The sequence below is a fragment of the Spinacia oleracea genome, chromosome 4 (genome assembly GCF_020520425.1).
Source record: "Spinacia oleracea cultivar Varoflay chromosome 4, BTI_SOV_V1, whole genome shotgun sequence".
Lineage (NCBI taxonomy): Eukaryota > Viridiplantae > Streptophyta > Magnoliopsida > Caryophyllales > Amaranthaceae > Spinacia > Spinacia oleracea.
The window spans coordinates 54,800,568-54,944,746 of record NC_079490.1 but is presented as its reverse complement, the minus strand read 5'-3'; the positions used below and the strand labels follow the sequence as shown (position 1 = coordinate 54,944,746).

The 144,179-nt window shown below is 37.8% G+C and overlaps 5 protein-coding genes and 1 long non-coding RNA gene across 16 annotated transcripts; 4 read left to right on the top strand and 2 right to left on the bottom strand.

Moving 5' to 3' along the window:
- Positions 1-41,485: 41,485 nt before the first annotated feature.
- Positions 41,486-45,513, bottom strand: LOC110798640 (uncharacterized). Of its 10 annotated transcripts, XR_008932683.1 has the most exons (5): positions 45,125-45,475; positions 44,093-44,361; positions 43,730-43,858; positions 42,341-43,643; positions 41,486-41,780 (listed from the first exon to the last, which is right to left on the bottom strand). XR_008932683.1 is itself a non-coding variant. In XM_056843382.1 (4 exons), the coding sequence occupies exons 1-3, from the start codon at positions 45,468-45,470 to the stop codon at positions 42,376-42,378; spliced, it is 465 nt and encodes a 154-aa protein (XP_056699360.1). In that variant the 5' UTR covers positions 45,471-45,477; the 3' UTR covers positions 41,486-41,780; positions 42,341-42,375. The 10 variants fall into 10 exon arrangements, 2 of the variants coding, with proteins under 2 accessions (XP_056699360.1, XP_056699359.1); XR_008932685.1 differs by having other exon boundaries at positions 42,341-42,400; positions 43,550-43,643; positions 43,730-45,480; XM_056843382.1 differs by lacking the exons at positions 43,730-43,858; positions 44,093-44,361 and having other exon boundaries at positions 42,341-42,400; positions 43,550-43,643; positions 45,125-45,477.
- Positions 45,514-49,543: 4,030 nt separating this feature from the next.
- On the top strand, positions 49,544-54,430 carry LOC110798645 (uncharacterized). The gene is made up of 3 exons (XR_002536144.2): positions 49,544-49,877; positions 52,069-52,184; positions 53,888-54,430. It is a non-coding gene; the product is annotated as an uncharacterized lncRNA (long non-coding RNA).
- Positions 54,431-59,595: 5,165 nt separating this feature from the next.
- Positions 59,596-61,242, top strand: LOC130471546 (uncharacterized). The gene has a single exon (XM_056841743.1). It carries the CDS (start codon positions 59,596-59,598, stop codon positions 61,240-61,242), a length of 1,647 nt encoding a protein of 548 aa, XP_056697721.1.
- A 9,238-nt stretch (positions 61,243-70,480) lies between these two features.
- LOC110798639 (flowering locus K homology domain) lies at positions 70,481-81,223 on the top strand. Of its 2 annotated transcripts, none has more exons than XM_022003827.2 (7): positions 70,481-70,699; positions 71,151-71,787; positions 76,063-76,318; positions 77,276-77,424; positions 77,508-77,783; positions 80,342-80,536; positions 80,809-81,223. In XM_022003827.2, exons 2-7 carry the CDS (start codon positions 71,161-71,163, stop codon positions 80,998-81,000), a joined length of 1,695 nt encoding a protein of 564 aa, XP_021859519.1. In that variant the 5' UTR covers positions 70,481-70,699; positions 71,151-71,160; the 3' UTR covers positions 81,001-81,223. The 2 variants fall into 2 exon arrangements, with proteins under 2 accessions (XP_021859519.1, XP_021859520.1); XM_022003828.2 differs by having other exon boundaries at positions 70,501-70,699; positions 71,156-71,787.
- A 2,188-nt stretch (positions 81,224-83,411) lies between these two features.
- On the bottom strand, positions 83,412-87,157 carry LOC110798641 (uncharacterized). Its single transcript, XM_022003829.2, has 2 exons — positions 86,729-87,157; positions 83,412-85,933 (listed from the first exon to the last, which is right to left on the bottom strand). The coding sequence occupies exon 2, from the start codon at positions 85,859-85,861 to the stop codon at positions 83,630-83,632; it is 2,232 nt and encodes a 743-aa protein (XP_021859521.1). The 5' UTR covers positions 85,862-85,933; positions 86,729-87,157; the 3' UTR covers positions 83,412-83,629.
- A 19,023-nt stretch (positions 87,158-106,180) lies between these two features.
- On the top strand, positions 106,181-107,014 carry LOC130471545 (uncharacterized). The gene has a single exon (XM_056841742.1). The coding sequence runs from the start codon at positions 106,181-106,183 to the stop codon at positions 107,012-107,014; it is 834 nt and encodes a 277-aa protein (XP_056697720.1).
- The last annotated feature ends 37,165 nt before the right edge of the window (positions 107,015-144,179 follow it).

The window sequence follows — 144,179 nt, the reverse complement described above, 5'->3', positions numbered from 1 at the left end:
TGCCATTAAATACTTGATCCGTTTACGTACTATTTGTGTGACCCTACGGGTTCAGTCAAGAGTAAGTTGTGGATTAATATCATAATTCCACTTGAACTGAAGCGGCCTCTAGCTAGGCATTCAGCTCACTTGATCTCACTGAATTATTAACTTGTTAATTAATACTGAACCGCACTTATTAGACTTAACATAGAATGCATACTTGGACCAAGGGCATTATTTCCTTCAGTCTCCCACTTGTCCTTAGGGACAAGTGTGCATTTCCTAATTCCTTTGTCGCTCGATGCTTGCTCTTGAACATAAGGTAAGAGTTGTCATCCTTATTATGTCCAGAGGTGTTCCTCGGTTTCAGAGTTCAACTAATCAAATAGACAGATAATCATAGCCTATGATTCATCCGAGCACGGCCATGCATTTCACAGTTTCTAGCTCTCCGAGTGGCCTTGTACAACTTTTAAGCATCTCATCCCGATTTATGGGAGGACAATCCCAATCTTGCGATCTTGAGATTAGACTTCGTTTGATAGGTGATTACCTTAGCGTTGCCTTTATAGCCTCCTTTTACGGTGCGACGGTTGGTCAACGTCAAAGCAACCAGTTCTCAAACAAGTAATCTCAAATCACTCAGGTATTGAGGATTTAGTGTCTAATAATTTTAATGAAATTTACTTATGACAGATTTTCATCTCTTACAGTAAAGTTTCATAGGTCTTGTCCGATACTAGTCTTCCCAAAGTAAGTATCTATGCAAATGATTATGACATTGCCATGTCCACATAGTTAAAGAAACAGAACTACTAGTCATCTTGCATTCTAATCGTCTAACGTTTTCTATGCGTCCAATTTTATAGAAAACTTCGACTAGGGACCATTTTCAACCTTTGACATTCAAGTTCACTTGATAGACATTTCTTAGTCACAGGACTGGTCCTGACAGTCTATCTTGAATATATCGTCAAATTGAAGGGACTCATCATTTAATAAACCACAAATTAAATGGAAAAATGAATTCTCTTCATTTATTGTGAATGATTAACCAATAATTTTTTACAAAGATTTAAACTCCAAAACTTTAAAACATTAAACAGGGATATCAAAGCCATTCTCCAATATGCTTGATTCCCATAGCTGCAGTGTGCGAGTTGTGCTTCGCCTGCGGCAGAGGTTTAGTCAATGGATCTGATATGTTGTCATCAGTTCCAATCTTGTTTATCTCGACTTCTTTTCTTTCAACGAACTCTCGTAGAAGGTGAAATCTACGAAGTACATGCTTGACTCTCTGGTGGTGTCTAGGCTCCTTTGCCTGTGCAATAGCTCCGTTATTATCACAATACAGGGCTATTGGTCCTTTAATGGAGGGGACTACACCAAGTTCACCTATGAACTTCCTTAGCCATATAGCTTCCTTTGCTGCTTCATGTGCAGCAATGTACTCCGCTTCAGTTGTAGAATCCGCAATGGTGCTTTGCTTAGCACTTTTCCAGCTTACTGCACCTCCGTTGAGGCAGAAGACAAACCCGGACTGTGATCTGAAATCATCTTTGTCGGTTTGGAAACTTGCGTCCGTATAGCCTTTAACAATTAATTCATTATCTCCACCATAGACCAGGAAGTCATCTTTGTGCCTTTTCTGGTACTTCAGAATATTCTTGGCAGCAGTCCAATGCGCCTCTCCTGGGTCTGACTGGTATCTGCTCGTAGCACTGAGTGCGTACGCAACATCCGGGCGTGTACATATCATAGCATACATTATTGAACCAATCAATGATGCATATGGAATCCCATTCATTCGTCTACGCTCATCAAGTGTTTTTGGGCACTGAGTCTTGCTTAGAGTTATTCCATGAGACATGGGTAGGTAGCCTCGCTTGGAGTCTGCCATCTTGAACCTATCAAGCACCTTATTGATATAAGTTCTTTGACTAAGTCCAATCATCTTTTTAGATCTATCTCTGTAAATCTTGATGCCCAATATGTACTGTGCTTCTCCTAGATCTTTCATCGAAAAACATTTCCCAAGCCAAATCTTGACAGAGTTCAACATAGGAATGTCATTTCCGATAAGTAATATGTCGTCGACATATAATACTAGGAAAGCAATTTTGCTCCCACTGACCTTCTTGTATACACAAGATTCGTCTGCGTTCTTGATGAAACCAAAGTCACTGACTGCTTCATCAAAACGTATATTCCAGCTCCTGGATGCCTGCTTCAATCCGTAGATTGACTTCTTTAGCTTGCATACCTTTTTAGCATTCTTTGGATCCTCAAAACCTTCAGGCTGTGTCATAAACACAGTTTCTGTTAAAACGCCGTTTAAGAAAGCAGTTTTGACATCCATCTGCCATATTTCGTAATCGTAATATGCAGCGATTGCTAACATTATCCGAATAGACTTTAGCATTGCAACTGGTGAAAAGGTTTCATCGTAATCCACACCGTGGACTTGCCTGTAACCTTTTGCAACCAATCTAGCTTTGAAAACTTCAAGTTTCCCATCCTTGTCCTTTTTCAGTTTGAAAACCCATTTGCTTCCAATGGCTTGGTAGCCATCTGGCAAATCGACCAAATCCCATACTTGGTTTTCAGACATGGAGTCTAATTCAGATTGCATGGCTTCTTGCCATTGCTTGGAGCTAGGGCTCGTCATAGCTTGTTTGTAAGTCGCAGGTTCATCACTTTTAAGTAATAGAACGTCATAGCTCTCGTTCGTCAAAATACCTAAGTACCTTTCCGGTTGAGATCTATATCTTTGCGATCTACGCGGGGTAACATTTCTAGATTGACCATGATTCTCACCAGATTCTTCTAAAGATCTCTGAGTTTCATCCTGAATGTCATCTTGAGCATTCTCTAGAGTTTGTTGTTCGACTCGAATTTCTTCGATGTCTACTTTTCTCCTACTTGTCATTTTGGAAATGTGATATTTCTCCAAAAAGACACCATCTCGAGCAACAAACACCTTGTTCTTAGATGTATTGTAGAAGTAATACCCCTTTGTTTCCTTTGGATAGCCCACAAGGATACATTTGTCAGATTTTGGATGAAGTTTGTCTGAAATTAATCGTTTGACGTATACTTCACATCCCCAAATCTTAAGAAAAGACACATTTGGAGGTTTTCCAAACCATAATTCATATGGAGTCTTTTCGACAGCTTTAGACGGAGCTCTATTTATAGTGAGTGCAGCTGTATTTAGTGCATGTCCCCAAAATTCTAATGGAAGTTTGGCCTGACCCATCATTGACCTGACCATGTCTAGCAAGGTTTTGTTCCTCCGTTCCGATACACCGTTCCATTTCCAGGAGGAGTCAATTCTGATAGAATTCCACATTCTTTCAGATGGTCATCAAATTCATAGCTCAGATATTCACCGCCTCTGTCAGATCGCAGTGCCTTAATCTTCTTGCCTAATTGATTCTCTACTTCACTCTGAAATTCCTTGAATTTGTCAAAGGATTCAGACTTATGCTTCATTAGGTAGACATAACCATATCTACTGAAGTCATCAGTGAAAGTGATAAAGTAGCTGAAACCACCTCTAGCATTTGTACTCATTGGTCCACATACATCTGTATGGATTAAACCCAATAGTTCATTTGCTCTTTCTCCAACTTTAGAGAAAGGTTGCTTTGTCATTTTGCCAAGTAAACATGATTCGCATTTACCATAATCCTCTAAGTCAAATGGTTCTAGAATTCCTTCCCTTTGAAGTCTTTCTAAGCGTTTCAAGTTTATATGGCCTAATCGACAATGCCACAGATAGGTGAGATCTGAATCATCCTTTTTGGCCTTTTTGGTATTTATGTTATATACTTGTTTGTCGTGATCTAATAAATAAAGTCCATTGACTAATCTAGCAGATCCATAAAACATCTCTTTAAAATAAAACGAACAAGTATTGTCTTTTATTAAAAAGGAAAATCCCTTAGCATCTAAGCAAGAAACTGAAATGATGTTTTTAGTAAGACTTGGAACATGGAAACACTCTTCCAGTTCCAAAACTAGCCCGGAGGGCAACGACAAATAATAAGTTCCTACAGCTAATGCAGCAATCCGTGCTCCATTTCCCACTCGTAGGTCGACTTCACCCTTGCTTAACTTTCTACTTCTTCTTAGTCCCTGTGGATTGGAACATAAGTGTGAGCCACAACCTGTATCTAATACCCAAGAAGTTGAATTAGCAAGTATACAGTCTATAACGAAAATACCTGAAGATGGAACGACTGTTCCGTTCTTCTGATCTTCCTTTAGCTTTGGACATTCTCTTTTGTAATGGCCTATTCCATCACAATAAAGACAGCTTGATGTGGACTTGTCCTGCTTTGATTTAGCATTGCCCTTGGACTTTCCACTTTTCTTGAACGGTCTCCTTCTAGCCTTGAGTAAATCTTTGGCTTCACAGTCCAGTATTATCTCAGCCTTTCTGACAAGGTGAACAAATTCTGCAACTGTTTCTTCTCTTGGTTCACTTAGGTATAGTTGCTTGAAGCGACCAAACCCACTGTGTAGTGAATTGAGCAAGATAGAGACTGCCATCCTTTCGCTTATTGGTGTTCCTAGTAGACTTAGGCGATCAAAGTATGAACGCATAAGATCCACATGGAACCTCAGTGGGACGCCTACCCTCTGTTTAGTGCGAAGGAGCTGAACATGTGTTTCTTGGACTTCCATCCTATAACACCTGTTGGGAGAACTAACCTTTAGACCAGACATTGATTCAATCAACTCATGGACGTTCAGGTCCCTGTCCTCCGTGCTTCCACGACAGATATCCCTCAGATTCTTGATGAGCGTAAAAGGTTCATAGGCTACAAACCTTCTAAACCAATCATCAGGGATATTGTTCAGCATGAGACTCATAACCTTTTTGAGATCCGCATCCCAAGCGTAAAATCTCTCAGGGGTCATGTCTCTGGCATAGTAGCTTGGCATGGGATGTGATAGTACATACTCAAGTCCATTGAGTTTGACTACTTCAACTAGCTTATCTTCCCATTCAAGAAAATTTGCCAGGTTCAGCTTGACCATAAGCTCAGAACCCATGATGATGTTTTGATTGTTGTTTGCCATAGTTAAAACTACAATTGAAAAGAATAAACAAATAAATAACCATTCACAGTTTCTCTTAATAAACATAAATTCTAGCATACATGCATAATTAAATGTTTATTAAGCATTTTATTCAAGTTATGTGTTCCGGCAGGTGTGAATAAAATGATTCCAAGATCCTAAAATCATTGAAGAACTAAGCACAGTTTGTCGACTTAATCCTAAAACATCTTAGGTAAGCAAAAGCCTTTTGCTAATAGTCTAGAAACTATTCTTGGTTGATAGGTACGTCTAAGAACTTATTAGGTAAACCTATCGATTTTTCCACGACATAAAAGGACTCCTTACTTATATCGTTGAGTTTCACCAAAACTAACATGTACTCACAATTATTTGTGTACCTTGCCCCTTTAGGACCAATAAGTAACACCTCGCTGAGCGAAAACTATTACTAGATTGATGTAAAGGATATCCAAGCAAGTGTATATTTTGGCATGGCACCTTTTAACTCAATTTTTAAGTTTGGAACTTAAGGCTCTTACTATGTTGGTTAGATTTTAAGTGAACTAAAATCCTTAATCATGCAACATAATCAAGCTTTTGATCTCATGCATTTTAAGACATATTTAAAAGCAATAAATAACTTAAAACATGCATAAGATAAATGTGATCTAGTATGGCCCGACTTTATCTTGAAGCTTTAACTTCAAAGTCCGTCTTGAAAATCTCCGTGGGAGGCACCATTTTCTTCAAATAGAATAAGCTATAATTAAAACTAATTACAACTATTTGATGGTACGCAGACCATATTTGAATTGAAAAACAACTTTGGTACTTTAGACCAATTACATTCAAATTAATGGTACGCAGACCATATTTTATATCCTATTTGGGCCATACTAGTCACTTCATAACCTGCAAAATAGTACATATACAATATATACCATTCACCCATTCATTATCATGAATGGCCCACATAGCTGGTTAGTAAAACACATTATGCATCACATAAACATTTGCAGCAATTAATCAAGGGCACCAATAATCTACAAATTATTCAGTCCTTATTAATTCTAATCAAGTTGTTTTAACCTTAAGGATTTGTAGACCTAATCAAGAGTTTATGACTAAAAAGGGCTCCCACTTAAACCAATAAATTCATATGCTTTATTAATTTTAAACATAAAAATGTATTTCTAGTCTAACCGGAAACATACAAATTTAATTAAAATTTAAAGCTCATATAAATTTATAATTGAATCCAAAAGGTTTAATTTAATTTCAGTCGTATTTAAATTAATTCATGATTTTAATTTTAGTAAAATAATTAGAATAAATAAAATTTATTATAATTACAATATTCAAAATTAAAATCCAAAAAAATAATTTAAATTATTAATTTTAAAATTAATTAAAATTACGTAAACTAAAAATTTCAAATTAAAATTTCAAAACGATCTAATCGCAACGCAACAATCCCACGCAACGCACGCCCATGGGCCACACGCACACAGCCATCGCTGCCAAGTGCGCGCAGCCCATGCGCTGCGTCGCATCGCTGCTGCTCACCATCGCAAGGCATCACGCGAGCTGGTGCTCGCTACGCGCGCCAGCGCTCGACGCAACAAGCATGCTGCCGCAGCCCAACGCTGGGCGCAGCGCTCGTCGCACGTCGCAACAAGTAAGCTGCTTGCCATCGCTGGGCACAGCGCTCGTCGCACGTCGCAACAAGCACGCTGCACGCCATCGCTGGGCGCAGCGCTCGTCGCACGCACAATAGCGCTCGCTGCGCGCGAGCGATCGATGCTGGGCGTAGCACTCGTGGCACGCGAGCTTGCGCTCGCTGCGCGCGAGGCTCCGCACGCTTGCGCGAGGCAGTGCGCGTTGTGGCGCAGCTCGCTTGCTGCCCATACGCGACTGCTCGTGCGTTGCTCTCGCCCTCGCCCATTCGCCCATCGCACACAGCCCACGACACAAGGCAGGGCTGCTGCCTTGTGTTCGTGCACCATGGCCTTGCTCATTGCATTCGTACCGCATGGGCGACGAGCTCCCTTGCTCGTCGTCACATGCCCGCACTATACAACACCCCTTAAGGGTAACACGTAGCGTCCATTGCTTTGTGCGTGCAAGTTATATGAGCGAATCGCATAAAAATTTAAAATTTATATTCAAAATTAATGAAAAATTAATAAATAATATTAATTTCATAAATTTTAGGGCGAAAAATCGAAAATTTATTATTTAATTGATTTCCGATTAAATGGATTCAAGTCTAGGTCATAAAAATTTAAAATTTAACATAAATTTACAATTTTTATGGTGGTTTTTAATCATAGGTATCTAATTAAATTATAACTAATTATGAAAATCAAATTAATTCTAAATTATTCCAATTTTCAACAAATTAATCATAATTACAAATTAAATTGCATAATTAACAAGGCTAGGCATTCAAACTTGTTAAACATATACAGTAGGTCAATCAAAAATTCAAGATTTATCAACAAGAATCGCAAATATTTAATTTAACATCTTGAATTTACGAAATTTTGCATTCGAAAAACTAAAACCTCCGAAAAGTCATAGTTAGGCTTCGAATTTGAGAATTCTGGGTTAGGGTGAAAAAAATTCTTTTTGTCAAAATTTTAGAATGCCTTTTACATGCGGAATTGACACAAAAATCACTCGATTTGGATGAGTAACGAAGAAACTGCCGAAAAACTGCGTACGTATAATTAAATAAACGCAATTTGCAATTAATTAACAATTACGAAAATTAATCACCCCTTTTAATTCTTGCAAATTTGTAATATTTAACCATGTTCATGCAATTTAGATTATGAAAATAATAAGAGGCTCGTGATACCACTGTTAGGTTATGATACATATGACAATATATAAATCATGCGGAAACAACCATTAAGCCAGGAATACATATTATTTACACATAATCATTTAGCATAGTTTAGATGCATACTCTTTGTTGCGTGCCTTCCCTAGCTGCGCCCGAACCGAACAAGAACAAGTTTTTAGGACTCCAAGTGTCGTCCCTCCGTAGATAGTCCACAGCACGTCCGGATCCGCCTTAAGCTTGACCAACTAGGATCGCCCTTAAGGTACTTAGAATTTTCGGCTAGTATAGGCAATTGTATGACTGAATTTTTGCTCTCAAAAATCACTTTGAATACTTGAATACTCTATACAAAATAATGACCCTAGGCCTTTATTTATAGAGGTATGGAAAGGGAATTGTAATCCTATTAGGATACGAATTAATTAAACTAGAATCCTAATAGAATTCTTATTTAATTAATTCATCCTTTTAGGTTTAGGAATTTAATCATTAGTCGAAACCTGATAGCTTTAGGATTCGTATAGCACACCAACACACACGCACGCACAGCAGCCCACGAGGGGCGCCATGCGCGCGCGCAGCCTGCGAGCTCGCAGCCCATTGCTGCGAGGCCCACACGCTGCCGCAGCGTTGGCGCGCGCTGGGCCTGCCTTGAGGTGGGCCTGGCGCAGCCTTGGCTGGTGCGTTGTGGCGCGCTGGCTTGCTGGGCGATGGCCCGGCTTCGTGCTGGGCCTTCGTCTGGCAGGCCTCGTCCGATGCTAATTCGTACGATACGCTTCCGATTAATTTCCCGATTCCGGAATTCATTTCCGATACGAACAATATTTAATATTTCCGATTCCGGAATTAATTTCCGTTTCGAACAAATATTTAATATTTCCGTTTCCGGAATTATTTTCCGATTCCGGCAATATTTCCGATTCTGACAATATTTCCGTTTCCGGCAATATTTCCGATTCCGGCAATATTTCCATTTCCGATAATATTTTCCGATACGTACCATGTTTCCGTTTCCGGCAACATCTACGACTTGGATAATATTTATATTTCCGATACGATCCATATTTCCGTTTCCGGCAATATCATCGTTTCCGGAGCATTCATTTCTTGCCTGTGACGATCTCAGCTCCCACTGAAACCAAGATCCGTCGATTCCGAATATCCATAGATGGAGTATTTAATGCCATTAAATACTTGATCCGTTTACGTACTATTTGTGTGACCCTACGGGTTCAGTCAAGAGTAAGTTGTGGATTAATATCATTAATTCCACTTGAACTGAAGCGGCCTCTAGCTAGGCATTCAGCTCACTTGATCTCACTGAATTATTAACTTGTTAATTAATACTGAACCGCACTTATTAGACTTAACATAGAATGCATACTTGGACCAAGGGCATTATTTCCTTCAGATTGAGATTCGTTATTTTATAGGAGATGCGTTGCCAAGTGGAGATTTATGTTCTCATCATCGAACCTTCCCTTTCGGAATGGGGAAAAAAGTAGTTGTCTACAATGTGCCCAAGTACAAATTTCAATATCGCACTTTCAATATCGCACTTTCAATATCGCACTTTCAATACTGCAATTTCAATATCGCAATTTCAATATCGCAATTTCAATACCGCAATTTCAATATCGCAATTTCAATTCCGCACCTTTACTTGCCTAGTCCATTTCTAGGCAATGTGGACCTACTCCCTAGTCCTTTTCTAGGGGGTCTTGTATTTACTAATTCCGCACTTTATTTAGTATTGTGATGTTTTTTTTGGCAAATATATATTGTATTCATTACCAAAAATGAGAAAACAGGCAAACCAAACAACAAAGCAACATAGCCCCAACCAACTCAGAAGGCAGACAAAGCCTTACTGAACTCTACCAGCAACACAGAATAAAATCTGTCTAACCACAACTGGAACAAGCTCCAGTTTATCACTAAACAACTTGGAATTCCTCTGAATCCAGATTGCATACACAGTTTCAATGAAAGCAACACTACATTTAATATGACATAATCTGGTACTTCTACTTTTCTTAGCAATCCATCTAAGTTCCTCCTGCCAAGAAAGGCAACCCCTAGCTATACTAATTTCCTGCAACACTCCTGTCCAAATTTGCTTGGCATAACTACATTCAAAAGAGAGATGGCACAGTGTTTCATCATGCACCTACACAGCCCACAACTGCTCTGGATAGGTAAATTCCAACTGATAAGCCTATCTTTGGTAGCTAATCTGTTCTGCACAGCAAGCCAGACTATGAAAGTATTGTGATGTTTCTTTTTGTGCTTTATCGCTTTCATCACCAACATGCTAAATACAACAAAATACAAAGGTTACATCACGCTTAACGAAGATATTTTTGGATAAACCGGCCTTAGGTTCCTTAAATCAATCTTTAAAGCAAAGTGACCACCGTACAATTAGAAATTCTATTTTGTTCTAATTTGCAAACCCACATAGTCTAATCTTAGGTTTTATTTTCGAAACAATGTTGTGCCAACGTACTTGAATATTTCTAAAGCTCGCCGAATAAGCATTTTCGTTCCCGAGCCCGGATCTCACCCATCCGTTTCAAGGATTCAAGGCCTTATCCAAAAATAGAGTCATTTTGCGGTCTTCCAAGACGAGACCTAAAATAAGTTTGGTGGCGACTCCTTCGAGGTGCAAAAACAATTCAATGGTTCTCTAAACGAACCGCCGCGTGCCAAACCCCCCATTGTAGGAAACGGGAAAAAGATAAAAAAAAAAACCCCTACACAATGTATGGCCCGGCCCAGTTGGGTTTGAATTTTCCCCTTGAATTTTCTTGTATGAACTGGGCCACTCGCTTGGAACCCAACACTTTGAATGACCTGGCCTCGACCTACTTAGTGAAATAATCTATTGCGACTAGTATGAACTCATGACCCCCGGTGCCTGTTGGAGTGACTTTGCCAATGACGTCGATACCCCAAGCTAAGAATGGCCATGGTGATGATTGAGAATATAGCAAGGAAGGGGGAAGGCTAAAGTCGTATCACCTAATCAAAAATAACCTAAGTCCACTAGCTAGGTAGCAAGGGAAGTCAGGATCGAATCCACAGGGAAACAGGCGTTCTTCCTACTATCAATTAAACTAGACTATTGGGAACAAGAGTTGGTTGGTGGTTTGTATGATAAACTACGAACGATAATTAAACGAGTAAGAATCAATATATTAAGGAATCTAGGGCATAGGTTCACCAACAATTAACAATCTAGGACAATGAACAATCACGACAATCAACAGAGTAATTAATTAGACTAGCATGCTCTCTCAAATCGATACTAGTCATAGCCTTAGAATTAACGGGCTCTCGCTACGTATTAACTCTAATTCCACCTATTGACACAATCCTAAACATCAAATTGCATCTCTCGAATCTTAATTTGATATTGCATAACTACCACAATTAAACCTGCGCAAATCTAGTTGTATAGTAAAATAAACAAATCAATAGGAATCAACTACAATGCCAACAATCATGATTATTCAACATCCCTTCATATTATTCATGGATCCCCAAACCCTAGAAAATAAATTACTCAAGCATAATAACCAATAACAAAGTAATCAACATAATGGAAAACATGATCAAAAGTAATTAATAAAGCAAAATAGAAAGCAATACCTAAATATAGAACAAAGGGATGAACTAAAAATTTGAGCTTTGATTGAAACCAAAAATAAGTGCTTGGAACAAATTTGAGAGAAAACTAGCTTAAGAGCAAATAAACTAAGAGTCTAATACTAGAAAATAAGATGCTCTAAAAATATAAGGGGCTAGTATTTATAGTTTGCCCAAAATACAAGCCAAAAAACGGAAATAAACACGCGCATAAGTGCAGGAGGTTGGCGTCACCCGAACGGGCGAAAGGCTGCCCGATCGGGCATTCTGCTCAACAAACAAGTCGATCAGGCGGTTGCGAAATGCGAAGTCCGCCCGATCGGGCGCGTGTTGAAACTGCACGATCCTCTATCTTCAAAACGCCATATCTCCTTCGTTATTCATCGGAATTAGGCGAGTGACCACTTGTTGGAAAGCTATTGAAGTGTATAATCCAACCAAATTCGAATTACTTCATTTAGAGTTGTATAACTTGAGTTATGCTTAAAATAATGGACTATACTCATTTTTCTATTTCTTTCGTTATTCGCTTTGCTTCAAAACTCTTCCAACTTAATGTTTGTGCTCTCGAAAGTACATATTCTCTTGTATTGATTCAAATGAGTAGGAAATGCACAAAAATATGGTAATTCCTACAATGATGAACCTGAAACTACAAACACACTACAAGGAGCACATTAGTACTAAAAATCGCTCTGAAGAGCTCATTTGAGATCAAAAAGTACTAAGAGACGGGGGTAAAAGCACTATAAAATATGAACATATCATATGAACTGGGCCACTTGCTTGGAACCCAACACTTTGAATGACCTGGCCTCGACCTACTTAGTGAAATAATCTATTGCGACTAGTATGAACTCATGACCCCCGGTGCCTGTTGGAGTGACTTTGCCAATGACGTCGATACCCCAAGCTAAGAATGGCCATGGTGATGATTGAGAATATAGCAAGGAAGGGGGAATGTGCTTCAAGTTCGCACACTTTTGACATATAGGACGTTTCTTAACGAAGAAGTAGCAATCCCGTTCGAGGGTGGTCCAGTAATACCGAGCCCTGATGACTTTGAGGGCCAACATCTTCCCATTCATGTGAGTGAAGGAAATAATGCCCTTGGTCCAAGTATGCATTCAATGATAAGTCTAATAAATGCGATTCAGTATTAATTTATTAAACAAGTTAATAATTCAGTGAGATCAAGTGAGCTGAATGCCTAGCTAGAGGCCGCTTCAGTTCAAGTGGAATTAATAATATTAATCCACAGTTTACTCTTGACTGAACCCGTAGGGTCACACAAATAGTACGTGAACGGATCAAGTATTTAAGTGAATATATTATTCATTAAATACTCTATTTATGAACATTCGGAAATGACGGATCTCGGTTCCAGTGGGAGCTGAAATCGTCAAAAGGCAAAATATAGAAATGCTCCGGATATTATGATATTGCCGGAAACGGAAATACGGATCATGACGGAAATATAAATATTATCCAAGTCGTAGATGTTGCCGGAAACGGAAACATGGTACGTATCGGAAAATATTATCGGAAATAGAAATATTGCCGGAATCGGTGATATTGCCGGAAACGGAAATATTACCGGAATCGGAAATATTGTCGGAATCGGAAATAAATTCTGGAATCGGAAATATTAAGTATTTGTTCGAATCGGAAATAAATTGCGGAATCGGAAATATTAAATATTTGTTCGAAGCGGAAACAAATTCCGGAATCGGAAAACGAATCGGAAGCGCGACGTACGAAACGATCGATGAACGAGCTTGCAAGACGCAAGGCCCAGCACGAAGCCAGGACCATCGCCCAACAATCCCGCGCACGCGCAGAGCAGGCCAAACAAGCAGGCCGAGCAGCAGCAGCGCCCAGTGGGCCGCGTGCTTGCTGCCAGCGCCCTTGGGCAAGCGAGCAAGCAGCAGCGCCCTTGGGCCTGCGTGCTGCGGGCTGTGTAAAGGGGCGGGTTATTTCATTGCTTCTTAGGCAATAATTACTTTTACTTCAACTGTATAGGTTTCTAGTGATGCTTTGTTTAGATTTACTTATCCAAGCAGTTCACAAATATGTGGAAGACTTCTCATCTGTATCTCAGAACGTAGAAATTAATGTTTAATTTCTCACGCAACAACTCATGGTCTTCAATCCATGTTGCCATTTCAAAACACGATGCATATAGCTCGTTCTTGCCAATGGTTAACTCCAAAGGGATCTTGCTTGATCCTTTGCCAGTGTCTATGCGTGTAGCATCAATATTTAGCATATCTTTATTTCCTTGAATCAAGAACTATTCTTATGTACCTTTAAAGTACCATACGTTTTTCTTGAACTCAATCTAGTTGATCTTAACTTAGATCAATAGAGATTGGTATATGTTCGTCATGCCTAAAGTCATACTATACGTTTTTGGCGATCCTCATATTATATTATACATGATAAATTCTTTTGCAGAATAATTCCCAATTGAATTCTATTCATGTAACTTTAGCTATCCAATTTCAGTAGATACTGAATTCAGCTAAATTCTTTGACATATAATATAGGTTAAGAATCTCATCTAGATTCTTTGATGTTTAACTTAGTAATGCTTACACATAGTTCAAACATTCATTACTTAGATTTACTCACACGAGTCGAATATCTCCAATGGAGTCTTTCATGTTTGATTTAGTAAATGCTATTACTTAACCTAAAACAATATTATAAGATCTTTGTAAATAGGTCTTAATACCCAGTATGTACTAAGTTTCACCTTGGTCCATCATTGATGAATAATTTCAAATCTAAGTTATTAGCATTTGAATGTTTATTTTACAATAGAGAGATATGTGTGACACACATAGGAACTATTGAGTTTTACGTACTCCCACTAAACTTCCTATATATCTATAAGAATTATGTACATTTTATGAAACTAAAATACTTATTAGCTTCACTAAAATACATTTCCAATTCCCAATTGCTTGCTGAAATCTGTACTTAGATTTCATAAGCCAACTTTCCTTTTCAAGCATTTATTTGGATTCACAAATCCTATGACATATCATGTACATAGTTTATTCCAATATTTGATTGAAGAATACGTTTTGTCATCCAATTGCCATATGTACCAATATGCAATCATTGCTTGATTTATAGACTTGAGCATTATGATTATGCATGAGGTTTCAACACAATCCATGCCATAAATTTGCTTGTACCTTTAGCAACTAATCTAGCTTTGTGTGTGAACACAGTTCCATGTTTGATGGTTTTTATCCTTAAAACCAATTTGCAACCAATAGATGTAAAACTATTCTTGCAAATCAACAAAATTTCAATTTTGTCATCAGAACATTGAGTATGTTTTTATGGCCTTTAACCAATTTAAACATTTAAGTCTATATATGGCCTCTAACCATTTTCGGGAATCTAGGTTTCGTCATAGCTTTCTTACATGTTCACAAAATCATTAATCTATATGATAATAGTTTGACTGTAAGTTGTAGGTTTCTTCACTATCTAATAGAAGAATTGCATAGCTTCAGTGACCTAAACTCCATGCCTACTAGGGTATAGAACATCAAACAATAGAATATCAATAGCCACTTGTTAGTCTTTTGAATATTCTGTTCTCCTTGAAGCACTTGTAAAGTTTTCTAAGAGATGTCTATTCTTTAAAGCCACTTCTAAAGTCCTTAAAGAATAAGTGTTCGGATTTTCTGAAGAACTTCGAAAAGCCTTCGGAATGTCTGTTTATGTTTATTGTTCGCCTAGAAGACTTTCGAGGTCTTTTTTCTCCCACTTGTCATTTTGGAAACGAATATCCAAAAGGACATTATTTCGCGCAAACAAACATTATGTTCTCAAAAATCTGTGGTAGAAACAATACCCTTGTGTCTCATTTCAATAAATCACAATGAAACATATATCTATACCTGAGCCTTAGTTTGTCGAATGACAAACACTAAGCTCCCACTGAGTTTAGAAACTCTTTAGATATATATTATTGAAAAGATATTCTAAAATTACTTTTCAATAGCTTTGACGAATTTGGTTTAGTTTGGTGGTAGTTGAGCATTTTGTTTATAGAAATTATAGGAAAAATCTTTATGATTCATCATTGATCGAATCAAGTACCAATCGACTTCGATCATTCCAATGTAGATATGCCATATCTTATGGAGCTAGATCGTGAAAACACAGAATCATTGATGATCATTTTTGGTCTTAAAGTAATCATCGTCATGATCTAACCTAGATCTTTATGATTTCTTGCCAAGTGGATTTTATACTTTTCTATGAATCTTTGAACTAGCCAAATAGATTCAAACCTATATCACTTTGAGTAAATAAATCCATATTCACTCAAAATCATGTGAAATAATAAAGTCATAAAATCTTTCTTTAGCTTTGAAATCTATTGTCTAGGTGTTCTAACAATAGTTCATATCTTTTGTTACTTTCAATAAGTAAGACTAACTCATCTTGAATGATCTAGAAATCAATCAACTTTCAAAAGTCCATCAAAATAGAGCTTTTGAATGTTAAATTGTCGATATGGTCTAAGTAACAATGCTAAAGGTTAGTGGAACTCAAATCAAGAGATTGATTTGAACCTAGTAAATTTCTTATTTTTTTTAAAGAGTTTTTTGTTTTGATCAAGCATACATGACTCAACCCGTAAAAGACCATTTCATTCAAATAAACAAACAAACATTGTTTTTGTTTTTCTTGAATGTGAGTCTTTCTATGTTTGAAGCAGAAATTTAGGTATGCTGATTATGGAACAAAATAGCCATTAGTTCCAACCTTGAAAGGTCTTAAAACAAACTAGATGACCCTACAACTAATGTAGCATTGCCATGCTTCATTTCCACTTGTAGGTCATTAGTATAGCCTAACTTCCATTGTTTGAGTTATTACCGAAGTAAGAACCTTAAGCGGTATATGATACCAAGGAAGTTTGATTACTAGGTTACTTTTCTTTAAACATAAACTTATAGGTAGAAACGGAATTGTAAATTCCTTTCACTTGTTCCATGTTTTCCTATTTCTTGTATCCTTTCTTATAGTCTTAAGAATTGATTTCTCTAGTGTTGACTTTTATACTTTGTTAGACATGTCCAATGTCACTCCAACAAGGTTCTTACCATTTAATTTATGTTGAATATTTTGCTTCAACTAGATGATCTTACCAGAAGCTTCTAAATTTCTCTAAGCATCGATCTATTCGAATGTCTAGGGATTAGACTCGTTCGAGAATTAAATGGACAAAGATATTAGGTTGTTAACCATTGGTAAAGCTGAGTGTTAAACTAAATTCTTTATGATCTCAAAACTACATTGTATTTTTAATCTACAAGCACCAATTGGTTTTCCATTCGACTTTGATACTCGAAAACAACCATAAAAGTCTCTAAAAGAAACGTACATGTTAAATTGCTCACTTTCCCTCATTTTCGTGAATCGTTCTTGGATTCACTACCAATCGAAGAAATTTACTGTTACCTTTCTAAAAGGATTTACTGCAATGCAAGATATTTAATTATAAACAATAATTAAAACATACATTGAAACATGCAAAGTCTAAATATTTCATGAGTAATAACTTGAAAATTAAAGCATCATGCAATTTAAACAAGTCATTGGCATTTTATTCGAATTTATTGTTCCGGCAGGTGTGAATAAAATGAATCCAAGATCCTTAAATCATTGAAGAATTTAGAATATTATGTATTCTGACTCAATTTTAAAATATTTTAGGTAACCAAATCCTTTGCTAATAGTCTTGAAACTACTCTTGGTTGATAGGTACGTCTAAGAACTTATTAGGTAAACCTATCTCATTTGCCACGACATAAAAGGACTCCTTACTTATATCGTTGAGTTTCTCCAAAACTAACATGTTACTCACAATTATTTGTGTACCTCACCCCTTTAGGATCAACAATTAACACCTTGCTATGGTGGAAAACTATTACTTAGATTGATGTAAAGCTATCCAAGTAAGTGTTATTTTGGAATGGCACCTTTTAACTCAATTTTTTTTAAAAAGTTTGGAACTTAAGGCTCTTACTATGTGTTAGTTTATGACAAATACAAAACATATATTTCATGCGGAAAAACCATAAAGCCAGGAATCCAAATTAATTGCCACATAGTCAATTAATATAATCTAGGATACATACATTTGACGCGTGCCTTCCCTAGCTTCTCCCAAACCGAACAAGAACAAGTTTAGGACTCCAAAGAACAAGTTTAGGACACCAAGTGTAGTCCCTCCGTAGATAGTCCACAGGACATTCGGATCCGCCTTAGATTCAATTAACTAGAATATAGTCTAAGGTTTTAATGTTATTCGTACTTAATTATTTGGCAAATTATTAAGCTTAGTTTAATCTTAAAACTATATGAATACTTGAGAATATAATGTATAAATTGTGATTATTCATCACCTATTTATAGGGTGGGATTATCGGAACTAGAAATCTACTAGGAATCAATTTATCTAATTCAATTAGAATTAGACATCAATTAAACCTTTGTTTTTAGTGTTTAGTTAAACAACTAACTCTAGTGGATTTAGGAAAATAATCTAACCGGACAAATCCTAAGCAACTAAGGATTCGAAGCTTGCACGAACACAACCACACACACGAATAGCCCACGAGGGGCGCAATCCGCGCGCGCGGCCCAGCAGCGCTGGCGCGGCCCATGCGTGGGTGCGGCCAGCCTGCTGCCTTGCCTTGGCTGGGCCTGGCCTTGCCTTGCGCTTGGCTGGGTATGCCTTGGTGGGGCGGGCTATTTTCTTTGTGCAGGCTTCGCTAGACGCGGACCTAGCTTCGTGCTGGGCCTTGCGTCTAGCCAGCTCGTCCGATATTTATTTCGTACGTCGCGCTTCCGATTCATTTTCCGATTCCGGAATTCATTTCCGATTCGAACAATATTTAATATTTTCGATTCCGGAATTAATTTCCGCTTCGAACAAATATTTAATATTTCCGATTCCGAAATCTATTTCCAATTCCGATAATATTTCCGGTTCCGGCAATATTTCCGTTTCCGGCAATATTTCTATTTCCGATAATATTTTCCGATACGTACCATATTTTCGTTTCCGGAAACATATACGACTTGGATAATATTTATATTTCCGATACAATCCATATTTCCGTTTTCGGCAATATCATCGTTTCCGGAGTATTCATAATTTTCCTTTTGACGATTTCAGCTCCCACTGGAACCGAGATCCGTCGATTCCGAATATCAATAAATGGAGTATTTAATTCATTTAAATACTGGATTCGTTCACGTGCTATTTGTGTGACCCTACGGGTTCGGTCAAGAGTAAGTTATGGATTAATATTATTAATTTCACTTGAACTGAAGCGGCCTTTTAGCTAGGCATACAGTTCACTTAATCTCACTGAATTATTAACTTGCATAATTAATTAATACTGAACCGCATTTATTAGACTTAGCATTGAATGCATACTTGGACCAAGGGCATTATTTCCTTCAGTCTCCCACTTGTCCTTAGGGACAAGTGTGCATTGCCTAATTCCTTTGTCACTTGATGCTTGCTCATGAACATAAGGTAAGAGTTGTCATCCTTATTATGTCCAGAGATATTTCTCGGTTTCAGAGTTCAACTGATCAAATAAACAGATAATCATATCCTATGATTCATCTTAGCATGGCCTTGCATTTTACAGTTTCTAGCTCTCCGAGTGGCCTTGTACAACTTTTGGCATCTCATCCCGATTTATGGGAGGACAATCCCAATCTTGCGATCTTGAGATTAGACTTTGTTTGATAGGTGATTACCCGAGCGTTGTCGTTATAGCCTCTGTTTACGGTGCGACGGTTGACAACGTCAAAGTAACCAGTTCTCAAACAAGTAATGTCAAATCACTCAGGTATTGAGGATTAGTGTCTAATAATTTTTAATGAAATTTACTTATGACAGATTTTCATCTCTTACAGTAAAGTTTCATAGGTCTGTCCGATACTAGTCTTCCCAAAGTAAGTATCTATGCAAATGATTGCGACATTTCCATGTCCACATAGTTCAAGAAACAGAACTACTAGTCATCTTGCATTCTAGTCGTCTAACGTTTTCTATGCTTCCACCTTTATAGAAAACTTCCGACCAGGGACCTTTTTCAACTTTTGACATTCAAGTTCACTTGATAGACATTTCTTAGTCACAGGACTGGTCCCGACAGTCTATCTTGAATATATCGTCAAATTAAAGGGACTCATCATTTAATAAACCACAAATTAAATGGAATATGAAAATACATTTCATATATGATAAATGTTCTTCCCCAATGTTTTAAATCCATGGGCCTCGAACCCATTCTTTAAAACAATTAATGGAATTCAAAACTATGTTTTGACTTCCAGTGCCACAATGTGAGTGTTGTATTTCACTTGTTGCATAGGTTTAGTTATCATGCTTTGCCAATCTTAAAATTTCTTTCATCGAATGTTCTTCGAGATAGGATGATAAGATCTTTTGAGTATGTTTATTTTGTGATCTAGTCTTTCTTGCTACAATAGTGGTTCTACACATTTCGCAATGAAGAACCATCAAGTCAGCATACATGTGATCTACCTAAGTTCAGTGAAGAACTCTTTAACACAAACAACCCTGTTTTATTGCTTCTTAGGCAATAGGTACTTTTACTTCAATTCAACTGTATAGGTTGTTAGTGATGATTTATTTTGGATTTACTTATCCAAGCAGTTCACAGATATGTGGAAGACTTTCCATATGTATTTCAGAACATAGAAATTAATGTTTAATTTCCCACGCAACCACTCATGGTCTTCAGTCTATGTTGCCATTTCAAAACACGATGCTCTATAGCTCGTCCTTGCCAATAGTTAACTCCAAAGGGTTCTTGCTTGATCCTTTGCCAGTGTTTATGCGTGTAGCATCAATATTTAGCATATCTTTATTTCCTTGAATCAAGAACTAATCTTATGCACCTTTTTAAGTACCATAAGTTTTTCTTGATCTCAATCTAGTTGATCTTCACTTAGACCAACAGAGATTGGTATATGTTCGTCATGCCTAAAGCCATACGATACGTTTTTGGCGATCCTCATATTATATCATACATGATAAATTCTTTTGCAGAATAATTCCTAATTGAATTCTATTCATGTAACTTTAGCTCATTCAGTTTCAGTAGATACTGAATCCAGCTAAATTCTTTGACATATAATATAGGTGAAGAATCTCATTAGATTCTTTGATGTTTAACTTAGTAAATGCTTATACATAGTTCAAACATTCATTACTTAGATTTATTCATATGAGTCGAATGTCTCCAATGGAGTCTTTCGTCTTTGATTTAGTAAATGCCATTACTTAATCTAAAACAATATTATAAGATCTTTGTAAATAGATCTTAATACCCAGTATGTACTAAGTTTCACCTTGGTCCATCATTGATGAATAATTTCAAATCTAAGTCAGTAGCATTTGAATGTTATTTCACAATAGAGATATATGTGTGTGATACACATAGGACCAATTAAGTTTTACGTACTCCCACTAAACTTCTTGTATATCTATAAGAATCATGTACATTTTATGAAACTAAAATACTTATTAGTTTCACTAAAATACAATTCTAATTCCCAATTGCTTGCTTTAATCTGTACTTAGATTTCATAAGCTCGCTTTCTTTTTCAAGTATTTATTTGGATCCAAAAATCCTATGACATGCCATGTACATAGTTTCTTACAACATTTGATTGAGGAATACATTTTGTCATCCAATTGCCATATGTACCAATATGCAATCATTGCTTGATTTATAGACTTGAGCATTATGACTATGCATAAGGTTTCAACACAATCCATGCCATGAATTTGCTTGTATCCTTTAGCAACTAATATAGCTTTGTGTGTGAACACAATTCCATGTTTGATGGTTTGTATTCTTAAAACAAACTTGCAACCAATAGGTGTGAAACTATTCTTGTAAATCAACAAAATGTCAATTTTGTCATCAAAACATTGATTCTGTTTTATGGCATTTAACCATCTAAAACATTTGAGTCTATTATATGGCCTCTAACCATTTTAGGGAATCTAGGTTTCGTCATAGCTTCTTACAAGTCACATACTCATTATCATCTTGATAATAGTTTGACTGCAAGTTGTAGGTTTCTTCACTATCTAATAGAAGAATCTCATAGTTTCAGTGACCTAAACTCTATCTTTCTTCACTATCTAATAGAAGAATCTCATATTTTAAGTGACTTGAACTTGTAGGGGGGTTTTGCTTTTCCCTTTTCCTACAAGGGGGGGGGGAGGTCGGCTCGTTTAGAGAACCGTTTGAATTTTTGCACCTCGAAGGAGTCGCCACCAAACTTTATTTAAGGTCTTGTTTGGAAAGACCGCAAATGACTCTATTTTTGGATAAGGCCTTGAATCCTTGAAACGGATGGGTGAGATCCGGGCTCGGGAACGAAAATGCTTATTCGGCAAGCTTTAGAAATATTCAAGTACGTTGGCATAACATTTTTTTGAAAATAAACCCTAGATTAGACTATGTGGGTTTGAATTTAGAGCAAAATAGAATTTCTAATTGTACGGTGGTAACTTTGCTTTAAAGATTAATTTAAGGAACCTAAGGTCGGTTTGTCCAAAAATATCTTTGTTAAGCGTGATGTAACCTTTGTATTTTGTTGTATTTAGCATGTTGGTAATGAAAGCAATAAAGCGAATAAAGCAACATCACAATACTAAATAAAGTGCGGAATTAGTAAATACAAGACCCCCTAGAAAAGGACTAGGGAGTAGGTCCACATTGCCTAGAAATGGACTAGAAAGGTAAAGATGCGGAATTGAAAGTGCGGTATTGAAATTGCGGTATTGAAATTGCGATATTGAAATTGCGGTATTGAAAGTGCGATATTGAAAGTGCGATATTGAAATTGCGGTATTGAAAGGTGCGATATTGAAATTGCAATATTGAAAGGTGCATAATTGAAATTTGTACTTGGGCACATGAGATTTGAACGCCAAGCGGCTCCTTAAAAATAAGTGCGCCCGACACGAATTCAAAGCCAAAAATCTCAACTTGGGAGAGGTTGCTCAACCCAAATATCCTAGATTTTGCATGTTAAACTTGAACTTGAAAGCTTGAATATTGAGGTTTTGAACTTGAAATAATTGAAATTTGAACTTGAAATGATCCTAGTTTAGAGAAATAACTATGAATAACCCTGAACATGGCAAGATCTTTGAAAATTGAAGACTTGAACTTGTATATTGAAAATGGAGTTTGAAATCTCAAAAGACTAAACCTTTAAATGTTAAAAGGTGTCTATCTTTGATTACCCCATGTTTGATGGTGATTCTAGTCCAAGAGATGATTGTAAACAACTTGGACATCCTTGAATCTTTGAAAATTGTATTTTGTATTTTGAAAAGGTTTGTATTTTTGGAAAACATGTGTGATTGTTGCAAGTGGTGTTTTTTAATGGAAAAAACACCAACTTGCTAATCATTTGAAATCAAAATAACATGATTAATTGAAATGGGATTCGGATTTACCTATTTAGGTTTAGGCAAGAGCTCCCAATTGCTTAGATTTTAGGAATTTTTGTATGTGTTTTTGAGGAGTTTTGAGTTGTATTTTGTGGCGTAATGTCAGAATTACGACGTTGTATTGTTGTCCTCCCCCTTTTTTCGATGGAAATGAGGGGTATTTATAGGAGTGAATGGTGCAAAACGCCAGCACACGCCAGCGCAGGGCGCCAGGCCAGCGCAGTGCGCTGCTGACGTGGCTTGAATGCCACCAAAGCAAGGACGCGAGCTCCGTCCTTGTTTCGTCTTGTAGTGTTGTGCCCGTTGTGCGAATTGTACTAGGTTTGGAGTTTTGTGTTTTCTTGGAGGTTAAGGCATCGTTTAGCGTCTAAAAACAAGCCTTTCTCAGGTTTTTGAATTCCGGTTTTACGGGACGGGGACCGGCTTGCTCGGTTTTGTGGGTCGGCGCCCGAATTTGACTTGCCTTATATGATTTTGAGTGGAAAAGGCCTAGTAAAACCAATGGGATGGTCTACTAGTTGAGATTGTACTTGGATTTTGAAATTGGATTTTGGAAGTTGTATTTTGTACCGAGTTCCGGGAGGGAAACGACCTCGGGGATTGGATTTTGGACCTTGGATTTTGGAGGTGTTCTTAGCAATTGGGATTTCCGCCTGGAGTTACTCCAATTACCTAGCAAGGATAATGGTATCGTCATCATCCCAAAGGGGAGACACAAATTAGGTGTCTACAGAAGCCCCCACTTTGACTGAGCATTCGGTTAGGAAAGCGCAACTCAAAGTATTTCGAAAGGGACGGAGAATGATCAAGATGTTCTGTAATCGAGACCATTCTTTGTACGCCGGTACCTTCATAAAACAGGCGTTAGAAAAAAGGACGGAGTCTACCTCGACGGGGTGGTGATGACTCCAGTTTGTACTTGTACTTCTCCACCTTCAGTTCAGGACGGAGCTTGGCATCGAAAATTTTGAATCTTGAATAATCTTGAATTTTTGAATTTGAATACCCGGAGTTAATCCGTTGGGATGTGGTTTGCTGGGGATAAGATCTTTTTACTGGCCCTTAGATTTTTGAAATTTCGACTGACTTTCCTGGAGCTTGGGTCCGTTGGGAGTTGAACGCCTGAGTCGTTGTATTTTTTGGACTTTGTATGCTTGAAATATGCATCTGTTTGTACTTAGAGATACAGGTGTATACCCGTATTTTCGATGGATGGTTCGATGCGACGTTTGATGCTTGGTGCGGAAGACCGTAGCAGCAAAGGACGTGCAATCAGCACGGGAGACCGCGCGAGCTGCAGATTCACGCATGCAACAGGGCAGCGCAGTGCGCTGGGGCGGTGTCTGGCGCGGGGCTGAGCTATAAAAGCTCCCCTTGTCGTGCCATTTTGAGGCACACTCTCTTGAATTCTTTGTTCTTTTCTCTCAAAGGTCGATTAGGCTCTTCCCCTGGTCTTGTTCTTGCCTCGTCCATGTAAGTTTTTCATGTTTTGCTTATGAAATAACTCTAGGATTGCATGTAGTCTTGATTTTTCGTACTCTGAAATGATGCTCGTATGCTTAAGCTTCTTGAATCTTGTAGAAAACTGTTTAATAGCCACTTGAACTTGAACTGTTGGAACTTGTATTTTTGAATTTTTTGAATTGAACAAATTTTTTCTTTAAACTTGTATCTGCTTCGGCATGGATAGCCTAGGCGTTGATGTAGAAATTGTATACCTGCTTCGGCGTGGATAGCCTAGGCGTTGGTGTAGAACTTGAAAACCTGCTTCGGCGTGGGTAGCCTAGGCGTTGGTGTAGGAATTTGTATCTTGAACTAGAGGTCCACTGGGGATTTTTGTTTCGAATCTTTTGACTTCGTATAGGCCAGTATAGGATAGCCCCTAGTTTAGAATTTTGACACTTTGTATGCTACTTGATTTAGTATGCCTCGTCACACTCGGAGGAAGCTCGCTGAATCATCTGTGGTTCGAGCCGCCGAGGAAGAAGCTTCGGATGATGAAGCGGCTGCAATAAATGCGCCAGGTGGGGGTATGGTTCCCCGAGATACGCCCGCTTTCCCTGGTACTGGTTGGATCCCTTCCGATCTGGTGTTTCGGCCGGATTGGCACTTGTCTCAGCGGCCTCGCGCTGGCATGGTGAGTCTTGTACTGTGTTTTGGGTTTGTACTTTGTAATTGTATAGGTCTTGAGCTAACTCGTTCACCTGTAGGCCGATGGAAAGTCGTTCCGTACTTACTGGTCTTTGGTGGAGGTTTAGAGGGCCTTTAAAGCTCTTCGTGCTGATGAGGAGGCTATGGAGATTTGGTTGCAGACGGGCTTGGCCGATTTCTGACATACCATGGGAGGTTCTTCGAAGAGAACGGGGATTAAAAACCGTTTGTGGGCTTTGTTAGAGCGGTGGTGGGATACCACCAACACTTTCCACATGGCATGGGGGGAGATCACTATTACCCCTCTTGAATTTGCTATGATTACAGGTCTTCCTTTTTCTGAGAGGAATGTGACCTTTGATTCTGAGCTGACGTGGCGCTCGGCCGCTGCCAGGGACTTGCTCGGCCCTGTTGTTGACTTGTCGGATGACGATGCTCACGCTTCTGTGAAGGTGATTGTGGAGGCTATCTGCGATGGGGGTGTGTCCGCGGAGGAGAGGGTTAGGCTTTTCCTCCTAGCCTTGGTGAGCAGAGTGATGGCCCCGAGTAGGAACAGTCGGGTGCACATCAAATTCTTGTCCGCTTTGCGGGACTTGGGAGCTGTTTCGAGCTATAACTGGGGTGGCTTGGCATACAGCCACCTTTTGTACGAGATGAAGCGGGCCTCCCGGACTGCACTGGGGAGTGACCCGAGCATGGCTTCTCTGTGGAGCGTGCTGGAGGTATTTGAGACTCCTTGTACTTTGTACTTTGTACTTGTATGCTTGTATTTTGAACTTGACTGATGCTTTGCTTGTTCCTTGAAAGATTTGGATCTATGAGCACTTTCCGACTTTGGCGTCGGAGCGTACTAGAGATGCGGCTTACCCATATGTTGCCTCTTGGATAGGAGCGGTGCGCGTTGGTGCGTCTCTGGCGGCTTCTCGCAGGGCTTGGAGAGTTCTATCCGCTGAAGATGTAATATTTTGGACTATTTTGCTCTCTTGTATTTGTATTTGTACGGTTGCCTGAGTTGTTTGCTTTGCAGGTTATATGATGCCCTTTTGCCAACGCGGTTGTACCTGTCTCGGCTGCTCGTGCCCATTTCCTGTCTGGGCGGCGAGTTTTGCTTCCAGGGGTGTACCGCCATATGTGGTATCTGGGGGAGCGACTGTCCCTTCAACACCATTCGGGGGATAGGCTTGTCCGCAAGGATCCAGCGGAGTCCATGCTGGCTCTGGATGAAGCTCTTTTCCGACTCTATGCGGAGGCTAGGGGCGAGGCTGTTTGCCGCTCTTGGAGGGAGTTTGTACACAGGAAGGGTAGCTATGATGAATTCCTGAGGAGGCTGGCCCCACCAGTACGCTTCGTACTGCCGGTGAGCTTTTGAACCTTGTATCTTGTATTCTTGTATTCTTGTATTGATTGCATGATTGTATGATTGTATGTAGGAGGAGGAGGTTGATCCTGAGGACATTCCTCATGCTGATAGGATCCTCCGCTATGAGAACTCGGACGGAGAAGAGGTGGTGGAGACCATTCCTTGGGCTTCTCCTCCGCACCGGAAATCATATGATGTTGTACCTGAGCATTACGCCCCTGTAAGTACTATTGCATTTTTGAAACTGTTTGTAACTTTGTATGGGGAAATTGATCTTGAACTTTGTATGCAGGCGCCTCGGGCGAGAGTGCGTCGCTGGATGCTCTTGCTTGATTCTTGGAAGAGGCATTGTGCCAAGCTGACTCGGAAGCTTTCTGGCCGGAACAGAGAGGTGCCTTACTTGATCTTGAAACTTGTATTCTGGAAATTCGAACTAGGAAGTTAATTCTTGAAATTGTATTTTGTATAGGAGCGTCGTCGAGACCGTAGAGATTCCGTTGAAAGAGAGCCTCAGGCGGAGACGTCCTTGGGATAGGAGGGACCGAGTTTGGAGATGGGACAGGGGTCCGGTGCTGGTGCTCATCAGAGGCATTCCGATGCTGAGCGGGGAGCTTTCCCTTTTGTACCTGTTGATCCCACCCGACATTCATTTGGAGGTGTTGGCAGTTCACGGCCCTTTGTTTCTTCCCCTGGTTACTACTTTGGAGGAAGTGGTCCTCAGCCTTGGGGTGCAGGTTCATGGGCTTGCTATGCGGAGATGGAGAGGATGCGTTAGACTCAAATGTTTGGGTCGTACCCGTATATGCCGATGCTGCCGCCTTATCAGTATTCCTCTTCTCAGCAGGGAGTTCATCCCTCCACTGGCACACTTTGTATCTCGGAGGAGGATCCTAGTACCCCTGGGACGGAGCTGGATCGGGAGCTGGAGCGCCTTAGGAGGCGTAACAGGGACAAGGCACCCGTGATTGATGTCACTGCTGGTGATGATTCAGACTGACCCTGCATGGTAGCGAGTTCCATCTTGCCTGGGTTGATTTTGTATAAGCTGGATTGTATTGTATTTGTATGGTTTGACACTTGAATTTTGTATGGTTGAATTGGCTTTGAACTTGAATTGGTTTGAAGGTTTTTGAAGATTGGCTTTTGTATGTTTGAATGCTTGGAATTGTATGCGTTGTGTGTACCTTGAAATTTTGTAGCTATATGCATGCATGATAATTTTGAAAAAAATTGCCCATTTTTTCAGGTGTATATACCCTCTATAAGCCCCCACTTTGACTGAGGTTTTTTGGTTAGGAAAAGCGCAAGTCAAAGTATATTCAACTTTTGCTAATGCATATGCAGACTCGACTTAGGACGCCGATCTAGGACTAAAATGCTTGAATTTTGAATAAAATTGACCCGAAATCTGCCCGAAGCGTTGATCCGGACTGCTTGAAATTGCGCGGCTTGCGGCTTTGGTATCTTGAATAATGGAGGTTGTACTCTGCTGTCCGAAACACTAAAGAGTGTGTACTCGGAGTCATAAAAGAGGACGGTGGCCTCGTCCTTTGGTGCAGGCTCCCGGCGCCTGGCGCGGGCTTGGCGCCTGGCGCCTGTGGGCTCGTGCAAGCCGACTCTTGTATAAATAGGGAGGTTATTGGATCATTTCTTGCATCAATCCCTTCCCTGCTGTCATTGCATATTGCTTCCTCACGAAAAGGAAATAGAGTATGGTTGTGTCCTTTGAAAGTGTCTTGAACTCGTGGCTTGGTTCGCTAGGCAAATTGGAGAAAAGGGAGCTTGATGGCATGCATCTTGGGGTGCTCGTCTCTTTCCGGTTTGTAAAATTGGATTTGCACTTCATTCTTGCTGCTCTGGAGGCTTGGGACCCGAATCATCATGTCTTCCGCTTTGGAAATAATGAGGTATGTCCCCTCCCTGAGGAATTTAGTGCCATATTGGGGTAGCCCTTGATGCTGGAGCCATGCATGCCTAGTGTTGAAGAACACTTTTTCTTGAGTTTTGAAAGGTATTTGGGCTTGAAGCCCCCACTTTTGAGTGTTGTTGTATATGGCAGAGGGGTGGATTTGTCTCTCTTTGTCACCTACTTTGCTGGGCTTGATGTTCCCAAAGTTTTTCGCCTGAGAGCTTTGAGTTTTTGTATATTCGCTCGCTTCCTCTTTTCGAAGCAGGGGTTTGGCAATGGTGATGCCTCCCTAATAGAGATTGTAGAGCAGTTTGCTAGTGGCCGGGACCCAATACCGCTCGTGGTGGGCGAAACATTAATGGGCCTTGACATGCTGAAGTCGGACCCCTCTTCACTGCCGTCGGGAAGTCCGGTATTACTCCAAGTAAGGATCTGGAGCCTTCTTGTATGTTGAATTTTGTACTTGTATTTGAATTTTGAATGTTGAATTTTAAAATGTGCTTCTTGTATACTCCCCAAGGTTTGGCTTATGGAGAGGCTCATGTTGGTGACACCACCGGAGAACATGGCGAGCTATAATAGAAAGGGTTTCACTGTGCGACCCATGTTGTATGGCCGGCTTTCATTGGATGAGTGGCGGTGTGCACTCTCTGGGGTTGAATCTTGTATAAGGTGGGTAGTTCCTTGGTGGGGGATTGCTGCTATGAGACATGCCCCTGGTTCCACTGCCTTGAGGGTGCCAAGCCTCACAATGCTGGTCTTCTACTCGCCTGCCCGAGTAATGAGACAGTATGGCTTGAAACAGGAGATCCCAGACTGTACTGAAGAGAACCCGGAACCTGTTCTGCTGAATGCAAATCGACTTGAAATTTGGAGGCGATATTGGGTTGCCAAACCATTCTTGAGTATCCAGTTCCCACCTGAGTCAGTTACTCTGTCTGCGGGGTACATTGTATGGATGAGAGGCCTAAGCCAGAGGGACATTCCTCTCTCTGTACCAGCTAGAGTCCGAGGTTCTAGAGCTAGACGTCCTGCATCAACTGACTATGAGGAGGGTGACGGGAGTGTGGCCCACCCGGTACTCGACCGTTCGGAATCCAAAGGAGGTTCGTCGTCCTCCCGTCTTGGAAGGCTTGCAAGTTCCTTCTCCCGCCGCTTGGGCAAGGGGAAGATTGATGATTGATTGCGGGAGGAGCCGGGGGATAGTACTCAAGGTGCCAAGACTCGAGAGCATAGTCGCCCTACCCTAGATCTTTGTAGGCTAAATGTGTTTGAAATTGTATCGGAAGGAATTGTGTTTGGAATGTGTTTGGAAGATGTGTTTAGAAGGATGTGTTAAGGAAATGAAAAGGCTTTTGAACTTTGCATCACTTGACCCTGACTTTGTATTTGAATTAGCTTTGAAGGCCTTAGGGCTAAATAAGAGTTGTTGTGTTAAATTCCGCTCGAACATGCTTTGCTTCGAATTGGCACATTTGGAATAACAACAATTGAACTTTGAAATTTGATTTGATTTTTAGGATGCCCTTAATTGAGAAATTTTTGAATTTTTTTGTATTAAAGTGGTCGGGCCTCGTGATGAGGTTGCCTACGTGTCCCGTCAGGGAATCAGGCCGGACGTAGTTCTGGCTACCTTACAGGACTTGAATTTGAATTCTTGAATTTGAACATGGAACTTAGACATAGAACTTCTTGAGTTGATCGAGGTTGGTTAGAGATCCGAATTCTGTTCCGTCGATGTCTGTTAGTTCGACTGCTCCCCCGGAGAGGATTTTCTTGACAATGTACGGACCTGCCCAGTTGGTTTTGAATTTTCCCCTTGGGTCCATGGTGCTTTTGCGAAGGGCTTTCAGGACAAGCTCGCCTTCCTTGATGTTTCGGGTTCTGACCCTTTTGTTGAAGTGTCTGGCCACTCGGCGCTGATAGACTTGTACATGGTGAGCGGCTTGAAGCCGTTGCTCATAGAGCATGACTAGTTCGTCATATCTGGCTTGTACCCATGCAGCTTCTGGGATTTTTCTTTCGAGGACTATCCTTAGAGAAGGTATCTCTAGCTCGATAGGTTTTACTGCTTCCATTCCATAGACCAATGAGAACAGAGTTGCACCAGTTGAAGTGCGAATTGAAGTTCTATATCCCCACAATGCGAAGTGCAGCTTCTGGGGCCAGTCCTTGTAATTGGTAGTCATTTTCATGATGATGGTTTTGACATTCTTGTTTGCTGCTTCAACTGCCTCATTGGTTTGCGGGTGATAAGGCGAAGAGCGATGATGTTGAATTTCCCGGAGCATGGGTCCGTTGGGATTGTTGTATTGAATATTGTATTGTTGAAGCTGAAGATGTTTTTAGAACTTGAACCTTTGGAGTTTGTAACTTGAATTTTGTACTTTGGAATTGTAGATGCCTTGCTTGGCACAACCTTGCTCGGTTAGAGATTATAGAACTTGAATTTTGAATCTTGTACTTGTTGAATGGGTCCTCACATTCTCCTTGGAAATGGGTTCCCTGATCACTGATGAACTTGTGAGGAATACTGTATCTGTATATGATGTTTTCTTGTATAAACTGGGACACTTTCTTGTAACCCAATACCTTGAATGATCTGAATAGTTGGACTCTTGAATAAACCCGGCCTCTAGCTGCTCAAAGACCTCTTCTTGAATTTTGAGGCAAACGTCCGGTTTCATGCGACATAGTTTCTGCTTGATGGGTTTTGAACCTGGAATAAGGGGAATTGTATGCTGACCGATGCTTGGATCAACCCCTGGCATATCATGATAGGACCATGCGAAGACGTCTACATACTCTGAAAGTAGCTTGATAAGATCGTCCCGCTCTTCTTGAGAAAGAGTTAAACCAATCTGAACTAGTTTTGAGTCACCGTTGTTAGAAAGGTTGATTTTTTCTGTTTCCTCAATTATGGGTGTCCTGTTTTCATGATTTTCTATAGCTTTTAGAAATTCAAAGTCAGTTTCTTGTAAAGCAAAGTTGTTTGGATTAGGATTGTGTTTTAAATTAGGACTCGAAGAGTAAGCAGAAATTGAAGTGTTATTGAAATCAGCAATCATTACATCGACTGTTTTGACTTGAAGCTCGGCCTTTAGACGCTCTTGATTGATGCAAGACTCTAGTTCTAGCTCATTGCTAGACTCAGATCCAGACTCATCCTCTGACTCGGACTCGCTCATCATAGATCTTTCGCCCACAGTAATCTTGAACATTTTGCTATTATTGAGGTTGGCTACGGCGGCCATGAGCTGAGTGATTTGATCGACAGTGGCCATTTGAATTGATTCTTGAAAGGGACTCGGAGCTTGATTTGTAGGAGATGAATTGGCTGCTCGTTCGATGCCGGCTATGAGGGAAGCTAGGGCTGATGGATTTCTTTTCAACCTTTCTCCTCTTCGGCGAACCCACAGGATCTCTGGACTCCTAGTTAGAACATACCAGATGATTTTAGAACTTGGAATTCCCGACACATGATATGCATGCAATGAATGAGACCTGGACTTGACCCTAAGTGTCACTCCGAAGATTCGGGATTTTGGATTTCGTACTTGTATTCGGGATTTACAACCCGTTGGAAATGTTTGAGAGGAGCGTTCATTCTTTTGTGAAGGTTGACTCTTTGTACTAGAACTTGGAATATCGGAGAGAATATTTCGACCTATTGGAAATTGGACTTATTTAAAGGGGATTTCAACCCGCTCGAGAATTTGGAAATTGGACTGGTACTAGGAAATTGAATTTTGTATTATTTCAAGGGAATTCCAACCCGTCAATATTTTAGGGGGATTTCAACTCATTGGACTTTGAATATTTGAAGGGAATTTCAACCCGATTGAAAGGGAATTGATTTTGTATTATTTAAAGGGAATTTCAACCCGTCAATATTTTAGGGGAGTTTCAACCCATTGGACTTGGAATATTTGAAGGGAATTTCAACCCGTGGGGGAATTGGAATTTGTATTATTTCAGGGGATTTTCAACCCATTGGAAGATTGGACTTGTATTATTTCAGGGGATTTTCAACCCGTTGAATGGAATCTCGAACTTGTATTATTTCTGGGGAGTTTCAACCCGTAGAATTTGAACTTGTATTATTTCAGGGGATTTTCAACCCGTTGGAAATATTTGGAATGGGGTTTGTATTATTTTAGGGGATTTTCAACCCGTCAATATTTTAGGGGAATCTCAACCCATTGGAATTGGAATATTTGAAGGGAATTTCAACCCATTGGAATTTGTATTATTTCAGGGGATTTTCAACCCGGATGTAGAATATGGAATTTGAATTTGACTCGAAGTTTGAACTTTGAAATGGAAAAGGACGCATTTTGTATGTAGAACATGAAGCTTTGTATTTGGAAAATCCGGCATTATGTCGCCGTGGATTTGAGACATTGAATTTGGGAACTTGAAAGTCCGGCATTATGCCGCCGTGGACTTGGAGTGTAGGATTTGAGATTTGAGGGTTTGGAATTTTTGAACTTCGAGCTCGAGGTTTGAAATATGGAATGGAAAAATCGGTATTACGACGGCATGGATTTGGAATTTGAAATTTGAAATTTTGAGTATATGACTTGAAATTCGAAAGATTGACATGGAATTTGAGGTTTGAAAGTTGGAGTTGAAAAGTTGGCATTACGCCGGTCATGAACTTTGGCATTTGAACTTTGAGGTTTTGAGACTTGGAATTGGCAACTTGACTTCGATGCTTGAAGACTTGAATGTTTGAAATAGGAAATCCGGCATGACGCCGTTGGAGTTGTGGATTTTGACTTTGAAGTTTGAAGCTTGAAATTTGGACTAGAAAATCCGGCATTATGGCGCCGTTGGATTGAGTCTTGACTTGAAACTTGAAACTTGAAATTTGGACTAGAAAATCCGGCACTATGACGCCATTGGATTGAATTTTGAATTTGGCATTTGTGCGTGAGGCGTGTTTAAGGGTTTTGAATCAGATGGAGTGACACTCCTAAAGACCCTAAAATCGGCGATTTAGATGCATGAGGTTGAAATGATGCTCCTAGGGGTTTGGTTTCCTAGTTGGAGGCTAATTGGTATTGGCAATCTAGAACTTGAGGTTAGCCATTCATGCGTGCAAAGACGCCCACACAATGCACAAGTAGCACGTTGTCACACTAATCATGAATATGAATGCAACTTGCAAATTTCTCAACCTAAGGTCGGTCTAAGTTTTGTATGATGCAAGTGGTCGGCTTTGGGTGTCAAAAGGTACTTGGCTAAGAGACGGATCCAGCGACAAGCTTTCACATTCCGCCTAATGGAAATGTGTGTCGGCATACGGCCTCCATACTTGACATCGGGAATGTCAAGTAAATGCCAAGTTTCGGTAGGCGCGGAAATGGTCACACACTTTGGTCGGGAACCGTATGGAGAGTCACCATTTCGTTGCCCCCGGGGCTAGCCCGAATGTAGAACACATCCGTTTGGGCAAGGGTAGAAATTCATTTTGCACAATATGGTTTTCGAAAAATGCATGAAATGCCTAGAAATTGAAATTGAAATCGTACTTGAATTTGTATTTGTAAAGCTCGTTTTTCGGCACTCGTTCACGAGGCTTGGGAGCGTCCTTCCAGATGCAAAAACAGACTAACTCCCAACACGAAAAGTTGAGCAAAAGTGGGCGACAAGCCACTGTGAGCCACTGTCCTGGATGCAGGCAGTGGCGTTGGGCGCAGGGGCTGCGCCTGGCGCCAATGCTGGCATCCAGTACTTCGGCAGATCAGTGGTCGGTTGCTCGAAATTTGCTCTCATTTTCGAATTGAAAGTAGTAGAGTCCCCAGTGGAGTCGCCAGAATTGTAGGGGGGTTTTGCTTTTCCCGTTTCCTACAAGGGGGGGGGAGGCCGGCTCGTTTAGAGAACCGTTTGAATTTTTGCACCTCGAAGGAGTCGCCACCAAACTTTATTTAAGGTCTTGTTTGGAAAGACCGCAAATGACTCTATTTTTGGATAAGGCCTTGAATCCTTGAAATGGATGGGTGAGATCCGGGCTCGGGAACAAAAATACTTATTCGGCGAGCTTTAGAAATATTCAAGTATGTTGGCACAACATTTTTTTGAAAATAAACCCTAGATTAGACTATGTGGGTTTGAATTTAGAGCAAAATAGAATTTCTAATTGTACGGTGGTCACTTTGCTTTAAAGATTGATTTAAGGAACCTAAGGCCGGTTTGTCCAAAAATATCTTTGTTAAGCGTGATGTAACCTTTGTATTTTGTTGTATTTAGCATGTTGGTGATGAAAGCAATAAAGCAAATAAAGCAACATCACAATACTAAATAAAGTGCGGAATTAGTAAATACAAGACCCCCTAGAAAAGGACTAGGGAGTAGGTCCACATTGCCTAGAAATGGACTAGGCAAGTAAAGATGCGGAATTGAAAGTGCGGTATTGAAATTGCGGTATTGAAATTGCGATATTGAAATTGCGATATTGAATTTGTGGTATTGATGCGATATTGAAAGTGCGATATTGAAATTGCGGTATTGAAAGGCGATATTCAAAGTGCGATATTGAAATTGCGGTATTGAAAGGTGCGATATTGAAATTGCAATATTGAAAGGTGCATAATTGAAATTTGTACTTGGGCACATGAGATCCGAACGCCAAGCGGCTCCTTAAAAATAAGTGCGCCCGACACAAATTCAAAGCCAAAAATCTCAACTTGGGAGAGGTTGCTCAACCCAAATATCCTAGATTTTGCATGTTAAACTTGAACTTGAAAGCTTGAATATTGAGGTTTTGAACTTGAAATAATTGAAATTTGAACTTGAAATGATCCTAGTTTAGGGAAATAACTATGAATAACCCTAAACATGGCAAGATCTTTGAAAATTGAAGACTTGAACTTGTATATTGAAAATGGAGTTTGGAATCTCAAAAGACTAAACCTTTAAATGTTAAAAGGTGTTTATCTTTGATTACCCCATGTTTGATGGTGATTCTAGTCCAAGAGATGATTGTAAACAACTTGGACATCCTTGAATCTTTGAAAATTGTATTTTGTATTTTGAAAAAGTTTGTATTTTTGGAAAACATGTGTGATTGTTGCAAGTGGTGTTTTTTAATGGCAAAAACACCAACTTGCTAATCATTTGAAATCAAAAAAACATGATTAATTGAAATGGGATTCGGATTTACCTATTTAGGTTTAGGCAAGAGCTCCCAATTGCTTAGATTTTAGGAATTTTTGTATGTGTTTTTGAGGAGTTTTGAGTTGTATTTTGTGGCGTAATGTCAGAATTACGACGTTGTATTGTTGTCCTCCCCCTTTTTCAATGGAAATGAGGGGTATTTATAGGAGGGAATGGTGATAAACGCCAGCACACGCCAGCGCAGTACGCTGCTGACGTGGCTTGAATGCCGCCAAAGCAAGGACGCGAGCTCCGTCCTTGTTTCGTCTTGTAGTGCTGTACCCATTGTACAAATTGTACCAGGTTTGGAGTTTTGTGTTTGCTTGGAGGTTAAGGCATCGTTTAGCGTCTAAAAACAAGCCTTTCTCGGGTTTTTGAATTCCGGTTTTACGGGACGGGGACCAGCTTGCTCGATTTTGTGGGTCGGCGCCCGAATTTGAATTGCCTTATATGATTTTGGGTGGAAAGGGCCTAGTAAAACCAATGGGATGGTCTACTAGTTGAGATTGTACTTGGATTTTGGAAGTTGTATTTTGTACCGAGTTCCGGGAGGGGAACGGCCTCGGAGATTGGATTTTGGACCTTGGATTTTGGAGGTGTTCTTAGCAATTGGGATTTCCGCCTGGAGTTACTCCAATTACCTAGTAAGGATAATGGTATCGTCATCATCCCAAAGGGGAGACACAAATTAGATGTCTACAGAACTCTATTTCTACTTGGGTATAAAACATCAAACAATAGAATATCAACAGGCACTTTGAGAGTCCTTTGAATATTCTGTTCTCCTTGAAGCACTTGTAAAGTCCTCTAAGATAAGTCTATTCTTTAAAGCCACTTCTAAAGTCCTTAAATAATACGTGTTCAAATTTTCTAAAGAACTTCGAAAAGCCTCCGGAATGTCCATTTATGTTTGTTGTTCGCCTCGAAGACTTTCGAGGTCTATTTTCTCCCACTTGTCATTTTGGAAACGAATCTCCAAAAGGACATTATTTCGAGCAAACAAACATTATGTTCTCGAAATTCGTGGTAGAAACAATACCCTTGTGTCTCATTTGAATAAATCACAATGAAACATATATCTATACTTGGGCCTTAGTTTGTAGAATAACAAACACTTAGCTCCCACTGAGTTTAGGAACTCTTTAGGTATATATTATGAAAAGATATTCTGAAATTACTTTTCAATAGCTTTGACGAATCTGGTTTAGTTTGGTGGTAGTTGAGCATTTTGTTTTTTGAAATTATAGGAAAAATCTTTATGATTCATCATTGATCGAATCAAGTACTAATTGACTTCGATTATTCCAACGTAGATATGCCATATCTTATGGAGATAGATCGTGAAATTACAACACACAATCATTGATGATCATTTTTGGTCTTAAAGTAATCATCGCCATGACCTAACCTAGATCTTTATAATTTCTTGCCAAGTGGACGTTTTTATGCTTTCATGAATCTTTGAACTAGACAAACAGATTCAAACTTATATCACTTTGAGTGAATAAACCTATATTCACTAAAATCTAGGTGAAATAATAAAGTCATAAAATCTTTCTTTAGCTATGAACTCTATTGTCTAGGCGTTCTAACAATAGTTCATTTTTTTTGTTACTTTCAACAAGTAAGACTAGCTTGTCTTGAATTGACCTAGAAATCAATCAACTTTCAAAAGTCCATCAAAATAGAGCTTTTGAATGTTAACTTGGTTATATGGTCTAAGCAACAATGCCAAATATTAGTGGAGCTCAAATCAAGGGGTTGATTTGAACCTAGTAAAGTTTTTATTGTCAAAGAGTTGTTTGTTTTAATCAAGCACATTGACTCATCCCGTAAATGACCATTTTATTCAAATAAACAAACAAACATTGTTTTTGTTTTTGTTGAATGTGAGTCTTTCTGTGTTTGAAAACAGAAATTTAGGTATGTTGATTATGGAACAAAATAGCCATTAAGTTCCATCCTTGAAAGGAATTAAAACAAACTAGATGACCCTACAACTAAAGTAGCAATGCCATGCTTCATTTCCCACTTGTAGGCCATTAGTGTAGCCTAGCTTCCATTGTTTGAGTTATTACAGAAGTAAGAACCTCAAGCGGTATATGATACCAAGGAAGTTTGATTGCTAGGTCACTTCCCTTTAAACATAAACTTATAGATGAAACGGAATCGTAAATTCCTTTCATTTGTTCCTTGTTTTTCTATTTCTTGTATCCTTTCTTATAGTCTTAAGAATTGACTTCTCTAGTGTTGACTTGTATACTTTGTTAGACATGTCCAATGTCATTCCAACAAATTTCTTACCATTTTATTTATGTTGAATATTCTGTTTCAACTAGATGATCTTACCAAAAGCTTCTAAATTTCTCTAAGCATCGATCTATTCGAATGTCTAGGGACTAGACTCATTCGAGATTTAAATGGACAAAGATTTTAGGTTGTTAACCATTGGTAAAGCTTAGCGTTTAAGCTCAATGCTTTATGATCTCAAAACTATATTGTATTTTGAATTCACAAGCACCAATCGGTTTTCCATTCGACTTTGATATTCGAAAACAACCATAAAAGTCGCTAAAAGAAACGTACATTTTAAATTGCTCACTTTCTCTCATTTCCGTGAATCGTTCTTGGATTCACTACCAATCGAGGAAATTTACTGTTACCTTTCTAAAAGGATTTACTGCAGTGCAAAATATATAATTATAAACAATAATTAAAACATACATTGAAGCATGCCAAGTTTAAACATTTATCATGAGTAATAACTTGAAAATTAAAGCAATCATGCAATTTAAACAAGTCATTTGCATTTTATTCGAATTATTGTTCCGGCAGGTGTGAATAAAATGATTCCAAGATCCTTAAATCATTGAAGAATTAAGCACATTATGTATTTAGACTCAATTCTAAAATATTTTAGGTAAGAAAATACTTTGCTAATAGTCTAGAAACTACTCTTGGTTGATAGGTACGTCTAAGGTCTTATTAGGTAAACCTATCTGTTTTTCCACGACATAAAAGGACTACTTACTTATATCGTTGAGTTTCACCAAAACTAACATGTACTCACAATTATTTGTGTACCTTACCCCTTTAGGATCAATAAGTAACACCTCGCTAGGGCGGAAAACTATTACTAAGATTGATGTAAAGGTTATCCAAATAAGTGTTATTTTGGCATGACACCTTTTAACTCAATTTTAAAGTTTGGAACTTAAGGCTCTTACTATGTTGGTTAGATTTTAAGTGAACTAAAATCCTTAATCATGCAACATAATCAAGCCATAATCTCATGCATAATTAGACATATTTAAAGCAATAAATAACTTAAAGCATGCATAAGATATAAATGTGATCTAGTATGGCCCGACTTCATCTTGAAGCTTCAACTTCAAACTCCGTCTTGAAAATGGATTGGAAACTCCGTCTTGAATTTCACCATGGGAGGCGCCATTTTCTTCAAATAGGATAAGCTATAATTTAAACTAATTACAATTATTTGATGGTACGCAGACCATATTTAAATTAAAAAACTTTGGTGCATTAGACCAATTTTACATTCAAATTAATGGTACGCAGACCATATTTCCTATCCTATTTGGGCCATACTAGTCACTTTCCATAACCTGCAAAACAGTACATATACAATATACCATTCACCCATTCATTTATCAATGAATGGCCCACATAGCTGGTTAGTAGAACATATTATGCATCACATAAATATTTGCATCACATAAATATATGCATCAATTAATCAAGGCTTCCAATAATCTACAAATTATTCAATCCTTATTAATTCTAATCGAGTTGTTTTAACCTTAAAGGAATGTAGACCTAATCAAGAGTTTATGACTAAAACGCTCCCACTAAAACCAAGAATTTTACATGCTTTACGAATTTTAAACATAAAATTGTATTTCCTAGTCCAACCAAAAACTTACAAATTTAATTAAAATTTAAAGCTCATATAAATTATTATTTAAATCCTTTAATTTATTTTCAGTTGATTAAATTAATTAATTTAAATTCAATCAAGATTTTAATTTTAGTAAAATAATTAGTATAAATAAATTTATAATAATTAAATTATTCAAAATTAAATTCCGAGAAAAAATTAAATTACGAATTTTAAATTTAATTAAAATCGTTTTTCAACTGAAAAATCAAAATTAAAACGAATCAATCAGGCCAAGACAAGGCCATGGGCTCGCGCCCATGCCTCGTCGAGTGCACGTAGCAGCAACGCCCCATGGGCTGCCACTCGACTGATCGTATCGCAAGGCACGAGCAGCCACGTATAGACGCAGCAAGCCGAGCAAGCCACGCCTACGCGCAGCAGCTCGCTCGCTGTGGCGAGGCATCCCTCGTTGGGCGAGGCTGCGGGGAATGGCTGGGGGGCAATGCTCGATGTGCGAGCCAGCGCCCACTGCCCATGCGCGGCCACGCTTGCTATTGCTGCCTTGCTTCTCGCCCATCCGCCCACGTGCTCGTAGCACACAGCGCATAGCAGGGTTGCTGCCTTGCGCGCGTGTGCCACGGCCTTGCTCGTTGCATCGTACCGCATGGGCGACGAGCTCCCTTGCTCGTCGTCGCATGCCCGCACTATACAACACCCCTTAAGGGTAACACTTAGCGTCCATTTGTTCGTGCGTGCTAAATTCGTGAACGGATTTTATAAAAATCAAAACTTTTATTATTTAAATTTATTGACGAATTAATAAATCATATTAATTTCATAAATTTTGGGCGAAAAATCGAAAATTTATTATTCAAATTAATTTCCGATTATATTTATTTTCATGGATTCAAATCTAGGTCATAAAATGTTAAAACTTTACAGTTTTAACAAATTTTATGGTGGTTTTTAATCATAGGTTCCTAATTAAATTGCTAATTAATTATGAAAATCAAATCAAATTCTAAATTATTCGAATTTCTACAAATTAGGTTGTATAATTAACAAGGTTAGGCTTTAAAATTGTTAAACATATACAATAGGTCAATCATAGATTCAAGATTTACATACAAGATTCGCAAATATTTCACTACAAGAAAAATCAGTTATAGTGGCAACGCAAAAATTGCCTCTAAAAATGGGGATGTAGCCTCTAATGGCATTTTGAAGCAAAAAAGTGGATGCCTCTAATAAGTCCGTCGCTAATTGATGGTTGCCTCTAAAAACACCTTTCTGAGGCAACATAACGCGTTGCTTCTAAAAGCACAAACATTTAGAGGCAACCATATATCTTTGCGTCAAATTATAATTAGAGGCAATATAAAAATTGCTTCTAAAAGTCGCATATATTTAGGGGCAATCATATAATTTTGCCTCGAAATATAATTCGGGGCAGTATAAAAGTTGCCTCTAAAAGCCACATATATTTAGGGGCAACTTTATAATTTTTCCTCGAAATATAATTAGAGGCAATATTAAAGATTTTCCCTAAAAGCCACAATATTTAGAGGCAAACATATAATTTTACCTTAAAATAGAATTAGAGGCAATATAAAGTTGTTTCTAAAGACTACATGTGTTTAGAGGCAACCAAATAAATTTTGTCTCAAAAAATAATTAAAGGCAATATAAAATATTGACTTTAAAAACTACATACAATTAGTGGCAACCTATAATTTTGTCTGAATATATAATTAAACACAATATCTTATTTTTCAAATAATGATATTTAGATGCACTTGAAAATTCCATGATAGGTTTTTAGAGGCACCGGAAATAATCTAGCGTATTATTTCTCACATTTCCAAGCACGATCACCTATGAGCTTATTTTTTGGTAAATAAGTAATATTATTAATCAAAAGAGAACCAATATTTTGTACAAGCTCGGCCAAATAAAACATCCTAGGCCTTGCAACAACCTGCAAGCCCAAAAACTACATAAAACTAAGCTAGCCAACCAAACTAAAACCAATACCAAAAAACCACAAAACTACCAATGTCTAACCAAGTCAGCCCAAAATAACTTTAACTAACCACACCACATGCTACATGCAACTCTTCTTCGAATTCGCAGCCACCTTCGGGCTTCAAGAAAATAACAGCAATGTTGTAGAACACACTGTAGATCACACATCAACAAAGTGGAAATCAGCCGAATAACAAGAATTAGAACAGCAACAGACCACAACAGCCTAGTTCTGCAACTCAGGCTCAGATCAGAGACACCTAGGCCAACTAAACAAGACTACAAATCAGCAGCAGAAAAAAAAAAAATAGAACATAGCACAGATTATCAATATGTTTACCGGGAAATAATAGATGTTCTATATTTTTTCCCCTAGATAGAAAACAAGTCAAAGCTAGTATAGTTCACTAATACAAAAAGCCAAATAACTATTTTTAGTTGCTGTGAGATATATTCATGTTCTTTCCCCTTAAGCTTCTCAAAGAAACTTCATAACTTGTATCATGACCAAGTCTCACCTACACGAAAAGGTGTTCAGCATTTGGTCCCTTGTTATTGTAGTTAGCTTACGGCTTACCGTCTTTGATAATCCTATTCACCCCTACCCTTTCCTGCTCAGTTTCTTTTTCAACTTTCTCCTAGTCCTCACAGCTTGAAACTATATATTATTATAACAAAAATAATATGACGTAACAGAAAATTAAAGGACTTACCAACCACCTAAGAGACTCGAATCAATCTGATGAAGCTAAGGTTTTGATGGTGCTGAACAGCTGATATAATGAAACATAATAAAACAGATGAATCATGAAATATGATGAAACAATAATATGTAACACACTGTTGCTCAGATTAATATATATAAACCATACTGTTCCTCGGAAATTCATTTCGGAAGTTGGTTGGAAAATAGAATTATACACTGATCCACAAGCGAATAGATATTCGAAAGCATTGCTACACAAACCTATATAATTATGAAATTCTGATAGAATATTGAAGTATTCAACTCAAATTAAGATTCGTGACCGTTGAATGTGAAACTAAGAAACACAATGACCATTATTTTTAACCTTATTTGAAGACTTCAATACCATAAGAAAGAAGCTAAACTGGATTATATACTCTGATTACCGGTAACAAGCACCAAGAAGATAGATGTTAATACATCAAATACACTAGATAATCATCTAACAGCAGCAGATGAGAAGAGAACCAAAAATATATGGTACTCATCTCCTCTGAGTTTACAGCAGCAGACAAAACGCAGCTTGGTGATATGAATGAGACGGATATCTATATGCAGCGGCAGGGTCAGAGGAGAACAAGCTATTTAAAAGGCTTATTTCAGAAAGACCCACAATATTAGAAGGATACAATCACTGAAACACGCAAATGCCATCAAACTCACCATCATGAGACAATTAGCTTAATGTAAACTAGATACTGACTACAAATTGCAAGAATCATTACACCATATTCAAATGAAAACCCTTCTGTTGCTCAATACAATACCAGCAATGGAACATCACATGCTGAAGATAAGAACAACGAATCAGATCAGAACTCAACACAACTGAACAATACTCAGTGAAACATTACAAAAGCAATCAAAAGTCAGACCAGTACACAGAGCAGAATCACAAACAACTATAATCCATCAGTCCCTACTTGTATGACTCATCTTATACATTTACGATTTTAATAATCTCCAGCAGAAGCAATGATCAACAGAAATAATCAAAACTACCAACACAATACCAAGCAAAACAACTAAAACAATGCCAAGAAAAATATAACCAAACACTTTTAAATGTTAACATATTCACCTGACCACCTGTCAGATTTTTCAGAAACTGAGGAGGCAAGTAAAGAGTTCTAGGATCATAATCATGGAAGTTAAAGATTGAACTAGCACATACTTTCCAAGGAATTGAAACTTTTGTTCTTCACGAATACCAAACCTCTCCAACGCATCAATATTTGTGCTGCTAACGACATAAGGTAGTTTTGCTTCTGTAGAAGAGGGTTTAAAGTCCTAATAAGAAGACATTTTGACATTAAGCGCTAGCCATCAAACAAATTAACCAAAAATCATTGACCTGAAACTGAAAAGGTGTTGAACTCGTGTAAAATGATTCCTTGTCAAGTTTCTGATTCAACAGCTAAAAGAGGTAAAGAGAAGTGAAGGGAATCTGATTGAAATACAACAGCTTTGTCCCTACGCCATCCTAATGAAACAGGGAAATGAGATCATTTTAGTAATCAAAATCGCAATTAAAAACACTGAAATGAAGAACATTTGAAACCCTAACTTCACAATTGAAATTCGTTGAAGGGTGAAAGGAACAAAGGAATACTATGTACAAACCTAATGAACACATACGCATAACCCTTACGCAAAATCATACACTAACATGCAATACGAGCTAAGAAATCAGCAAGAAAAGAGAATAGAGACCAACCAAGTCAGGATCATGATACCTTGGTCGCCTGAAACCCCAGCTCATCTTTAACCTATCCTGTATCAATGCTCATCCCGTATTCTCTTCACTCTCCTGCTAGCGAGGGATGTATGACTAAATCCATACATTTTCAAAACCTGGTTATCCCCAAAATTAAACGCTCTCTCCATCTCTTTCAAACATCTTTCCACAGGGTAAATCACTAATCTTGATGCAAGGCTTACAATCCACAAAATTGGTGACCAACAGCCACCTATGATCACCCAAACCTGGATGAAAATTCTCAATCATCTCCTCATATTTATCAACCAAATCCCCCAATATCCGTGCAACTGCAAGTAATATGAAATCTCCAAATAAACGTTCTCCAAATTAATTTCTGAGCAAGCAGCGAAAATTCTAGCAAAATGATTGATTGCTCACACTTCTACTATAATCCTAAAATCAACTATGGCCCTGTGGCATTTAGCTAGTTCGGCAGTGATTTCATAGAAAGGGTGTTCAAAGAAACTGATACAAACTAACTACGTTACACGCCCTTTGAAAGGGAAACTATCCGATAATATCCCGGACAGTCTATTAATTTAATCAAGAGTTCTTAATAATAGAGTCGTTTTACATTCTGAACTTTTTGAATGCTAGTGTATCTATCCAGATGGATCCAAGTAAAAGATTCCTTCACGTGAAGTTGCAAACTACATACTATCAGACTATCAGGTACCTCAAGCCAGTCATTTCATGGAGAAGTAAGTGATACAAACAAATAAAATGTCAAAAGATTCAGAACTGTAATTATTTGCAAACATAATAACACTATATGCTAGACTACAGACTGCTAGTGATCCACAAAAACCAATACTTCCATAAAACCTTCAAACCTCAGGAACGAAATTTCTAGCTAAGGAAGTTTAGCCACGGTGAAGGGGGAGGATGCACCACCACCAGGGGAGAGAGAAAATCGATTGAGTTAGGGTTTATAAATTAGGGTTTTTTTCTATTCAGCAAATCAATGAACAAGATTAAAGATATTACCTAATTGAGTGGTGGGTTGTCGAATACGGCAATTCGAGACAACGATCGTCGACTGTACTGGGAACGAGAACGAGAAAGCGAAGCAACACCATAAACAATAGCGCAACAACAACAACAACAAGAACCACATCAGCGGCGACCAGAAAGAAGGGGAGGCGAGGAAGCAGCCGTTCCGGCGCGGCAACACAGAGGAGAGAGAAAAATGAATTGGAGGGGAAGGGAAGGGAGGTGAATCGCGGAGAGAGGTAGAGGAGTGAGAGGAAGGTGGTCTCCCTGTCTCCCCAATATTTCTAAAAATGGTTTTGGAAGCATAGGAATAAAGGTTCATTACAATTTTATGACTCATTAAGCAAAATAATGGAACTTTGGCAAGGAAAATTGAGTTGGTGTGGTACACTCATATTATAATACATGACCTAGAGATAGAAAATAATTTACATTTCTCCATAAAATCAAAATTCAGTTTTTTCTAAGATATGTTTAGCTTGATTTATAAAGCCAAATAATTATTTAGAGAATGTTTATTCAAACAAAATATACTTATAAGAATATTTTGCTGATTTAGTGACTTACTAGAATAAATATATTTTCACTAATTTGATTTTATTTAAAATTTAAATTCTTAGTTAATCCTTGGGGTTTAATAAAATATTTTAGAAATAACAAAATCCAAAATCGTTAAATGAATTAATTTTCACAAATTTATCTGAGATAAAACTCGAGATTTAAATTTCGAAAACTATCTTAAGAGTTAACAATAAAATTTTGAAATTCATTTACAGTTTTTTAAAACTTCGAAACCATAATCTGAAATTCGTTTTGAAAGAAAATTTTAAGAGAAACATTAAGATAATATTTAGACTTAATCATCAAGTTAAAAGCTGCTCATAATCTGGGCTATTACACCACCCTTATAACAAGTTTCGTCTTCGAAACTTCAAAACGTAAAACGTTAAGTCATTTGAATAAGATTAGTTACTAGTTACTCAGTTAGTTATAAACAATTGAAATAAGTCGAACTTAATTATAAATGTAAGTATGAAATAGTTGAATATTTATAAGCTAATAACTCTATAAGTTATACAACTCTTATGTATGAAGCACGAGCTGAGCAAGCTTTACTTTTAGATTTTTGCGTCTAATAGCTCTTATATGTGTAGCATAACTTGTGGGACTGGTGAAGGTTTGTAGTAATGCGTTCAATAATAAATTCGAACAAATTTAAAATAAGGTTTTACTGGTCAATAAGTTTCAATAAATTTCAATCTGGTCAACAAGTTTACTCTAACTTTATAGTTTACTCTCTTGCAATCATGTATGAATAGGTTCAATTAGTTCAATTCGGATCAATCAAGTATTCAAGTTTAATCAGTTCCAATAAATTCAGGTAAGTTCAGGATTAGGGTTTTGAATTTTGGCGTAACTTGTTTTTCATTTCTTTTTAAAACAATAATAACAAGCCTATATTCAGTGCTATAAACTAAAATTCGTATTGTTGTAAATTAAAATCCAAGTGGGAAATTTATCTCTGTATACGATCAGACATTTGTTGGCCAAACTTCTAGAAAGCAACTTATGTTATTATATTTATAAGAAATATAAACAATTATATTGTTTGACCAAATGTTTATTAATAATATTTCATATTTACAGTCCACTGTTATATCATTTGATTTGTTTATTATGGAAAAAGTGCAAGAGCATTTTATATAAAAGAACCCATCCATTATTTTTACAAAAACATGTCGAATTAGGTAATTTAGCTCAATCAATTCAAATGATGAAACCTGGTTTGGTGAATTTTAGTTCGCCTTAGGTGTAATAGGACTCCCGGGGCGAAAAGGCTAACGAGAAGGAAGTGTTGATGTTGGTCATCTTGCGGCCGAGACTCATTCGAGTAAGGGTTTTTTCAACAAGGTTAGAGGTTTGTTTTTATGTTTTTTGAGGTTTGTAGACAAACCTCCTATTACTGTAAAAAATTACAAAGTTTCATAATTGGGAGAGATTTGACATTAGTAACTGGTTTGTTCATGGTGATGTGTCAAGATATGTTGATTTTTCAATACAAGAATTAAAAAATATGAACTATTTATTTTTTCAAGGATTTTTTGGATAAAACCACCTTTTAAAGTTGCTACTTTTGAAATAACCACCTTATAAGTTTTTTTTTTTTAATAACCACCTTAAACTTTCTCCATTAAGGAAATCACCACCTAATGTTAACTTCCGTCATAACTTCTGTTTGTGGGTCCCACATCCAACGGCCATCTTATGTTTTTCCTCTTCTTTTCCTTCATTCTTCCTCTTTATAATCTCTTCCTCCATTAACGCACCTTGGTCAAAAAAAATTCTCCAAAATTCGTAAATTCACTCAATATCTCTTCCATTTTTTCAAATACATTTCATCAAGAAACAATTTTCGGCATTTTCCCTCTATTTATCAGCATGGTGCGCGTAGTTAAACATGTAATTTATGCTTAATTGAAATTAGGGTTCTTCAGTTGTAGATGTTGATGGTTTTTCAAATTGGGGATTTAAACTCAATTGATTGCCACAGGTTGATGGGCCACATAATTATTATTATTGCGGAGCTCCTGTGTGTTTTCTCAGTTATTCATGAAGCCTACCATATAATTTGGATTTTGACCAGCAATTTGCATATAAATACAACAAGACTTGTAGGTTTATGTGGCTAACAAAAACGTAATTGGTAATCACCTATGTATTGAGAGCTTTAAGCTGATTTATGTCAGAAAGAATTGGTACGTCCTATAAAAATGACATATTTACCAGTGAGTCCATGTGAGATTTAGAATCATCAGCAAATCCTTCTAACCCTACTCAAATGAACATACCTTATTTGATGATCCTTGGAGAGTTGAGTCCATAAGTAATGATAATTTGATAGTTGTTTGTTTGAGTGGGATAAAATTTTATCGGCAATGCGCTATGGTTTGGATGCCACAGCTAGCTCCCACGCATATCATTGCCATTAGCATTACCCTGCGCTTCAAAAGGACCGCACAACGTGGCCTCAAGAACAACAAGTTCTATACTTTTAGTTAAGAGGCAGGCTTGCAGCTAATACTACTCGTAGAGTTGTAGATAGAATTATAGAAGTAATAGATGAAGAGAAGTAAAAATACTCCATATATACTTTGTTATAATACTAATCACTTCCGGTATGTTCCCCATTGCTTGCTGCGAGGTTGACCTTGCGAATGTCAACTCTAAGAAAATCTCAGTCGCTCAATTTCACTACCCTACTTCAAATTTACATCAATCCAATTATTTTGCATATGTTTTCAGAGTAGAGATACTTCCTCTGTTTTTTTTAATTGTTCCAACTTGTCACATTCAGCCGTTTGCCCATCCCACAACTTTAATACTTTATTGACTAAGTTGTTGTTTGGTTGTAATTAATTAGAGGAGAGAGATTCAAATTGTGTAATTAGAGGTGAAAAGTACAGAGAAGCAATGAGGGAGGAGGGTGAAAGAGAGATAATGAAGAGGAAGAAATGGTTGGGAATATGAAAAGAGAGAGAGTATCGAGTAAAAATGGAGGGAAAGGGAGGAAAAACATAAGATGGTCGTTGGATGTGGGACCCACAAAAGGAAGTTCTGACGGAAGTTAACATTAGGTGGTGATTTCCTTAATGGAGAAAATTTAAGGTGGTTATTTAAAAAAAAAAACTTATAAGGTGGTTATTTCAAAAGTGGCAACTTCAAAATGTGGTTTTATCTAAAAAATCCTTATTTTCAATTTTGTTTTTGTTTTTAATTGAAGGATGTATATGGAAAGAGGGTCCCATACACAAACCTTTAAACAAGTTTGTTTATTAGATGGGAGGTTTGTGTACTGATGATGTGGCATATGAACAAACCTCCTCATGGTTTATTTTATTGCCATTGCCCTAAGCACTTATCTTGAACTATTTCCCTACAAATAGCTAAATCGAAAACTAATTCACAATTTGCATTGGTTTAAAAATTAATTCCCATGGTACCGTTCACGTAGGATCGGATAAGAGCTTTGTATAATTTTTTTTAAAAAATTCGACATAAAACCGCTAAAGGTATTAGCGGTTCATATATTAAAACCGCTAACCGTCAGCATACTATGAACCGCTATCTTTAGTATAAAACGCTACCACGGTTAGTGGTTTTAATATATGAACCGCTAATACCATCAGCGGTTTTATGTTGAGTTTTTTTTAAAAAAATATACGAAGCTCTTACCTGATCTTACATGGATCGGTACCATGGAAATTAGTTTTTAAACTAATGCAAATTGGAAATTAGTTTTTGATTTAGCTATTTATAGAGAAATCACTCCACTTATCTTATACGAAGTACTTTTTAAGTTTTTAAATTTTAAAACTAAAAAATATTCACCTAATTTTTTCATAAAAACGGCAGTCAAAGCGGGATTGAATTTGGAAATCGCACCCTTCCCCCAAATTGTATACCTTGCCCTTCTCTTGTAAAAATTTTTGGTTTAAGCGCCACTTTCTGAAAGGTGAGGGCCTGAAAATTTCAATTGGCGCCATTAAAATGTTTGGGATCTTTTTCATTTTCTGGGTAAGTGAATTTGGTTGTTGACTGACTTCCCGCAGCGGCATCTCCATCTCTTCTCATTTTCTATGTCCTAGCGTTTCAAAGAAGCCATTTTTGGAGGATTCCTTTGTCTTTCAAGCGCTTAATTACTCTCGATCTGGCACTTTCTTTCTCTTCGATCCCCTTCAAATCTCAGGTAATTTTCTGTTCTAATTAATCTTATTTCTTACTTCTATTTTCCGTATTTTGATTAAAATTTCGGTTTTTTAGTTCATCGGTTTGATTTACGAAAGTGGTTGTTTTGATCAATCGGAATGAATTGTTGTTTACTTCAATCATTTTCTTTTGTTTAATGGTGCAATGTATGATTCATTTATATCTTAAAGGGTTGTATTTTCTTTGTTGGTCGTCTTTGTTTACTTAAAGCGGGCTATTAAATGGGAAGTTAGCTAATAACAAGTTTTCAGGGCAGATCCCTGATAGCTCGAGCTCATGTGTTGGAATTTCTGTGCTTAACTTGTCTGCTAATCAATTTTCTGGTTCTTTGCCTGCTGGGATTTGGGGTTTCCAAGGGTTAGGGTAACTTGATCTGTCTTATAATCTGTTGAATGATGGATTCTAGTGGAAATTTGTTTTCTTGGAATCTGCTAATTTCATTGCTGAAATTGTGTTTTATAAGGTATCTTAATACGGGGGAGAATTCCTTTGTGGGTCCTGTTCCTGAATAGATTGTAGGGATGAAAGGGCTTTAGAATTTGGATCTCTCGGATAATAACTTTATTGGTATTTTGCCAACTCTGTGGGAAAACATAGGTCTTTGAAAGTGTTAATTATGTCAATGAATTCTTTGAGTGGTAGCTTACCAGTATCTATGGTTGGTTGTTTAAGCCTTTAAGACATAGATTTTAGGCAGAATCTGTTAACTGGTGATCTACCTTAGTGAATTTTTAAGGTGGGTTTGCATGAAATCCTGCTCCCAGAAAAATATTTCTTGTTTTTAAGTTAAAGTACGGCTGGCTCACTTGGCTGGTTGCTTATCCAGGGCCCTACACTAGGCGTATGTCCTGCTGCAAGTGCTGCGATGCGATCCAGTATTGCAGATTGAACTACTGCTGTGCCAGCCTTTGTTTGTTTCAAATTTGTCATTATTATAGCTAGTCACACTCTTATTTGAACATTATATTCCTTGCAATAACTTTCCCTTTTAATTGGTTTGCAGAATACTAAAGCCTGTTAGATGTTAAACTAAAATTTCTTGATGAGTCTACAGACAAAACTATTTTTTTTTCTAGTAAAGCTTCATCATTAGGTTCTTTCTATTAAACTAGATGATGACTTGACTTGAGAGTTTTTGTGTTGTAAGATTACAAATAAACTTCAATTTGCGTTTTTGGTGTTGTAACTTGCAAGCGATTTTGTGCTAGATTGTCCTTGCATGCTGTGAGTTTCTAAGATTTGTTTTATTATTTATTGATCTGGCCGACTTGTTCAGACTTTCTAGGTTTTTGCTTGATTTTAGATTTAGAATGCTGTCAAAAATACAGCAAAGTTCACCAATTTCAAACTATAGGTTTTTTCTTATGATTTCTTCATGAACTTCACTGTACCCGACAAAAGGTGGCATGCACCATATTAGCAGCAATAGAGCTTTCATTACACTCCTATCATGAATTCAAAGGCTAATCTATTTATTATTTTAGTTGTATAAGATGTATACTGCAAAGTAATTAGCATCCTGCAAACTCATTGCTGCATCCTTCCTACCCTACCAAAGAATTCTCTGAGCTAATTTTTTTTATTCAAGCTGACATGATTTCTGTCATCCCTTATCCTGGTTGATGGATTTGGTCCAGTCATATTATCAGGAACAAGTCATGTTTTATAGTCTGTTATCTTTTCTTTGCATCTCAAATTTCTACTATAATTTTTTAAACCTTTTGCTGGTGTTTTTGGTATTGTGGCAACTAGTCTGCTACTAGTAAGCTCTTTTGGTTGTTTCTTTGTGCCTATTATAGTTTCAGGTTGTTCATAAATTCACATTTAGGTTGCAATTCGTGAAGACTGTGCATACTGTTAGTGTTATTCATATGCAGACTGAAAGCTTCTCTGGTAAAATTGATACACTTAGTTTCAGAGAAATAAATTGATATACTTAGTTTCATTCTCTCTTTTCTCTGTTCTATTTCTTCCCCTACTGGTTCAGGGAAGAATTAAGTTGTTGCTTCTGCTATTAGTCAACCACATGCTTGGATGTAAATTACCTTGAAAAAACGAACTTGAACATCAGTAATCAGGTTGCTTTCTCTTTGTTTTGAATTGCATCTTTCTATAAGGTCTCAACTTTGAAGTGACTTCTAAGTTCTAACGTTGTTTGTTTTATGAAACAGGAAAGGGTTTCCATTGGGACTGAAGTAGTCTGTCATTCAAAAGAACACACTATAGGAAATATGGTTGGAGAAGCAAGCGTCACATATGAAACTTCCAACAATTTGGTGCCAAACAGGTAGTTTGATCATTGATGTTTTCTGTATCTGGTTTTTTCTTTTGTAAAAAATTGAAATAAACTGATGTGTTTTACCATATCTGGGTAACTGATGATAACCTGATGATAACATATCCATGGTAGAATTTTGTTCAAGGGAAATTGAAATGGTTAACGTAATACACACCTAATACGATGTAGAGAATATCATTTAGTTAAATTGCATCATTGTAGATAATAAGATAAACACATACGTCTTTGACCAAGATCCAGTTATATTATTTAGAAATTTGCTGGGGGATATGTTAACTGTCAAGTTGTGATTAAATTAACATCAAACAAAAATAACAAAGACAACCATCACTTAGTAGACTTACTCTCCGTTAAATAAAATAAAGAAGCCACAACTAGGCTGAACACATGCTGCTGGCTATCGTAAAAATGTGACACTCTATCAGATCAGGAAGGACTCGAGGTAAGAACACTATTAGAGTCCCTAATTACCGGTTTTTAGTCACCAAGAGTTCCCTGCAGAGAGAGTATTATATTAAAAGTAACTCTATGGAAAAACCTACCTCATATGAATTTCAAGTTAGCCTGTGGTCTATATAAGTCATCTTTGAATCATGTACTTGAGTACTTGCTATCTGTTCTCTGGCAGATTTATGGACTTGATCCAGATTATAGTTCCAAATAGACTGAGTAACCTGCACCTGGACACCAGCAAAACAGCCTGCACTTCGAACTGTACATGCTGCACACCACAGAACGGACTGCACACCAATAGAACAGCCTGCACACCAACACACAACACACCCACACACTGAAAAAGCTACACACTTACCATCCCCCAACTCCTAATTACGTAATTAGTTTGTGTGGAATTTGCATCTGATCTTAGTGATTGTTAATTCGTTAGCAAAATACATTAAACATAAAAACCAATATCCCCTTTCCCTGTACTTTTAGTCTCTCTCCTCCTCTCACCACTCTTATGGCAACCTCTTCAAATCTCAGTTAGAATCTGAAGCAATTTTTTTATCTGACCGATTTGAATTTCAAACTTTCTAGGTTTTTGCTTGTTTTTGGATTTAGAATGCTGTCAGAAGTACAACAAAGTTCACCAATTTTGAAGGTTCTACTAGTGTCTATTGCAATTAACAGATCTAGTCGACTTGAATTCCAATTATCATTTATTCATGAATTACAACTTTGTCGGAAACGATAATTAAATCTGTTAAAAGTTCACTAAAGTTGAAGGTCAAGTAGAATTTGAAGCTATTTACTGATTTAGTCAATTTGAATTATAAACTATAGGTTTTTGCTTATGATTTCTTCATGAAATTTACTGTACCGGACAGACGAAAACTAAATCTGACAGAAGTTCACTATTTTTGGAGGCTCAACTTGAATCTGAAACTCTGAAGTAATTGATTTATCTGATCGATTTTTTCAATCTTCTTAAGTTTTTTCTTATGCTTTCTTCATGAATTTCACCGGGTCAGAAAGATGGCAACTAAGTGTTAACACAAAGGTTAACATCTTTCTCATGTGATGCAGTATTGTCTTCTGTTTTTGCTATACACTTGTTTTAACTTATTTTGTGTCATGGTTTGCGTTCTTGTTTCTATGGTTACATAATATGATTTTATCTTTTCTATTCAGAAATCTTATACATGTCTGTAACTCATGATAAATAACATAGGAAACTGGATTTATGACAGAAACTTTGGGATTTGTTTTACACCGCCACTGAGGAATGAGAGGGCCAAGAGGTTCCCAAGAGAGACGAACTAGCTAACAGTAGTATCGCAGTTTCTTCTAGAAGGCTTGTGGTCCTTTCAGATGGCACTTAGGCCACTCAAAGTGCAGCCCTAGAAACTTCTATTTCTCCCCCTACCTTGGTTCAAGGGTCGTTGGCTACTCAAGGAAACCTGAGATCACTGCTGCTATAAAAATATAAAAGTGCTCAAAGGATGGTTGAAGCATAGTAGAAGCGTGCAAATTTCAGTTTGTAAAAACTAGTTTTGACCAAAGTTGACCTTAGTTGACTATGCTAGTTTTTTGGGTTTCTTTGGTATTTTTGGTTTTTTTGTCTTCTCGTTAATTTTTTTCTTTGTTTAGCTTTGGTAGGCTACTTTATTTCATCAAGACCGCATTTTGTTGCGTTGACTAGGTTTGGTTGAGCTTGTATAAACTTTACTTCATTTTTTGGTTAATAAAATTTCTTATGTACCAAAAAGAGGAAATAAAATAAAATAATCCAAGCTACAAATAGGATATTTTATTCACAGGAAAAGTTGGTTTTAAATTGCGATTAGGCTTTTGTGTTTGAGTTTAGCAAAGATAAAATATTTGAATAAATTTACAACCAATTCAGGTTGGGTTAAATGAGTTGCGGTTGTAAAATGGATCGATTTAAATTGGTCACGGGTCAATAGTTGTAAATGGTTTGAGTATAACGAGTAAGAGGAGGTCATAACTTGATTTATATTTTTATATTACCCTCTTATTTTTTTTATTTTTTTTTGAAAGGGAAGATACACGAAAGTTAGGAAAGTCTTCTCTCAAGACTGTAACCTAACTTATCTAAAGAAATAAAATAAGAAAACTTGCTGTATATGTAAGGGTCAATATCTTGGTGTGTCTGAACTTGGTGACCTAAGGAGGCAACATAATCAGCCGCACGATTGGCTTCCCGATACACATGACGAGAATCAACATGTTCGAAGTGAGACCTCATTTTCTTTATATCATCCATTAACAATCGAATCTTCCACGGACAACTACATTTTTCCTGCAAAAGATTAATAATTAATAAGTTATCACCTTCAATGAAAATATGACGAAAATTAAAATCCATAGCTAGCAACAGGCTGTTGCGGAGAGCAATTGCTTCTGCAAGTATCGGAGATGATTTTCCCAGATTGTACGTACGACTAATGATATTATTACCCTGACTATCTCTAATTACAACCCTGGCTGATCCTGAATTGTTACGAACATAACCGTCAAAATTGATTTTAACAACACCAGGGGTCGGGGGTGCCCAAGAAACACTGATAGTTTTGGGAAAATCATCTTATATAATTTAATTTATATTTTTATATTACCCTCTTATATAATTTAAAGATATGTAATATGATGTAATAGGTCACAACTTGATATAGTTTTATTACTTGTTGTAAAGCTAGAATGTGATGGACAAAAACATTATCATGTCTTGAGTTTTTATATAGACTTTGGCAACATGTATTTAGAAGATAATATGGTAATATATATGTTACTAGTGCTAAACAAACTTTTAGGGAAATCTAAATTTCAATAATTGTTGAATATACTTTTAGAGGCTGCCTAATTAAACTTACTAATGCAAAAAATTAACATTTTGGGGCAATCTAAATTTTTGTAATGCTATAACAATCTTTTAGAGGTAACTACAATATTACTAATGCTAACAATGAGATTTTAGGGGCAACATCAATTTTAGTAATGCTAAAAATAACATTTAGAGGAAATCATAATGTTACCGATACTAAAAAGAAACGTTTAGGGGCAACACAGATTTTACTGATGCTAAAAAGAAGCTTTTAGAGGCAACTATTATTTCAGTAAAGTTAAAAAAGTACTTTTAGGGACAACCTAAATTTCATTGATGTTAACAAGAAGTTTTAGAGGCAACCATTGTTTCATTAATGCTAAAAAAGTACATTTAGGGGCAACCTCAATTTCATTAATGCTAAAAAGAAGTTTTTAGAGGCTACCAGTATTTCATTAATGCTAAAAGGTGCTTTTAGGGGCAACCTAAATTTCATTGATGCTAAAAAGAAGTTTTAGAGGCAACCATTATTTTATTAATGCTAAAAAGTGTTTTTAGGGGCAACCAAATTTTCATTGATGCTAAAAATAACTTTTAGAGGAAACCATAATTAAGTAATGCTAAAAAGCACATTTAGAGGCCATAAAACAATGATTTCCTCAAGGTGTTGCCTCTATATGTAATTTTTCTTGTAGTGTTTAATTTAACATCATAAAAATTATAAATTTTGCGTTCGAAAAACTAAAACCTCCGAAAAGTCATAGTTAGGCTTCGAATTTGGGAATTCTGGGTGAGGAAGTCATTTCGGCATGCTGTGATGTGTTTCAAAACACATCACAGGGGCATTTCTGTATATAAATTGAACTTCAATGGTACATGTTTAAATCGTAATTGTACATGTTTTTATCGTAATGGTACATGTTTTTATCATAATGGTGAAATGGTACTTTCTTTTTAATGAATGGTACACAAAATGCCCTGTGATGTACATCACAGCATGCCGAAATTCCGCTCCCATTCTGGGTTCGGCATCAAATCTATGATTTTAGTCAAATTTTTAAAATGTCGTTTACATGCAAAATTCACTATAAAATTATACGATTCCGACCATTATTGACTAAACAACCGAAAATCCTGCGAACATATAATTAAATAATCGCACGAATTTGCAATTAATTACAAAAATCGAAATTAATCACCCCTTTAATTCATTGCAAATTTAAAAAATTTAACCATGTTAACTATAATTGATTATGGAATTAATTAGATGCTCGTGATACCACTGTTAGTTTATGACAAATATAAAACATATATTTCATGCGGAAAAACCATAAAGCCATGAATCCAAATTAATTGCCACATAGTCAACTAGCATAATCTAGGATACATACATGTGACGGGTGCCTTCCCTAGCTGCTCCCGAACCGAACAAGAACAAGTTTAGGACTCCAAGTGTAGTCCCTCCGTAGATAGTCCACATCACGTTCGGATCCGCCTTAGATTCAATTAACTAGAATATAGTCTAAGGTTTTAATGTTATTCGTACTTAATTATTTGGAAAATTATTAAGCTTAGTTTAATCTTAAACTATATGAATACTTGAGAATATAATGTATAAATTGTGATTAATTCATCACCTATTTATAGGATGGGATTATGGAACTAGAAATCTACTAGGATTCAATTTATCTAATTCAATTAGAATTAGACTTCAATTAAACCTTTGTTTTTAGTGTTTAGTTAAACGACTTAACTCTAGGGGATTTAGGAAAATAATCTAACCGGACAAATCCTAAGCAACTAAGGATTTGAAGCTTGCACGAACACAACCACACACACGAACATCCCACAAGGGGCGTTGTCCGCGCGCGGCCTAGCAGCGCTGGCGCGGCCAGCCTGCTGCCTCGCCTTGGCTGGGCCTGGCCTTGCCTTGCACTTGGCTGGGCCTGCCTTGGTGGGGCGGGCTGTTTGCTTTGTGCGGGCTTCGCTAGACGCGGGCCTAGCTTCGTGTTGGGCCTTGCGTCTAGCAAGCTCGTCCGATGTTTATTTCGTACGTCACGCTTCCGATTCATTTTCCGATTCCGGAATTCATTTCCGATTCGAACAATATTTAATATTTCCGATTCCGGAATTAATTCCCGCTTCGAACAAATATTTAATATTTCCGATTCCGAAATCAATTTCCGATTCCGATAATATTTCCGATTCCGGCAATTTTTCCGTTTCCGGCAATATTTCCGATTCCGGCAATATTTCCATTTCCGATAATATTTTCCGATACGTACCATGTTTCCGTTTCCGGCAACATCTACGACTTGGATAATATTTATATTTCCGATACGATCCATATTTCCGTTTTCGGCAATATCATCTTTTCAGGAGTATTCATAATTTGCCTTTTGACGATTTCAGCTCCCACTGGAACCGAGATCCGTCGATTCCGAATATCAATAAATGGAGTATTTAATTCACTTAAATACTTGATCCGTTCACGTACTATTTGTGTGACCCTACGGGTTCAGTCAAGAGTAAGCTGTGGATTAATATTATTAATTCCACTAGAACTGAAGCGGTCTCTAGCTAGGCATACAGTTCACTTGATCTCACCGAATTATTAACTTGCATAATTAATTAATACTGAACCGCATTTATTAGACTTAGCATTGAATGCATACTTGGACCAAGGGCATTATTTCCTTCACTATGTTGGTTATATTTTAAGTGGACTAAAGTCCTTAATCATGCAACATAATCAAGCCATAATCTCATGCATAATTAAGACATATTTAAAGCAATAAATAACTTAAAGCATGCATAAGATTTAAATGTGATCTAGTATGGCCCGACTTCATCTTGAAGCTTCAACTTCAAACTCCCTCTTTGAAAATGGATTGGAAACTCCGTCTTGAATTTCACCATGGGAGGCGCCATTTTCTTCAAATAGGATATGCTATAATTAAAACTAATTACAACTATTTGATGGTACGCATACCATATTTAAAATAAAAACTTTGGTTCATTAGACCAATTTTACATTCAAATTAATGGTATGCATACCATATTTTCTATCCTATTTGGCCCATACTAGTCACTTTTCATAACCTTTAAAACAGTACATTTACAATATACCATTCACCCATTCATTTATCAATGAATGGCCCACATAGCAAGTTAGTAGAAAAAATCATGCATCACATAAACATTTGCAGCAACTAATTAAAGGTTCCAATAATCTACAAATTATTCAACCTTATTAGTTTTAATCGAGTTGTTTTAACCTTAAAGGAGTGTAGACATAATCAAGAGTTTAATGACTAAAAGCTCCCACTAAAACCAAGAATTTACATGCTTTACAAATTTTAAACATAAAATTGTATTTCCTAGTCCAACCGGAAACTTACAAATTTAATTAAAATTTAAAGCTCATATAAAAATAATATCTAAATCCCTTTATTTTATTTTCAGTTGATTAAAATTAATTAATTAAATTTTATCAAGGTTTTAATTTTATTAAAATAATTAGTATAAAATAATTTTTAATAATTAAATTAAATTAGTACTCCCTCCATTTCTAAATGTTGTATCCATTTGGAATCTTGGGGGGTTTTTAAGAAAAATAGAATCTTGGTTTGTATGGGTATAAGTGTAATGATTGGGTGTAAGAGAAATGATTGTGTGTAAGAATGTGTAAGAGATTCTTTTTTAAAGATTAAAGTAAGGAGAGAGAAAATATTAAAGAATTATGGGAAAGGGGATATTTTCATTTAATTAATCAAAAATCAGAAAAAATCTGATTGAAGTGGGGACCAAAGTACATGAGGTGGATTTATTTCATCCAATGAGATTACAGCAACAGAAAAAAACGGAGGGAAAACTTCCCAAATTGGGAAAGTCCACTTCCCTTTTTACACTTCCCTCCAAAAACAGAAATTTACCAAAAAGTTTTCCCTCCAAACTTTTTCCCTCCAAACTTTATACATTTACCACCCTTTATAAATAGGGGACAATTTCTACCCAAAAACCCTCATAAATTCCAACTGTTTTAATATCAGTTACAACAACAAAAAACCAAAGGCAATAAATGCACTACAATTAATCAGCAAGGGGACATTAATGGCTTCAGATCAAGAGGAGGACGAGTTCCTCGGTTTTTCCGATGATGAAGGAGACGGGACGAACTCTGATTCAGATTATGATGATGATGAAGCAACCCAAAATGCTGTAAGTGAAGTAAATGCTCATCAAATAGGGGACTTTGAGCAAAATCAACAATTGCCAGATCTGAATGAAGTGGGACAAGAATATGCACAAGAATGTGAAGTGGGACCACAGCATACATCAGGTATATCAGATAACCACTCAGTTCCATTTTTGTTTGATTTGAACATGCCAACACAACAAGAGTTCCCACCATCTCCAATTCATCAAACAGAAACAGAGCAAAATCATCATAAGCCTAGAACCCCAAGGATTAACAACGAATTAAGGTTGGAAATCTTGTTGTTCCTTCTCTTAAGAAAAGAAAAGCATTCAGATGAACTCATTCATGGGACAAATAGGCAGGCTGTTATAAAGTTTGGTTACACAAGGAAGACAATTAGACTAATATGGCAGAGAGCATTGGCACATAAGGCAGCCATGGATTCGTATTTCTATGATAGCAAATATCACAACTGTGGGAGAAAGAGAATTCAAGTAACATATGAGTCTATAGCCTCCATAGCCATGGGGGATAGAACAACCATTATTGATCTAGCAAGGATGCTCAATTTGAGTCCCACAACAGTTTGGAGAATGGTGAAAAGAAAACAGATAAAACCACATTCAAGTCCATTGAATCCAGGCATTTCAGAAGAATGCAAGATGGCAAGGATGAAGTGGGTACTTGGTCTCTTAATGGACTACTCAATACCAAATGATCCCACATATTACAGCATGTATGATTTCATTCACATCGATGAGAAATGGTTCTATCTTACACAAAAAAGTCAAAGAGTTTATTTAGCAAACAATGAACCATTTCCACACAGGAAGGGAAAATCAAGAACTAAGATTCCAAAGTTCATGTTTATGGCAGCAGTAGCAAGGCCAAGGTGGGGACAAGATGGGCAGTGTGAGTGGGATGGGAAACTTGGTATATTTCCATTCACAGATGCAGTGGCAGCAAAGAGAACATCCAAAAATAGAGTCAAGGGGACAATTGAGACTAAACCAATCAAGTCAGTTAATCAGATTGCAACTAGGGCCATGCTAATCAACTACCTAATCCCAGCAATTAAAGAGAAATGGCCACCACATGAGGGGGAAAGGGTGATATACATCATTCAAGACAATGCAAAGGCACACATTTTGCAAAATGATCAAGAATGGCAGCAACATTACAAGCAAGATGGCTTCACATTGATATTGACTCAGCAGCCAGCAAACAGTCCAGATTGTAACATATTAGACTTGGGGTTCTTTAGGTCAATTCAATCACTAATGCACAAAAAGATGCCTAAAACAGTTGAAGATTTAAGTGGTGCTGTGACTGAGGCATATAATGAACTGCATGCAAAGACTCTATCTAATGTGTGGATGTCACTTCAATATGTTGGAAATGAAATTTTGAAACACAAGGGGGACAATGACTACCAACTCCCACACAACAAGAAAAAGATTTTAGAAGATGAGGGGAATCTGCCAGAACAAGTTAAGGCCCCAAGGTGGGCTGTGAATGAATGCAAACAACTTGTTGATGAATGGAGAGCAAATCAGTGAAGTATAGAGCAAGAACGAGAGATTACTTTTTGTGTTTTGGGAACATGTTTTAAAAATTACAAGAGCAAACAAAATGTCACTTTTGTAAGCTTGAATGAAAGCATCACATGTATTTAAAACATTTTGGAAGCAACATATCAACTGGAAGAATGAATGAATCAATTTGTTGTTGTTAATCTTTAGTTTTTGTTCATCATACTCACATATTTGTAGTTATTCATGTACATTGCATATTAACATATGATTTCAGGATTATTCAAAATCATAAGGGAACATGTACATTGCATATTAACATATGATTTCAGGATAAGTCAAAATCATAAGGCAACAATGCACCAATTTAATGAGTCAGCCATTCCTTAAACCATTAAGGGGACAACTTTATGTTTTCAAGGCAACACATGAATTCATTTTCAAGCCAAGGCAAAGCATGGGGACATGTTGTTCTCAGTTTGTATGTGTTCATCATCATTGAATCCTAAACTTTAATATCCTCCTCCCAAATGGAGTGAATGACTAACACAAACAGAAATGGGAAAGAAAAGTCACTCCATTTGACAGAGGATACTAAAAGTGTAGGAAACTCAGGACATGCAAAATCACAACTCTAAACACATCAGCTTCAAAATGGAAAGAATGAATATCACATCATTTTCAGATGGAATTTATTCCCATTTTGAAACCGATGCGTCAAAAGATGTAATATTCGAGTTACTAAATCATTTCATCATTGAACAACTCAAAAAAACAAGGCCATGAGCAAGGCAGCAAAGGCAAGGTATTTACTTACAACATACTTAGAAAGTCATATGCAAAATCACTTCTCTAAACACATCGGCATCTAAATGGAAAGAATGAATATCACATCATTTTCAGATGGAAAATCTTACCACCTAGATACCGATGCGTCAACAAAAGTAAAATTCGATATGCTTAAACCAATTCATCATTGAACAAAGCATGAAGAAGAAGGCATCAAGTACATAGAAGCAAGTACACACAACCATCTCAGAATGTCCCCAAGCATCCCTCACACAAACCCCATCCACCAACACTTAGCTCCTGAGAAGCATTATTCATGCTAATGGCGCATGAGTGTTAATGGAATATAGGGTTTGAGTGTCAGCAAATGAAGACTCATCATAGATGACTCAAAACAAATAACAAGGCAGCAATGGACAAGGCACAACAATCTCAGATAGGTTGATTTACAGCATATATGTAGTATGTTTCCAAATTTTAACAATGACCAAACTCACACATGGGACATTAGCAAACATTAGGGTTCCAATCTCAGAGTTGTTGAATAGCATCATTGATCTATTGTATCAATATTTTCTCAACTTTAACATCCTTTTGCCGAACGGAATGATTGATATTCACTACTGATCATGTGAAATGACAATCACTCCATTCGACAAAAGGAGTTAAAGGACAAGTATTGAAACATAAATCTCAGGATATCAACCTTTAACATCATTGATTATCATTAACACCACAATCAAACATGTTGTTTAAGTGTCATGGTGGTCCTTCCAAAGGGAATTGACAAATTGTGAACTATCGCATTGGATATTTAAAAATAAGTCAATCCCCTTTGAAGGACCACCTAACTAACAAAAGTAAAACATGCATGACATCAGAATTCATCTCAGATGTCCCCAAGCATCATTGAAACAAATTCAACCTACACACACTTAGCGCCTGAGAAGCATCATCACTGATACTAATGGCAGCACGAGTGAGTGTAGGTAACTTGAATTGTTTCTCAGCATATGAAAGACTCATCATCGATGTAACTTGAAAAAACACATCAGCATATGAAAGACTCTGCATATGAAAGACTCATCATCATGTTAAATTTGGTCTCAGATGTCCCCAAGCTTCATTGAACCACACCATGTTCACAAACCATTAGCACACAAAAGCCTCATACAGCCTACGGCTGGATGCTAATGGCGCACTGTGGTTTATGAAACATGGATAGTTTCTCAGCACTGAAAGACTCATCATAGACCTCATTCAAACCCTAACATCACAGACCAAGCATTCAGGAAAGACAAACAATAAGAGGGGACTTTAATGAAACTGTTTTTTTCCAATCACATGTTAAAATTTTATTCATAAACCCATCCCATATGCTTTCACCCCTCTCAAGGCAACACTAATCAACCAGCAAACATATGACAGTTTCAACAGGCAACATTATTAAATCAGCAAGCACACAAGGCAACATTCATCAATCAACAAGGCAACATTCATCAATCAACAAGGCAACATTCATCAATCAACAAGGCAACATGTTTCAAGCAACAAGGCAATAATAGAGGACATGAATACACTCCAAACCCTATCACATCATCAACAAAACAACAACACCCCTTGCCAACAACAGATCACAGTTGTTGGCTACTCCACCTTATGTCTCCACAGCTAACCAGCAATCCAAATATAATTAAAAGAGGGTTTATAGAAGACACACTTATCTCTAAGCATCATCAACACCCTTAGGTGGCTTTTTTTTTATTTCATCTTCCTTCACGTTTGGGGACGTAACCGAACATTGCCCATCAGAAACCTCTGGACCAGCAGTTGTGTTCTCACACTCACCCACATAGTATAGGTCGAATGAATCAGAGTGATTGGGTTCCTTGCAATAAAGAGGGGACATAAAATATGTTTAATATATTTCACATCAACTTAACAAGATCAAAGAACAACATCATCAAAGTAATCATGGAATTGAACATCCAAATCAACCAAAACAGACCAACATTCATGGTATTCAACATGCAATTTAAATAAACTCATAAAAATCGAGAAAAATCAAGGGATCTCTAACATGCAATTCATGAACTTCATCATTTAACCAAAAAAATCAAGGGATCTCTGACATGCAATTCGAAAATTTATCATTTAACAAAATAAATCAAGGGATCTCTTACATGCAATTAGAAAACTTCATCATTTAACAAAAATTATCAACGAATCTCTGACATGCAATTCGAAAACTTCATCATTTAACACAAAAATCAAACATTTATGGGACATGCATGATCACAAAAAATGAACCAATGTTAAATCTAAAACAATTCACAAAAATCATCAACAAATGAAAAAAAATCATTAAAATTCACAAAAAATCTCAAAAAATCAGAACATGCAGAGTAACCCTAATTTTATTAGAAAACCTACGTTTCAACCAAAAATCACAGATTTTCTCCAAGAAACACAAAAAATCCCAAAAACAGAGTAAACCCTAATTAACTCGAAAAATCAGGAAAAAAACCCAAAAATAAGGAAATATACCTCATCAGATTCGTCTCCTCCAAAGAATCTCAGATCTGCTGGTGTGGGGACTCGATCGTCGTATTTGGACTCCACCTCTTCACCAGGCTCCACTTCCATTTTCTCAAACCAAGCTTTGAGATAATTTCGGGTACTCGTGTTCTCCTTCTGGGCCAACCTCAGATTATTCAGATACTCGCCAGAATACGAGTGCTCGTTGTTGGGACAAATGCATTTCGAGCCCCAATCACAGTTTGAGTCAGGAATTCGTTGCCCAGAAGTACCAACCGAATAAGTCGGAAGATATTTGGAGGAAGAGGATCCCATTAAGAAATTAATAAAACCCTAATAAAACTCCGATTTTATCCCCAAAAAAATTTCACCAGAGAATCGATTACCAACCGGGATTTGGGACGACAAAGGGGACAAAACTAGAGGGGATCTCACCGGAATGTCGTTCCGGTTAAAGTTTGAGAACAATTTTGAGCGAAAACCCCAAAGATCTGAGAGATCTCACCAAAAAAAACGAAGAACAGGGGCGGAGAAGGTTAGGGTTTTTAGAGAAACAGAGAGATTTCTTGAGGAGAGAGAGGGAGACAGGAGGAGAGAGGGATCCGAAGAGAATGAGGAGAGAGAGGGTGAGAGGGACGGGTTATAAGGAGAGAGAGGTGAGAGTGACGTTAGGGTTTTATTAATTTAATAAGGGAGGTGGGTGGGTTAAATGAATAAAATATTATGGGTGGGGAAAATTAGGTGGGAATATGGGTAGATTCTTTAGGTTTTTTGGTTATTAGATTGAAATATAAGGGTATTTTAGGAAAAAAAGTATGTCCAAAAATGGAAAGATTCTAAGTGGATACAACATTATGAAACGACTAAAAAGGAAACGGATACAACAAAAAGAAACGGAGGGAGTATAAAATAATTTACAATAGATGGGTAGCTATTTCAACTCCAAAGGGAAAAAAAATTAAATTAAATTAATCAAAATTAAATTTCGAGAAAAAATTAAATTACGAAATTAAATTTAATTAAAATCGTTTTCAACTGAAACATAAACAAAACGGCCCAAACGTGCCAAGGCAAGGCCATAGGCCGAAGCCCATGCCTCGCCCAAGCACCAACGCCGCAACGCCCACGGGCCGCGTGCACAAAGCAGCGCCCAGGGCTCGCATAGTTGCTGGCTGAGTGATGCACCACAGCAGCGCACCAGCCTCGTGATGTGCCTGCTGCCTGCTGCTCGCTGGCTGCGCGCTGGGCAGGGGCTTGTGCAGCGGCACGGGAGCTCCCTTGCTCGTTGTGCTGCTGCCTTGCCTCGTGCCTTGCGCTACGATGCATCGTCGTCCAATTTACTCGACCACCCGCACAGCACACACGACACAAGGCCTAGCCTGCCTTGCTTTCTCATTGCTTCGTATCGCATGGGCGACGAGCTCCCTTGCTCGTCGTCGCATGCCCGCACTATGCAACACCTCTTAAGGGTAACACTTAGCTTCCGTTGCTTTGTGCGTGCAAGATTGGTAATCTATTTTATAAAAATTAATAATTTTTTTATTTCAAATTTAACGACAAATTAATAAATCATATTAATTTCATTAAATTTGGGCGAAAATCGAAAATTTATTATTCAAATTAATTTCCGATTACATGTATTTTTATGGATTAAAATCTAGGTCATAAAATTTTAAAACTTTTCAATTTTAACAAATTTTATGGTGGTTTTTAATCATAGGATCCTAATTAAATTGTCAATTAATTATGAAATTCAAAACAAATTCTAAATTATTTGAAATTCAACAAATTTATTACAATTACAAATTAGGTTGTGTAATTAACAAGATTAGGCCTTAAAATTGTTAAACATAACAGTAGGTCAATCATAGATTCAAAATTTACATACAAGATTCGCAAATATTTAATTTAACATCATAAAAATTACAAATTTTGCATTCGAAAAACTAAAACCTCCGAAAAGTCATAGTTAGGCTTTGAATTTTGGAATTTTGGGTTTGGCATCAAATCCTTGATTTTGTCAAAATTTTAAAACGTCGCTTACATGCGAAATTCACTATAAAAACATAAGATTCCGACCATTATTGACAAAACTACAGAAAAATCCTGCGAACATATAATCAAATAATCGCACGAATTTGCAATTAATTACATACACGAAATTAATCACCCCTTTAATTCATTGCAAATTTATAAAATTTGGTCCATGTTAACTATAATGGATTATGGAATTAATTAGAGCCTCGTGATACCCTTGTAGGGTTATGAATAATATAAAGAATATAATTCATGCGGAAAAACCATAAAGCCAGGAATCCAAATTAATTGTCACATAGTCAATTAGCATAATTAGGATAAACATAGTGTGATGCGTGCCTTCCCTAGCTGCTCCCGAACCGAACAAGTATAGGACTCCAAATGTCGCCCCCTCCGTAGACAGTCCACAGCACGTTCGAATCCGCCTTAGATTCAACCAACTAGAATATTCTCTAAGGTTTTATGTGCACTTGAGAAACTCGCAATAATATAAGGCAAATAATAAATTCTCTCTTGAACTTAATAAGTTAGAATAGTATTTTGAATTGCATTGTAAATTGTGATCATGAACCACATATTTATAGGGTGGAAATAGAGGAGTTTGAATTCTACTAGGAATTGATTAACTAAATCCATAAGGATTCTAATTAATTAATAACATTAGAATTTTAGGTTTAATCAAATACTAAGTATTTCAGATTTAACTAAAACATCTAATTTCAGTAGAAAGGAAAACACGATTTACTTGACTCGCAAGCAATCCTAGATGGCCAAGGCTTTGCACGTGTGGCCTTGAGCCCACGTTGCTTAGTCGTGCAACACGCAGCCCGCAGCCCACGAATGGGCGATGCTGCTTTGCTCGGCCCATGCGTGGGAGCAAGCAGCACACAGCCCACTCGTTGGGCGCTGCTGCCCTTGCTCGGCCCATGCTCGCTGCTCCGCGCGCGGGCTTGCTTGGCGCTGGGCCTGGGCTTGCGCTGGGCCTTGCGTCTTGCAAGCTCGTTCGTCGAGCATTCGCACGTCGCGATTCCGATTCGTTTTCCGATTCCGGAATTCATTTCCGATTCGAACAAATATTTACGTTTCTGTTAATATTTCCGATTCCGGAATTGATTTCTGATTCCGACAATATTTTAGATTCCGGTAATAGTTCCGTTTCCAGCAATATTTCCGATTCCGGCAATATTTCTATTTCCGATAATATTTTCCGATACGAACCATGTTTCCGTTTAAAGCAACATATACGACTTGGATACTATTTATATTTCCGTCATGATCCATATTTCCGTTTCCGGCAATATCATCATTTCCGGAGCATTCTATATTTTGCCTTTTGACGAATTTAGCTCCCACTGGAACCGAGATCTGTCGTTTCCGAATGTTCATAAATAGAGTATTTAATGAATAATATATTCAATTAAATACTTGATCCGTTCACGTACTATTTGTGTGACCCTACGGGTTCAGTCAAGAGTAAGTTGTGGATTAATATTATTAATTCCACTTGAACTGAAGCGGCCTCTAGCTAGGCATTCAGCTCACTTTATCTCACCGAATTATTAACTTGTTTAATCAATTAATACTGAACCGCATTTATTAGACTTAGCATTGAATGCATACTTGGACCAAGGGCATTATTTCCTTCATAAGTTTGCTAATGATTTGAGCCTCGAGTCCATTGTTGATATTGAGGGTGTTATTTCTGTTCCTATTGAACCCATTAAAGGCACCTCTCAACGGGTACCGTAATTATTCCTAAGACGTATAATTTTCTCTCTTCCTAATGTTTATGGGATGAACTTTCACGTTCAAAGTTATAAAATGTTGAGCGCATTAGTTGAATTTGGTTGGAATTGATTATTGATGTGTCAATTGTGCAGGTTGAGATTCAAGTGAGGAAGATTTACTGTATTAACAGAGTTATATCTACACTGCCGATTAATATTGAGGATGCGACCCGGAAGCCATGCCGAGATTGAAGAAGCTTTGAAGGTAAATATCACTTCTTTGCTGTGCAATTTTGACTTTTTGAGGCTTTAAGATCAACTGGATACTTTTTGAGGATTTTTATGTATTATTGTTGTTTGACTGATGTCATTTGACATAGTTTTGGTCATTAAACCTTATTTGTGTTTCTGAATGGCACTGCATGTATTTTTATAAGTCTCTGCACATAGATTTCTAGATGCTTCCTTCTTTGTACTCAAGAACAAAGTCATTTGTAACTTTGATATGCAATTTGAATATATAGCCACCAAAAGATCTCATCTATAATAATATGCCTTCTTTTTCGTTTTTTCAATGGCTATGCATTTCAGATACAAGTATCCTCCGTTACATCTATAACTGATGAACTAAAGATGAACATCTGAACTTATGCATTTCAATGGCTATGCCACAATTTCTGTACTTGAAGATGAACATCTTTTGGTTGCAGTTATGTAAAATAACAACCAAATTGTTGAATAAAAAATGATGTGACTGATCCAAGAACAGATATTGCTTTGTGTAAATATGTGTGTCATCTTTCTGTTTGATTTTCTTTCTAACAAAAGTTGGATGAATATGAATATTATCAGTAATGACAGTTAACTGTTTCTTGTTAATCTGCAGGATGGTCGATCTGTATACTATTTAGCAGTTCACAAATCTGACAGTGGTGAAGATGATATAAACATAGTTGGAGGTGAATGCTGATGTCTTTAGCAGATGGCAGAGAAATGAAAATCGATATTAATAGTCCGTATTACTAATATTTGTTTCTTACTCCATTTTGCAGAGAACTTCATGACTAGCTATCGCATTGTTTTTTTATCATGAGATGATGGTGTTCGGATGGAAGGCACACGACTGTAAGTACACTTCTAGTTTAGTATGGAACTGTTTGAAAGAAGCTCCTTTCAATCTTTCTCTCTCTTCCATGAAAGTTCTTCGTAGTTAACCAAGTATTTTGTGATGGCATCAGGTGCTGAAGTTGTACATCAGTACATGTCAGTCCAAGACCTCCATTTTATGGGTCACCCATGCTGGAAAGATCTCCTTTTGGATCAGGCGCACCATCAGCTTTAGCACACAACTTCTTTCTGTTCTGAATAAAAAATATTTGTGTCAAATTCTCGATTCCTTGCTCTAGAATATGTGTGTCTGTATTTTGAATATGCTGAGAAGATCTCCTTTTGGATCAGGCGCACCATCAAATTTCAAAGATGTATTATTAGCTTCAAATTTCATCTACTATTAGCTTCAAAGATGTATTATTATCTACTCCCTCCATTTCTTTTTGTTTGTTACGTATTCCTTTTAAGGTGTTTTACAATGTTTGTTACGTGGGAGAATCTTTTCTTTTATAAACTTATTATACTATCATTTTTTGTGCCAGCTTTTAATTTTAATTGGTCCAATATTTTCAACTCATTAAATTTCTTTACAATTTTCCAAGTATGTTAAGTTAGAAATCCGTGTGCTTTTCCATTATTGGTTCATTTTGATAAATAAAACAATCTTATTGGTTGTTGTAATGATTAGTGGATTGAGGTTTTACTTGTGTTTATTTTTTTAATAAAAAAGAAAAAGTATCTTTATTATACTTTAATAAACGTACAAAAGTTCAAAGGTAACAAACAAAAAGAAACGGAGGGAGTATCATGTATATTGGTTGGTTTATGTCCTGTTTGCGATGCTCTTCTGCCATTAACTTTGCTACAGTCTTGATCCATTTCTTTCTCATATCGTGTTGCTAATAAAACCTCGCTGTCGTAAAATATGAACTTTGCGAATGATTTTTAGTGCCTAATATTTATAAAATTCTACATGCATCGCGTGCATATAATACTAGTGAGCATACGAACCAGGTTTCTTATGTAACAAAAGTAAAAATGACAAGAAACAAAAACCTGAAAGTGAGGTGAGAAAAAAGAATAAAAAAGGGGGAATGCCTCAATGACCTCTCGACTCCTCTCATCCTTTGTCAGTAGATAAACCTCACGTTTGAAAACCTAGAAATCGCTACCACCATCTACAGTTCTTCGCTATCTTCCTCACACCGTCCCGCTCTCCTCTCCTTTGCGACACTTTCTCTCTCCTCAGTTCTCCCCAAATACCGTTGCGTTTCCTCTAACATGTAAGTCTTTCTCTCTCTAGCTTTGTTGACTTCTTTAGGGTTTTGCATCTTTTCTTAGGGTTTATTGGTTCTGATTGCTGGTTCTTTATTGATTTGTATATTTGTTTTTTGTTTTTTGTTTTGGATTTCAAATTGATTTAAGTTTGAGATTGCAGCTTCAATTTGATACAAGTATATTGAACCATGATATTGCGCTATCTAGGGTTTCTGATTTTGGGTCTACTGGATTTCCCCCTTTTTATTAGGTTAGAAATAGCAGTAAATTGTAGATTAATTACATTGGAATTGCAGGAAACGTCTTCTAAGAATGCGACCTGAGTATAAAGTAGGAAAACAAAATCGTGGCTGATAGACTTTCTGAATATTGATGTGACTTTCTGCTACTTATAATCTGCTTTTACTTTCTTTTTCTTGCTTGGGATTTTGATTTTCTTTGTTTTATTGTCGGCAGAGTAGTAAGAATGGCAGATGCAGAGCAAAGTTTTGTTGAGAACGAGGAGCAGAATTTTGCTGTGCAGGAGCCTGACCTGCATCATGTTGGTATTGATGAGTTTGAACAGCAAATTATTGCCGGGAATGTGACTGAAGAGTTTGAACAGCAAATTATTGCTGGGAATGTGACTGAAGAGTACAATTTTGCCGGGGATGAGTCTGAGAACCAAGCCTTGGCTGTAAACGAGCAAAGTTTTGCTGAGAATGAGCCTGAAAATAATTTCGGGGTTATTCCTGAGCAGAATTTTACAGAAAATGAGAATGAGCATACTTTAGATGAAGACCAGGCTATTCACGAGTTAGATGGGGACCAACTGAAAGGAGAATTCCCTGATACTGAAGTTAATGAAACGGGTGATGTTCCAGTTGATTCTCATTTTGAAAAGAAGGATGAAAATGAAAATAACGTGGCAGGTGGTGGAGTAGAAAAGAAATGGCCTGGGTGGCCTGGGGAGAGTGTTTTTAGGATGTTGGTACCTGCTCAAAAGGTTGGCAATATCATTGGACGGAAAGGAGAGTATATCAAGAAAATTGTAGAGGAGACCAGGGCGCGTATCAAGATTTTGGATGGCCCTCCTGGATCACAAGAGAGAGCTGTAAGTTTCCAGATCTTTTCCAATTGTTTTCGAGATAATTATAAGGTCACAGTCATTTGTGCAGTTGCGCTTGATGTTGATCATGAGCGAGGTTAATTGCCTGATTTTTCTACTATAAGGTCTATATCCTCTTTTTATTTATTGAACTTGAGAACCATTATGGTTTAACACTTTTCATTTATGTCATTTTCTGTGAAGGATCTCTAAATTGGTTTAGGCATCTAAGGTGGAATGTGGCATTGACACTGTTCAAGAGTATGGAGTCGTTGATATTGGCCACATACCAGACTTCCTTGTTAATGCACCCACTACTCTGATAGCTATTAATAAAATGATTGTAGTAGGTGCTGACAAGATCCATTAATCATGTCAAAAAATACTGTGTTATCACTATGACATAGATACTTGTTCTAAGCGTCTGTTGGGTGATTATAGTATTAAACAATTAATAATCATGTTTAGTTGAATAAGTTTATTGTCTATCAATTCACTAACAAAAATTTTCTGTAATACAAACTCTCCCCTAAAACTTAAACAATGGAAAAATTTCGTAAGTAACATGCCAAAAGTAAACCATCAAAGATTACGAGGCTTATTATTGGAGAAAAAACGGTGTTATCAGACATTCATTGGATTCAATTTCTGGAAGCTTCCCGACATCAAGATTAATTGCTTGAATGACAAGATTTATGTCACTGGAATCACCGGGTCATACTAAGAAGCCCATAGAAATCTGAAGGCAGAATCAGGAAGCCTGTATCATTGAAAAATGAGCAATGTAATGCAAATTTGTGAGAATAAAGTGGTTTCAAAATACTCAAAAACACATAATGCGAAAAAGCGTTGATATTCTGCAATAACAAAGATGAATATGTGCAGGTTCTGTTGGCAAATTTTAAGGCTACAAATCATTCACCAATGCCACCCCATACAAGAAGCATCAAAGATCCAGATTGCAGAGATCAGCATGAGCATTACAAGTGCTGAAAAGTTTTTACTTGGTTTATAAGAGTTGTACTTTGTACATTTACCCATACCAAGAAGCTCTGCACTGTTTTCTGGAAATCAGTGACCCTGGTGGCTGATGTCACGTTCAGCATTATACATATCTGTTGAAGAACTCACTCTATCATGTTCATGATCAATGACCAAGGCAGAGGTGCTTTTTGAGCTTCTTTCACCCATTGTTAGACCAAGTTAAATAAAACAGAAAGAAGTAAAAACATAAAGAAGAACCTCCACTTGTATCAAGTTGCCTAAACTTGTAATTACACATATCTTGAAATATTACTAATTTAAGTCTTCAACCGCAAGTTTTGCCAGGGTGATTGACATTTAAAACATTAATTAAGGAGCAATCAAAAGGTATGATCATAAAACTAAGTTAGTAAATAATATAGTTGGTTGATCATCTGCAATTGAACTTGTAAACAAACAATTATTTCATTTAACTCCCTAAATATGTAATACCAAGATTAAATCACAGTGCTTATGCCCTCTGTTTTATAGATGTATGATAAGCATGGGAGAATACATATTTACTAAACTTGTGATTTCTTGTATGGCTGGGGGGGGGGGGGGATGGGGTTGTCCTTTTTGTTAGGTTTATTTATAAATAATCGTGGACAAGTGCTAAATGAATTCTCTCTTCTATGTATACTATTCCCTCAATTCCACATTAATCTTGGCGCTTATGAAGATATTAAGATTTAGATGATAAGTTGTGTGGTTTATCAATTGTTATTTTCTGTAAAAGGTAGATGCAGTAGCAGTAGTGGGATAGTTATTTTGTGTGAAAAAGGTAAATGTTGTAGGAGATAGCTTGGTAATTTTGTGTTGAACTAGAGTGAGTTGGACTCATAATTTTTAGTGGTGGCGAAGAGAGATGTCAAATAACTAATCCGAATTTTGCTAAATAGAACTTTCAGGACTCGTGGGGCTGAATTGCTGAAGAATAGGGAAGTGGAAAGACTAATGTAGGACGGAGGGAATATGTTAGATCTATAGGCATGTCCTTTCTTACGATTTATAAGATGAGCATCATGTTGGTTTTTTAATGTTATGTTAAACAATGTTAGTCAATTTGAAGAGTCCAAGAGTTGAGTTTTCTAGTAGAGATCTAATAATAGTTAGAACAACGTGAACTGTTTAAGGCTTGGTGTAAGAATGAGAAATTTGGTTCATCTGACTTTTATATAAGAAAGAAGGGACAAGGAAACAAGTACCGTGGATCCTGGTTCTCTTAGGTTGTCCTTAACTGAGACTCAATGAGACGATTTTAGTGCTAAAGGTCTTGAGAATAGCCAACTAAGCGTGCCAGAACACCCAGAAGTTTATTAATGAAATATTCTGGAAAGAAATGATTTTATAAGCTGTTCAAGCCGAGTTTTCCCTTGTAGTCCTTATCTGAGACTCAATGGGGCCATTTAATTGCTAAAGGTCTTGAGGATAGCTAAATTATTAGTGTGTCAGAAGTGTATGGAGAGTCTTAAGAGACTGGATAAACATTATCGTACCAGATTTCTAAGGCACATCAACTGTGCTTGTTAAATAATTATGACCATGAGGAAGCCGCTATGTGATTTTAAGTGCTATCTGGAATATTTTTTAGCTGATAGACTAAGAAAAAAACTTTGAGTTTGAAAAAAGTGTCAAAATTAATTTCTAATCTGAATAGTGTACAGCCCGCTTATTTGTTGAATACTGTGTTTTTAGTGAATATAGCAACTCGCGTTCGAGTGTGTTTGCTTATATTTGTATCGAGCCTGCATGCATGTAACCTGTGTTTGTGTGTCACGTGCTTGTATTGGTGTTTCTGCTTCCCTGTACATCCACTACAAGGATTAGAAAATAAGATAGTAGGTGGATTTTATGCTTATGGACGGGAAATTTAGTTACTTAAAATTTGGGTCTAGATTCAGTAAATAGCAAATGTTGCTTTCAGTTGTGATTAAATACCTCCTTGTCATTGCTGAGTTGGTACTTGTTTGTGAAGTTATTGCTGTGTGACAATAACGTTAAAATGTTGTTGCTGTAATTCATGCTTGGCTGATATTTAAGCTTTTGTTCCGTAAGACCAAAATGGTGCCAGGCACTGTTTGGGAAAAAGTTGGATGAATTTGTTTAAAGTTTTTGGGAAAATTAGTTGTTGAGCTGGCTGAAATTTCTTAAATGCTTGTAAGGGTGTATCATAAGCCTGTTGTAGTATTGCATATTTCAGGTAACTAAAACCTTCTAAGATAACAAGTTAATTATGTATTTCAGCAAGCTGAGATATTCTGCCTAATTTAGTGTCTCCAACAGCCAATCCTTCAATCATTGTGAATTTCGTAGACCTTAATTTCTGAAAAGAGTGAAATTCCGTAAACATGTTTGATTTTAATTATGTATTTACACTCGATAAGATTCATTTATCTTGTACTATATTGAAAAAAGAGTGTTTTATTTTTCTGTGCCACATACTCTGTTAGCCATCAAATTCAGGATTTTTCATGTCAGTGTCTCTAAAGTATCATCTTGAAGGAGAATTTGTTTAAAGTGTCATGTTGACTTGTGACCAGAAATAACCCAGTTATTTTCCATACACTTCAATTTTCAAACAAATAAAATCTTATTTAGGTTGCTTGTAGCATGTTGGATTTATGATGTTGCATGGAAGCTTAGCGGAGTAAGATTAAAGCTGCTTGTGTTAAATTCCCTATTGCTTGGATTCTTTGGTTATGAAGGTGTGCCAGAATCTTCTTTTTATCTTTTCCCTGTCACGTGTTTCTGAAGAATTTTGGAGGGGTTGTCTGTGGTTAGTTCACTTGGTCATAGTTTTCTTCTATTTGTAGTTTGGTATATTCTTCTCGTTTGTGTTTACAGTTTCCTCATCGATGTCTTCCTGTTTCCCTTTTTTCTGTTGTATTCTTCTCTAGATCCCTGGATCCCTTAGGAGATAAGGAGTCATTTCTGCAATGCTTTTAGAATCTCGGGAGTAAGATACTATGGGCAAGCCTAGTTTAAGTAGATAACAAAAGTGGGTTGGAGATGCATGTTTTTGTTTTGACCTGGGAAGTGACTTGTTTTGTGGCTTTTGGTATTAGACCTGAAAATGTTATAGGCCCTGTGGATTCACCCATATGTTTTTCCTCGTGCTATTTCTCTTGCATTGATCTTTTCCACTTGCCCTTCAGAAAATTGACACTTGAAAGAAACACTAGAGTCTAATTTGAGCTGTAAATTTTTTGGTCAATGGTCTGTCTTTTCTGAGTGCTTTCTTGTTTCTGCTTATAGGTAATGGTCTCAGCAAAGGAGGATCCTGATGCTTCACTTCCTCCAGCGATGGATGGCCTTTTGAGGGTTCATAGACGTATTGTCGACGGCCTGGATGCTGATATTTCTCAGGCCCAAGCTACTCCTGCAGGGGGCAAGGTTTCGACAAGGTTGTTAGTACCTGCCACTCAGGCTGGCAGTTTGATTGGAAAGCAGGGAGCCACTGTTAAGTCAATCCAGGAAACCGCAAATTGTATTGTCAGGGTTCTTGGACAAGGTAAGGCATGGCATCAACTCCTAGGAGTTTTTTTTTTGCTGTTCGATCTTCTGTGAGGCTTAACCAACCAAACAGACTATTATAACATCTTACTGATTTGGAGATTCTAAAAGTGTTACAGAAATAACTCATCTAGAGAGACTATAGTATAGTTCGTGAGACTACAACAACAACAACAACAAAGCCTTAGTCCCAAAATGATTTGGGGTCGGCTAACATGAATCGTCGTAGGAGATCGTCATTGTCACCAATCAAACCAGAAAGGAGCAGGAAGTAAAAAGAAAAAAACAAGGAAGAGAAAGTGAAATTAATGAAAATAGGATAAGAGAAAATGTATATATATATATATATATATATATATATATATATATATATATATATATATATATAATAGAAGAAATATTGTAAGAAATAAAAATAAGTAAAATTTAAAATAAATGAATAAGTAAAATAAGTGCATTTCAAAATAGCATGTGGAACTAAAAAGATTTGAAAGAATTTTAAAAATAAAATAAAATAAAAATAAAAATAAAAATACAAATAAAGAGAACTATAGTATAGTTCGTGAGACTAGTGGAACTATATATAAAATCCCCCCTTTTTAGGTTCTGTTTGGTTCGTTTTTTTTAAATGAAATTGTTTGAAACTATTTATCGAAACGGAACTTAATTTGTCCGAATTTACTTATTTGTGTGTGAAATTGTCTGAAAAAAACTTAGTGTCTGAAGTTTTCTGAAAAATGTTATTCTGTCTTTACTTATCTAAACTTATCTGAAATAAGTAAAAAATAAGTTGAGGCAAACAGGGCATTTGTCTTTCGTATGTCTGATTCCTTGCTCCAAACTCTTACATGTTCCCTACATAAAATCTTATATGTTGTTCTGTGAGCTTCATGCAAAACTTGTAACCAAAATATTTATGTATAGCTATGTTAAATATGACTTGTTATTACTGCAGAGGACCTTCCTGTTTTTGCTCTGCAAGACGACCGAGTTGTTGAAGTAGTTGGGGAAGCAGTTGATGTGCACAGAGCCATTGAACTGATTGGAACACATCTGAGGAAGTTTTTGGTTGATCGTAGTATAATACCTGTTTTTGAAAAGCAGGTAACTACTTGTTTCTATGGCTATTGTAATCTGTTCATTCCAAATGTGTATATCTTACATGGAATTGGTCTCTTTTCATCCAGATGCAAGCCTCAAGTGCTCCGATGGAGCATATGCCACCCCAGCCGTGGGGTCCCCCTCATGGTCTTCCACCAAGTGGAGGCGGTGGACATGGTGGTTATTCTGGTATGCAATACATGCCACCACCACGACAACTTGACAATTATTATCCACCAGCAGAAATGGCACCTCCTCCTGATAGGCAGCCTCACCAAGGAATATCAGCTTATGGAAGAGAACCTCAAATGGGTATCCATGCGTCATCTAATGCTCAATCCACACCATCTATGATCACACAGGTCTGTTACCTTGTCTTGATCTGATTGATAAAGAAAGTGATTGTACAGCTTTTGGTAAATGGTGAATATGCACTTATGCTTTTGGAAATACTCTCATTTAACTACTAAGCATGACCAATGACGAGTGCTTGCAGGTGACCTGTGCCAAATTGTAATTCGTGATACATTTGTATTGACTATTTAGGTTGAAATATTCTTTGAAGGATAGGCTGGTGTCCTCATTAAAAGTTGGATTACATATTATTGAATTTAAAGCTACTGCCACTTGCTGTGTAGCTTAAGCTTGTGTATGACATGCGTTTTCACTGACTTTTTGTTGAAGGAATCATTGGAAATAATATGTGGGGTAGCTACTCTAAGGCCTTATAGAATCCAACAACATAGTAGCTGTTGTGCGGAATTTTTTGCAATTCAAGTTGTGTGATTGTGACTTTTACTTAATTACAAGTATTAATGATATGAAGTATTAAAAAAGACACCAATTGACTTTCACACATTCACACATATGTAAAAGGAGGGATAAAGACAATAAACTCATTACCTCAAGCTACGATGTAATAATATATCCTCCGGAACTTAAAAGGAACTGTCAGTTTCACTTAAAAGTCTTAAACTCCAACTATATAAGATAAAGAGACAAACTTGGAAAAATTTGCTCGAGCAATATGTATGCTTAAATTTTTGTTTTTTTTTTGAGTTAATGGGGACATTAGCCGTACTCTATGTTACTTGGACTCGGGTACAACTGTCGGACACGGGTACGTGTCTAAGTGTCCGACTCGGCTAAATTGCGAAGTTTCTAGGATTTAAGTCGAAAATGAAGTGTCGGAGTGTCCGTACCCATGTCGGAGTGTCGAGGATCCGACACGGGTACTTGAGGTAAAATGAAGAGTCGGAGTAACATAGGCCGTACTACTACACTCCTAGGGTGCTAAAAAGAAAAGAGTTTATTAAGTAATTAGTTACAGAAGATGTACATGCTTCTCAGAATACAGGCCATTAGTGAATCTGTAGATTTTTTTACTGTCACTGAAAGCATCCTGGTCAAGCTTCAAAAGCCTTTCTACTCTATCTGCATCCCCTTTCCTAGCTTTGCCATCTTACCAGCTGCTGTGCCGCTTGATCCCTGAGCACGACTCCAAGCACTGAATTGAGAGAATCTTGTGTTCTTAGTCAGCATCCCACAATATTTTGAGATTTTATACTTCCTCCCTTGAACAAATTGCAGCACTTGCCATTTTGGGAAGTTTGGAATTTTGAAATACTTCTATCTTGGGATTTTTTAGAGTTCCAATATCACATTGACCCTTGCATAACCTAATAATCAACAATAATTAATTACCCCCACCTCCCTCTATTTTCTGCCAGACTGCCATTCCTACCTTTTCCAGTCATTGCCATCCTCTTTCCCTCCCCAATAGCACCTGTGCGGAAACACCACCTAGCCCACTTCATCATTGTTAACTCTGAAAACTCTACCTTATACTCTTGAAACACCTGTCATCCTTCCCATCCACCAGATCATCCTCTCCGCCTCTATGGAAATGAGGAGGGGAGAGCAAAGAGGAGAGAGAATGCAGAATAATCCATCATAATTTGTGGCGGCTATACATCCTAGGTCTACTCTCTTCAAAAGGGAATGGGGGGGGGGGGGGGGTGAGGCCGCCGGACAAGGATTAAGAGAGTGGAGATGTTTAATAGTGCCATCATAAAAGGGTAAGCGGTTAGGACTAATGACGGTCAGAAAACCTATGCTGGTGTGTAATTAGGTTCTTAGGAAGGGATAATTAGGGGTGAAGGGATCATTTTGGGTGGATAAAATTTTCTTTCCTCTTTGGTTCTTGTGCTAACACCAAGTGTTGAAGTAATCTGGATTACTTGAAACGAGGTTATTCAATTGAATGAGGATTAACTAATTCACAGTATGTTTGGGTTGCAGATGTAGTGCGGATATGCAATATATAACTCATGGTCAAGTTGCTTATGTGCGGGATTAGACATCATTAATATACAATTTTCAAAATTGTTATTCCTTCTTTTAACAAGGGAATATTAAATTTGTTAAAAGATACTGAGCTGTATCAATTTATGGAGAGGAGGCCAAAATGCTTTTTAGTTATCTAACCTTCCTCTTTCAGTTGATGCTTCAAATGCTAGATCTAGAGGTCTTGGTCCAACCTGTTAACTTGTACGTAGTTATTACAGCAAACCCATAACATCATGTGCCTTTGAAAAAGGGGATTGTTACTTTGAGAGAGCCTGGTCGCTTCTATTAAATTTTTGGAATGATGAGGAACCTGATATGCTATTAGCTAGTGTATTAGAGGATTAGGTAACCGTGGATTGAACTGCCAAATTGATGTTTGCATTGAGTGCACAAGATGTTTTTGTTGACCCTGACAGAACTTTCTTTGTGTAGAAATCAATTTAGGTTGAAGTGTGCTAATGCTTAGGTTGAAGAATCTAAACATTGGGCATCCTCCAAGTAGTCTCATTTTTTAGTTCTCCTTTTCAACAATAATTTCCAGAACTAATCACTCTTTCTCCTCTCTGTGCAGATCACGCAGCACATGCAGGTCCCTTTATTATATGCAGATGCTGTGATCGGTACCAACGGTTCCACTATAAGCTACATTCGACGTGCCAGTGGAGCTACTATCACCATACAAGAGACAAGGGGTGTTCCTGGTGAAATGACAGTGGAGATAAATGGAACCGCATCGCAAGTTCAAGCAGCTCAGCAGCTTATACAGGTAATGTTTTGTAATGACTTGTTTTATCTATTTGATAGGAGTTTGTCTGGTCGCTTTGAATTTGTTACACTAAAGGTTTGTCAAATTACCGAGACGACATTCTTTGCTGTGTAATTTGCCAAGATACTTTGGATACTGTTTTTGCAAGTCCAAGATGCTTTAGATAGTGATATCGTATTGTTACGGAGTATAAAGAGTGCTTGTGCTCTCCTATTACGTTGTTTTTAGAATTTTAGAGTTCCATATGTGTGTAAATGTTGCGTGATGTGCAGAATTTCATGGCAGAGGCAGCGGCAGCCCAAGCACCAACCCAGACAGGTGGTGCAACTGATCAGGGTTACAGCCAAGGTTATAACTCATATGCAGCTCCTACATCAGTGTATGGATCTACACCGGCTAGTGCTGGACATGCAAGCCAACCTGGAGCTTATGGATCAGTATATGGTGGAAATTATGGCTATTAGATTGGTCACTTCACCTTGTTCTTTTAGATTTAGCTTGTCACAGAATAATTTTAGTAGAAAAGGCTGTATTACTATGGTAGAATCCAATTATAACTAAAAACTTGTTTTGACTGCTTTAGTTAACCTTTGCTTGAATTGCTTCTGGGACATCAGCTGTACTGACTTGTAATTCAGGTTTTTGTGTGAAAGTATGGACTTCAGTCGTACTCGGCCATTCTGTTTACCGAGCAAGTTGAGTAAAGGCATCAATTGACGAGTTACTAGTTGTGCCCTTGAAATCAATTGACAACTGCTTACTGTATCACAGCCCCTGTGTATTTCTTTTAAATATCAAGAATCTAAGGTTTAAAGTGTTGTGAAACATAAGTGATCGTTAACACGGATGTTAAGCAGAACGTGAAGAGGGTGGGTGAACCGTATAGTAGGTTAGTTATAACTTAAGAAAGCCTACTATAGTAGGTTTTTTTGGTTAATTTGTAATGGGTTTGATGAGAGTGCAACCGTATTATCTTAGATTTTGACATTGTCTTGGTAGGATAAACAAAATTTAGCCGTAAAAAACGTAAGGATATGAAGCAACAAGAAACGTAATTAGCACTTGGTTTAGTGGCAAGTAGTTTTGTAATTAGTGGCTCGTCAATAGGGCATGTTAGGTCAAATTACTCACAAGTCACATAGTTACACGTTGACAACAAATGTGTTGGAAATCCTTTACGCAAACGGGTCCGGCGAGGCGATGGACAACATTAGGATCTCAGTGGGGCGGATTTTATGGGAGATTTGTCCCACATTCGTCCCAAGTAGGCGGGGATGGAGGGAGATTTGGTGGGTGGCGGGGCGGGAATAGGTACAAAAATCATACCCGCAATGGGTGATGGGGCGAGTGTGGATTTTGTGCTGAACCCTTCTCGCCCGCCTCATCCCATCCTCATCCGCCCCACCGTCAACCCTACCTGAGTATTATTTCCTACGTAAATTAAAAAGGTTAATGAAGATAAAAGTTTGAACAATTTTTTTGATGCGTTTGGATTTGTTTGTAGTATATGATAATATGAATTAAGGCGAGACTTATAATTTTGTTTGATTAATTTTTTTTGTTATGGAAGTTACTTTTTTCTAATGTTTGCTAAATAAGAAAAACTAGCTAGGCGTATATGGGATGGGGATGAGACGGGGATGGATACCCAGACGGGGTGGTGGGGTGGGGATGGACTTTAGTTTGTACCCGTTGGGGCGGGATAAGGATGAACTTTGTACCCGCCATGGGTGATGGGGCGGGGAATGGGTTGGAAATTTTAGGTGGGATGGAGGGACCTACATCCGCATCCGCCCTGCCCCGTCCCATTAACATCCCTAGATAACATGGGATTAGGAAGCACATCAAAGGGGTGTTTTCTTAAATTCGCACCAGCAAACAAACAAATTAGAAATAGGACAAAATAAATAGGAAAACCGAAAAATGACAAAAATAATAAATAAAAAAGAGGAAAATGTCCGAAAAAAGAAGAGAAAGTGACATAAAGTAACTTTTTTTTTAAAGTGTCATTTTCTTTTAAAAACAATATCAACCATTTTTGAAAGTACAATTTCTTTATTAAAAGTATAATTTTTATTTAAAAACACAATTTGTTTCATTTTTTATACCATTATTCATTTGTTCGTATTCATAATCAGTCCAAAAAAGATGACAGTAACAAGTTTTGTCCTTTACCTATTTTGTCTCTTTGTTGTTATGTTTTTGCAAAAACATCAAAACATTGAATTTTTATTTCCTCGCATGTTTACTCTTGAACGGATGATCTGTTTAGTACATTTAACCAATTGTAATGATTATTTAATAAATTAATTACTTACTTACACCCAAAATATCACCAGAAGTATGCATTTTTAGTGTTATTATGGTCTTCAAGACTATTTCTTAAAGAACTCTTGTACATATACTTTTATGAAATGAATCCGAAGCATGTTAGTATCAATCAATGCTTACCTAACCATTTGATCTGAATGAAATGAGAAATCCAACTCTAATCTACCATTTCGGGTTAACATTTCCAAGGCCACAAGGGTCCAAAATTCTGGTTAGGTAAGTAAAGATACAAGTTGAGAAGGAGAAAGTAAACGCACATTTACAACATTTGATCCGGTTTATCAAGATCTAAACTCCAAATGCTGCAGATCATGATAGACGATTCCATCCTTTATGGGTAGTGGACAAATGTTTATCAGAAAAGTCAGACAGTAGCAAGTAGCAATTATAGACGAAAGACGACCACAGTATTCGAGAACTATAATTTCAAAGACTGCCTCTGTCTCACTGTCTGTGTTGCTTCCTTCATGCCTCATTTTATGGTTTTATTACTCTGTCTCTAATAATACAGTGGGAGACATAGGAAAGGTTCGGCTTCAATGTGTATAAGCAATTGTATTATTCATTAAAAGTAGGTTTATAGCAGCCACTGCTTTTTTTGTTCACATATTTTTCCTAAATAACAGGGAAGACACCATATAGACAAGTTATTCTAACTAAGTACTAAAGTTGCATAAATAATAAAATAGTTTACCAGATTTCCCTAATATATGGAAACACTTAAAAATCATACCAATTGTCTGCCGATCTTCAGATAAGAATTCATAGAGGTGCTGCACATGTAGTTCTGAAGTGACCTGTCTGATTACAACGACTACAATGCACAACACGTTTGACACGGCCTCGATCTTCAGCTCGAACTCTTTTCTTTCTCGGTCTTCCAGGAGGGCGTAGAGACTTGGGTGGGTTTATTATAATAAGGCCAGCAGATTTGGTTGCATCCAATTCCTCTTCAGACAACTCCTCCTTCCACAATGACTTATCTGGAATTGGATGTATAGTTTGAGAATATGCCTTCCGATAAGTTGCAACTGTGAAACAACTTTCTGTAAAACGATGTACATTCTGCCTGCATGAAAGTAAGGCAGCCACAGCATGTGCACATGGTAGACCATACAGTTGCCATCCCCTGCACAGACAACACCTATTTCGAATATCCACAAAATTTGATCCTTCATGTGTTATAACTTCAAACTCTGCCTCGTTTGCACGAAGAACTTGGTAAGACCGAGCATGCTCAATTGCCTCATCAACATGCCTTTCAGCACTAGGAACGAGTGTTCCTATCGATGCCCACTGCATGCTTATCTCAAGTCGTTCATTAAACCAAGTTATTAGCTGCCTCCTAATGCACTCCATCATCTCAATGATTGGGAGTCCAGAAGCTTCAAGAAGCCAACTATTTAAAGATTCAACTATATTTGCAGTCAGATGCCCAAATCTTGTGCCCTCAAAATATGCTGTAGCCCACAAACGGGGTGGAATTCTTCTAATCCAAAACGCAGCATCTTGTGATATCTCCTCTATTTCCAAAACCTTTGCCTCAAATTCAATTATGGTAAGAACTTGAGCAGCTTCCCATAAAAGGTTCACGAGCATTGTGTTATTGAACTCCTTACAAAAGCTTTCACTCAAATGACGCATGCAAAATCCATGAAAAGCAGTGGGGAAATTTGCTTCCACTCCGTCAACAATACCCTTGTGCCTGTCAGACAAAATGGTTAGCCTTGGCATATTTTCAGTATTAGTCTCAAGTAGAATGTGGAGTTCTGATAGAAACCACATCCAGTTCTCATCATTTTCCTCGTCAACTACACCAAATGCCAAAGGAAAGAGAGCACCATCCCCATCAAAACCAGTGGCAAGCAACAAAGTGCCCAAGTACTTGCTTTTCAAATAGGTTCTATCAAGCCCAAGCAGTGGTCTACAAGCATTTAGAAAACCATAAATAGATGCTTGGAATGAAATAAAGAGCCGTTGGAAGCAGCCGTCTTCTGGATTACCATAAACAGAAGCAATACTACCAGGATTTGTGCGTTTAATTTGCTCACAATATTGTGGCAGAAGCCGATAACCCTCTTCAAAGGAACCACGCATAGCTGCCATGATACGCTCCTTACCCCGCCAGGCCTGCTTGTATGATAAGGTAATCCCATGTACTCGATGAATCTCTTCTAGTATCTCTTTGGGTTTGCAGTTAGGATTCTCTTTCAAATGTTGTTCAACAGAGTTTGCCACCCACTGAACTGATGCTTGTTGGTGGCCAAGATGACCTATTCCATTGCATGTATGGAATTCATAAAGGGTCCTGATTGTGAAAGTAGGCACCCCAGGAAGCCTTGCAGCATGCACACGCCAGGGACATCCTTCAGCTGCACATTTCGCAGTAAAGCGAGTTTTATCAGATTTGATGGTCTGCATTTCAAAGTGTAGAGCAATTGCCAGGTCCCTTAAAGCTCTGCGGCAGCTCCTCACATCTGGGAATTCCTGCCCTACACGAATCTCATGGCTAGGGCTAACAACCAGAGAGCGGGCCTGAACAACGTTACTAAGTACATACTCTGGGTCCTGAACACCCATATCATCAACATCTTCAATAGAAATTTCCTGGTTTTGATCCATATCTAACTCCAAATCCTCAGCAAATTCTTGATTGCTGGAAACAGCCAGCTCATTGTGCTCTTCTATAGATAAATCATTGTTCTGTGAGGAGATTTCATGGCTTTCATGATTAGGTTTATGCTCCATATGCAAGTCATTGCTTTGTTCATAATGATGTCCATCGCTTGCTTCATGGTCATTGTTCTGTTCCAGAGCCAATTCATCTTGGTCGCAGGCATGTCCTAAACTCTGCTCATGCCCTTGTCCCAAACCCAGTTCATGCTCCCGAGTTTGTCCATGACCTCGGCTGTGATTATGGGAAAGCACCGGCTGCTGACCATGGCTTAGATCCATTCTGTGATTTTTTCCATGGATCAAGTCATGATTCCCCATAATTTTTCAAGAACTAGTTACAATTTTGTAAGCAGCCCTCAACAATGTCCAGTCACCAGAGGCATCAACAACCTATGGAACAAGATGGATAAACTAACTAAGATGTCGATAACAAAAGTATCAACAACATAAAAATCGAAAAATGGAGCATAATCAGGAATCATCATACATGAATTAAGCGAAAGGAAAGACAACAAACACCAAAATGCACCATAAGTGATCCCCCTAGTACGCAAATTGCACACTATACAGTCTTTGAAGCAAAGAGAAGAAATTTCATCAGATACTTATTCCAGCCCCTCCTTTAACCCTCATACCACAATAACAAAAAGTAAAACATATTTTCCCCTTCCTAATAAATACGTAGTAATATCTAAGGAGCTAGAGCGACTGTCAAGCTTCCTTAAACTCGGTGACAAGGTGGTATTTGTCAATTCCCAGGGTCCAATTGACCACCTTGAAATACTTCTTTCTGCTATGGTCTAGTTAAAAGGTGAAAACCCAGAGAACTCAACCGTATGACATATAAATAAGGCTGAAGTAAAAATACCAACATATCTCACCATAGTTAACAATCTATCATCCTTCAACCCCCCCAGTAATTAACAATTATGTTACGGATATTAAAATCCAGCATAAACCTATGATTTGTCATATACTACTATATCAGAATAATTCAAATTCACAAACTTGAAAGCACGTAGTCATATTTACATTAGTAATGTTACAACAGTGCTCATTAAGGTACCAAAAATCAAGAAAAAATTAGTTGACAGCAAAATTACTCAGAATAATGACATGGGAATCACCCAAAACTACAAAATATTAAAGCAATATTGTCAATACAAATGAAATTAACTACAGTACCTCGGGGTTATAGAACCCTAACTCAGAAAATTAGGATTTTGATCCATCAGCTCAGCTTAACAAAACAGTGTAAATCATCAAATTCGAACTGGGTACTTCTCAAATCTTGTAAAAGCAATCCATGGAACACAGAAGGAGAACAATCCGAACAAATTGAGAAAAACACTCCAGAAATTCGCAGGTGGGAATTGTAGGAAGGAGGAGGAAGAAGAAAAGGGGGAGAATTAACTGAAATTCGAACGAGGGAGGAGAGAGAAAATTGGCGGGTATTGTGATGAAATCGGAGAGAAGAAGGAAAAGGGTAATCAAGGAATTGAGGGCAAAATTAGGGGAATTACAAAGGGGCAAACTACAAAAGGAGAGAAGAGAAGCAGATAATGCACAACGTCGGAGGGTTGAGATGGGAATTGCAGCGTAGGGTTGCAAAAGGGAGAAAAAGGGTGTTTTGGTCATACTGTTTTATTTCTTTTTATTTTAATTTTACAATACTGCCCTTTCCTGATATGACTATGCAATGGAGGCATATTCCTGCGAAAGAACTTTTTTTTTTTCCACCAGGAAAAACAATATCATTAATATGAGCCATTTATATACTCCCTCCGTCTCATATTAGTTGTACATTTACCTTTACACAAAGTTTTAGGTAAGTAAGTACCACTTACAACTATACTCTAATCTCCCTTGAAAGACAGGGTTTCCTCTCTACGCTCGCGTTAGAAAAACCCTACCGTGTTTATCCGGCCAATCTACCGTTTCCGGTGACACTGCTCCAGGACTAATGGCCGAGGAGATTGCAGATTTCTGCAAGAAACTCTGCATAGAGGACGACGAGGAAGAGATTATTGATTTCGGGGAGATAAACCCTAGTGAGGAGGTGAAGGAAATACGTCATTCACCCAAGGTGCATTAAGTCTAATACCAAGGTTCATATTAATTCCGAACAATTAATTCAGTGAGATCAAGTGATCGGAACAGCTAGCTGGAGCAATGTTTTCGACCAGTGAGTTCTAATGAATATTAAGCTCACAACTTACTCTTGACTGAACCTACAAGGTCACACCAATGACACGTAACAGATCACCGGATTAAATGAATCGGAAATTCATTTAATAGCTTTTCGGGAATTAGTTTTGGAAAACGTATTATACGATACGACCTTGCATCGGAATCGTATATCGTATCGCGAATATTCGTAAGCTGGGCGAAACGAATAAATCGTATCGTACGACGGTGATTCGTCGTATACGAAACGATAAATAATATCCGGAACGATATTAAGTCACGAATACGAAGAGCAACCCACGAGCCGAATGCACGAAGCATTCGAGGCCCATGGGCGCATGGTACGCAAGCAACACAAGCACAACAACGCTGACCCAAAGCCGAGCGGCTGCGTGTGCGCGCGGGGGCCAAGATGACACACATCAGCAGCACCGCGCGGCCCATGGCCCAACTGGCTGTGTGCTCGCTTGTCGTGTGTGTGTGTCGCGTGGGCTTGCTGGTCGGTCATGGCCTTATTGGCTTGGCCAGTTAGTAAGGTTATTCTAATAACCTACACACCCAAGTTTTCCTAACACAATTCAACACTACTCTAACCCTAGACACTGAGAGAACCCTAATTCTCTATGTGCCTCCAAACCGAGTTCTTCCCAAAAGCAAACACTCTTGATCGATTGTCTAAGCTACGATTATCAAGACGGATCTGATCGTGTCGGTGAACCAAGTAGAGGAACGGCAAGTGGAGTTCTTAGTTCGTATTCGTTGACAGATTACTAGGGAAAACACGCTTCAAACGTAAGTATGCTTGATCTGTGCTTTATACATGTTTCCTGGCTTTGGGGATTGTTTCCGCACATGTTATTATGTTTAACTGTATTCCCCTACAGGAGGATTTGGAACCTATCTCTTATGGTGATGGGGAGATTGTTGACCGACAGACCGTATAACGCCGAAGCCTTCAAACGGACAATGATGGGAGTCTAGGCGCCTGCAAAAGGGATGGTAATTAGGGCGTTGAAGCCTAATTTGTATGCTTTCCTATTCTTTCATTGGAGGGATAAGGAGAGAGTGCTAGCAGGAAGACCATGGTGGTTTGATAACACTCATCCTAATGAAAGAAATAGACATGGATGAACAACCCGACCAGGTAACAATTACGCACTCCCCTTTTTGGGTCCAGGTTAAAAACCTACCTTTCAATTGTCGGTCTGATGCTTATGTCAAGGCCTTGGTGCGCAGCATGTGGGAAATTCTTGAACTGGAAGAAGACGTAATAAGTGTAGGGAGGTACCGTAGACTTAGAATTATGCTCAATACCCTGCTACTCCTACGTCGATCCTAGAAAATAAAAGACAAAAAAGTTCGAGAGGTGAAAGTGGAGTATGTGTATGAGAGGTTTCCATTTTTCTGCTTTGCCTGTGGGATTATGGGCCACTAGGAGAGGGAATGCCATGCCGTCTCAGAGGAGGACAATAAGAAGAAGCTAGGCTGGGGACCGGTGAAGGAAATAATGCCCTTGGTCCAAGTATGCATTCTATGTTAAGTCTAATAAATGCGGTTCAGTATTAATTAACAAGTTAATAATTCAGTGAGATCAAGTGAGCTGAATGCCTAGCTAGAGGCCGCTTCAGTTCAAGTGGAATTAATGATATTAATCCACAGCTTACTCTTGACTGAACCCGTAGGGTCACACAAATAGTACGTAAACGGATCAAGTATTTAATGGCATTAAATACTCCATCTATGAATATTCGGAACCGACGGATCTTGGTTTCAGTGGGAGCTAAGATCGTCACAGGCAAGAAATGAATACTCCGGAAACGATGATATTGCCGGAAATGGAAATATGGATCGTATCGGAAATATGAATATTATCCAAGTCGTAGATGTTGCCGGAAACGGAAACATGGTACGTATCGGAAAATATTATTGGAAATGGAAATATTACCAGAATCGGAAATATTGCCGGAAACGGAAATATTGTCAGAATCGGAAATATTGCCGGAATCGGAAAATAATTCCGGAAACGGAAATATTAAATATTTGTTCGAAACGGAAATTAATTCCGGAATCGGAAATGTTAAATATTGTTCGTATCGGAAATAGATTCCGGAAATGGAAATTTAATCGGAAGCGTATCGTACGAATTAGCATCGGACGAGGCTTGCCGGACGAAGGCCCAGCACGAAGCCGGGGCCATCGCCCAGCAAGCATGCGCGCCACAAAACCCAGCCAAGGCAGCGGCCAGGCCTACCGCAAGGCAGGCCCAGCGCGCGCCAAGAGGCCACGGCTGCGTGGGCCGTGCCGCGCGGGCTGCTGCTCGCACGCGCATGGGCAGCCCTTGTGGCTGCCGTGTGTGTGTGAGTTTGTGCTCATGCGTGATTCCTGAATCTGCAAGAGTCAGTGTATGATTAAATGTCTATTCCTAATTGGATAAATTAATTAAATAGAATTCATGTAGGATTCTAATTCCAATTAATTCGCATCCTACTAGGATTACGATTCCTTTTCCATAACTCTATAAATAAAGGCCTAGGGGTCATAATTTATACATAAGTTTCAAAGTATTCAAAAGTGAGTTTTTGAGAGAAAATCAAACACACATCTTGCTCAAAAGTGCCGAAATTTTCTAGTACCTTAAGGGCGATTCTAGTTGGTCAATCTTAAGGCGGATCCGGACGTGCTGTGGACTATCTACGGAGGGACGACACTTGGAGTCCTAAAAGACTTGTTCTTGTTCGGTTCGGGCGCAGCTAGGGAGGGCACGCAACAAAGAGTATGCATCTAAATTATGCTATATGATTATGTGTAAATAATATGTTGTCCTGGGTTAATGGTTGTTTCCGCATGATTTATGTAATGTCATATGTATCATAACCTAACAGTGGTATCACGAGCCCCTTATTATTTTCATAATCTAAATTGCATGAACATGGTTAAATATTACAAATTTGCAAGAATTAAAAGGGGTGATTAATTTTCGTAATTGTTAATTAATTGCAAATTGCGTTTATTTAATTATATGTACGCAGGTTTTCGGCAGTTTCTTCATTACTCATCCGAATTGAGTGATTTTTGTGTCAATTCCGCATGTAAAAGGCATTCTAAAATTTTGACAAAAATAGTATTTTTCTGCCGAACCCAGAATTCTCAAATTCGAAGCCTAACTATGACTTTTCGAAGGTTTTAGTTTTTCGAATGCAAAATTTCGTAAATTTAAGATGTTAAATTAAATATTTGCTATTCCTGTTGATAAATCTTGAATTTTTGATTGACCTACTGCATATGTTTAACAAGTTTGAATGCCTAGTCTTGTTAATTATGCAATCTAATTTGTAATTATGATTAATTTGTTGAAAATTAGAATAATTTAGAATTAATTTGATTTTCATAATTAATTGTAATTTAATTAGAAACCTATGATTAAAAACCACCATAAAAATTGTAAATTTACGATAAATTTTAAATTTTTATGACCTAGACTTGAATCCATATCAATCGGAAATCAATTGGATAATAAATTTTCGATTTTTCGCCCTAAAATTATGAAATTAATAATATTTATTAATTTGTCATTAATTTTAAATATAAATTTTAAATTTTTATGCGATTCGTTCAAATAACTTGCACGCACGAAGCAATGGACGCTTCGTGTTACCCTTAAGGGGTGTTGTATAATGCGGGCATGCGACGACGAGCAAGGGAGCTCGTCGCCCGTGCGGCACGAATGCAATGAGCAAGGGCGTAGTGCACGAGCACAAGGCAGCAGCCCTGCCTTGTGTCGTGTGCCACGAGCAATGAACGAATGGGCATGGGCGAAGGGCGAGCCAAGGCAGTCGCGTGTGGGCAGCAAGCGAGCTGCGCCACAACGCGCGCTGCCTCGCACAAGTGCGCGCAGCCTCGCGCGCAGCGAGCGCAAGCTCGCGTGCCACGAGCGCTGCGCCCAGCAATGCTCGCGCGCGCAGCGCGCGATGTCGCTCGCCCAGCGAGCGATGTCGCGCACCAGCGAGCGATGGCTCGCGCCAGCGAGCGATGGCTCGCGCCAGCGAGCGATGCCTCGCGCGCACAGCGCGCGATGTCGCCCGCCCAGCGAGCGATGTCGCGCACCAGCGAGCGATGGCTCGCCCCAGCGAGCGATGGCTCGCGCGCACAGCGAGCGAGCCAGCGCGCCCAGCGAGCGATCTCGCGCGCGCACTGCAAGCGATAGCTCGCGTGCGATAGGGCGCTGTGCGGAGGCTTGCGATGAGACAGCAGCAGCTATGCGACGAGCGCATGGGCTGCGCGCACATGGCCAGCAATGGCTGTGTGCGTACGGCCCATGGGCGTGCAACGCGTAGGGTGTTTGCGTTACGATTAGATCGTTTTGAATGTTTAATTTGAAAATTTCAGTTCACGTAATTTTAATTAATTTTAAAATTAATAATTTGAATTAATTTCTTGGATTTTAATTTTGAATATTATAATTATAATAAATGGAATTTATTCTAATTATTTTACTAAAATTAAAATCATGAATTAATTTAAATGCGACTGAAATTAAATTAAATTTTTTGGATTCAATTATAAATTGATATGAGCTTTAAATTTTAATTAAATTTGTATGTTTCCGGTTAGACTAGAAATACATTTTTATGTTTAAAATTAGTAAAGCATATGAATTTATTGGTTTGAGTGGGAGCGCTTTTTAGTCATAAACTCTTGATTAGGTCTACAAATCCTTAAGGTTAAAACAACTCGATTAGAATTAATAAGGACTGAATAATTGGTAGATTATTGGTGCCCTTGATTAATTGCTGCAAATGTTTACGTGATGCATAATGTGTTTTACTAACCAGCTATGTGGGCCACTCATGATAATGAATGGGTGAATGGTATATATTGTATATGTACTGTTTTGCAGGTTATGAAGTGACTAGTATGGCCCAAATAGGATAGAAAATATGGTCTGCGTACCATTAATTTGAATGTAATTGGTCTAAAGTACCAAAGTTATTTTTCAATTCAAATATGGTCTGCGAACCATCAAATAGTTGTAATTAGTTATAGCTTATCCTATTTGAAGAAAATGGTGCCTCCCACGGAGATTTTCAAGACGGACTTTGAAGTCAAAGCTTCAAGATGAAGTCGGGCCATACTAGATCACAAATATCTTATGCATGTTTTAAGTTATTTATTGTTTTAAATATGTCTTAAAATGCATGAGATCATAAGCTTGATTATGTTGCATGATTAAGGATTTTAGTTCACTTAAAATCTAACCAACATAGTAAGAGCCTTAAGTTCCAAACTTAAAAATTGAGTTAAAAGGTGCCATGCCAAAATATACACTTGCTTGGATATCCTTTACATCAATCTAGTAATAGTTTTCGCTCAGCGAGGTGTTACTTATTGGTCCTAAAGGGGCAAGGTACACAAATAATTGTGAGTACATGTTAGTTTTGGTGAAACTCAACGATATAAGTAAGGAGTCCTTTTATGTCGTGGCAAATTCGATAGGTTTACCTAATAAGTTCTTAGACGTACCTATCAACCAAGAATAGTTTCTAGACTATTAGCAAAAGGCTTTTGCTTACCTAAGATGTTCTAGGATTAAGTCGACAAACTGTGCTTAGTTCTTCAATGATTTTAGGATCTTGGAATCATTTTATTCACACCTGCCGGAACACATAACTTGAATAAAATGCTTAATAAACATTGAATTATGCATGTATGCTAGAATTTAAGTTTATTAAGAGAAACTGTGAATGGTTATTTATTTGTTTATTCTTTTCAATTGTAGTTTTTAATATGGCAAACAACAATCAAAACATCATCATGGGTTCTGAGCTTATGGTCAAGCTGAACCTGACAAATTTTCTTGAATGGGAAGCTAAGCTAGTTGAAATAGTCAAACTCAATGGACTTGAGTATGTACTGTCACATCCCATGCCAAGCTACTATGCCAGAGACATGACCCCTGAGAGATTTTACGCCTGGGATGCGGATCTCAAAAAGGTTATGAGTCTCATGCTGAACAATATCCCTGATGATTGGGCTAGAAGGTTTGTAGCCTATGAACCTTTTACGCTCATCAAGAATCTGAGGGATATCTGTCGTGGAAGTACGGAGGACAGGGACCTGAACGTCCATGAGTTGATTGAATCAATGTCTGGTCTAAAGGTTAGTTCTCCCAACAGGTGTTATAGGATGGAGGTCCAAGAAACACATGTTCAGCTCCTTCGCACTAAACAGAGGGTAGGCGTCCCACTGAGGTTCCATGTGGATCTTATGTGTTCATATTTTGATCGCCTAAGTCTACTAGGAACACCAATAAGCGAAAGGATGGCAGTCTCTGTCTTGCTCAATTCACTACACAGTGGGTTTGGTCGCTTCAAGCAACAATACCTAAGTGAACCAAGAGAAGAAACAGTTGCAGAATTTATTCACCTTGTCAGAAAGGCTGAAATAGTACTGGACTGTGAAGCCAAAGATTTACTCAAGGCTAGAAAGAGACCATTCAAGAAAGGTGGAAAGTCCAAGGGCAATGCTAAATCAAAGCAGGACAAGTCCACATCAAGCTGTCTTTATTGTGATGGAATAGGCCATTACAAAAGAGAATGTCCAAAGCTAAAGGAAGATCAGAAGAACGGAACAGTCGTTCCATCTTCAGGTATTTTCGTTATAGACTGTATACTTGCTAATTCAACTTCTTGGGTATTAGATACAGGTTGTGGCTCACACTTATGTTCCAATCCACAGGGACTAAGAAGAAGTAGAAAGTTAAGCAAGGGTGAAGTCGACCTACGAGTGGGAAATGGAGCACGGATTGCTGCATTAGCCGTAGGAACTTACTATTTGTCGTTGCCCTCCGGGCTAGTTTTGGAACTGGAAGAATGTTTCCATGTTCCAAGTCTTACTAAAAACATCATTTCAGTTTCTTGCTTAGATGCTAAGGGATTTTCCTTTATAATAAAAGACAATAGTTGTTCGTTTTATTTTAAAGAGATGTTTTATGGATCTGCTAGATTAGTCAATGGACTTTATTTATTAGATCACGACAAACAAGTATATAACATAAATACCAAAAGGGCCAAAAAGGATGATTCAGATCTCACCTATCTGTGGCATTGTCGATTAGGCCATATAAACTTGAAACGCTTAGAAAGACTTCAAAGGGAAGGAATTCTAGAACCATTTGACTTAGAGGATTATGGTAAATGCGAATCATGTTTACTTGGCAAAATGACAAAGCAACCTTTCTCTAAAGTTGGAGAAAGAGCAAATGAACTATTGGGTTTAATCCATACAGATGTATGTGGACCAATGAGTACAAATGCTAGAGGTGGTTTCAGCTACTTTATCACTTTCACTGATGACTTCAGTAGGTATGGTTATGTCTACCTAATGAAGCATAAGTCTGAATCCTTTGACAAATTCAAGGAATTTCAAAGTGAAGTAGAGAATCAATTAGGCAAGAAGATTAAGGCACTGCGGTCTGATAGAGGCGGTGAATATCTGAGCTATGAATTTGATGACCATCTGAAAGAATGTGGAATTCTATCAGAATTGACTCCTCCTGGAACACCACAATGGAACGGTGTGTCAGAACGGAGGAACAGAACCTTGCTAGACATGGTCAGGTCAATGATGGGTCAGGCCGAACTTCCATTAGAATTTTGGGGACATGCACTAAATACAGCTGCACTCACTATAAATAGAGCTCCGTCTAAAGCTGTCGAAAAGACTCCATACGAATTATGGTTTGGAAAGCCTCCAAATGTGTCTTTTCTTAAGATTTGGGGATGTGAAGTATACGTCAAACGATTAATTTCAGACAAACTTCATCCAAAATCTGACAAATGTATCCTTGTGGGCTATCCAAAGGAAACAAAGGGGTATTACTTCTACAATACATCTGAGAACAAAGTGTTTGTTGCTCGAGATGGTGTCTTTTTGGAGAAGGATCACATTTCCAAAATGACAAGTGGGAGAAAAGTAGACCTCGAAGAAATTCGAGTCGAACAACAAACTCTAGAGAATGCTCAAGATGACATTCAGGATGAAACTCAGAGATCTTTAGAAGAATCTGGTGAGAATCATGGTCAATCTAGAAATGTTACCCCGCGTAGATCGCAAAGATATAGATCTCAACCGGAAAGGTACTTAGGTATTTTGACGAACGAGAGCTATGACGTTCTATTACTTGAAAGTGATGAACCTGCGACTTACAAGCAAGCTATGACGAGCCCTAGCTCCAAGCAGTGGCAAGAAGCCATGCAATCTGAATTAGACTCCATGTCTGAAAACCAAGTATGGGATTTGGTCGATTTGCCAGATGGCTACCAAGCCATTGGAAGCAAATGGGTTTTCAAACTGAAAAAGGACAAGGATGGGAAACTTGAAGTTTTCAAAGCTAGATTGGTTGCAAAAGGTTACAGGCAAGTCCACGGTGTGGATTACGATGAAACCTTTTCACCAGTTGCAATGCTAAAGTCTATTCGAATAATGTTAGCAATCGCTGCATATTACGATTACGAAATATGGCAGATGGATGTCAAAACTGCTTTCTTAAACGGCGTTTTAACAGAAACTGTGTTTATGACACAGCCTGAAGGTTTTGAGGATCCAAAGAATGCTAAAAAGGTATGCAAGCTAAAGAAGTCAATCTACGGATTGAAGCAGGCATCCAGGAGCTGGAATATACGTTTTGATGAAGCAGTCAGTGACTTTGGTTTCATCAAAAACGCAGACGAATCTTGTGTATACAAGAAGGTGAGTGGGAGCAAAATTGCTTTCCTAGTATTATATGTCGACGACATATTACTTATCGGAAATGACATTCCTATGTTGAACTCTGTCAAGATTTGGCTTGGGAAATGTTTTTCGATGAAGGATCTAGGAGAAGCACAGTACATATTGGGCATCAAGATTTACAGAGATAGATCTAAAAAGATGATTGGACTTAGTCAAAGCACTTATATCAATAAGGTGCTTGATAGGTTCAAGATGGCGGACTCCAAGCGAGGCTACCTACCCATGTCTCATGGAATGACTCTAAGCAAGACTCAGTGCCCAAAAACACTTGATGAGCGTAGACGAATGAGTGGGATTCCATATGCATCATTGATTGGTTCAATAATGTATGCTATGATATGTACACGCCCGGATGTTGCGTACGCACTCAGTGCTACGAGCAGATACCAGTCAGACCCAGGAGAGGCGCATTGGACTGCTGCCAAGAACATTCTGAAGTACCTGAAAAGGCACAAAGATGACTTCCTGGTCTATGGTGGAGATGATGAATTAATTGTTAAAGGCTATACGGACGCAAGTTTCCAAACCGACAAAGATGATTTCAGATCACAGTCTGGGTTTGTCTTCTGCCTCAACGGAGGAGCAGTAAGCTGGAAAAGTGCTAAGCAAAGCACCATTGCGGATTCTACAACTGAAGCGGAGTACATTGCTGCACATGAAGCAGCAAAGGAAGCTATATGGCTAAGGAAGTTCATAGGAGAACTTGGTGTAGTCCCCTCCATTAAAGGACCAATAGCCCTGTATTGTGATAATAACGGAGCTATTGCACAGGCAAAAGAGCCTAGACACCACCAGAGAGTCAAGCATGTACTTCGTAGATTTCACCTTCTACGAGAGTTCGTTGAAAGAAAAGAAGTCGAGATAAGCAAAATTGGAACTAATGACAACATATCAGATCCATTAACTAAACCTCTGCCGCAAGCGAAGCACAACTCGCACACTGCAGCTATGGGAATCAAGCATATTGGAGAATGGCTTTGATGTCTCTGTTTAATGTTTTAAAGTTTTAGAATTTAAATCTTTGTAAAACATTATTGGTTAATCATTCACAATAAATGAAAGAAATTCATTTTTCCATTTAATTTGTGGTTTATTAAATGATGAGTCCCTTCAACTTGACGATATATTCAAGATAGACTGTCAGGACCAGTCCTGTGACTAAGAAATGTCTATCAAGTGAACTTGAATGTCAAAGGTTGAAAATGGTCCCTAATCGGAGTTTTCTATAAAATTGGACGCATAGAAAACGTTAGACGATTAGAATGCAAGATGACTAGTAGTTCTGTTTCTTGAACTATGTGGACATGGCAATGTCATAATCATTTGCATAGATACTTACTTTGGGAAGACTAGTATCGGACAAGACCTATGAAACTTTACTGTAAGAGATGAAAGTCTGTCATAAGTAAATTTCATTAAATTATTAGACACTAAATCCTCAATACCTGAGTGATTTGAGATTACTTGTTTGAGAACTGGTTGCTTTGACGTTGACCAACCGTCGCACCGTAAAAGGAGGCTATAAAGGCAACGCTCAGGTAATCACCTATCAAACGAAGTCTAATCTCAAGATCGCAAGATTGGGATTGTCCTCCCATAAATCGGGATGAGATGCTTAAAAGTTGTACAAGGCCACTCGGAGAGCTAGAAACTGTGAAATGCATGGCCGTGCTCAGATGAATCATAGGCTATGATTATCTGTTTATTTGATCAGTTGAACTCTGAAACCGAGAAACACCTCTGGACATAATAAGGATGACAACTCTTACCTTATGTTCAAGAGCAAGCATCGAGCGACAAAGGAATTAGGAAATGCACACTTGTCCCTAAGGACAAGTGGGAGACTGAAGGAAATAATGCCCTTGGTCCAAGTATGCATTCTATGTTAAGTCTAATAAATGCGGTTCAGTATTAATTAACAAGTTAATAATTCAGTGAGATCAAGTGAGCTGAATGCCTAGCTAGAGGCCGCTTCAGTTCAAGTGGAATTAATGATATTAATCCACAGCTTACTCTTGACTGAACCCGTAGGGTCACACAAATAGTACGTAAACGGATCAAGTATTTAATGGCATTAAATACTCCATCTATGAATATTCGGAACCGACGGATCTTGGTTTCAGTGGGAGCTAAGATCGTCACAGGCAAGAAATGAATACTCCGGAAACGATGATATTGCCGGAAATGGAAATATGGATCGTATCGGAAATATGAATATTATCCAAGTCGTAGATGTTGCCGGAAACGGAAACATGGTACGTATCGGAAAATATTATTGGAAATGGAAATATTACCAGAATCGGAAATATTGCCGGAAACGGAAATATTGTCAGAATCGGAAATATTGCCGGAATCGGAAAATAATTCCGGAAACGGAAATATTAAATATTTGTTCGAAACGGAAATTAATTCCGGAATCGGAAATGTTAAATATTGTTCGTATCGGAAATAGATTCCGGAAATGGAAATTTAATCGGAAGCGTATCGTACGAATTAGCATCGGACGAGGCTTGCCGGACGAAGGCCCAGCACGAAGCCGGGGCCATCGCCCAGCAAGCATGCGCGCCACAAAACCCAGCCAAGGCAGCGGCCAGGCCTACCGCAAGGCAGGCCCAGCGCGCGCCAAGAGGCCACGGCTGCGTGGGCCGTGCCGCGCGGGCTGCTGCTCGCACGCGCATGGGCAGCCCTTGTGGCTGCCGTGTGTGTGTGAGTTTGTGCTCATGCGTGATTCCTGAATCTGCAAGAGTCAGTGTATGATTAAATGTCTATTCCTAATTGGATAAATTAATTAAATAGAATTCATGTAGGATTCTAATTCCAATTAATTCGCATCCTACTAGGATTACGATTCCTTTTCCATAACTCTATAAATAAAGGCCTAGGGGTCATAATTTATACATAAGTTTCAAAGTATTCAAAAGTGAGTTTTTGAGAGAAAATCAAACACACATCTTGCTCAAAAGTGCCGAAATTTTCTAGTACCTTAAGGGCGATTCTAGTTGGTCAATCTTAAGGCGGATCCGGACGTGCTGTGGACTATCTACGGAGGGACGACACTTGGAGTCCTAAAAGACTTGTTCTTGTTCGGTTCGGGCGCAGCTAGGGAGGGCACGCAACAAAGAGTATGCATCTAAATTATGCTATATGATTATGTGTAAATAATATGTTGTCCTGGGTTAATGGTTGTTTCCGCATGATTTATGTAATGTCATATGTATCATAACCTAACAACCGGACCTAAAGGCAACTCCTAGAATAGGAAGGGCTAAGGAGGTGGAGGAGTTGGAAAGCTTGGTGTCATGCAAGAAGGCTTTGTTTGTCACTAACGATATGGAGGAGAAGGCAAAGGATCGAAGGAGATAGAAAAGAAGAGGGTGGGAGTTATCCCAAAGGCAATTAGCCTGATTAAGGAAGTGGCGGGCATTACTGATGTTGTAGGGAATGTAGGGGAATACAGTTAAACATAATAACATGTGCGGAACAATCCCCAAAGCCAGGAAACATGTATAAAGCACAGATTAAGCATACTTACATTCGAAGCGTGTTTTCCACAATAATCCGTCAACGAACACGAACAAAGAACTCCACTTGTCGTTCCTCTACTTGGTTCACCGACACGATCAGATCCGTCTTGATTATCGTAGCTTAGACAATCGATCAAGAGATTTGCTTTTGGGATGAACACACTATGGAGGCACAGAGAGAATTAGGGTTCTCTGTTTTCTCCTAGGGTTGTGTGTAATATGAATTGTGATTGCCTTAGTTGGAAATTAGGTCATAAGGTTATTTATATAACCTTAATGATCCGACCAAGCCCGTAGGCAAGGCCGGCCAGCAAGCCGTGCGTGAGACAAGTCACAGCGCGCTGGGCCATGGGCCTCGCTGCTATGGCTGTGTCGCTGCACAGGCCCGCGCGCACACGCACAGCCATGCTCGGCCATGGGCCTAGCGCTGCCGTGTTGCCTTGGCCTTTGCTTGCTCGCCTAGCGCGCGCCCATGGGCCTCGAGTGCTTCGTGCACTCTGCTCGTGGGCCGCTCTTCGTATTCGCGTTTAATATATTTCCGATATATTATTTATCGTTTCGTATACGACGAATCACCGTCGTACGATACGATTTATTCGTTTCGCCTAGCTTACGAATATTCGCGATACGATATACGATTCCGATGCAAGGTCGTATCGTATAATACGTTTCCAACTTAAATCCCGAAAAGCTATTAAATGAATTTCCGATTCATTTAATCCGGTGATCTGTTACGTGTCATTGGTGTGACCTTGTAGGTTCAGTCAAGAGTAAGTTGTGAGTTCAATATCCATTAGAACTCACTGATCGGAAGCATTGCTCCAGCTAGCTGTTCCGATCACTTGATCTCACTGAATTAATTGTTCGCAATTAATCTGAACCTTGGTATTAGACTTAATGCACCTTGGGTGAAGGACATATTTCCTTCAGGGAAAGCACATAACTTAGAGGAGCAGAGAGAAGAAATTGTTAACTCTGGCTTGGAGCAAAGTGAGAAGACAAGGGTGTCAGAAGCTGGTGGTGATTAGGCTTTTTCCGTGTCTCTCAAAACGGAGTCTACCTATCAAACTATATTTATAAATCCCTAAACCGACACACTATATCAACTATAGTGGTAAGTTCGAGAATCGTCCCAAGAGAACGGGAAGTCAATGAGTTTAAGATCAAGCTAGCTTTGAAAACTAAGTTTAGGAGTTTGACACAACTACGAAAATCGAATGATTAAGCAATCAAATTAAGTGAGCTAGGGTATCGGGGTTGAATCAAGGTTGAATCGGGGTTTAACGGGGGAAATTCAAGACGCTATGCATTCATACGATACAAAGACATGCAAAACTAGGGAGTAACTAACCAAGCTAGTCCGGCACCCCTTTCGGTTAGCGGACCATGCCAAAACTAATCCCAAAACACGCTTTCGCGTCACTCTAAGCCTAGCATGGGAATTTAAACTACCTAGTTACTTTCAATCCAACAAAAACCCTCAATGTCTTCACAAATTAATGAAGGAAGTTCCAATAATAGAATTATGCCTAGCATTTGCAACTACCAAGCTTAATTGACATGGAATCCCCAAAGAATGCATATCAAGGTTTAATTGAATCAATAATCCAACACATTATCTCTACAATTCCCTATAATTCCCCAATTATTCCCCTAACGCTAACCTAAGAATTACTCACTAGCCATTATGCTATTGAATGAAAACATAGAGTTCAATTGAGTCATGGAAATTGAGAATTAAAAGGAAAACAAGTAGTAGAAATTGATAAGAAGTAGAGAATTAAGGAAAATCAATCAACAACATTCAATAAATCACCAAAATTAAGAATTCAAAGCAAACAAACTAAAAATTAATGCAAGAAGTAAAGAGAAGTAGAGATTACTATGAAGCTTGACAAAATTTCTGGAATTAATCTTCAAATTGAATGAATTCTTGAGTTTCTCTCTCTACAATAAAACTTGAAAACTAAGGATTGAACTCTTAAATCTGTCAAAACTAATTATGAAACTAATTCTGAAAACTAACTTCCCAAAATAAATCAGAAATTCTATTTATATGTTGCCCCAAAATAGATTTTAAAAACTCGAAAATGCTCAGCCTGCGCAGGCATGCGAACGCACAGACCCAGGTGCGAACGCACCGGTGTGGTCGCAAGAATATTTTGTGCGAACGGGTAGAGAGACGATTGCTTTCTTCGTACCGTGCGAACGCACGAATATTTTGTTCTATCGCACATATCTGAGATAGCCAAAATCTTCAAAAACACTCGTGTGGTCGCATGGCATATCAATGTGCTCGCACAAGAATTTCGTGCAAGCGTACAAAAATCTCGTGCGATCACACGTATAGGGGAAGAGTTCCTGTAAGCCTTTTGCGATTTCGTGCGACCGCACGAATCTTCAGCTCGGTCGCACTGCACTGCTTGCTCCAACACATCTTCTTCTACCCTGTGCGAGCACACGAAAATCCTATGCGGTCGCACAGGGCTGCTTCGAGTGACTTCTACTTTGTTTTTCCACTTTTCTTCAATGTCTACCTATAAACCACAAGGGTGGAATAAGGGCATAAAAATGCTATAAAACTACCTAGAAACACCGAAAATCATAATAAAATAATACGAAAAACCTAAGCTTAGAGCGACATAAATGCCGCTCATCAGGTGTAACAGAGGAAATCGCCCCGAAGAACCAATTGGTTCTCGAAGCTATTGCACCTAGCGAGGCCTCAACATTGCTGAGTGGGGGCTTAGTGATAGGCTCGTTGGGGGGAAGGAGAGGTCAAGAAGGGAGGCAAGGCGTGGAAGAGAATAGCAAGAGTTGTAAGTGATGGTGTAAACAATAAATACAAAGCTACCCAGGCACAAAAAAAGACCTTAGAAGCAGTTGTCATGGAGATCGAGTTAGGGGATGGTGCTGAGAAGCGAAATAAGTTAAGCTCGCCCTTTAATGTTGAACCCATCATATTGGCGAAGGTTGGTGATGCCCAACCCTGCCAGGACCAATGAATCTCTTGTGTTGGAACTGTCGAGGAATGGGCAGTTCCCGATCAGTTCGTCAGCTCCGCAAATGGAGCTCTACTTATGCCCCCGACATTGTTTTTGTGTCGGAGACGATGGTAAAGAAAAATGTTGCAGAAAATCTGAAAGAGAAGTTGGGCTATGCTCATACTTTTGGCGTAGCAAGTAGAGGGAAGGAAAGAGATTTGTGTATGTTTTGGAGGGAGGAGGTGGAGTTTACGCTCATCTCGTTCTCACAAAACCACATATGTGGCGACATTAGCCACAATGGTGCTCGCTCGTGGAGGTTCGTGGGGATTTACGGATGTCCAAGGGAGGAAGACAAACACAAGTCATGGAAGCTTCTCCGTCACCTATGTGAAGAAGTGGACATCCCTATTATTTTTTGAGGACATCTTAATGAGATATTGGGTCATGAGGAGAAGGAAGGTGGGTCCGACAGGGTGAGAAGGGAGATGGCTGAGTTTAGAGAGGAAGTAGATGTTTGTTGCCTTCGTGATCTTGGGTATGAGGGAAAATGGTATACTTGGGAGAAGGGGAAGACAGTTGAGACTAGAGTCCATGAAAGGTTGGAACGTTACCTTGCATCCCAGTCCTGGTTAAACATGTTTCCGTCGGCTCACGTGGAACATTTGTTAGGATATAAATCTGACCACACAGCGATCCTCGTTCGTCACGAAGAGAGGAGAGGTAGAAAGAAGAGTAGGAGAGAAAGGAATTTAAATTTGAAACCAGTTGGCTTCTTGATGAGAGCTGCGAGCAAGCAGTCAAAGGGGCGTGGGAGGTGTCGGCGGGGCAAACTATGATTGAGAGATTGGCAATTGTAGGCAAGGAGCTAGTGGGGTGGAGTAGTGGCAAGTACGAAAACTTGGGGAAGCAAATTGACAAGGCTGAGAAAGCCCTAAGAGTGGCGCAGCAAGCCCCAATTTCAAAGGAGAATTGTGATGAAGCTACTCTGGAAAAGGCCCTGGACGACTTTAACGACAAATATGAAGCATATTGGTATATCAGATCGCGGGTGTCGGAGGTACGGGACGGAGATAGAAACACTAACTATTTTCATCATAAAGCATCTCAAAGGAAAAAGAGGAACCAGATTGCGGGTCTGTTTGATAGTACGGGGGTCTGGCAACCAGAAGAAGCGGACATTGAGCGAATCATTTCGCATTATTATGAAGACTTATTTGCTACATCAAACCCACTGCCAGGAAATATTGAGGAGGTCTTAAAGCTTGTGCATCCAGTAAATAATGATGATATTAATAGGGAGCTTTGGTGCCATTCACGAAAGATCAAAATTTTGCGGCATTACAACAAATGCACCCATGCAAAGTCCCAGGCACGGATGGCATGCATGCAATCTTCTTTCAACGGTTCTGGCACATTGTAGGTGATGACGTTACTTATTTAATTTGACAGTAATATTTTACATGGTTTTTCTTCCCCTAGCCATGTTAATAATACTAACATTGTTTTGATCCCTAAAGTTAAATCACATACTACGGCGGCAGAATTTCGGCCAATTGCTTTATGTAATGTACTCTATAAATTGGTGTCGAAGGATATTGTAAACAGGTTAAAGAGTGTACTCCCCGATATTGTTACAGAGAACCAAAGTGCTTTTGTACTGGGATGACTTATTACCGATAATGCACTTATTGCTATGGAGGTTTTTCATTCTATGAAGAAGAGAAGTCGTGGGCGGAGGGGCTTAATAGCAATTAATCTTGACATGAGTAAGGCATACGACAAGGTCGAATGAGGCTTTTTGAGGAAGCTTCTCTTGACGATGGGGTTTGATGGTAGATGGGTTAACTTGATCATGGATTGTGTTACAACTGTGACTTACTCCTTTGTTCTCAATGGGGGAGTATTTGGAGCTGTGACACCGTCTAGAGGTCTCCGTCAGGGGGATCCTCTTTCCCCGTATCTTTTTATACTTGTTGCTGATGCTTTTTCTAGGATGATGCAGAACAAGGTGCAAGAGCGAAAATTATATGGGGCAAAGGCTAGCCGGAACAGACCTGAAATCTCACATCTTTTATTTGAAGATGATAACCTACTTTTTACTACATCCAACCGACATGAATGCTTAGTTGTCGTTGATATTCTTAACCAGTATGAAGCAGCATCCGACCAGAAAATTAATTATGATAAGTCGGAGGTTTCTTTTAGCAAAGGAGTGAGTGCTGAGCGAAAACAAGATTTGATGACGGTTCTGAACATAAGGTAGGTAGACCGACATGAAAAATACCTGGGCATTCCAACCATCGTGGGGAGATCGAAGAAGGCTGTGTTTGGAGCTCTACTTGATCGAATATGGAAAAAGTCACAAGGGTGGAAGGAGAAATTTCTATCACGTGCGGGCAAAGAGGTACTTCTGAAGTTAGTGATACAAGCCATTCCGACTTATCTCATGGGAGTCTATAAACTCCCAACCTCGATTATTCAAAGTATCCATTCGGCTATGGCAAAGTTCTGGTGGGGACAGAAGGGGACTCAAAGGAAAACACACTGGAAGATTTGGGAGATCATATGCTCCCCAAAGTCTTTTGGTGGTATAGGCTTCAAAGACTTATCCGTTTTCAACGATGCCCTACTAGGCCGACAGGCATGGCGCCTAGTGCGCGCTTCGGAGTCTCTTTTGGGAAAGGTAATGAAAGCAAAATACTATCCAAAGTCCTCCTTTTTGGAGGCTTACTTGGGCTACTCTTGTAGCTATTCTTGGAGGAGTGTGTGGAGCTCGAAGGCTTTGATCAAGGAGGGTATCATATGGAGGGTAGGTAATGGAGCAAACATTGATATTTGTAAGGGGCAATGGTTAGCGGATGAGGAAGGCATATTTGTTATGAGTACATGAGGAGGTGGAGGATTTACAAAACGTGAGTGACCTTATCAATTTGGAGAGCATGGACTGGAATGTGGAAGTCATTGAGGAGCATTTTAATGAGCGTGATACACGGTGCATTTTATCTATTCCCATAAGCTGAAAAGGACAATATGACGAGATTACTTGGGCATATTCGAATGACGAACATTATTCTGTAAAAAACTATTACATATTGGGCAAAGGGTGTAATCTAGATAATTTTCACAAGGCTTTTGTAGACATATGGGACATGGAAGCGAGCCCAAAAGTCCGCCATTTTTTCTGGCATTTGTGTACAGAAACTCTTCCAGTTAGGATCTTGTTAAAGGTTCGTCACATGGTGGAGAATTCTAGGTGCCCGTGGTGCAATACGGAAGAGGAAACAGTGGGTCATGCTATTTTTTATTGTATTAGCGTGAACGAACTATGGGAGGAATGTGGTTGTCTGCCTATGAAGGAATGGAGGGAGGCTAGGAGTATGTGTAACCTGGTGGAGAGTTGGGAAAAAGTTGAGGCAAAAATGAGACAAAGAGGATGCTTCCTTGCTTGGTGTATATGGGGCGAAAGAAACCAAAAGGTACTTGAAGATAAATTTACACCAAATGCAATTATTATTGAGAGGGTGAATAGATTAGTGGAGGAACACGACAAGTATACGGCCCGCATTTATAATGCAGCGAGACCAAAGGTCGGACGGAGTCCGAAGTGTTGGAAAGCACCTCCTGTAGGCATAATCAAGCTTAATGTTGACGCATCACTCACACATGAAGGTTGGATAGGTCTTGGCGTTGTTGCACAAGATCATGAGGGTAGAGTAATATTTGCAGCAACGCGAAGAACAAGAGCCCACTGGCCCCCGAAGATAGCTGAAGAAAAATCCCTTGCAATGGAAATACGCCTAGGAAGAAGGTACCGGATACAAAATGCAATTTTGGAGTCTGATTCTCAAGTTTTAATAAACCGTCTCTCGAAGGGTGCAATCTACTTTTCAGACCTTGACTCTGTTTTAGGTGATATTTTGTCTATAATGTTTGTTTTAATTCTATTATTTGGTCTCATGTATGAAGAGAGGGCAATAATGTAGCTCATCACCTTGCTAATCTAGTTCCATTCGGCGTCGAACAAATATGGGAGAATCATCATCCCCAAGAGATCGCCACATTTGTAACCAAAGACATTTTGTCGCTTACTTAATATACTAGCTTACGTTTCCCCTCAAAAAAAAAAAAAATTTAGGTGATAAGTGGTTGTTTGGTTATCAATTGTTATTTTATTGAAAAAGTAGATGTGATAGGACTTAGTGAATTTTTTTTTTAATTGAATGAGAGAGGGTGTGGGGACAAAACAATTTTTTAGTGGGAAGAGAGAGACAATATAATAATTTTGGGGCCATTCCTAATTTAGAAGTGTAACAACTAATCTGGGACGGACGAAAAAAAGAAAGTGTAACAACTAATCTGGGACGGAGGAAGTAACATTTACCACTACAAGAAATTGTAACATTAACGACGGGAAATCCCGTCGCTAAAGGTCAATAGTGGTGGGATTACCTGTGAACCCGTTATAAAAAGGGGCCGTCATTGATGGAAAATTTCATTGTTAGCTCGTCGTAAAAGGCATTTGCGATGGTTGTTCCCGTCTTTATTTGGTTGTTTTTGCGACTGAAATTTTAACCCGTCGTTATAGGGTTGTCATTAATGATACAAATTCTTGTAGTGTACAATGCTAAAAATAAATATGTATACAACAGATTTAGAGAAAATACATAATTGTTACAATCACAACATTTACTATTTTGTATCCTAAAGCACAACTCGTACTCCACCTGACACCGTACTGGATAGGGGTTGGATAGAATTAGCCTAATCACCACGCCGATCGGCTACTCCGGCAACACAACTCTCCTATTCCTAGATACAGAAACACCACTAGGAAGTAGTAGAGAAGGGAGCCTTGGATACATTAACACCACCAAGGGGAGGGAGATTATACTCAACCTAAAGAACACTCAAAGTGTTTGATATATTTCTCATGAAAAGGATTGTCTTCAGTTGATTACATCCATGGCTATTTATAGGCTTAATCCAGTTACTCTTACACCTACATAATTAATGCATTCAAACGAACATAAAACATAAGTCAATATTATTGTGATGAGGATGAAGTTTTCAACCGTTGTAGGCATAGGGTGGCTATAGGGGGTGGCTATAGAATGCTTCTTGTCAAATATTGCGTTCTCATGTAGGACTTTGTCACCACCACTTTTATCTTGACGCGAGTAGTGTTTCGAAGTATAACCCTTCGCAATTTGCGCATGAATTGTTCCTACCGACAAGTAGATGAAAAACCCTAATCCCGCATGAATCTAGATCACCTTCCCAATTAATGAAACATATAAAAAAATATTATCGTCCATAGATGAGAATCAAGAACCTAGAAAACAATCTATGAAAAACCTTGAAAATTGTGAACAAACCAACAGAAATGAACGGAAAAAAGACATAATTCGAAGAGAAAACAAAGAAAAAACATGAAGGGCTGAAAATAATCTAATTTTTCAAGAAATTAGACTATTTTCGGCCTAATCAACCAAGAAAACTGAAACCCTGAGTCACAAAGGGGAAAAAATATGTAAATACAATCTGATCAGAAAAGTGTTAGAGTATGACACTTAAAATTGAGTTGGTTAACATTCATATTTCATTTTATTAGACCAAGCATTAATATTTTTAATTAAATTACAAACATATGTAAAAAGGTTAGCTTTCTATTTAGATGTGGGAATAAACAATAAGATCCGATCCATTTGATATATGAATTTGATCCTGTACACCTGGTTTTTCATTTGTAAAAGATCATATATTAAAATTAAAATTATCAACTTTCAAATTTTTTGGACATCTGAAATATTTAGAAAATATCGGATATATAATCCAATTTTTTACAATGAGATATTTCGGATAGCAAACGATTACTTATGACCCATTACGGTTCCGAACCTCCCGTGACTATCACATCCTAAAATGAGAACGGAGTACTAATATGAGCCTCTAGAATAATAAAATCGAATGGTCTAAATGATTCTCGCGGGATTATTGACATTTTTATAATATTGCAACTTTTTAAATTGGTTCCTAGTTTCATTACTTTTAAATATTACTAATTTACTTTATACGGAGTATTATATTTTCTCGTTATTTAAAGTTCTTTACACTTAATATTTGCACGGACTCTTATGCAATAATTTACCACTAATTTATCTAGTTCCATAGTGAAAAAATTATTAAAAGCTGATATTCTGAAAATAAATATTGAGACTAATCTAATAATATCTTACATGAAAACATTTTGATATATATAATAGTGACAATTTACGGTCAAAGTTTTCATACTTTGGAAATATATTATAAGGCGTAAAAAACTTTTAGGAATAGAGGTAATACTAGTTTTTCCTTTACATTTAATTGCAGACGCAATAGATCGGATAATTAAACCAAAGCAATTTAATCATACTCCTGGAAAAATATGGGAAAGATGTAGTAGGACAGATAAAACGAGGAAGAAAGAGAAAGAAATGGTTAGGAGTAGTCACTTGAAAAGTTGGAAAGGCAACCCATTATTTGGTTGGTAGTGAATAAAAATTCCAACATTTACGATTTTTCCATTTAATGAACCGGGATAGTTAGAGCCGTTAGAATTTTCATTTGAACGTTTCAAATTCCTTCACATCCTTCTCATTGTATCTTCTCATTTGACCCAAAATCATTATTGGAAAAATGTATGCTAGAGTTAGAGTACTTTAGGGATCACTTAATCTCCAATGCTTCGTGTTCCACTAAAGTTAGCCTTTGAACGTCCAATTGTCATCTAGCCTAAGAAATTGTTTAACTCGCTCATAATTAGATAAAATTGCTTTAATTTGTGGTCCCTTGTACCACTAAGTGTATTCACCATTCCCTCGGAAGTGAAACTCTACAAGAGACCTAAGTTATAATTATGTTTTGTTTAATAAGTGAAACCATGAGCCACAAGTGTATTGTGTTGAAAAATGAAGTTCTTATTTTCAATTTAAATAAAGTTCCTTCTTGTATTGCAAAATCCCATACGAAGGGAAAAAGAAAAGGCCAAAAACAGTTAAAAAGTTAAAAAAAAAAAGAGAAATATGAAAAACAAAAAGTTCAACAAAAGGTCAAGTTGTGGATTTTCCCACACTTAGTTTGTAATTGTTCATGTCTGAAGTAGAGGGAACTCTAAAGGGGTTTATTCATACATTTAGGGGAGCTGGAATATCACTTTGAATTTTCTTAACCTAAGAAGAGTTCTAAAAACTTTTGAATGACTAGATGTGCTCTAATGAACCAAGTAAAAGTGTTGAAAGAATTGTCCTTTAGCAATCTAGATTAGTCCTCCTCTCTACCCCTAACCTTTGTATACATTTGGAAGAATTTTTTTCTGAAAGTCATTAAATTGTCTTAGTTTGTGGACCACTTCTGTAATGGGTTGACTTGGCATGACCGTGCAAATTTGAAAATTGTGAAAACAAAAAGGTTGTTTCTTTATTGATCTTTTCAAGTGAGTTATGGGTGAAACTTGATGAGCGACATTTATGTCGCTCTTAGCTTAGGATTTTAGTTCATTCTATTAGCATTTTATTATTATTTTCGCTTAGTTTTATCGTTTTTAGTTCGTTTATTGCATTTTTGCATTTATTGTTACATTTTCTCGTCTTGCGTATATTTTAGTCGTTTTTGCTCTAAATATGCCTTTTGTGCGCATTCTTGTTGCGTAAGAGTCATTTTGAGTATTAACGTGTTAATATTGTGTCATTACGCTTGTAGACGAGTTATATGTTTTACGATTTGTAGAAATGTTAAACGAATTAATATTTCGATTTTCGATTATTAATAAAATGCTCTACGATTTTATTGAATGTGCTAGGCGAAGCAATCAACTTGGCTGCTGTTGTTTGAGCCTCGTCGCTGCCCACAAGTGCACGAACAGATCAGTAGTTGTGCACTCACAGCAACAGCTCGAGCAGAACAATAGCAGCGTCACAACAACAGCTCGAACAGTGCAGTGCAGCAATAGCCCACTTACAACATCTATGCACGAGCAACAGAATAGCCACACAACAGCAAGCCTTGTGGCATCACAAGCAGTCACAACAACACGCTATACATCAGCACCACAACACAGACCAAGCAGAACAACGCAGAACAGACCCTGCAGTGCAGCAGAATAGCGCAGAACAAGCAGACTGCAGTGCTGTGCGATCGAACAGCTTGCTGTGCGATCGAACAGATTGTGTGCGAGCGAGTTACAGGCTGTGTGCGGGCGAGTTTACAAACATAAGCTCTGATTTTTGGTAAACGACCGAACACACTCCCTTGTGCGACCGAACAGACCTTGTGCGACCACACATACCCCCTATTTGATCGCACAAGTGCGCGGGGCTGATGATATAAGAACTTAAATCGCAGCAAAGTTGAGCAGTTAGAAAATCATGTAATTAGTTTTTAGTTTCATTTTTAGATTTTAGAATTAGAATGCTAGAGAGAGAATTAGTTTAGGGCTTAGATTAGAGATTAAGATTAGGATTCTTAGCTTCAAATTCTTGATTCTTAGTTGAATTCAATCATCAATTTTCAGATTTCTTTTCTCTTTCTTTTGAGCTTTTTTCTTCATTTTTGTTCTTCAAGTTTGATGCAATTTCTTCAATTCAACGTATAATTCTAATTCTTCTTTTGATTTGTTCTTTCAATTCTTTAATGCTTCATTAATTTCGTTTATGCTTTGATTTCATGCTTGAATTCTAGAATTAGTTTCATGTTTTGAATTTCATTGATTTTCCCCCAATTTTTTGGATGTTTGAATATTCTGATTTTTGTTGATTCAATTAATTTCTTTAATTCAATTAGATTCATGATTAGGATTAATGTTGGTTTAATTTTGATGTTAATCATGCTAATTGAGTAGTTTTAGTCTAGAGGTTAGGGCTGAAGCCTTGGGATTGAATTTGGGGAATTTCAGGGAAACTAATGATTGCTGTTGTGATTAAATGTGATTTGGTGATAGGATATCCATGACTAATTGAGCGGTAGTTGCAAATACTATTTGATTGGATTTAATTGGAATATGTAGTCTAGGTTTGGCAAGACATTGTGAGCCTATTTTATGCAAGTGAATAGTGGTTCCTATTATATGCAAGTTATCTAGTTTAGGATTAAGCGAAAGCTCTTCCATAGATTAGATGCTTCGCGTGCTTCATCCGAGAGGTGGCGAGCACGTCATTCGATTCTATTCCCCTATACACTAAGTCGTTGCATAATCATGATTGTTTGGACCTTGTTCTTCCTTTGATTCAAATTCCATTGCCGATTCCGAAATCTCTAGAATCTCTTTCTTTGTTTGTATGTCGTGCTTTTCTTGCTTTCATTAGATTAATACAAAAACTCATTTTCCATCCGAACTAGCTTTTGAACATATTAGATTGAAAAGTCAAACATATTCAATCTCTTGGGACGATCCCTATACTTGCCGCTATAGCAATATAGCCGGTTAGGTAGTGGTTTATAAATTTTGTTTGGTTGGGTGATTTTCTTTTCAATGATGGAAAAACACCTTATCAAAATGGCGTCGTTGCCGGGGATTGGTATCATTGTTTGATTTTTCATTCTAGTTCTCTAGTCTAGTTCATTTTCTTTTCTTTTCATTTCCATTTAAAAATCAAAAAAAAAATGTCAAGAGTGTTCTATATTCCTCAAGGTGTTCATGAACCATTTTATATGTATTACAATAGAGTAAGTGCGGTCATTGAATATCGTCGCACCCATGGAACTGTTAATGGTTTAACGGGATGTGACTTTTGTAATGCCATATATTATGGAGTGAATAGGGAAACATTTGAGATTCTTCAATCCAATTGTAATGGAGAGCTTCAACACATGCATTGGAGAGATGCCATGCCTTTCTTTACGTGGTTTGCTTGAGTTCAATATTGTGATTCTCATGCTTATTCTCGTGATCTTTTGCATCCTTGCATGAATGTCAGTGATTTCCCTCATGTTTCTAATGCTAATGCTCATGAGCTTGATGACAACCATTCTCCCCATGTTGATTCTCAAAACTCCTTGCATTGTGAATTTTCAAAATCTTGTCCGTGTCGCAATTATATTGGTGATGATGTTTATGATTATGATTATGATTCATGTTATGCTAAGGATGATAATCAATCTAGTGATGAGAATGATGTTGATAATGGTGAGGTATTGAACCTAGAGGTTGTTCCTCTTTCTCCCACCTCCCCTCCCTTGAGCGAAAGTGACTCTCACCCCATTGATGATTGCCTATTGAATATTGAGAATGATTTGGTCCATTTGGGATGTGATAGTTCTATTGAGGATGTCATTGAGTGTGAAGCACCTAATTTGGTGGTTTCGGATGATTCCGAGATTTGTTATGAAGTTGATGATGTGAATTTGGTTGAAAAATCCCTTGTTGAGATTTCTTGTGCTCCTTGTGATGTGAGTGAAGTTGTTTGTGAAACTTGTGTTCCCACTCCCTACCCTCATACCCCTTTCCAAATCAAGAAACTCGAGATTTATCCTTCCTTTCCCATTTCACTTCCTTATTTTCTCCGAACCCCACCACTTGAGGATCTCCCACCCTCCATTCATTCCCCTATGCCTTGTTTGACCAATATTGAGGAAATTGGCTCTCTTTCCACTCAAAAAGAGTTTGTTGAGGAGCATGAGGCTTCTCTTATCCCTTTTTCTTCTTATTTTCTTATTTTTCCTTTTGATTCTTCTTACTCTTGGCACCCCACCCCCTTTAGGCATAGAGTTGCATTTTACTTTGTGCATGTTTCTCATTTGACTCTTGCCTACTTGTTACACTTGGATATGTTTGCCATTGCATATGACAAACTATTGCGATCGTTGTTGGGGTATTTACTAGAGGTAAGAGGCGTCAAGCTAATGACGTAAAACGAGCGCTTCTCGGGAGGCAACCCGTGGGTTTTGGCCATTTGGCCCATGTATACTAATTTTTCTTAATTTTTGAAGTTTTTTGTGCCTCAAGTTTTCTTGATATTGAAATCTTTGCATCCATCTTTGCCATGTCCGGCTATTCTTCTTGGTGAGTTCGTTCGTTATTACGGTTCTTTGCGGGACTTGCTCCCAGGACATTTCTGGTAATATCATTCTAACTCTCTTGCATTCTTTGGGGTCGGGCATCATAGATGCGGGGCATTGGTTGGACGGGTAGCTGTGCCCCTCCTAGTTTCGTTTTAGGCCTTGAGGACATGGCCTAATTCAAGCTTGGGGGGGAGATTCTATTGTTTGCTACTTTGATTTCAATGTGATGGATTGCTTGATTTTGTGAATATTTTGGATTTTGTGCATATTTCTTGATTAGTTTCATTGATTTTCTTTATTTTCCTTTTCTTTTTTACTTCATTTTCTTTTCCTTATTTTCTTTTTCATTTCTTTTATTTCTTTTTCCTTTTTCGATCTTTGTCAAGGCAAGTTTTTGTAGGTTTTTTAGGCATTATTCTTGATTTGGGCAAATAAAATTGGAACTTGTAGGCTAGAATGCTTTTATTCCTAATTGGTAGATGTTTGCACGGTTTTCAATGTCTTGGGTCGAATCTAGGATTTAGGTGTTAAGAAAGTTGGTTAGAACTTTGGGTAGCATGAGTCTTGAACCCTTGGTTTGTGGTAAGACGGTGTTGATCTCTCTAGTTACTTGAAACCGGAGAGAGTAGTATTTGCTCCCATGTGAGGATCATGTTCATATTAGCCCAAACACTTGTTTACATTTATTGAGTGGCATGGATCCTTGGCATTGACTTTCTTATCTCCCGAGTTTGACTTTTTCCTTCCCAAGACTGCGACCGAACTACTTTAGGGGACGATAGAGGCATTTCTTTAGGTGACTTTTTTTCTTTTTAGTTTAGGACTTTATTTTTCTATTTTTCATTGATATTTTTGTTTGCATTTGCCCCTTTGCTAGCCATTTGAGCCTTGCCCCTTCATTTCTTATAAGCACATTACAAGCCTAATAGCCTTTGTTTTATTTTCAACCTTAGAAGTGATAGTGAAGCCTTGTGATATGATGCTTGATGGTTTTTGAATGATTATGCAAAGTTGTGGAATGATTGATGTTGGTATGAATGACAAAGTTTGGGAATTATGTTGTATATAGTGAATAAATGATGCATATGCAAAAAGAGAAAGGAAAGTTGTGAAAAAGCCAAAAATAGAGAAAAACAAGGCAATAAGAAAAGTTTCAATTGAAACACAAAAAAAAGAGAGAAAATCAAATCAAGAAAAGTTCAAATAGAGTTTTAGTTTAGTTTTGTTGTTGAATAAGCTTGGGGGTACCCCAAATAAGTGGTATGAGTTTGTTTTGGTTCGATTTGCTTGAGTTTAGTTCATTCATTGCGCTTCACTTTAGGTATGAACACCAATTACCAAATTTGTTCCACACCTTACCCCTAGCCTACGTTACACCCTAAAAAGTCCTCATGACCCTTTTGAGTTGAGTCATTGTCGGTGGAGGGAGTATTTGGTCAAGTTTATGGAATGGGATTGTCGTGCTAAGATGTCGAGTAACCCTCTCTTCTCCCTTGCAATTCTTGAGAAACTATTCTTAAGGGTGGATGGGATCTAGAGATTTGACGTGGTATGCTCGGTTGAAGGGGAATTAATAAGTGCTTGCCCTTAGTTCTCTTTGATTGGCTTGAATCCTTCACTCGACTTAGGACATTGGTTAGCATGCATTCGTTTATTTAGTTAGTAATATTAGCATTCTTTTGTGTTCCATAATAAAGGCCATTTTCTTGAATTTTGTAGTTTCATTTTTCATTTTTTTTCTTTCTTTTCTATTTTCTTTTCCTTTCTTTCTTTTTCTTTTCTTTCTTCTTTCTTTTCTTTCCTTTTCTTGGTTTTTTTTTTTTCATTTTAAGTCTTGCCTTGATTCAAATTTTTGGAAGAGTTATGGGTGATTCTCTTTGGAAACCCTTGCGAGATCCCACTCGCCCTCATGAGCGATTGTGGGGTTTAAAGAGTTTGTTGCATGCGCTTAAATGCAACCGTGATTCCTACGAAAGTGGATTAGTGTGCATTCTTGTAGTTCTTATTTTCGTAATTTTGATTTTTAATAAATAAGCTCATTCTCCTCCCCGTTTCTGATTCTAGTTTTTCTTGAGGACAAGCAAAGGTTTAGCTTGGGGGAGTTTGACGAGCGACATTTATGTCGCTCTTAGCTTAGGATTTTAGTTCATTTTATTAGCATTTTATTATTATTTTCGCTTAGTTTTATCGTTTTTAGTTCGTTTATTGCATTTTTGCATTTATCGTTACATTTTCTCGTCTTGCGTATATTTTAGTCGTTTTTGCTCTAAATATAACTTTTGTGTGCATTCTCGTTGCGTAAGAGTAATTTTGAGTATTAACCTGTTAATATTGTGTCATTACGCTTGTAGACGAGTTATATGTTTTACGATTTTTAGAAATGTTAAACGAATTAATATTTTGATTTTCGATTATTAATAAAATGCTCTACGATTTTATTGAATGTGCTAGGCGAAGCAATCCACTTGGCTGCTGTTGTTTGAGCCTCGTCGCTGCCCACAAGTGCACGAACAGATCAGTAGCTGTGCACTCACAGCAACAACTCGAGCAGAACAATAGCAGCGTCACAAAAACAACTCGAACAATGCAGTGCAGCAATAGCCCACTTACATCATCTATGCACGAGCAACAGAATAGCCACACAGCACCTTGTGGCATCACAAGCAGTCACAGCAGCACGCTATACAGCAGCACCACAGCACAGACCAAGCAGAACAACGCAGCACAGACCCTGCAGTGCAGCAAAATAGCACAGAAAAAGCAGACTGCAGTGCTGTGCGATCGAACAGACTGTGTGCGAGCGAGTTACAGGCTGTGTGCGGGCGAGTTTACAATCAGAAGCTCTGATTTTTGGTAAACGACCGAACACACTCCCTTGTGCGACCGAACAAACCTTGTGCGACCACACATACCTCCTATTCGATCGCACAAGTGCGCGAGGCTGATGATATAAGAACTTAAATCGCAGCAAAGTTGAGCAGTTAGAAAATCACGTAATTAGTTTTTAGTTTCATTTTCAGATTTTAGAATTAGAATTCTAGATAGAGAATTAGTTTAGGGCTTAGATTAGAGATTAAGATTAGGATTCTTAGCTTCAAATTCTTGATTCTTAGTTGAATTCAATCATCAATTTTCAGATTTCTTTTCTCTTTGTTTTGAGCTTTGTTCCTCATTTTTGTTCTTCAAGTTTGATGCAATTTCTTCAATTCAAGGTATAATTCTAATTCTTCTTTTGATTTGTTCTTTCAATTCTTTAATGCTTCATTAATTTCGTTTATGATTTGATTTCATGCTTGAATTCTAGAATTAGTTTCATGTTTTGAATTTCATTGATTTTTCCCCAATTTTTTGAATGTTTGAATTTTCTGATTTTTGTTGTTTCAATTCATTTCTTTAATTCAATTAGATTCATGATTAGGATTAATGTTAGTTTAATTTTGATGTTAATCATGCTAATTGAGTAGTTTTAGTCTAGAGGTTAGGGTTGAAGCCTTGGGATTGAATTTGGGGAATTTTAGGGAAACTCATGATTGATGTTGTGATTAAATGTGATTTGGTGATAGGATATCCATGACTAATGGAGCGGTAGTTGCAAATACTATTTGATTGGATTTGATTGGAATGTGTAGTCTAGGTTTGGCAAGACATTGTGAGCCTATTATATGCAAGTTATCTAGTTTAGGATTAGGCGAAAGCTCTTTCATAGATTAGATGCTTCGCGTGGTCCATCCGAGAGGTGGCGAGCACGTCATTCGTTTCTATTCCCCTATACACTAAGTCGTTGCATAATCATGATTGTTTTGACCTTGTTCTTCCTTTGATTCAATTTCCATTGCCGATTCCGAAATCTCTAGAATCTCTTTATTTGTTTGTATTTCGTTCTTTTCTTGCTTTCATTAGATTAATACAAAAACTCATTTTCCATCCGAACTAGATTTTGAACATATTAGATTGAAAAGTCAACCATATTCATTCTCTTGGGACGATCCCTATACTTGCCGCTATAACAATATAGCCGGTTAGGTAGTGGTTTATAAATTTTGTTTGGTTGGGTGATTTTCTTTTCAACGACGGAAAAACACCTTATCAAAATGGCGCCGTTGCCGGGGATTGACATCATAGTTTGATTTTTCATTCTAGTTCTCTAGTCTAGTTCATTTTCTTTTCTTTTCATTTCCATTTAAAAATCAAAAAAAAATGTCAAGAGTGTTCTATATTCCTCAAGGTGTTCATGAACCATTTTATATGTATTACAATAGAGTAAGTGCGGTGATTGAATATTGTCGCACCCATGGAACTCTTAATGGTTTAACGACATGGGACTTATGTTATGCCATATATTATGGAGTGAATAGGGAAACATTTGAGATTCTTCAATCCAATTGTAATGGAGAGCTTCAACACATGCATTGGAGAGATGCCATGCCTTTGTTTACGTGGTTTGCTAGAGTTCAATATTGTGATTCTCATGCTTATTCTCGTGATCTTTCGCATCCTTGCATGAATGTCAATGATTTCCCTCATGTTTCTAATGCTAATGCTCATGAGCTTGATGACAACCATTCTCCCCATGTTGATTCTCAAAACTCCTTGCATTGTGAATTTTCAAAATCTTGTCCGTGTCGCAATTATATTGATGATGATGTTTATGATTATGATTATGATTCATGTTATGCTAAGGATGATAATCAATCTAGTGATGAGAATGGTGTTGATAATGGTGAGGTATTGAACTTAGAGGTTGTTCCTCTTTCTCCCACCTCCCCTCCCTTGAGCGAAAGTGACTCTAACCCCATTGATGATTGCCTATTGAATATTGAGAATGATTTGGTCCATTTGGGATGTGATAGTTCTATTTAGGATGTCATTGAGTGTGAAGCACCTAATTTGGTGGTTTCGGATGATTCCGAGATTTGTTATGAAGTTGATGATGTGAATTTGGTTGAAAAATCCCTTGTTGAGATTTCTTGTGCTCCTTGTGATGTGAGTGAAGTTGTTTGTGAAACTTGTGTTCCCACTCCCTTCACTCATACCCCTTTCCAAATAAAGAAACTCGAGATTTATCCTTCCTTTCCCATATCACTTCCTTATTTTCTCCGAACCCCACCACTTGAGGATCTCCCACCCTTCATTCATTCCCCTATGCCTTGTTTGAACAATATTGAGGAAATTGGCTCTCTTGCCACCCAAAAAGAGTTTGTTTAGGAGCATGAGGCTTCCCTTTTCCCTTTTTCTTCTTATTTTCTTATTTTTCCTTTTGATTCTTCTTACTCTTGGCACCCCACCCCCTTTAGGCATAGAGTTGCATTTTACTTTGTGCATGCTTCTCATTTGACTCTTGCCTACTTGTTACACTTAAATATGTTTGCCATTGCATATGAAAAACTATTTCGATCGTTGTCGGGGTATTTACTAGAGGTAAGAGGCGCCAAGCTAATGACGTAAAACGAGCGCTTCTCGGGAGGCAACCTGTGGGTTTTGGCCATTTGGCCCATGTATACTAAATTTTCTTGATTTTTGAAGTTTTTTGTGCCTCAAGTTTTCTTGATGTGGAAATATTTGCATCCATCTTTTCCATGTCCGGCTATTCTTCTTGGTGAGTTCGTTCGTTATTACGGTTCTTTGCTGGACTTGCTCCCACGACATTTCCGGTAATATCATTCTAACTCTCTTGCATTCTTTGGGGTCGGGCATCATATATGCGGGGCATTGGTTGGATGGGTAGTTGTGCCCCTCCTAGTTTCATTTTAGGCCTTGAGGACATGGCCTAATTCAAGATTGGGGGGAGATCCTATTGTTTGCTACTTTGATTTCCATGTGATGGATTGCTTGATTTTGTGAATATTTTGGATTTTGTGCATATTTCTTGATTAGTTTCATTGATTTTCTTTATTTTCCTTTTCTTTTTACTTTATTTTCTTTTTTAATTCTTTTATTTCTTTTTCCTTTTTCGATCTTTGTCAAGGCAAGTTTTTGTAGGTTTTTTAGGCATTATTCTTGATTTGGGCAAATAAAATTGGAACTTGTAGGCTAGAATGCTTTTATTCCTAATTGGTAGATGTTTGCACGGTTTTCAATGTCTTGGGTCGAATCTAGGATTTACGTGTTAAGAAAGTTGGTTAGAACTTTGGGTAGCATGAGTCTTGAACCCTTGGTTTGTGGTAAGACGGTGTCGATCTCTCTAGTGACTTGAAACCGGAGAGAGTAGTATTTGCTCCCATGTGAGGATCATGTTCATATTAGCCCAAACACTTGTTTACATTTATTGAGTGGCATGGATCCTTGGCATTGACTTTCTTATCTCCCAAGTTTGACTTTTTCCTTCCCAAGACCGCGACCGAACTACTTTTGGGGACGATAGAGGCATTTCTTTCGGTGACTATTTTTCTTTTTAGTTTAGGACTTTATTTTCTATTTTTCATTGATATTTTTGCTTGCATTTGCCCCTTTGATAGCCATTTGAGCCTTGCCCCTTCATTTCCTATAAGCACATTACAAGCCTAATAGCCTTTGTTTTATTTTCACCCTTAGAAGTGATAGTGAAGCCTTGTGTTATGATGCTTGATGGTTTTTGAATGATTATGCAAAGTTGTGGAATGATTGATGTTGGTATGAATGGCAAAGTTTGGGAATTATGTTGTATATAGTGAATAAATGATGCATATGCAAAAAGAGAAAGGAAAGTTGTGAAAAAGCCAAGAATAGAGAAAAACAAGGCAATAAGAAAAGTTTCAATTGAAACACAAAAAAAAGAGAGAAAATCAAATCAAGAAAAGTTCAAAAAGAGTTTTAGTTTAGTTTTGTTGTTGAATAAGCTTGGGGGTACCCCAAATAAGTGGTATGAGTTTGTTTTGGTTCGATTTTCTTGGGTTTAGTTCATTCATTGCGCTTCACTTTAGGTATGAGCACCAATTACCAAATTTGTTGCACACCTTACCCCTAGCCTACGTTACACCCTAAAAAGTCCTCTTGACCCTTTTGGGTTGAGTCATTGTCGGTGGAGGGAGGATTTGGTCAAGTTTATGGAATGGGATTGTCGTGCTAAGATGTCGAGTAACCCTCTCTTCTCCCTTGCAATTATTGTTTTCCGGCGCCTTCGCGGCGTCTTGAGAAACTATTCTTAAGGGTGGATGGGATCTAGAGATTTGACGTGGTATGCTCGGTGGAAGGGGAATTGATTAGTGCTTGCCCTTAGTTCTCTTTGCTTGGCATTTGAATCCTTCACTCGACTTAGGACATTGGTTAGCGTGCATTCGTTTATTTAGTTAGTAATATTAGCATTCTTTTGTGCTCGTTCCTTAATAAAGGCCCTTTTCTTGAATTTTGTAGTTTCATTTTTCATTTTTCATTTTTTTCATTTTTTTCTATTTTCTTTTCCTTTCTTTCTTTTTCTTTTCTTTCTTCTTTCTTTTCTTTCCTTTTCTTGGTTTGTTTTTCATTTTAGGTCTTGCCTTGATTAAAATTTTTGGAAGAGTTATGGGTGATTCTCTTTGGAAACCCTTGCGAGATCCCACTCGCCCTCATGAGCGATTGTGGGGTTTAAAGAGCTTGTTGCATGCGCTTAAATGCAACCGTGATTCCTATGAAAGTGAGTTAGTGTGCATTCTTGTAGTTCTTATTTTCGTAATTTTGATTTTTACTAAATAAGCTCATTCTCCTCCTCGTTTCTCAATCTAGCTTTGCTTGAGGACAAGCAAAGGTTTAGCTTGGGGGAGTTTGATGAGCGACATTTATGTCGCTCTTAGATTAGGATTTTAGTTCATTTTATTAGCATTTTATTATAATTTATGCTTAGTTTTATCGTTTTTAGTTCGTTTATTGCATTTTTGCATTTATCGTTACATTTTCTCATCTTGCGTATATTTTAATCGTTTTTTCTCTAAATATGCCTTTTGTGCGCATTCTCGTTGCGTAAGAGTCATTTTGAGTATTAACGTGTTAATATTGTGTCATTACGCTTGTAGACGAGTTATATTTTTTACGATTTGTAGAAATGTTAAACGAATTAATATTTTGATTTTCGATTAATAAAATGCTCTACGATTTTATTGAATGTGCTAGGCGAAGCAATCCACTTGGCTGCTGTTGTTTGAGCCTCGTCGCTGCCCACAAGTGCACGAACAGATCAGTAGCTGTGCACTCACAGCAACAACTCGAGCAGAACAATAGCAGCGTCACAGCAACAGCTCGAACAGTGCAGTGCAGCAATAGCCCACTTACAGCATCTATGCACGAGCAACAGTATAGCTACACAGCACCTTGTGGCATCACAAGCAGTCACAGCAGCACGCTATACAACATCGCCACAGCACAGACCAAGCAGAACAGCGCAGGACAGACCCTGCAGTGCAGTAGAATAGCGCAGAACAAGCAGACTGCAGTGCTGTGCGATCGAACAGCTTGCTGTGCGATCGAACAGACTGTGTGCGAGCGAGTTACAGGCTTTGTGCGGGCGAGTTTACAAACAGAAGCTATGATTTTTGGTAAACGACCGAACACACTCCCTTGTGCGACCGAACAGACCTTGTGCGACCACACATACCCCCTATTCGATCGCACAAGTGCACGGGGATGATGATATAAGAACTTAAATCGTAGCAAAGTTGAGCAGTTAGAAAATCACGTAATTAGTTTTTAGTTTCATTTTCGGATTTTAGAATTAGAATGCTAGAGAGAGAATTAGTTTAGGGCTTAGATTAGAGATTAAGATTAGGATTCTTAGCGTCAAATTCTTGATTCTTTGTTGAATTCAATCATCAATTTTCAGATTTCTTTTCTCTTTCTTTTGAGCTTTATTCTTCATTTTTGTTCTTCAAGTTTGATGCAATTTCTTCAATTCAAGGTATAATTATAATTCTTCTTTTGATTTGTTCTTTCAATTCTTTAATGCTTCATTAATTTCGTTTATGCTTTGATTTCATGCTTGAATTCTAGAATTAGTTTCATGTTTTGAATTTCATTGATTTTTCCCCAATTTGTTGGATGTTTGAATTTTCTGATTTTTGTTGATTCAATTAGTTTCTTTAATTCAATTAGATTCATGATTAGGATTAATGTTAGTTTAATTTTGATGTTAATCATGCTAATTGAGTAGTTTTAGTCTAAAGATTAGGGTTGAAGCCTTGGGATTGAATTTGGGGAATTTTAGGGAAACTCATGATTGATGTTGTGATTAAATGTGATTTGGTGATAGGATATCCATGACTAATTGAGTGGTAGTTGCAAAAACTATTTGATTGGATTTGATTGGAATGTGTAGTCTAGGTTTGGCAAGACAGTGTGAGCCTATTTTATGCAAGTGAATAGTGGTTCCTATTATATGCAAGTTATCTAGTTTAGGATTAGGCGAAAGCTCTTCCATAGATTAGATGCTTCGCGTGCTCCATCTGAGAGGTGGAGAGCACGTCATTCGATTCTATTCCCCTATACACTAATTCGTTGCATAATCATGATTGTTTTGACCTTGTTCTTCCTTTGATTCAATTTCCATTGCCGATTCCGAAATCTCTAGAATCTCTTTATTTGTTTGTATTTCGTGCTTTTCTTGCTTTCATTAGATTAATACAAAAACTCATTTTCCATCCGAACTAGTTTTTGAACATATTAGATTGAAAAGTCAAACATATTCATTCTCTTGGGACGATCCCTATACTTGCCGCTATAGCAATATAGCCGGTTAGGTAGTGGTTTATAAATTTTGTTTGGTTGGGTGATTTTCTTTTGAACGACAGAAAAACACCTTATCAAAACTCGAAGAGAACCCTTGCGATATCTCACCCGTCTTCTAAAATGACTTATGGGGTTTAAAGAGCTTGTTGCATATGCTAAGTGTAACTGTGGTTCCTACAAAAGTAAGTTAGTGTGAATTCTCCCTCACTCTTTTTTTTTCTTTTTTCATTTCTTTTGTTTCAAATAACTTCATGTCTCCTTCATGTTCTTCTCTTTGTTTTGCTTGAGACAAGTAAAAGCCTAGCTTGGGGAGTTTGATAAATGATATTTATGTAAAAAAATGCACCAAATTCCCAAATTTTAGACGGTCCGTTAATGCTCTGTTAGTAATAAGCTTCATTCACCAAATACACCTGCTCTTAAACTTATTGCACCAAATACACCTATTTAAAACTTAATTCACCACTAGACCAAGGGTTGCTTGCTTGAGAGGTTTTCGAAGGGAGATCCTCTCGTCAGCCATGGCTAGACCTCGAAAGAAAAATTTTATGCTCCAGGAATACGTAATGTAAAGAAAGGGAACAACCCTACGAAGCCAGTAACTCGTGCAACTACAGGGAGAAGCACTGAGAGCTCAACAATGGTGGAAGAAGGTGACATTTCAGATTTTTCAGTAGAAAACCCAGATGATCAACTTGTGATTGAAGAGACGATTATTAACCCGTGAACTTTTCTTGCTAACCTACAACAACAATCGCAAGTTCGTAATGAATTTAACGCTTGGATTAATGGTTTAAGTAGAGGTCAAGATGCTCGTACCCATTTTTGTTTGGGAAGGGAAGGGATTCCAATTGATTATGTGATGCATGATGAGGAGAAAACGATCTCAAACCCTACCCCTAATGCTTTGCTTAGTAATATTGTGATTGATGAACCCCCTACTATGCGTATTGATTGGATGACATTGAAGAGGAGGTTCAATACTGGAAATCACCTGTTGCATGCTATATTTTGGGGGCTAATCCTCCACAAAATGTAATGGAGGGGTTTACTAATAGAATTTGGGGGAAATATGGGGTGGACAAGGTGTCATTAGCTGGTCGTGGCACTTTCTTGGTACGCTTTAAAACTATGGAGAACCGTGACAAGCTTCTTCATGGTGGCCCTTAATTCTTTGACTCTAAACCAATGTCTTGTAAGGCATGGACCCCTGATGTCAATTATGCTAAAGATCCTATTCAAATTGTTCCTTTGTGGATCAAATTACCTGGTCTGAATGTGAAGTATTGGGGAGAAAGAAGCATGTTTAAGATAGCTGGTTTGATTGGGAAGGCAATCAAGGTAGACCAAGCCAGTTTGAACAGAGACAAACTGATGTTTGCCAAGGTTTTGGTGGAGGTTAACATGGGCTAGAAATGTCCTAAAATACTGCATTTCATAAATGAGGGAGGGGTTCAGGTTGCACAACCAGTAGAGTATGACTGGCTACCTACTAGATACAGTGTGTGCAAAGGGATGGGACATGAGAGTGAGCAATGCAAGAGTAAGCAACCTGTCAAGCAGAAGAGAGTTTGGGTGAGGAAAGACACTCAAATCCCCGAGGTACAATTCCAGTTGCAGAGCAAGTCTGTAACTGTACCACAATTTGCCACTACAGTTAATGACAATGAGGGTTTCACTCAAGCCACTGGCTTCAGTAAGCAAAGGTGCCAACAATTGAGGCCTGTTGTGACCAGGAATGCTTTTCAAGCACTCACTGAGGACACTACTCCTCACCAGGATGATAATACTGAAAAACATACTCCTGGTACATGTGTTGAATCATTAGGAAGGGGATTGACTACCCCTAAACCTAATGGATAATATTCTATATTGGAATGTGAGGGCGATTAACAGAACTACAAAGCAAAACACTACTACATTTCAGGGCTAATGCAATTCCCAAATCCGTTGCATAAGGCCAGAAAATCTGTGGCATTAGATATAATGCAACGGCTCTCTACCGTTGCATCCGGTGGCGTTGCATAAGACCTAATGCGACGGTATGAAGACTTGATGCAATGGTATAAGACCTACCGAAAATTGTTGTAACAATTTTTAGTGATATTGCAACGACTCTATCCTAATGCAACGACCATGTTTAAAAAAATTGTATAATATTATACTTTTATATATATTTATTATTTATATACATTATGAAAATCTAATTATTGAAAAATAACAGGAAATTTCATTGAGATATAAAATCAAGAGGATGTAAAATGTTGCAATTGTTTCCGTTAGAAAAATTACAATTTAACTGAAATATCACCTAATTTTCCTAAGAACTAATCAACGATAAATGTTTTTTCATCCAAAATAAACTCTTGACCTTCAGTTTACAATAAGTTGTATAAAAAAAACTTGAAGTGAGGGGTTGCCACCATATTTCGTTGAAGTCTATAGTTCTCTGATTTGCTCATGATGCACCACCAAGTTGGATAAAAATAACTGAATTAATTTCAGTCGCTGCCATCTTCACACTTTATTTCACACTTCTGTCATATGTCTCTCTATCCCATTAATCCTTTTTCACCCTTACACAAAACATGACACTGCATGTGAATGAACTGAAGCATATTTCATCAGATAAAACATATGGAATAAAAAAGTATTAGAGATATTGACATAGATTGTAGTGATACTCATTTTGTACCTGTACAATATTAGGGGAAATTAAGGATGAAACTACAAATAACTTGTCTTAGTAAAGTGCTAAACATAACCATCAATAATGCGGTCAACAATTTAATTTTATTTATACACACATAAAGAGGCAAAGTATTAAAATAATTCATCAAGACATAACTAGAGAAAAAGAAATAAAATCAAGATAAACTAGCGTCAAAATAACACCACGAGCTAGATAACCAATATTTAAGATCTTCCTGTAAGGTTATGAACAATATAATTCATGCGGAGAAACCATAAAAGCCAGGAATCCAAATTACATGCCACATAGTCAATTAGCATAATTAAGTATACATACTGTGTGATGCGTGTCTTCCCTAGCTGCTCCCGAACCGAACAAGAACAAGTAAAGAACTCCAAGTGCCGTCCCTCCGTAGGAAGTCCACAACACGTCCGAATCCGCCTTAGATTCAACCGACTAGAATATTCTCTAAGGTTTTATGTGCACTCGGGAAACTCACAAATGTGATAGGCAAATATTAAATTCTCCCTTGAATATAATGTATTGTATGTGATGTATAATTGTGATCATGAACCACATATTTATAGGGTGGGAAATAGAGAATAGTAATCCTACTAGGAATCAAATAACTAAAGCTATTAGGATTCTAGTTACCTATTTCCAGTAGAATTTTAGGATTAGTCAAATACCTAAAAGTCCAATTGTTGTAGGATTAGGAAAACAATCTTACTTACGGCCCAAGTAACTTGGCGCCTAACTAAAGCGTGTGGGTCATCGGGCCTTGGCGCGCAAGGCTTGCTTGCTGCTCACGAAGCCTTGCAGGCCAATGGAGCCTTGGCGGGTATTGCAGGCCCACGACTGTGGCTGTGTGTGCTCGCTGCCCATGCTGCCTTGCAGGCCATGCTGTGGCTGCTGGCCCATGGCCGCTGCTCCGCGCCCATAGGCCTGCTAGCCGCTAGGCGCTGGGCCTGGCGCTTGCGCTGGGCCTTGCGTCTCGCAGGCTTGCTCGTCGAGCAATCGCATGTCGTGCCTCCGATTCGTTTTCCAATTCCGGAATTTATTTCCAGTTCGAACAATAGTTACGTTTCCGTTGATATTTTCGAATCCGAGAATATTTTCGAATTTCGACAATATTTTCGATTCCGGTAATATTTCCGTTTCCGGCAATATATTTCCGATTCCGGCAATATTTCTATTTCCGATAATATTTTCCGATACGAACCATATTTCCGTTTCCGGCAATATCTTCGACTTGGATAATATTTATATTTCCGTCATGACCCATATTTCCGTTTTCGGTAATGTCTTCATTTCCGATAATACCCTTTCTTTGCCTTGTGATGATTTTAGCTCCCACTGGAACCAAGATCCATCATTTCAGAATGACCATAAATAGAGTACTTAATGAATATTATATTCACTTAAATACTTGATCCGTTTACGTACTATTTGTGTGACCCTACGGGTTTAGTCAAGAGTAAGCTGTGGATTAATATTATTAATTCCACTTGAAATGAAGCAACCTCTAGCCAGGCATTCAGATCACTTGATCTCACTGATTTATTAACTTGTTAATAAATACTGAACCGCATTTATTAGACTTAACATTAAATGCATTAAATGCAAACTTGAACCAAGAACATTATTTCCTTCAGTCTCCCACTTGTCCTTAGGGACAAGTGTGCATTTCCTAATTCCTTTGTCGCTCGATGCCTGCTCATGAACATAAGGTAAGAGTAGTCATCCTTATTATGTCCAGAGGTATTTCTCGGTGTCAGAGTCCCACTGATCAAATAAACAGATAATCATAGCCTATAATTCATCTGAGCACGGCCATGCATTTTACAGTTTCTAGCTCTCCGAGTGGTCTTGTACAACTTTCGGCATCTCATCCCGATTTATGGGAGGACAATCCCAATCTTGTGATCTTGAGGTTAGACTTCGTTTGGTAGGTGATTACCTGAGCGTTGCCATTATAGTCTCCTTGAATTGTATCATTCTTATCATAAAATATTGGTGTATCTGGCAGACCCATCTTCTTGGCTGCATACACAAAATGTCACATAAGTGTTAGTTTAAATGTAACATAGGAAAAGCATCAAGGACAGTCTTTATAACCATACAAGAGAGTATGACAAAATGCACTCAATTAACTGGATTGGGTTACTAAAAAGATCATATACTTATGCATAATTAGCTAAATCTCCAATGGGTAGATTGTGACTAGGACTTAGTTTGAAGGATATAAGGCAAGAAGTACCAAATTAACTGGTCCATTTCCAATTTCAAACTACAAAAAGTGAAAATTTCAGTAATTCTATCCCAGCATCTGTGAACTTTAGCACAACAGTTTTACTCGCAAACAAGTAATATGTACCATTACCAATATCAACATTCCAGGTAAATGAATACTTGCTAGGCCAATATGATCTACAACTATTCAAACTCCCTTGCAATTCACTCTACAACAATCAAGGTCTCACTAGTTATTAAAATATTTGTAATATGTTAAATTGAAGTGCAGATGTAGGAAACTGCATCTTAGCCACTGCCACACAAACTGTAAAGAATAGAACTACGATCAGAACATACATAACAACCAATATTTTAACAACAGGTTGGTTCGACTATGCTCCATGGACTAATTACCCTATAAAACCACAAAACAAACACATATTTCTAACAAAAGCTATTTAAAGAAGTCAAACCCTCTTAATATAGCAAGCAGATGAATCCGAACTACACTTCCTCATAGAACCTTATTCCCCTAAGCCTACTAAAAAGATGATATTGCCATCCAAAATAAATGATACTTTTAACCCAAAGTTACCGGTATAGTGCTGCATCCATCTATTTTTCAAACAACAGTACAATATGATAGAAATAAGCACAATGCATTTATTCATCCACTTCTCTGATATGTTGCCCTGATTATCCGGTTACACGGAGCTGAAGGCGGATTAAGAAAGGCCAAAAAGGATTCTCTGGGATAATATTCATATTCAGGGTGCTTTAAAGAATTACACTACACTGATGTCACTAGTAATCAAATGTCATTCAAAATCAATAAGGGAAGAGCAAGACAATTAAGCTGGTTTAAATTCCAAGCTTAAGGCAAGACATTGCATGTATGTATGTCTTAGTAGGTAGGAAAATGGATTTGTTATTGTCTCTAGATCTTAGGCGTAAGACTTAAATGGCCTTAAGAATGGGGAGGCCGAGGAAATTATTCCACTGCCTGAGTTGTCATGTACTCAATGATCAAGAATGGTAATTTAAGGAAAAAGTACTAGAGGCTAATACACCTGATCTGCTGATGCAAAAGCATCACTTTTCTAAATGGAAACCTAACTAAGCAAAAAACCAATGTTGCAAAGCAGTCTTTCTACAAGCCTTTCTGCTGCTCTCAAAGATTATAATCGTTATGGAAAGATATTCCCTTACTTTTTTTTATTCATATAGACATTGGAACATTAATTCCTAACTAAGACACTCTAGTGTCCTAAACATACTAGAAATCTAGAATCCGAAACATATCACAACTCCAAAACAAGCAGTTACTGGTTTGCCACTGACCAGGACACAATCAAAATTTAAATGGCAGCAATAATTCTGCAACAATTTTTTTTCCGACAAAACAGTACAGGGCATCACTCAATACAAAGAAGTTCATCGCACAAAATAGTACAGGGCATCACTCAATACAAAGAAGTACAGGGCATCACAATCAACCCCCTAATTGTTCCAATTTATTGGAAATTAGTGACCTAATTCACGTAATTTCTCACAAAATCCTAAATTCAACAAAAGAAAACCTAATTGTTTCAAATTAAACAAAAAAGAACCACAAAATTAAATAAAAGTGTACCCGATTAATTGAGTAAGTAAGGGAATCAATTGAAGAATTAGGGAGATCGAAAAAGGGAAGCTAGAGAGAGAATCTATTCGTGGGCATTTTCCAACGAAGGCGGAGGCGGGGCGGCCTACCATGGAAACGGAGGCCGCGGTGGCAGATCTAGGGTTCCAACGAAACTCTCTTTAAATGTAGTTGCGCCTGGTATAGTGTGAAGAAGATGGAGATTAGGGTGGCGAAGATGGATGATGAGGGTGAAGGTAGCTGCGCCTGGTGTTTGTTTGTTTTAATTTGTTCTTCAAAAAATTAGGTTGTAGTGCCTGGTGAATGTTTTCGCGTGGGGCAGGAGGAAAATTAAATTTCAGAAACTCTTGCGTCACAGTTTTATAAAACAGTGACGCAGTTGACTTTCTAATGCTGGAAGAGTTATTTGTAAATTACTTATAAATTATAATCACTTTGCTCCCAAGGTAAACAATCATTTGCGTCATACTAAACTAAAAATGCGGCGCAAATAACAAGTTTTCAGGATAAAACTTAACAATTAAATCACATATTTAAATGTGCGACGCAAATATGGCGATGTAAATGACCACTTTTCCACTAGTGTTTCATGGAAGGGTGCAGCTAGTTAACTCAGGTCTCATGCGTATTAGTGTCCATTGGTCTCAGATTTTTATTTTTCCCAAGTCCATTTTAAAGAAGATAAATTCCATTTGCAGGAGCTTCTTATGGTTTGGAAATTTTGAAGATAAAAGGCCTGGTTATGTGGCTTGGGACAAACTGTGTCACCCTGTAGACGCCTACATTTGTCCCTAGGCCCGAAGCGGTGAGTTCGATGATGAAACTATAACCCGCTCGCCAACAAAGCACTCTGATAGCTGAAGAACGACCCTCGACTGATTAAAGAGACCATCCGGAACAGAACCTGTTAAAAATAGTAACTTCCATAAATAGAAAGCTTCCTAAAATAGATTGGATACATATTTAGTCGCATTCGCATCCCGATACGGTTTAATATGTGGTTGCATCGATAGAAAGATAGAATATGATTGTTAACATTACATCATACTTGTACGCGCCACAATGTTCTAGTGCTTGCCTTCAGGCTCTAGAATAACATAGCTTAAACAATAGCACTTCTCAAACTCATACTTATATGGCACAATACATGTAAATATTAACCCAAGTTACTTAATAATGCTTATGAGTGCCTAGAATATGCTCGTTAGCCCGTTTAGCAAATGATACGTCCTTACAAAGTCAAAGTATGTCTTATAAATTATGATTTGGATCATGCACATCACATTTTTGTATAGGCCTTGGAATAAGCTTTCCATAGACTTAACATAAGCTGACAGGCTAAATCGCACTCCTATCAAAGATAAACCTAACGTTCACCAACTAAGAATATAGCAAGGGAAGCAGGGATCGTATCCACAGGGAAACAACGTTCTTTCTACTATTAATCGACAAGTCTAGACTATTGGTAACAAGAGGGTTAGATTGGTTTGTAGATTAAACTAAGGCAACAATCAATTTGGAAAATATAATATTAAGGGAATCTAGGGCGACGGTTCACCACAAATGCAGACCGGGATCGGACAAGGGACAACAACAATCAATTAACAATCATAACTAGGAAAACATGCATCTCTCGAATCTTATGAATTCCTTAGGAAAATATAACTAGCAGGCTCTCGCTATGTACTAGAAACAATTCCTATCTAATAGCCACAGATCAAAAACATCAGATTTATACCTCTTGGCGCATAATCTAAGGTTAATCAAACTCAAACAAAATAGTCCGGCCGAACAGAATTGATGAGCAATAATAATAAGCTATAGAAATCACAATCAATTAATCAATAATCAAGTCCACATATAATCCCAATCATGCATTCATGGATCCCCTAAACCCTAGATATTAAACAACTCACTCATATTAACAAATAACAAAGCAATTAATATTATGGAAAACATGATCAAAAGCAAATAATAAAGCAAAGTAGAAATCAATACCTAAATGAAGAATGAAAGGATGAACGTAAAATTAAAGCTTTGATTGAAATTAAAGATTAGTGTTTGGTACAATTTAGAGAGAATAAACTAAGCTTAAGCAAAATAAAACTAAGTGTCCATACTAGAATGTAAGATGTCACTAAAAATAATAGGGCTTAATATTTATAGTTTGCCCAAAATAACACTCAAAAACAAGAAATTAACTCGCGAAAAAGCGCATCAGGTTGACATCGTCAGATCGGGCAAACGGCCGCCCGATCGGGCATTCTGCTCGACAAACAGGTCGATCGGGAAGAAATTCGCCCTATCGGGCAGCCATTCGCCCGATCGGGCGCGAGTACAAACTGCACGATCCTCTATCTTCAAAACGCCATATCTCCTTCGTTATTCGTCGGAATTAGGTGAGTGACCACTCGTTGGAAAGATCGTGAAGTCTAGAATCCAACCAAATTAGAATCACTTCATTTAGAGTGGTAGAACTTGAGTTATGATCAAAAGCGTAGACGAGTGTCGGTTTTCTACTTCTTTCACTATTCGCTTTGCTTGAAAACTCTTACAACTCAATGTTTGTGCTCTCGAAAGTACATATATCTTGTATTGATTCAATTTAGTAGGAAATGCACACAAATGTGCTAATTCCTACAATGATGAACCTGAAACTACAAACACAATACAGGGATCACATTACTACTAAAAATCGCTCCGAAGAGCTCATTTGAGATAAAAAAGTACTAAGGGACGGGAGTAAAAACTCTATATAAAACGCATATATCTAAGCCCATATCCGATTTAAAACAAATAAGTTATAAGGATTTTATTTGGGCTTCGCCAAAACAGACCGACCTCCACTCTTAGGTCCATTACTCGAGATTTATGAAGCCCATTTGTGCCGGACCGGAGAAATTGGAAAGCTGGATTTATTAGATTTCCAACAAGATATTATTTGCAAGAATCCGAGTTCGTATGAAGAAGTTATGAGCTGTTAAAGATCGAATTTTCTGAAATCCGCAGATCTGTTTGCGTTGGAAAATTTCTAGCGCTTTCAAGGGAGCGCCACTTTTTTCTGGCACTTCATTTTTACTCTCACTAAAATTCAAATTCTTCAAATTCAATCTTATGTGCACTAGAAAATTTCTACCACTACAGTAGCAAGCGCCACTTTTTTCTCTAGCGCACACATTGTCAGCGCCACTTTTTTCTGGCGATGCCCTTTGATTTTCACTGAAACTCGAACTCTTCAAATATCTATCTTATTTCGACTACATACACTATAAATACATCCCTTCTACACCCCAATTTACATCGTAAATTCAATCTCACTCCTATGATATTCAGAATTCTCTCTTCCCTCTCTGGTATACTAAAATTTTGTTGATGTCCCGCCCCGTATTCGTAATAGTTTTGTCGTATTAACTCTTGTTAAGAAGAACTCTGTCCGTACAAGAATTCATACCTTCCCAATAACTACCGAAGTTTTAGCCAATTCATAAGCCAAAACCAAGGAATCTAAGAGGAAACTCTCCCGGAATTGACGGAAGGATAAAAGATCGGAAAGTCAGTATAAATGTTATTCTGAAGCTAAAGGGAGGCTCTGCTAAGGCGAGTGGTAGGTGTTCCTGAGAACCGCAGTATAGCCTACACCATACTTTAACCTGAAATCTACTTTTTTATAGCTTTCATCACCATATAAATCTGTTCACTTAACCTGTTTTATTAATCACGCCTAATAAGATAATCTCTGTACAAATATGATATTGCTAGGCTCCTTAAATCAATCTAAATCATTGTTTTGACGACTGTTTATTTAATATATGTGCATTAAAATTAACTCATATTAGTAATATAGTATAACGCATGTCCCTTTCATCGTCACATTGAACTAGTAAGGACCGCGGCGTGGGCTAATGTTGGGCACTCCCGGTATTAGTAAACATCCCCCGAACTCTCAATCTCTACTCCGCTGGATGTACGTTGAGTGATCTTCGTAATAGGGATCACAAGGGAACCTATGGTCTTTGTGAGTCAAATATTTTTGCACTCCATGCATATCACGACAACCGGGTTTTGTCAGTTTTCCTCAATGTCATTGAAAACTGAATGGCGACTCCTACAGACTAGTAAAGAAGAGGCTAATGCCCACAGTTAGTCCCTATTTTACTTAATATTGCTTGCCACATCCCGAGGGAAGGTCATTCGGGACACTTTCTTCGGAAAGGTGCGCCCGTTGTGTTTTTCGACCCCCACACACACCCAAAAACTGGTGGAGGGCTAGGCTTCAGGAACATAGTTCTTAGGAACCAAGTTGCTATTGGTAAGCAAGCCTGGTCTATTTCTCAAAATAAGGAAAACTTATGGGTCAAGTGGATCCATTCCCTTTATGTGAAGACTGAAGACTGATCTCAGTTCATAGTTTCTAACTATGTTAGTTGGGTTGTTAGACTAGTCTGTCAGGTGAAGAACATATGTTCTGCAAAGTTACAGTCTTCTTCTTGGTTGACTAAGAGCAGCTATTCTATCAAAGAAATGTATACAACCGCAGTGACACTCACCCTAAAGTTCCCTGACATAACCAAGTTTAGAGTAGACTATTGTAAGGTTATGAACAATATAATTCATGCGAAAAAGCCATAAAATCCAGGAATCCAAATTAATTGCCACATAGTCAATTTGAATAATTTATTATACATACTATGTGATGAGTTACTTCCCTAGTTGTTCTCGAACCGAACAAGAACAGGTAAAGGACTCCAAATGTCGCCCCTCTGTAGCAAGTCCACAGCATGCCCGAATCCGTCTTAGATTCAACTGTTAGGTTATGATACATATGACAGTTCATAAATCATGCGGAAAAACCATAAAGCCAGGAAAGCATATTATTTACACATAATCATTTAGCATAGTTTAGATGCATACACTTTGTTGCGTGCCTTCCCTAGCTGCGCCCGAACCGAACAAGAACAAGTCTTTAGGACTCCAAGTGTCGTCCCTCCGTAGATAGTCCACAGCACGTCCGGATCCGCCTTAAGCTTGACCAACTAGGATCGCCCTTAAGGTACTTAGAATTTTCGGCTAGTATAGGCAATTGTATGACTGAATTTTTGCTCTCAAAAATCACTTTGAATACTTGAATACTCTATGTAAAATAATGACCCTAGGCCTTTATTTATAGAGGCATGGAAAGGGAATCGTAATCCTATTAGGATACGAATTAATTAAACTAGAATCCTAATAGAATTCTTATTTAATTAATTCATCCTTTTAGTTTTAGGAATTTAATCATTAGTCGAAACCTGATAGCTTTAGGATTCGTATAGCACACCAACACACACACGCACGCACAACAGCCCACGAAGGACGCCATGCGCGCGCGCGCAGCCCGCGAGCTCGCAGCCCATTGCCACGAGGCCCACACGCTGCCGCAGCCTTGGCGCGCGCTGGGCCTGCCTTGCGGTGGGCCTGGCGTAGCCTTGGCTGGTGCGTTGTGGCGCGCTGGCTTGCTGGGCGATGGCCCGGCTTCGTGCTGGGCCTTCGTTTGGCAGGCCTCGTCCGATGCTAATTCGTACGATACGCTTCCGATTAATTTCCCGATTCCGGAATTCATTTCTGATACGAACAATATTTAATATTTCCGATTCCGGAATTAATTTCCGTTTCGAACAAATATTCAATATTTCCGTTTCCGGAATTATTTTCCGATTCCGTTAATATTTCCGATTCTGACAATATTTCCGTTTCCGGCAATATTTCCATTTCCGATAATATTTTCAGATACGTACCATGTTTCCGTTTCCGGCAACATCTACGACTTGGATAACATCTACGAAGTGGCCTCTAGCTAGGCATTCAGCTCACTTGATCTCACTGAATTATTAACTTGTTAATTAATACTGAACCGCACTTATTAGACTTAACATAGAATGCATACTTGGACCAAGGGCATTATTTCCTTCAGTCTCCCACTTGTCCTTAGGGACAAGTGTGCATTTCCTAATTCCTTTGTCGCTCGATGCTTGCTCTTGAACATAAGGTAAGAGTTGTCATCCTTATTATGTCCAGAGGTGTTCCTCGGTTTCAGAGTTCAACTGATCAAATAAACAGATAATCATAGCCTATGATTCATCCGAGCACGGCCATGCATTTCACAGTTTCTAGCTCTCCGAGTGGCCTTGTACAACTTTTAAGCATCTCATCCCGATTTATGGGAGGACAATCCCAATCTTGCGATCTTGAGATTAGACTTCGTTTGATAGGTGATTACCTGAGCGTTGCCTTTATAGCCTCCTTTTACGGTGCGACGGTTGGTCAACGTCAAAGCAACCAGTTCTCAAACAAGTAATCTCAAATCATTTAGGTATTGAGGATTTAGTGTCTAATAATTTTAATGAAATTTACTTATGACAGATTTTCATCTCTTACAGTAAAGTTTCATAGGTCTTGTCCGATACTAGTCTTCCCAAAGTAAGTATCTATGGAAATGATTATGACATTGCCATGTCCACATAATTCAAGAAACAGAACTACTAGTCATCTTGCATTCTAATCGTCTAACGTTTTCTATGCGTCCAATTTTATAGAAAACTCCGACCAGGGACCATTCTCAACCTTTGACATTCAAGTTCACTTGATAGACATTTCTTAGTCACAGGACTGGTCCTGACAGTCTATCTTGAATATATCGTCAAATTGAAGGGACTCATCATTTAATACTAAACCAAGATTAAATGGAATATGAAAATGCATTTCATATATGATAAATGTTCAACCCCAATGTTTTACCACCATGGGCCTCAAACCCATCTTCTAAAACAGTTCATGGATTTCAAAGCTATGCTTGATTTCCAGTGCTACAATGTGAGTGTTGTTTCTCACTTGTTGCATAGGTTTAGTTATCATGCTTTGCAATCTTAATATCCTTTTCATCGAATGTTCTTCGAGATAGATGATAAGATCTTTTGAGTATGTTTATTTTGTGATCTAGTCTTTTCTTGCTTCAAGAGTGGTTCTACGCATTTTTTCAATGAAGAACCATCAAGCCAGCAGACATGTGATCTACCCAAGTTCAGTGAAGAACTCTTTAACATAAACAACCCTGTTTTATTGCTTCTTAGGCAATAAGTACTTTTACTTCAACTTTATAGGTTGCTAGTGATGCTTTGTTTGGAATTACTTATCCAAGTAGTTCACAGATATGTGGAATACTTTCCAGCTGTATCTTAGAACATAGAAATTAATATTTTAATATCCCACGCAACAACTCATGGTCTCCAATCCATGTTGCCATTTCAAAACACGATGCTCTATAGCTCGTCCTTATCAATGGTTAACTCCAAAGGGTCTTGCTTGATCCTGTGCCAGTGTTTATGCATGTAGCATCAATATTTAGCATATCTTTATTTCCTTGAATCAAGAACTATTCCTATGTACCTTTTCAAGTACCATAAGTATTCTTGATGTCAATCTAGTTGATCTTCACTTAGATCAATAGAGATTGGTATATGTTCGTCATGCCTAAAGTCATACGATACGTTTTTGGCGATCCTCATATTATATCATACATGATAAATTCTTTTGCAGAATAATTCCCAATTGAATTCTATTCATGTAACTTTAGCTTATCTAGTTTAAGTAGATACTAAATTCAGCTAAATTCTTTGACATATAATATAGGTTAAGAATCTCATTTAGACTCTTTGATGTTTAACTTAGTAAATGCTTATACATAGTTCAAACATCCTTTACTTAGATTTATTCACATGGGTCGAATATCTCCAATGGAGACTTTCGTGTTTGATTTAGTAAATGCCATTACTTAATCCAAAACAATATCATAAGATCTTTGTAAATAGATCTTAATACCCAGTATGTACTAAGTTTCGCCATGGTCCATCATTGATGAATAATCTCAAATCTAAGTCATTAGCATTTGAATGTTATTTTACAATAGAGAGATATGTGTGTGATACACATAGGACCAATTAAATTTTTATGTACTCCCACTAAACTTCTTATATATCTATAAGAATCATGTATATTTTATGAAACTAAAATACTTATTAGCTTCATTAAAATATAATTACAATTCCCAATTGCTTGCTTAAATTTGTACTTAGATTTTATAAGCTAGCTTTCTCTTTCAAGCATTTATTTGGATCCACAAATCCTATGACATACCATGTACATAGTTTATTCCAACATTTGATTGAGGAATACGTTTTGTCATCCAATTGCTATATGTACCAATATGCAATCATTGCTTGAATTATAGACTTGAGCATTACGATTATGCATGAGGTTTCAACACAATTCACACCATGAATTTTCTTGTAACCTTTAGCAACTAATCTCGCTTTGTGTGTGAACACAATTTCATGTTTGATGGTTTTTATCCTTAAAACAAACTTGCAACCAATAGGTGTGAACCTATTCTTGCAAATCAACAAAATTTCAATTTTGTCATCAAAACATTGAGTATGTTTTATGGCCTCTAACCATTTAAAACATTTGAGTCTATATATGGCCTCTAACCATTTTAGGGAATCTAGGTTTCGTCATAGCTTTCTTACAAGTCACAAACTCATTAATCTACTTGATAATAGTTTGACTGTAAGTTGTAGGTTTCTTCACTATCTAATAGAAGAATTGCATAGTTTCAGTGACTTGAACTCTATGCCTACTTGGGTATGGAACATCAAACAATAGAATATCAATAGCCACTTGAAAGTCCTTTGAATATTCTGTTCTCCTTGAAGCACTTGTAAAGTCTTCTAAGAGATGTCTATTCTTTAAAGCCACTTCTAAAGTCCTTAAAAAATAAGTTCGGTTTTTCTGAAGCACTTCGAAAAGCCTCCGGAATGTCCGTTTATGTTTGTTGTTCGCCTCGAAGACTTTCGAGGTCTATTTTCTCCCACTTGTCATTTTGGAAACGAATTTCCAAAAGGACATTATTTCAAGCAAACAAACATTATGTTCTCAAAAATTCGTGGTAGAAACAATACCCTTGTGTCTCATTTGAATAAATCACAATGAAACATATATCTAGACTTGGGCCTTAGTTTGTTGAATAACAAACACTAAGCTCCCACTGAGTTTAGCAACTCTTTAGATATATTATGAAAAGATATTATGAAATTACTTTTCAATAGCTTTGACGAATTTGGTTTAGTTTGGTGGTAGTTGAGCATTTTGTTTTAGAAATTATAGGAAAAGTCTTTATGATTCATCATTGATCGAATCAAGTACTAATTGACTTCGATCATTCCAACGTAGATATGCCATATCTTATGGACCTAGATTGTGAAATTACAACACACAATCATTGATGATCATATTTGGTCTCAAGTAATCATCAACATGATCTAACCTAGATCTTTATGATTTCTTGCCAAGTGGATTTTATACTTCTGAATCTTTGAACTAGCCAAACAGATTCAACTTATATCACATTTGAGTAAATAAACCTATATTCACTCAAATCCATGTGAAATAATAAAGTCATAAAATCTTTCTTTAGCTTTGAACTCTATTGTCTAGGCGTTCTAACAATAGTTCATATCTTTTGTTACTTTCAACAAGTAAGACTAGTTGTCTTAAAATGATCCAGAAATCAATCAACTTTCAAAAGTCCATCAAAATAGAGCTTTTGAATGTTAACTTGTTGATATGGTCTAAGCAACAATGCCAAAGATTAGTGGAACTCAAATCAAGGGGTTGATTTGAACCTAGTAAAGTTCTTTAAAGAGTTGTTTGTTTTAATCAAGCATATTGACTCAACCTGTAATTGACCATTTCATTCAAATAAACAAACAAACATTGTTTTTGTTTTTCTTGAATGTGAGTCTTTCTGTGTTTGAAAACAGAAATTTAGGTATGTTGATTATAGAACAAAATAACCATTAAGTTCCAGCCTTTGAAAGGACTTAAAACAAACTAGATGACCCTACAACTAATGTAGGATTGCCATGCTTCATTTCCCACTTGTAGGTCATTAGTGTAGCCTAGCTTCCATTGTTTGAGTTATTACCGAAGTAAGAACCTCAAGCGGTATATGATACCAAGGAAGTTTGATTGCTAGGCCACTTCTCTTTAAACATAAACTTATAGGTAGAAACGGAATCGTAAATTCCTTTCATTTGTTCCTTGTTTTCCTATTTCTTGTACCCTTTCTTATAGTCTTAAGAATTGAATTCTATAGTGTTGACTTTTATACTTTGTTAGACATGTCCGATGTCATTCCAACAGAGTTCTTACCATTTTATTTATGTTGAATATTCTGTTTCAACTAGATGACTTTACCAGAAGCTTCTAAAGTTCTCTAAGCATCAATCTATTCGAATGTCTAGGGACTAGACTCATTCGAGAAATAAATGGACAAAGATATTAGGTTGTTGACCATTGGTAAGGCTGAGCGTTTAAACTCAATGCTTTATGATCTCAACTACATTGTATTTTGAATTCACAAGCACCAATTGGTTTGCCACTCGATTTTGATATTCGAAAACAACCATAAAAGTCGCTATAAGAAACGTACATTTTAAATTGCTCACTTTCTCTCATTTCCGTGAATCGTTCTTGGATTCACTACCAATCGAGGAAATTTACTGTTACCTTTCTAAAAGGATTTATTGCAGTGCAAGATATTTAATTATAAACAATAATTAAAACATACATTGAAGCATGCAAAGTCTAAACATTTATCATGAATAATAACTTGAAAATGAAAGCAATCATGCAATTTAAACAAGTCATTAGCATTTTATTCGAATTATGTGTTCCGGCAGGTGTGAATAAAATGATTCCAAGATCCTAAAATCATTGAAGAATTAAGCACAGTTTGTCGACTTAATTCTAAAACATCTTAGGTAAGCAAAAACCTTTTGCTAATAGTCTAGAAACTATTCTTGGTTGATAGGCACGTCTAAGAACTTATTAGGTAAACCTATCGATTTTGCCACGACATAAAAGGACTCCTTACTTATATCGTTGAGTTTCACCAAAACTAACATGTACTCACAATTATTTGTGTACCTTGCCCCTTTAGGACCAATAAGTAACACCTCGCTGAGCGAAAACTATTACTAGATTGATGTAAAGGATATCCAAGCAAGTGTATATTTTGGCATGGCACCTTTTAACTCAATTTTTAAGTTTGGAAGTTAAGGCTCTTACTATGTTGGTTAGATTTTAAGTGAACTAAAATCCTTAATCATGCAACATAATCAAGCTTTGATCTCATGCATTTTAAGACATATTTAAAAGCAATAAATAACTTAAAACATGCATAAGATAAATGTGATCTAGTATGGCCCGACTTCATCTTGAAGTTTTAACTTCAAAATCCGTCTTGAAAATCTCCGTGGGAGGCACCATTTTCTTCAAATAGGATAAGCTATAATTAAAACTAATTACAACTATTTGATGGTACGCAGACCATATTTGAATTGAAAAACAACTTTGGTACTTTAGACCAATTACATTCAAATTAATGGTACGCAGACCATATTTTCTATCCTATTTGGGCCATACTAGTCACTTCATAACCTGCAAAACAGTACATATACAATATATACCATTCACCCATTCATTATCATGAATGGCCCACATAGCTGGTTAGTAAAACACATTATGCATCACATAAACATTTGCAGCAATTAATCAAGGGTACCAATAATCTACCAATTATTCAGTCCTTATTAATTCTAATCAAGTTGTTTTAACCTTAAGGATTTGTAGACCTAATCAAGAGTATATGACTAAAAAGGGCTCCCACTTAAACCAATAAATTCATATGCTTTACTAATTTTAAACATAAAAATGTATTTCTAGTCTAACCGGAAACATACAAATTTAATTAAAATTTAAAGCTCATATAAATTTATAATTGAATACAAAAAGTTTAATTTAATTTCAGTCGTATTTAAATTAATTCATGATTTTAATTTTAGTAAAATAATTAGAATAAATAAAATTTATTGTAATTACAATATTCAAAATTAAAATCCAAGAAATTAATTTAAATTATTAATTTTAAAGTTAATTAAAATTACGTAAACTGAAAATTTCAAATTAAAATTTCAAAACGATCTAATCGCAACGCAACAATCCCACGCAACGCACACCCATGGGCCACACGCACACAGCCATCGCTGGCCATGTGCGCGCAGCCCATGCGCTGCGTCGCATCGCTGCTGCTCACCATCGCAAGGCATCACACGAGCTGGTGCTCGCTGCGCGCGCCAGCGCTCGACGCAACAAGCATGCTGCCACAGCCCATCGCTGGGCGCAGCGCTCGTCGCACGTCGCAACAAGCACGCTGCCGCAGCCCATCGCTGGGCGCAGCGCTCGTCGCACGTCGCAACAAGCACGCTGCACGCCATCGCTGGGCGCAGCGCTTGTTGCACGCACAATAGTGCTCGCTGCGCGCGAGCGATCGATGCTGGGCGTAGCACTCGTGGCACGCGAGCTTGCGCTCGCTGCACGCGAGGCTCCGCACGCTTGAGCGAGGCAGTGCGCGCTGTGGCGCAGCTCGCTTGCTGCCCACACGCGACTGCTCGTGCCTTGCTCTCGCCCTCGCCCATTCGCCCATTGCACACAGCCCACGACACAAGGCAGGGCTGCTGCCTTGTGCTCGTGCACCATGGCCTTGCTCATTGCATTCGTACCGCATGGGCGACGAGCTCCCTTGCTCGTCGTCACATGCCCGCACTATACAACACCCCTTAAGGGTAACACGTAGCGTCCATTGCTTTGTGCGTGCAAGTTATATGAGCGAATCGCATAAAAAATTTAAAATTTATATTCAAAATTAATGAAAATTAATAAATAATATTAATTTCATAATTTTAGGGCGAAAAATCGAAAATTTATTATTTAATTGATTTCCGATTAACATGGATTCAAGTCTAGGTCATAAAAATTTAAAATTTAACATAAATTTACAATTTTTATGGTGGTTTTTAATCATAGGTATCTAATTAAATTATAACTAATTATGAAAATCAAATTAATTCTAAATTATTCCAATTTTCAACAAATTAATCATAATTACAAATTAGATTGCATAATTAACAAGGCTAGGCATTCAAACTTGTTAAACATATACAGTAGGTCAATCAAAAATTCAAGATTTATCAACAAGAATCGCAAATATTTAATTTAACATCTTAAATTTACGAAATTTTGCATTCGAAAAACTAAAACCTCCGAAAAGTCATAGTTAGGCTTCGAATTTGAGAATTCTGGGTTCGGCCGAAAACTATTATTTTTGTCAAAATTTAAGAATGCCTTTTACATGCGGAATTGACACAAAAATCACTCGATTTGGATGAGTAACGAAGAAACTGCCGAAAAACTGCGTACGTATAATTAAATAAATGCAATTTGCAATTAATTAACAATTACGAAAATTAATCACCCCTTTTAATTCTTGCAAATTTGTAATATTTAACCATGTTCATGCAATTTAGATTATGAAAATAATAAGAGGCTCGTGATACCACTGTTTGGTTATGATACATATGACAATTCATAAATCATGCGGAAAAACCATAAAGCCAGGAAAGCATATTATTTACACATAATCATTTAGCATAGTTTAGATGCATACACTTTGTTGCGTGCCTTCCCTAGCTGCGCCCGAACCGAACAAGAACAAGTCTTTAGGACTCCAAGTGTCGTCCCTCCGTAGATAGTCCACAGCACGTCCGGATCCGCCTTAAGCTTGACCAACTAGGATCGCCCTTAAGGTACTTAGAATTTTCGGCTAGTATAGGCAATTGTATGACTGAATTTTTGCTCTCAAAAATCACTTTGAATACTTGAATACTCTATGTAAAATAATGACCCTAGGCCTTTATTTATAGAGGCATGGAAAGGGAATCGT

Coding starts and splice junctions, on each gene's coding strand:
- LOC110798640 (XM_056843381.1), bottom strand. CDS start 45,470: ATGAGTCATAAAATTGTAATGAACCTTTATTCCTATGCTTCCAAAACC. Junction 44,425..45,124: donor ACAACCCACCACTCAATTAG/GTAATATCTTTA, acceptor TATTACTTGCAG/TTGCACGGATATTGGGGGAT.
- LOC130471546 (XM_056841743.1), top strand. CDS start 59,596: ATGGCTTCAGATCAAGAGGAGGACGAGTTCCTCGGTTTTTCCGATGAT.
- LOC110798639 (XM_022003827.2), top strand. CDS start 71,161: ATGGCAGATGCAGAGCAAAGTTTTGTTGAGAACGAGGAGCAGAATTTT. Junction 71,788..76,062: donor CTGGATCACAAGAGAGAGCT/GTAAGTTTCCAG, acceptor TTCTGCTTATAG/GTAATGGTCTCAGCAAAGGA. Junction 76,319..77,275: donor TGTCAGGGTTCTTGGACAAG/GTAAGGCATGGC, acceptor TTATTACTGCAG/AGGACCTTCCTGTTTTTGCT.
- LOC110798641 (XM_022003829.2), bottom strand. CDS start 85,861: ATGGGGAATCATGACTTGATCCATGGAAAAAATCACAGAATGGATCTA.
- LOC130471545 (XM_056841742.1), top strand. CDS start 106,181: ATGGAAGCGAGCCCAAAAGTCCGCCATTTTTTCTGGCATTTGTGTACA.